Here is a 121,896-nt window from a genome sequence, read left to right as displayed (position 1 = left end):
ATAAATGCCATTGCATATAGAAATAATACAAGCGCAATATATAGGATCTAGTATTGGGAAGCTGCCTTGCACAATGTAGGGTCCTGTATACCTATATGATCAGTGGTCTTACCCACCTATATGAAATAAATAATTATAAAGTGCTGGCGCTCAATAAAAATGACAGAGTTTAAAATGTTAAACAATTAGTGTTTATTGACTAAAATATAAAGTGCAGTGTGTCTCATACAGTAGAGCTTGTCTGGTGTAGTCACAGTATCACAGATGATCTGAAAAAGATGTAATTATGTGGTTACTAAAATTGGTATAAAAATGTTCCTAAAAAAGGGGATTTAAGGAGTGTGATGTATTTTATATACCAACCACCTATAAAGTGCTGGGTGCTGTGTGTATATCTGACGGTTGCAATTGAAAGGAAGCTATTCAATTAAAAGACAAATTTCTGAGAAGAGGCTATGAAGAGGAGAAATTCAATAAAATTGCAGAAGATATAGGAAAAGTGGAGAGAAAACAGATATTGGAGAAAAAGGATAAAAAGAAAAATATGGATAAAAATGGATGCAAATCAAATAGAAAAAGAAATTATAGATATATCAATAATAACCACTTATTCAAATCAAAGCTACAAAATTAAAAGGATAATTAAAAAACATTGGTACCTACTAAAAGATGACAAAGTGATAGGGGAAAAACTAACATCAAAACCTAAATTCATCTTTAAAAAAACCAAAAATTTGGGCAATTTTATTGCACCAACAATAAAACAGAAATATAGGAGAGCTCCCACACAAATGCAATTAACGGGAGGTATAAAATTAAATCCCCTACCTAATGGTTTTTCTCCATGTAGAAATTGCAATGCATGTAAAAGTATGATGGCCCAACCTATACAGAGTATCAATAATTTTGGTACAAATAAAAAGATTCTTCAACACATACACTGCAAAACTAGAGGGGTTATTTATGGCATCCGATGCCCCTGCGACAAGCTATACATAGGCCGCACAAAAAGATCCCTCATTCAATGTTTAAAAGAACATATTTATATTGAGGGACATCCCCTCTCCAACCATTTCAGAGAAAAACACAATTCTGAAATAAAAAATGCCCAATTCTTTGGCTTAGAGATAATTACCCCCAATTGGAGAGGGGGTAACTTCATTGCCCAAATGTTGAGAACAGAGGCCAAATGGATTTTTGAACTAAACACAGGAGCATTGCATGGTTTAAACATAGATTTTGAAATGTTCGGGTTCTTGGAAGAATCATAGAATACTCACTGGCACTGAAGTGGTTAATGGGAGCCGATCATAAGAAGCGGAGAATCCAAGTGGGAAGCTATCCCAGAGGAAGGAGACAGCACGTCTCCGAAACTAGTTGGAAGGTCCTTTTTGGATTCCAAAACTATCCGTAGTGACGTCACGTGGGAAAAACAGTTTGATCGACTCTCTCAGGCAGCGAGGAAGGTAGAGACGCCACCGGCCGGGGCTGTTCTCCCATCCCAGCCTGCACCCTTAAGCCAAACCGGAATACAGTACAGTGAGGACTCTAAGGAAGTACCGGACGGAACCCCCGGAGAAAAACATTTAATGCGGTAGGCATTTTTGGATATACATCGTAACTACGGTGCCAGCACTAAATAATCATATTGAATACTATAACTAAAAGATCACTACATTGTTGTAGTTTTTATTTCAGAATTGTGTTTTTCTCTGAAATGGTTGGAGAGGGGATGTCCCTCAATATAAATATGTTCTTTTAAACATTGAATGAGGGATCTTTTTGTGCGGCCTATGTATAGCTTGTCGCAGGGGCATCGGATGCCATAAATAACCCCTCTAGTTTTGCAGTGTATGTGTTGAAGAATCTTTTTATTTGTACCAAAATTATTGATACTCTGTATAGGTTGGGCTATCATACTTTTACATGCATTGCAATTTCTACATGGAAAAAAATCATTAGGTAGGGGATTTAATTTTATACCTCCTGTTAATTGCATTTGTGTGGGAGCTCTCCTATATTTCTGTTTTAATGTTCGTGCAATAAAATTGCCCAAATTTTTGGCTTTTTTAAAGTTGAATTTATGTTTTGATGTTAGTTTTTCCCCTATCACTTTGTCATCTTTTAGTAGGTACCAATGTTTTTTAATTATCCTTTTAATTTTGTAGCTTTGATTTGAATAAGTGGTTATTACTGGTATATCTATCATTTCTTTTTCTATTTGATTTCCATCCATTTTATCCATATTTTTCTTTTTATCCTTTTTCTCCGATATCTGTTTTCTCTCCACTTTTCCTATATCTTCTGCAATTTTATTCAATTTCTCCTCTTCATAGCCTCTTCTCAGAAATTTGTCTTTTAATTGAATCGCTTCCTTTCAATTGCAACCGACAGATATACTCACAGCACCCAGCACTTTATAGGTGGGTGGTATATAAAGTACATCACACTCCTTAAATCCCCTTTTTTAGGAACATTTTTATACCAATTTTAGTAACCACTTAATTACATCTTTTTCAGATCATCTGTGATACTGTGACTACACCAGACAAGCTCTACTGTATGAGACACACTGCACTTTATATTTTATATTTTAGTCAATAAACACTAATTGTTTCACATTTTAAACTCTGTCATTTTATAATTATTTAAATGCCATTGTATGATGCAAGAAAAACTGTATATTAGTAACAGGATAAAAGTAGTAATTCAGGGGATGTATTGTGGACACAATATGCAGCGTTGTATAGGAGACACAGTTTCCTCCTGGTGATCGATCTTTTTGGTGTGTGGCCTCCTACACATTCATGCAAGTGTCCTTTGCGCGTCTCAACTGAACCTATTAGAACACTGTCAGGGGCAGATTTCCTTTCATTCACTTGCCTCCAATGTCACAGCCATAAAAATATACTCTATTAGCAGATTTCCTTGTGGTTTAAATGATTTGCTTTAGATTAGGTGTGTAAGTAAATTCCCTTTTCCATTTCATAGTTCCTTATAACTGGTAATACTAACATTCAAACAATTAAATGATTGTGTTTGGGATTTTACAAAATTTCCCAAAACAAACAGAGATTTCCCTTTAATTTTCCCAGCTTTATGACATATGATTAAGATTTTATGGTTAAAAAAGCTGTTACAATCTGTCATTACCTCATACTGAACACTAATAGCACCAATAAACCAGCCTTCTATGAAACTGTCGACAGACACTAAACTGCTAATAATGAGGGACATCGGAGATGGCTAGGGAAGAACAGGGACTTACTTCCTGATGCTCCATGGATTGGTGATTGCTTAAGGTTGCCTTAGGCAGCCTTAACCAATCGAGCCCCAAAAAACATAGATCAATGTAATTTAATAGCATTACATTGATCTATGCAAGCCATCTACTGTAATTTATTTTTATAAAAGTAAAAAAGTGAAAGAAAAAAGTAAAAGAATATTTTTTTAAATGAGCACTGTCAGATACAAAAACTTTTGATATGTTGTAAAGCATGTAAAACCAATAGGTTTTGCAATTGCTTTCATTAAAAAAAATTCTGTATTTCATACTGAAAAAGCCAGTCAAACAACTGCCCCCCCTGCCTGCTTGGACACATACTAGTCCTGCTGTGTCCATGCGTCATCACCTATGTCATGGACACACTTCCTTGATTGGCAGCTGGTAGCATAGGGCTCACAGCTGGGGGAAAAATCCTCCCACTGTCAGCTTGTGTCCTGCTACTGTCAGTGAGGACAAGCTGGGAGTTGTAGTTTTGCTAATGCTAGGGGAGATGTGAGCAGACAGCATACTGAGGGAGGGGGCGGACACCTGCACAGCGAGGCCATGCCCCCTCCCTTTGAGAGGAATTCAGACTAATGAGCTAAATTAAAAGTGTAATAAAAAAATAAAGGTGCTAGACACAAAAAAAATTAGATGTACATGGTCAGGATTAGGTACTGAGTGATATATTAAAAAGATTGTTTTTTTGTTGGATCTGACGGATATGCTTTAACCCCTTAAGGCCTTAGCCAATTTTATTTTTGCATTTTAGTTTTTTCCACCTCGCCTTCTAAAATCATAACTCTTTTATGTTTCCATCCACAGACCCATATGAGGGCTTGTTTTTTGTGTCACCGATTGTACTTTGTAATTACATCACTTATTTTACCATAAAATGTACGGCGCAACCAAATAAATATTATTTATGTGGGAAAATTGAAAAGAAAACCGCAATTTAGCAAATTTTGGAAGGTTTTGCTTTCACGTTGTACACTTTCCGGTAAAAATTACATGTTTTCTTTATTCTGTGGGTCAATACGATTAAAATGATACCCATGTTCTATGCTTTCCTATAATTGTACCACTTAAAAAAAAATCTCAAACCATTGAAATAAAATTAGCATGTTTGAAATTGCCCTATTTTGACCACCTATAACTTTCTAATTTTTCCATATATGGGGCGGTTTGAGGCCTAATTTTTTGTGCCTTGATCTGTAGTTTTTATCAGTACCACTTTTGCTTAGGTTTGACTGTTTATAAATTTTTTATACATTTTTTGAGGAATAAAATATGACAAAAAAGCAGCAATTTTGAACTTTGTTTGAATTTTTATTTTTTTATGTTTACGCCGCTCACTGTACGGGATAATTAACAATATATTTTAATATTTTTGAATTTTACGCACGCGATGATACCAAATATGTGTATTAATAAAAAAATCCGCTTTTTTGGGGGTAGAATGGGAAAAACGGACATTTTTCTTTTTTATTGGGGGAGGGGATTTGTCAAATATTTGTACTTTTTTATTTTACATTTTTTTTACTTTGTTTTACACTTTTTATGTCCCCATATGGGACTATTTAAAGCAATCATTTGATTGCTAATACTGTTCAGTGCTATGCATAGGACATAGCACTAATCAGTATTATCGGTGATCTTCTGCTCTGGTCTGCTCTATCTCAGACCAGAGCAGAAGACCCCGGGAGACAGCCGAAGCCAGGTGAGGGGACCTCCAGCTGCCTTGCTGGATGATCGGATCCCCGTGGCAGCGCTGCGGCGATCCGATCATCCATTCAAAGTACCACACTGCCACAGATGCTGTGATCTGTATTGATCACAGCATCTGAGGGGTTAATGGCGGACATCCTCGCGATTGCGGATGTCCGCCATTACCGGTGGGTCCCTGGCTGCTGATCGCAGCCAGGACCTGCCGCGCATGATGCGAGCACCGTTCTGGTGCTAGCGGTCATGGCGGCGCCTAAATGTAAGTCATGGTGCGTTAAGTACCATGGCACCATGAAATACATTAACGTCCATTGTCATTAAGGGGTTAAAATATTTTTAAAAAATCCCCCCCCCCCAATAAAAGTTAAAATCACTCCTATTTTCCCATTTTTCAAATAGAACACTGTAAAAAAAAAAAACATATTTGGTATCACTACGTGCGTAATTGTCTGAACTAATAAATTATGGTGTTCCTGATCAAGCACGGTGAATGGCATTAACGCAAAAAAATCTTGTACTAGAAAAAATTTGTGATCAAAATTTCATAGATAAGCAAAAGTGGTCTCGTTAAAAACTTCAACTCATGGTACAAAAATAAACATAGCTTCGTAGATGCCAGAAGTGATAGGGATAAGAACATTGCATTGAAGAAATGTTTTTTTTTCTTATTCTTAAAACAAAACAAAAATTATCCAAGTTTGATATGATTGGAATCGTACTGACCCATATATTAACCCGTTAAGGACATAAGGAAATTATTCAGCAGGCACCCCGTGCAAACCCCTGCATCATCGATTTGCGGTGATTGCCGATATGGGGAGGGGGTCTCAGGAACAATTCAGATTGGCGATTTGCGAATGACCCGGAAAAAAGGGTGATAGGTGTCGTCCGACATGGCACCTATCACCCTATAGCAGCAGGAGTGACCTGGTGCCACCGATGAATCAGGACTCCTGCTGTGGGGTGTCCCTAGTGGCACCCACTACACCCCTATTCCGGAGGGCGAGAGCGGGTGACGAGAGTGAGTACCTGGAGCGGGGTCCCCCTATCCCCGGCATCAGGATCTGGCAGAGCAGCAGCAGGCAGTAAGGCTGGCCTCCTGCTGTTGCTTAGCAACAACTCCCAGCATACACAAAAGGGAATGCTGGGAGTTGTTGTTATGCAACAGCAGAAGGCACTACTACAACTCCCGGCATGCCCTTTGGTAGTTTGTGCATGCTGGGGGTTGTAGTTATGCAACAGCTGGAGGCACATTTTTTCGATGAAAAAGTGTGCCTCCAGCAATTGCATAACTACAACCCCAAGCATGCACAAACTACCAAAAGACATGCTGGTAGTTGCAGTATTGTGCCTCCAGCTGTTGCATAACTACAAGTCCCAGCATACCCTAGATGTGACATGCCCCTCAAAAACCATTACAGCAAAATTTGCTTTCCAAAAGACAAATGTGACTCCTTCTCTTCTGAGCATTGTACAGGGCGGGCCATTTATATGGATACACCTTCATAAAATGGGAATGGTTAGTGATATTAACTTCCTGTTTGTGGCACATTAGTATATGTGAGGGGGGAAACTTTTCAAGATGGGTGGTGACCATGGCAGCCATTTTGAAGTCGGCCATTTTGAATCCAACTTTTGTTTTTTCAATAGGAAGAGGGTCATGTGACACATCAAACTTATTGGGAATTTCACAAGAAAAACAATGATGTGCTTGGTTTTAACGTAACTTTATTCTTTCATGAGTTATTTACAAGTTTCTGACCACTTATAAAATGTGTTCAATGTGCTGCCCATTTGTTGGATTGTCAATGCAACCCTCTTCTCCCACTCTTCAGACACTGATAGCAACACCGCAGGAGAAATGCTAACACAGGCTTCCAGTATCCGTAGTTTCAGGTGCTGCACATCTCGTATCTTCACAGCATAGACAATTGCCTTCAGATGACCCCAAAGATAAAAGTCTAAGGGGGTCAGATTGGGAGACCTTGGGGGCCATTCAACTGGCCCACGATGACCAATCCACTTTCCAGGAAACTGTTCATCTAGGAATGCTCGGACCTGACACCCATAATGTGGTGGTGCACCATCTTGCTGGAAAAACTCTGGGAACGTGCCAGCTTCAGTGCATAAAGAGGGAAACACATCATCATGTAGGCCACTGGATATGCGAAATTGCTACGTCGCGGGGTCTTCTGAAGGCAATTGTCTATGCTGTGAAGATACAAGATGTGCAGTACCTGAAACTACGGATACTGGAAGCCTGTGCTAGCATTTCTCCTGCGGTGTTGCAATCAGTGTGTGAAGAGTGGGAGAAGAGGGTTGCATTGACAATCCAACACAATGGGCAGCACATTGAACACATTTTATAAGTGGTCAGAAACTTGTAAATAACTCATGAAAAAATAAAGTTAAGTTTGATGTGTCACATGACCATCTTCCTATTGAAAAAACTAAAGTTGGATTAAAAATGGCCAACTTCAAAATGGCCACCATGGTCACCCCCCATCTTGAAAAGTTTCCCCCTCACATATACTAATCTATAACGCGGGGCAGCAACGGCAGGGAACTATGGCTAATAGCGTGCGGCATTGATCGCCGGTGCCGCATACTATTAACCCTTTAGATGCGGCGTTCAAAGTTGAACGCTGCGTCTAAAGTGAAAGTAAATCATTGCCGGTTAGCTCAGGGGGCTGTTCGGGATGTCCGCGGCAAAATCGCAGCATCCCGAACAGCTGTAACACAGCAGGAGCGTCCCTTACCTTGCCTCCTGGTGTCCGATCGCCGAATGACTGCTCAGTGCCTGAGATCCAGGCATGAGCAGTCAAGCGGCAGAATCATTGATCAATGGTTTCCTATGAGAAACTATAGATCAATGTAAAAGATCAGTGTGTGCAGTCTTATAGCCCCCTATGGGAGCTATAACATTGCAAAAAAAAAGTGAAAAAAAAAAAAAAGTGAATAAAGATCATTTAACCCCATCCCCAAAAAAATTTTGAATCACCCCCCCTTTTCCCATTAAAAAAACTGTGTAAATAAAAATAAACATATGTGGTATAGCCGCGTGCGGAAATGTCTTAATTATAAAAATATATAATTCATTAAACTGCACAGTCAATGGCGTGCGCGCAAAGAAATTCCAAATTCCAAAATAGTTTATTTTTGATCACTTTTTATGTCATGAAAAAATTAATAAAAAGTTAATCAATAAGTCCTATGAAGGAAAAACTTCAGATCATGGCGCTAAAAATGAGCCCTCATACCGCCAATAAAGGGAAGGTGTAATTTTTACTGAAAAATGTACTGCGTAGAAACGGAAGCCCCAAAAAGTTAAAAAATTGTGTTTTTTTTCAATCTTGTCTCACAATGACATCATTACAAAGTAGAAAAATAAGCCATCACATGGATTTTTAGGTGCAAAATTGAAAGAGTTATGATTTTTTAAAGGTAAGGAGGAAAAAACAAAAATGCTAAATGGAAAAACCCCAGGTCATTAAGGGGTTAAAGATAGTATGTTAGATTTACCATATTATGAAGTCATAAAAAACGTTCTAGGCAGCATTGAACTCTTGGATCCAGACAGCACCATGCCTTTGGCCGGCCCTGCCCCTTCCCAGCATGCATCGTATTATATCGCCTTGTGACTGTATTGTACGTTTCTGTCATCAACTGTATCTTGTGTTATGGCCGCTCTATTCTACCTTTGTCTTTGAACCCAATTGCCCCCCCCCCCCTTATACCGGATTATAGTGTATGTTCATATCACTTATTACATTGTTCTTTGTATATTTCTCCACCGTATCTATGCTTAGTAAACAGTAATGTGCACTGTTGGTATATTTTTTACAGCTTTGAGACTAAAATGATGTTTATTGTTAAATTGCACCCACCAGATGATTGATTTAGTTGAAATTTGTTGTCTTTTTTCATTTTAATTTAATATGTATGGGTACCTTAACTCATACTGTCATTTCAATATGTTTTTCTCAGTACTTGAGATTCTGCACACAACAGAAAGCAGACACATGCGGTGTGAGTCAGGGGAGTTCATTTATAACTCTACAGTCTACATTATTAAAGAAAATCATGTACTATATCACTGCACTCCTGATCACCTAGAGTAAAATAATGACATCACATAAGGGCATACAGCTGAACATGCAGGGTGGAGCTTGGTGGGTATGGGAGGTTGGAGTTGTAGGCTGGATATCACATAACACAGCTGCTCGCAATGTATGAATGCAACTGAGCTCGGATGAGACAAATAACACTGCTAGAATATTGCTGGTTAATATGATATGTCCAATTAGCTGGAGTGCTTCTTTAAGTGCATAGAAGTAGAAAACCGGTAAATTTATTAAACAGATACGTAAGTCCTATAACTAAAAGAAAAGGCAGTCCTATTATTTTTCATAATGAAAGTAATCGATTATTTTGAAGATACATTCGTTTTCTTCATGAATATATAGATATATATGCTAATAGCCAAACGCGTACCTGAAAATGAGAAAGTAAAACCAAAACTGGAAAAAAGCAAACATTGTCAGCAGCCAGAGCTCACACAATCACCTCTAGCTCATACATGGGTATATATTTAGAAACAATTGCTTTAAACAGTTCATTCAAATGTTCCACTTGAGCTTCTCGGCATTTCACAGAATGTATGCTTTGATCATAACTATTATGGGAGACAATCCATCCCATTATAGTCAGTGTTTGCTGGTGATTCATATTTGAGATTATGTCAAGGATTCTTTGTGATCAGAGGTAAGTACATATAGATTGAAAGCATAGTAACTAAAGTCAAGCTTCTAGAAATGCTAAGCATAGGCCTGACAGAGTAACTCATTACCACCCTAAATAAGTTACTATCAGCTACCAAGTAAACAGTCTATAAATATTTGATATCAGGGCTTGAGTCCTGCAGGAAAGCATGGTAACGGCATTCCTTCACTTTCTCCAGAGCAGGAACTCTGTTCTTGCAGAATCGACCTTTTAATTATACCTACCATTCCTTTGCACCCATCACTCTCCTGTTTCTCTATTAAAGGGGTACTCCGGTGAAAACCTTTTTTCTTTTAAATCAACTGGTGGCAGAAAGTTAAACATATTTGTAAATTACTTCTATTAAAAAATCTTAATCCTTCCTGTACTTATTAGCTGCTGAATACTACAGAGGAAATTATTTTCTTTTTGGAATGCTCTTTGATGACATCACGACCACAGTTCTCTCTGCTGACGTTATTATAATAATAACAACATTTTATTTATTGTTGTCCTTAGTGGGATTTCAACCCAAGTCCCCAGCACTGCAAGGCAGCAGTGCTAACCACTGAGCCACCATGCTGCCCTTAGCATACATCTGCTATGCATGGTTGCTAAAATGGACAGAGATGTCAGCAGAGAGCACTGTGTTTGTGATGTCATCAGTGTTCCAAAAAGAAAGGAATTTCCTCTGTAGCATTCAGCAGCTAATAAGTACTGGAAGGATTAAGATTTTTTATAGAAGTAATTTACAAATATGTTTAACTTTCTGCCACCAGATGATTTAAAAGAAAAAAGGTTTTCACCGGAGTACCCCTTTAACTTAGCCACCATGAACACAGATCACAGCAGTGGCAGAAGAGAGAGGAAGGGAGCGTCTCCTCCCTCGACCCAACCTGCTAGATGTTGAATGTGTAGGACCTGTGATGATGTCACCATCGAGTGACCAGTAACATGTTGGGGACAGTGCTGCTGTGCAGGATAGGAGAGATCATGGCTGAGGGACCTTTGATGATGCAGTGGAGTGAAGGGTAAGCTATAAACTACAGACTCCAAAAGATCCCTCACCAGGGATCACTATAACCCGATACACCAATCCCCACTATAAAACGTAACTTTTATTAGTGTGCTTAGTAATGTAACATAATCATTAATTATTAGTGTGTTTATTATGCAACATAATCATTATTTATTAATGTGTTTATTATGCAACATAATCAATAATTATTAGTTTGTTTATTATGCAAAATAATAATACATTTTTAGTATGTTTATTATGCAACATAATCATGTTAATGACACTATTATTGCCAGTGTATAAAACGGGTATAGAGCCCCAGCTGTTATAACTATCACAACACGAGACAGTAATCAATTGTGACACAGCATTTCAGGCCTTCATGTAAACTCTTACTGTTGGTGGCTGCAGCCCTACCAACCATTGTAATACACACACAAAGCCTTTAAAGGAAAACTGTCAGTCTGTTCACCCACACTAAACTAAGTCTTAACATAGTTGAATGTGCTGACAACAAAATAACACAAAAATTATCAATGGAAATCAAATTTATGAACCCATGGAGGTCTGGATATGGAGTCACACTCAAAATCAAAGTGGAAAACCACACTACAGGCTGATCCAACTTTGATGTAATGTCCTTAAAACAAGTTAAAATGAGGCTCAGTAGTGTTTGTGGTCTCCATGTGCCCGTATTACCTCCCTACAACGCCTGGGCATGCTCCTGATGAGGTGCCAGATGGTCTCCTGAGGGATTTCCTCCCAGACCGGGACTAAAGCATCCGCCAACTCCTGGACAGTCTGTGGTACAATGTGGCATTTGTGGATGGAGAGAGATGATGACCCAGATGTGCTCAATCAGATTCAGGTCTGGGGAACGGGCGGACGAGTCCATAACATCAATACTTTGCTCTTGCAGGAACTGCTGACACATTCCAGCCATATGAGGTCTAGCATTGTCTTTTATTAGGAGGAACCCAGGGTCAACCGCACCAGCATATGGTCTCACAAGGGGTCTGAGGAACACATCTTGGTACCTAATGGCAGTCAGACTACCTCTGGACAAGCACATGGAGGGCTGTGTGGCCCCCCCAAAGAAATGCCACCCCCCACCATTACTGACCCACCGCCAAACCGGTCATGCTGGAGGATGTTGCAGGCAGCAAAACATTCTCCACGGCATCACCAGACTCTGTCACGTCTGTCACATGTGCTCAGTGTGAACCTGCTTTCATCTGTGAAGAGCACAGGGCGCCAGTGGCAAATTTGCCAATTTTGGTGTTCTCTGACAAATGCCAAACATCTTTCACAGTGTTGGGCTGTAGGCACAACCCCCGCCTTTGGACGCCGAGCCCTCATAACACCCTCATGGAGTGTTTCTGTTTCCTCATGGAGGAATATTAAAACCACAACTAATTCCTTTTATCTAGAACCCAAACAGATGTGGCTCAAAAATCCAACTATAGGCACGTGCCCATGTAGCAGTTGCAGTTTTTGCATATACCTCAAAAGAAGGAGGGAATTCACCAATCCCACAGATAGGAATTTATATAGATTAGTGGATTTTGTAAATTGCCGAAGCCAGGGAGTCATATATGGTGTCCTGTGTTCATGTCCCAGGTTATATATTGGGAAAACCATACAGGAATTGAGACGACAGATATCAAAACATATTAGCTGCATCTGAGACACATCTGGGCGAAACACAAAGGAAATCCAAAGGATTTACAATACTTTGGGGTGCGACAAATTCAAATGGATCCAAGAGGAGGTAGTTTGGATAAGATCCTTTTGAAGGAAGAGGCTAAGTGGATTTTGGATGAAAAGTTTGAACCCTTTGGGATTGAACGAGGGGTTCAATTTCACACCATTCATCTGAAAAAATGTGTCATAAAGTTGTGATTTGAACTACAAATATAAATACAGGGTGGGCCATTTATATGGATACACCTTCATAAAATGGGAATGGTTGGTGATGTTAACTTCCTGTTTGTGGCACATTAGTATATGTGAGGGAGGAAACTTTTCAAGATGGGTGGTGACCATGGTGGCCATTTTGAAGTCGGCCATTTTTAATCCAACTTTTATTTTTTCAATAGGAAGAGGGTCATGTGACACATCAAACTTATTCAGTTAACAATGTAATTTTATAAATAAACACCATGTACAATAGACATCATTATGTATGAGTGTACAAAGCTCTGTGACAAATGCAGGAAAGATATGAGAAATACTCTAACAGCTTTGTCATGCACAATGTACATCTCAGCATAGGATGATTTCAAAGTTCTGTGACATGCGCAATTCACCTTATACAGAATGAGGGAGAAGACCTGCGCTCCGCTTGCCTGTGGATTGACCGGTGGAGTGCATGCGAGGCGAGAATATGCGCGCTGCGGGCGCGCGATCACGGACGTGGTCCAGGAGTGCAGCCTGGTCTGGCCCCAGGTACACCCTCTGGGAAAGCTGATTGGAGCAAGACAGCCATGACGTATGTAAAGGTGTTGTGTTTACAGGTATACAGGATCCCTATTGGCGTGACAGGTATCTCATGTGACAAGCATGAACCGATTGGTCATGACGTCAGGCTCAGAGGGCTTATAAGCCAGAGCTGAAACGTGTCATTCTGCTAGCTGTCATCCTTGAGAAAGCCACACTTAGTGGCAAAACATGTAGGATGTTAGCAGATACACGGTTTTATTTGCACTAGTATCCACTGGCATATAAGAAGTTAAGTGAAAGGCAGTACACACCGCAGTTGCAACTGCCTCCAATGTCGGCACAAAAAGCCCTTAATCAGCACTAGTTTAGTACTGAACACGCTTTTCCTAACTAGTTCTGAATAGAACAGTTGTTTACAATATTGGAAAGGATAGTGGATTACATCCAGTGGAATTAGTTGTGGTTTTAATATTCCTCCCTTGGTGATTTTATAAATTAATGAATAAAAGTTACGTTTTATAAGAGTAGGGATTATGAGGATTCCGGAGCCTTATGGGCACACTTGTTGTTTAGTGTAATTGTACCCTCCCCTCCTCTTGGGTCATTATTTAGTTGTTGGTCTGACCATTTGAGTAGACCCATGCACATTTGTGGCCTGCTGGAGGTCATTTTGCAGGGCTCTGGCAATGCTCCTTTTACTCCTCCTTACACAAAGGCGGAAGTAGCGGTCCTGCTGCTGGGTTGCTGCCCTCCCACGGCCTCCTCCACGTCTCCTGATGTACTGGCCTGTTTCCTGGTAGCGGCTCCATGCTCTGGACACTACGCTGACAGACAAAGCAAACCTTCTTGCCAAAGCTCGCATTGATGTGCCATCCTGGAGGAGCTGCACTACCGGTGCCACTTGTGTGGGTTGTAGACTCCGTCTCATGCTACCACTAGAGTGAAAGCACCGCCAGTATTCAAAAGTGACCAAAACATCAGCCAGGAAGCATAGGAACTGAGAAGTGGTCTGTGGTCACCACCTGCAGAACCACTCTTTTATTGGGGGTGTCTTGCTAATTGCCTATAATTTCCACCTGTTGTGTGTTCCATATGCACAACAGCATGTGAAATTGATTGTCAATCAGTGTTGCTTCCCGAGTGGACAGTGTGATTTCACAGAAGTGTGATTGACTTGGAGTTACATTGTGTTGGTTAAGTGTTCCCTTTATATTTTTGAGCAATGTATATTGAGAACTGGTATAACTTTTAACTATGGATTAAATATGAAATCATAGAGTTTCAGTGGAATACCCTTTTAAGCTCAAGACCATCACTTTAACTTTTTGATTAAGTTAAACTTAATTTATATTCTTTTAAATTGTGTCTTAATAGAATTATCTAACTTTCCTTAGATTTAACAACATGACATAGGTAGCAGTCAAACACAACATGAAAAAAGTATCTAAAAAGTGCCTCAAAGGTGGCAATACATTAAAGGGGTATTACGGGATCTAAGCTTTTATCCCCTATCCAGAGGATAGGGTATACAATGTCTGACCGCTGTGGGCCCCTCATGATCAAACATTGTATTGCCTATCCTCTGGATAGGGGATAAAAGCTTAGATCCTGGAATACCCCTTTAATACATGAAATTCATGTCGTTTTGTTTGGTGCAAATCATGGCAGCATTGTTGCTAATGATTGCAGCAATACTACTTTTGTCAAAATATTCAGCATAGTACGAACCTATATAAACATATTTCAAAGCTCATCAAAGATCACTAATATTGCTACAATCCTGTGTAAACATTTCTGCATGTAAATGAAAAGCTCAAACCAATGTCCAAATTATTCGTGATCTCACTCAGATGGGGTATAAAGCTCTTAGTAAACGCTGCCTGAGGCTCCTAAGCAGTTGTCAATTAGAAAGTTACATATACAAGTCCATAAGGTCATTAGACCTATCTAGTGACGTTTTGGATTAGCTGCAGGATGTATTTACTAATGGGATTTAGCAAACAGCTGCCCTACCTTCTAGTGAACATTTGGCATGACGTGCAGCCACTTGAAGGATTCTGTTTCAGGTATTCATACACCCGTCAGAATGATGTCACTGATTTATGTTTAGCTCTCCATTATATTTATTTATAGCAAAGCGAGTGGACACATATTAAAAGTGATTAAATTACCAATAATTAAACATTAGCTTTTCTTGTTTTATGACTGAATTATCAGGCAATGTTAAGCATCAGAAAGGATTATGTGAGTAAGACATCTACTGGCAATAAGCACTCGCACATCGCCCACTTACTCTATAGGCATGCTCCAATTAAAGGAATAACTGTACATTTCAAGAAAATATGATATACAGTATATTCAGTACTGCCTTTGACTCTTGAGCTCTGAGCATGATCTATAGCTGTTTGGAGGACTTCACCCAAAAGGTCATCTCCAGTCCACGCTGTGAAGGCATCGTTCTCAAGTTTCCAGCTCCAAAAAGAAGTATGGTTTAGGCTAAGTTTCCACTTGGTTTTTTTTCTGGCAGTTTTTGGATATCTGCCACTGCAGTTTTTGAGCCAAAGTCAGAAGTGGATCCATAAGGGAGGAGAAGTATAAGTCCTTCCTTTATATGTCCTATACCTTTTGAATACATTTCTGGCTTTGGTTCAAAAACTGCAGTGGCAGATCTCCAAAAACTGCCAGGAAAAAAACAAGTGGAAACGTAGTCTAAGGGTGCATTCCCACACAGCGTATTTTGCTGCGTTTTTGCTGCGTATTTGGTGCTGCGTATTTTCCTACCCATTGACTTCAACAGGGAAAATAAAATACGCCGCAGCAAATACGCAGCAAATACGCTGTGTGGGAACGTACCCTAAGGCTAAATTTCCACTTGGTTTTTTCTCTGGTAGTTTATGGAAAATTGCCACTGCAGTTTTTGAGCCAAAGCCAGAAGTGGATCCATAAGGAATAGGACATATAAAGGAAGGTCTTATACTTCTCCTCCCTTATGGATCCACTTCTGACTTAGGCTCAAAAACTGCAGTGGCAGATATCCAAAAACTGCCAGAAAAAAAACCAAGTGGAAACTTAGCCTTAATCATAAAAGAAGAAGGATCCATTTGCTTACAATAACCTCTTCACTGACCTAAGGTTGAAGTTAGTCCTGTGTGGCTTAACACTTCACAAAGGTTTTTCTGCATACACCCTTCACTTAGGGTATCACGCCACAAACCAGTGAGTAAAAGTACTTGCACCACAGTAAGCAAACCTGTGTTGGCCTATCACAGTTCAACCTCACTGGACTCTAGCCTATCTGCATCTACATTGGTAAGGCTGTGTTCACATATGTCCGGGATCTGGCATAGGTGAACTCAGCTTAGATCTCGACGCAACTGATGCCACAACTGATAGCAAGTTGTCATCAGTTGTACAGCATCCGGCGTCCATTGTTTCTGGACAGCGGACAGCTGTTTTCCACTGTCTGCTGCCCTCCGGCATGACCAACCAGCCAGCATCAAAATTGAGATGCTGGATGATTGTGAACTGTCCCATTCAAATGAATGGGATCAGTTCTAGCATCAGTTTCCCTCCGGTGCACGCTGGAGGGAAACTGCTGGACGCCTGATATATGTGAACCCGGCCTAACTTCCTTTACATGTGCAAAAAGTGCACTAGAGACTTTCCACCAAAAGTGTAACATTCTGCTCTGAGCAAAACAGACTATATTGCAGAATCTGTGTACTATATAAATATAGAATTACTGTTGTTATTATTATAATTATTACAATATAATTGAATCTGGAAAGAATGTTCTGAAAAGTTCCCAGTTGTTTCCATGTTCTCCATATTTTTTGGAGTTATTATTCATAAACTTCCCCCTGTGGGAACAACACCTTTGAGGAACTAGTGCTTGGGCTCACAGGGGAACATTAACACCACCCTACCACATGATATTATTAAGTATCTACCTTTGAACATGAAGAAAAAAAACGTGGTTTCAAATGGCAGGAGGTGAATAACCCCAAATGCAGTTGTGCATTTATACTGGGGGAGCAGATCCTGCACTTGTGGTCTGTTGCTAAGGGCGATCCCCAGCATAAAATGCATACAATCGGGGATAATACATAAATTGCGTATGCTCAGGTATGTCCTTCATATAAGGATTTACTGGCTAATGTCTCAATTTTAACATCATTTTGAGGGTTAGTCATATGTTACTGTTTACATCTACCACAGTAGTGCACCTAAATGTATGTATTATTAACTATCTACCTTTCCAAGGGACTAGTACTCCCAGCCAGCCTGCACTGCAGTCCTCCCCATGTGCTGAATTAATCCTTGTTCTTAGCTTTCCACCATTACCTATAGAAGTTGTGGTTAGACAGCTCTTTGTCCAATGCCTCTTCTATTTCTGCCTCTCAAGTGTGTCATATGCAGAAAGCTTTCTAACAAGCAATACAGTAATGACAATCATTATTCTACACATAATCACATAATTGTATTTAATGTAATTCAATTTAATGAAACTATGTGGTTGTATTTTTTTTCTTCGCCCAGGCTCTCAGAGGGAGGGGGAGGATAGGGGAGGTAAAGGTGTAAATGTAAGAAAGTTTTTAAGGTAGAAGTTAATGTAGTGGAATAATGTATGAAAACATGTTTGTTAGTTTTTTTGCTGAAATGGAGTCATTACATTGCTATTTTTTCTGTGGTTGTATACATTTTGTGCAAAATCCGTACAGTATATCTGCCATTATCGAATATTATATGATATTATACAGATCTAAGGGGCTTTATATTCAACTCAGGTAATTTATATACAGCTAGCAGAGTTCCCAGCATTGCCTGGTCTTCGTAAGTAAACTTTATGGAAGAGGAAAAGCAACAATGATGCTCCTGTCCTTATATCCTATACTCATATTCCGACCACATATCCTGACTTACAGACTTACTGTAGATCCTATCCTCATATCCCAACCTAACATCATGTCCTCATATTCCGATCTCATATCCAATCCTCATAACCGGCTTCATATCCTGTCCTCATATTCCGACCTCATATCCCTTCCTCATATCCTCAGGTAGGGCTGTTGTCACGATTCGGCAGGCTGGAGGTGGATCCTCTGTGCCAGAGAGGGATTGGCGTGGACCGTGTCGGTGGACCGGTTCTAAGTTGTTACTGGTATTCACCAGAGCCCGCCGCAAAGCGGGATGGTCTTGCAGCGGCGGTAGCAACCAGGTCGTATCCACTGGCAACGGCTCAACCTCTCTGACTGCTGAGATAGGCGCGGTACAAGGGAGTAGACAAGAGCAAGGTCAGACGTAGCAGAAGGTCGGGGCAGGCGGCAAGGTTCGTAGTCAATGGTAATAGCAGGAGGTCAGGAACACAGTAAAGGTAAACACAGAAGAAGCTTTCTCTAGGCACTAAGGCAACAAGATCCGGCAAGGAAGTGCAGGGGAAGTGAGGTAATATAGCCAGGGAGCAGGTGGAAACTAATTAGGGTGATTGGGCCAGGCACCAATCATTGGTGCACTGGCCCTTTAAATCTCAGAGAGCTGGCGCACGCGCGCCCTAGAGAGCGGAGCCGCGCACGCCAGAGCATGACAGCCGGGGACCGGGACAGGTGAGTGACTTGGGATGCGATTCGCGAGCGGGCGCGACCCGCTATGCGAATCGCATCCCCGCCGGCAATGTCAGTGCAGCGCTCCCGGTCAGCGGGTCTGACCGGGGCGCTGCAGGGAGAGAAACGCCGCGAGCGCTTCGGGGAGGAGCAGGGACCCGGAGCGCTCGGCGTAACAGTACCCCCCCTTAGGTCTCCCCCTCTTTTTGTCGGGATGTCGCTCCACATGGGACGAGGACATTGAGAGCGATTGTAGAGTCTCCTTCTGGGGGACAGTGAAGTCCTGGGTATACTCATGAACGACAGAGAGATCAGAAGGAGTGGGAATGGGGGGGGGCAGAGGGTGAGGCTTGGCACGGGGCAGAGTGTCACCAGGACGGGGGCTATGAGGAGGCACGGCACAGTCCTGATAGGCCTTGGGGAGACCAGGCACAGGAGGAGACACAGAGGCTCGACAGACGGGGCTGGGAGCTGACGTGAGGCATTTCTTGCGGCAAGCAGGACCCCAATTCTTGATCTCCCCGGTGGTCCAGTCAAGGGTGGGAGAATGATGCTGGAGCCATGGCAGACCGAGGAGGACTTCAGAGGTGCAGTTGGGCAGAACCAAAAATTCAATTTTCTCGAGATGTAGTCCAATGTTCATAAGCAGGGGCTCTGTGCGGTAACGCACAGTGCAGTGCAACTTGACTCCGTTGACCGAAGAAATGTAGAGCGGCTTGATGAGACGGGTCACCGGGATGCAGTACCTATCAAGCCAAGAGGCCAGAATAAAATTTCCAGAAGAACCAGAGTCCAAGACGGCCACGGCTGAGAAGGAGGAGTTGGCAGAAGGAGAAATCCGCATGGGCACAGTGAGACATGGAGAGGCAGACTCCGTACCCAGAGATGCCAGACCCACGTGATCTGGGTGCGCGCGTGCATTTTCCAGACGTGGAGGATGAATAGGGCAATCCACCAAGAAATGTTCGGTACTAGCGCAGTACAGACATAGATTTTTATCCTTACGGCGAGACCTCTCTTCAAGAGTCAGACGAGACCGATCCACTTGCATAGCCTCCTCGGCGGGAGGCACAGGGATAGATTGCAAGGGGTACCGTGAGAGAGGTGCCCAGGGATTAAGGTCTTTTTCCTGGCGGAGTTCCCGGTGTCTTTCAGAAAAATGCATGTCAATGCGGGTGGCCAAATGGATAAGTTCATGCAGGTTGGCAGGAATTTCTCGTGCGGCCAGCACATCTTTGATGTTACTGGATAGGCCTTTTTTAAAGGTCGCGCAGAGAGCCTCGTTGTTCCAAGATAATTCGGAAGCGAGAGTACGAAATCGGATGGCGTACTCGCCTACTGAAGAATTACCCTGGACCAGGTTCAGCAGGGCAGTCTCGGCAGAAGAAGCTCAGGCTGGTTCCTCGAAGACACTACGAACCTCAGAGAAGAAGGAGTGTACAGTGGCGGTGACAGGATCATCGCAGTTCCAGAGCGGTGTGGCCCAAGACAAAGCCTTCCCAGACAGGAAACTAACCACGAAAGCCACCTTCGACCGTTCTGTAGGAAATTGGTCCGACAACATCTCCAAATGTAGGGAACATTGTGACAGGAAACCACGGCAGAGTCTAGAGTCCCGATCAAATTTGTCCGGCAGGGACAAGCGGAGGTTAGGAGCGGCCACTCGCTGAGGAGGAGGTGCAGGAGATGGTGGCTGCTGTTGCAGCTGCTGTAGCTGCGACTGAAGTTGCTGTACCATGGTGGACACTTGCGACAGCTGGTGACTTAGATGGGCGATCTGTCGGGATTGCTGGGCGACCACCGTGGTGAGGTCAGCGACAACTGGCAGGGGGACCTCAGCGGGAACCATGGCCGGATCTACTGTCACGATTCGGCAGGCTGGAGGTGGATCCTCTGTGCCAGAGAGGGATTGGCGTGGATCGTGTCGGTGGACCGGTTCTAAGTTGCTACTGGTATTCACCAGAGCCCGCCGCAAAGCGGGATGGTCTTGCAGCGGCGGTAGCATCCAGGTCGTATCCACTGGCAATGGCTCAACCTCTCTGACTGCTGAGATAGGCGCGGTACAAGGGAGTAGACAAGAGCAAGGTCAGACGTAGCAGAAGGTCAGGGCAGGCGGCAAGGTTCGTAGTCAATGGTAATAGCAGGAGGTCAGGAACACAGTAAAGGTAAACACAGAAGAAGCTTTCTCTAGGCACTAAGGCAACAAGATCCGGCAAGGAAGTGCAGGGGAAGTGAGGTAATATAGCCAGGGAGCAGGTGGAAACTAATTAGGGTGATTGGGCCAGGCACCAATCATTGGTGCACTGGCCCTTTAAATCTCAGAGAGCTGGCGCGCGCGCGCCCTAGAGAGCGGAGCCGCGCGCGCCAGAGCATGACAGCCGGGGACCGGGACAGGTGAGTGACTTGGGATGCGATTCGCGAGCGGGCGCGACCCGCTATGCGAATCGCATCCCCGCTGGCAATGTCAGTGCAGTGCTCCCGGTCAGTGGGTCTGACCGGGGCGCTGCAGGGAGAGAAACGCCGCGAGCGCTTCGGGGAGGAGCAGGGACCCGGAGCGCTCGGCGTAACAGTTGTGCTGTGATGAAAAGTATATAGGCCAAAAACAGAAGAAGGAGTGGATTTGCTGACGTGTGGTGTGGGAGTGGGCATGGCTTGCAAGTCGGACCGTCACATTCACCTGGAGATGTGGAGCTTATAGAGTGAGGTGGGGCTCAGCTGTGATGAAGAAAGTGTAGTTGAAGGACCTGGGATGTGGGTATATTGGGCGTCGATGGTGTTTTCACCCTTGTGCCAAAACCAAAAAAGGGCAGAGAATAGAAGAAGACGTGGCTTATGAGAGGGTGTGGCTTGCAGGAGGGGCATGGCTTGCAACCTGGACCGACACACTTAGCGGGAGATGCAGAACGGAACTTGTGGAATAGGGTAACGGAAGTCCCTAGTGCACACATTGAGCTTTTCATATACAGTAGATTTGTCTATACTGTTATTGAATATCTTTATTGAATAGAAGCTGTTCTAATAAAAATAGTAAGGTACGTAAATGAGTATAGAGCTAAAAATAGACCAAACTGTGAAATAATTGAAGCTGTGATCTGCAAAGTCCACAAAAACAAAGTCCTCTTGTCTGGGACAAGTGTTCTTTGATAATCTTAAAGCGTCAGGAAAGGAGGGAAAACAACCCCAAGAATGTTAAGATGGAAATATCTACAAACTGAAGAAGTCAAGTCTTGAATTTCTTGATTTTAAATAGCAGATAATTTGTTCATTCCTTTCTATGTGGATTTCTCAGAGGAATTACTTAAAGGAAAAGTTCAAGAAGGGTCTTGGTTCCTCTAATTCTAAGATGTTATTCTAAGCAAGGAAAAGGTCAGATTTGAGTGGGATTTCAAAGAGTGACTTTACAGGTCTGGTATTTTAGAAGGGAGTGTCTACAGTTTGTAAAGAAACCCTATCATTTTCAAGACCATGTTGTGTCTATAGCTGACACCTTTTTTCATATACTCAACGTAAATGATTAAAGGGATTTCCATAGATCTTTTTTGAAGCATTTGGTATTTATATGGACACAACGATATTTTTTTAAGCAAATGGTCCATTTTTAATGGATATTTGTACAACTTCATGTATGTGTACAGGTGATTTGGCGTTTACTTGACTTCAGCTATTATATTAAGCAATTCTTCCGTAACGAGTGATGAGATCATATATAGAATTTCTTATTGTTAGTCTTCATTGTTGTTTTACTATATTCAGTATGAATGCAAACTTTTTTGTTAGAATTCTTTTTACTAAGGAGTCATTTGTATAGTAGCTGAATAATGATGTAAGATAAATATAACCGGTCAGATTTACTAAACAAACCTGTCAGATTTCTGGCACACATTGTGCTAAAAACCTAATGTACATGCTGTGCACCACATTTACTAAGCCTTTTGGACACTTTTTTCATATCACGATAGTGTTTACAACTGGGCCATAACTGAGAAGAGTTTTAAAATGTGTAAGAATTAATTACAACAGTAAGCTATCATTGTGACAAATTTAGTACATTTAGTGTAGGGCTCTCCAAACTGGGTGCCACAACCCCCAGGTGTGTAGTGGGAACATCCGGTCCCACATCAGCAGCTATAGATTGTAGAAGAAGAGTCGGCACTCGTGTATACGTGGTGTTCATAGACAAGAGCAAGTCCATAAAAGTAAAGAAATTTCGCCCAACGATATACAGCTGGCATTGAATTTACTGTTACTGTGTATCTGTTAGTACTGGATTTTGTTCCACCATATTATGCCCTTCATCGCTTTTAGGTGGTTTGCTTGTTATAATTGTTATAAATAATAAACTTCAACAAAGCAGCTGCTGATTTTAATACTGAACCTGCAGTAGTTAAAAAAAAAAACACAGGCCAGGCAAAAAATACAATGGCACAAAGGATATCTGAGGGGGAGGGGGCAATGTGGAACAGGGGGGGATCAGAGGAAGGAGGAATGATGTGGCAAGGGGCTGATAAAGGGTGGGGGTTGAAATGGTACAGGGGGATAAATAGGGAACATGTGGCACAGGTGGGGATCACAGGGGAGGAACATGTGGCACAGGGGCTGATAAAGGGGAGATTAAAATGACACAGGGGTGATAATGGGGGAATGATATGGCACAGGGGCCGATGGAGAGGGGGATTGAATAGGCACAGGTGTGATAAAGAGGGGAATGATGTGACACAGGGGTGGATCAGAGATGTGGCACAGGAGCTGATAAAGGGTTATTGGAAAGGCACAGGAGGGATTAAAGGGGGGAATAATGTGGCACAGGGGGGATGAAAAGGGGAGGAATGAAGCGGCACAAGGGGTGATAAAAGGTAGCAAATGGAATGGCACAGGGGAATGGGGAGAAGGATAAAATGACAAGGTGGGATCAAAGGGGGGGCGGAATTAAGTGACACAAGGGGGATTAAGGGTGGGAATAAAACGGCACAGGGGGTGATGAAATGGCACAGGGTATGAAGGGGGAAATTAATGAAATGGCATGGGGTGGGGAATGGAGTAGAAGCCACATTTGTAATGCTGATACTGGATACTGGTATTGCGCTGTGCGTCGTAGGACGCACAACGAGGTCATAGCACATGCAATTGACGGTACGCTGAGGGGTGTATTACCAAACTATGCACGTCTAAAAAGGGTATCACCAATGTGAAAAGTTTGGAAAGCTCTGATTTAGTGCATTGTCTACTTGTCTGGTGTAGTTTTAAACTGTCTTCAATACAAGTAGTCTACGAATTTATACAAGTAGTCCACAAATTTTTATTGCTGATATTGTGCAGCATGGAGAATAATGTAGAGGCTCTTGTGTATTCCTATTGCATGAATATTTTAGTTGATGTGGCATACCTGGGTAACCTATCTTGATTGATGTTTTCCTCCTCATATAGTTTTTCAATAAAGCCTATATTTCCCATGATGCATCTGCCTTTGCAGAGACAGAGGGGATGTGGTCTGATTCTATCTAAATGCAGCAATTGATAGATCAGTAACACAGAACTGTTGTCACCAATCTCACACTATAATGTATGATATGAGATACAGTGTCAGCCTGTCTCCTTCTCTACCTGTTAGCTCTTACACACAGGAGAGCAGATGTCAGGCTGCATCACACAGGACACACTAAAGAATATGCATACAGATAACCCAAGTGAACACAAAAATGCTATTTTTTGACCCTTTTTATTTATGATGGGAAAAATGCTATGATTCATGGCCCTATGTGAAAAAATAATTACCCCCTAAATTTCCTAACTGGATGTGTCACCCCAACGACAACGACTGCAACCAAGTATTTGTGATTACTGGCAATGCATCTTTCACATTGCTGTGGGGAATTCTGTCCCAGTCTTATTTTCAGAATTGTTTTAATTCAATCACACTGGAGGGTTTTTGAGCATGAACCATCTTTGTTAAAGTGGATACTCCACTGGAAAAAAATGTTATCAACTGATGCCAGAAAAATAACAGATTTGTAAATTACTTTTGTTTAAAAATCTTAATCCTTCTAGATGACCCGATAGCCCAGAAAATAGGGATGATCGGAGCTGTCAGAGACAGCTCTGACCATCTTGAAGGATAGGAGCGAGGTGGCAGAGTGCCACCTCCTCCTATCCCCTGTGATTGGCCAATCAGGACTGACCGTCAAATCGCATCGCAGGGCAGGGGCGGGGGTGAAAGTGTATTTCCCCCACTCTGCCCACCCCTGGATGTCGGGGCAGGGTGGGGTAAGAAGGTGACGATGTGCGGGGGCCATGGATGCAGCTGGAACCGCCGGCAGCAGTTACCTGGGTTCACGCAGGGGCCAGGGACTGGTGGCTGACAGGAGGTGGCAGGCAAGTGGAGGTAGTGGCGGCAGTGCCCAGATGCAGCAGTGAAGATTGCTGTAAAGTGATCTTCACTGCTGCTTCTAGGAGTTTCAAAACCACAACTCCCAACATGCTGGGAGTTGTAGTTTTGAAACATCTGTAGGGCCACAGTTTGGAGACGACTGTCCTTCCAGATGTTGCAATACTACAACTCTCAGCATGCTTAGACAGTCCAGGCATGCTGGTAGTTGTAGTTCTGTAACATCTGGCCCTTAAGATGTTTCAGAACAACAACTCCCAGCATGCCTGGACTGTCTGTGCATGCTGAAAGTTGTAGTTTTGCAACATCTGGAAGGACAGTGGGCTCCAAACTTTGGCCGTCCAGATGTCAATTCAAAGCATGCTGAGACTGTCCAGGCATGCTGGGAGTTGTAGTTCGGCAACATCTGGCCCTACACAGTGGTCTCCAAACTGTTCTCCTCCAGTTGTTGCATAACTACAACTCCCAACATGCCCTTCGGCTGTCTGGGTATGCTGGGAGTTGTAGTTTTGCAACAACTTGAGGCACACTGGTTGGGAAACATTGTCTGTTTCCTAACTTAGTGTTTTCCAACCCATGTGCCTCCTGCTGTTGCAAAACTATGACTCCCAGCATGTACTGACAGACCATGCATGCTGGGGGTTGTAGTTTTGCAACAGCTGGAGGCACATGGGTTGGGAAACACTGAGTTAGGAAACAGACAGTGGTGCGGAAACGCTGCGGTAGTCTGTTACCTAACTCAGTGTTTCCCAATCCCAACTAGTGTGCCTCCAGCTGTTGCATAACTACAACTCCCAGCATGCACGGTCTGTCACTCCTTCCCTTCTGAGCCCTCTAGTGCACCTGCAGATCACTTTAACTCCACATATGAGGTATTTCCTTACTCGAGAGAAATGGGGTTTCAAATTTTGTGGGACATTTTCACCTATTACCCCTTGTGAAAATGAAAACTTTGGGGTAACATCAGCATTTTTGTGAAAAAAATAAAAATGTTCACATCCACTTGATCAGTTCCTTGAGGGGTGTCGTTTCCCAAATAGTATACTATGTGGGGTGTTTTTCGCTGTTCTGGCACCATACAGGCTTCCTAAATGTGACATGCCCCCAAAAACCATTTCAGCAAAATTCACTCTCCAAAATCCCATTGTCGCTCCTTCTCTTCTGAGCCCTCTAGTGCACCCACAGAGCACTTTACATCCACACATGAGGTATTTCCTTACTCGAGAGAAATTCGGTTACACGTTTTGGGGGGCTTTTTTTTCCTTTTACCCTTAAAAATAAAAAATATGGGTCTTCAAGAACATGTTAGTTTCGCCTCCACATTGCTGCTATTCCTGTGAAACACCTAAAGGGTTAACAAACTTTCTGAATGTCATTTTGAATACGTTGAGGGGTGCAGTTTTCATAATGGCATCCATTATGGGGTATTTCTAACATAAAGACCCTCAAATTCACTTCAAAACTGAACTTGTCCCTGAAAAATTCAGATTTTGAAATTTACTTGGAAAATTGCTGCTATACTTTGAAGCCCTCTGATGTCTATTTTCCTTACAAGCAGAGAGCTTTACAATTATAAAAATGCAAAATGTTCAAATTTTTTATGAAATTTGGGAATTTTTCACCAAGAAATTATGCAAGTATTGACGAAAATGTACCACTAACATAAAGTAGAATATGTCACGAAAAAACAATCTCAGAATCAAATTCATAAGTACAAGCATCCCAGAGTTATTAATGCTTAAAGTGACAGTGGTCAGAATTGCAAATAATGCTCTGGTCCTTAGGGTCAAAATGGTCTCGGTCCCCAAGGGGTTAATTTCCTTTCTGTCTGACGACAGTGCTCTCTGCTGACACCCCTGTCCATGTCACGAACTGTCCAGAGCAGGATAGGTTTTCTATGGGGATTTGCTCCTACTTTGGACAGTTCCTAAAATGAACAGAGATGTCAGCAGAGAGCACTGTGGTCAGACAGAAAACAAATTAAAAAAGAAAATAACTTCCTGTGGAGCATATGGAGCATATTGCAACTAATAAGTACTGGAAGTATTAAGATTTTTAAATAGAAGTAATTTATAAATCTGTTTAACTTTCTGGCACCAGTTGATTAAAAAAATATTTTTTTCTAGTGGAGTACCCCTTTAAGGTAATGCCAAAGCATCTTAATGTGCTGCAGATCCCAAGTGTGCTTAGCTTCAGGTCATGAACTGAAGGGCTTATATTCTCCTCCAGGCCCATTGTTTTCATCAGAGGTGATTTTTTGATTGGCCAAAACAACCTGATTGTAGGCTGATCACTGGCCCTATTACGTTTGCTGAAAATTGCTCTGTGTAATACGGCACTTACCGTATTTTTTGCCGTATAAGACGCACTTTTCTTCCCCAACTAATCGCCGCATCTGAAGCGAAAATAACACTAACCCGGCTACTCAGTCGGGCTGTTCGGGACCGCCGCGGTGAAACTGCGGCGTCCCGAACAGCTTACAGGACACCGGAAGGGACCTTACCTGCCTCCTCGGTGTCTTCCCCTGCGCTCTCCTTCGACGTCATCACGTCGTCGCGCACGCCGTCATCCAATAGTAGCGGCGTGCGTAGCGGCGTGATGACGGCGACGTGATGACGGCGACGGAGATCGTGGATCCCGGGGAAGAAGAAATCCGGAGCGTTGGGGACACCACGGGGACGCGGTGACAACGATGGAGTGACATCCAGGGCACCGGTGACGGGTCCGGAGTGGCGAGACCTGGCTTGCCGAGCGTGGCTAGGTAAGGAGGATGGGAATTCTTTTTTTTATATATATCAAAAACAGGGGGGGGGAAGGGCATGAGGAGCAGGGGGGCATGATGAGCAGGGGGGCATGATGAGCAGGGGGGCATGATGAGCAGGGGGCCATGATGAGCAGGGGGCCATGATGAGCAGGGGGCCATGATGAGACAGTGGGGGAATAATGAGACAGTGGGGGAATGATGAGACAGTGGGGGAATGATGAGAGGGTAAGGGGGGGATGGGTGTAAATGTGGCACAGGGGCTGATAAAAGGGGAGGAATGATGTGGCACTGGAAGGGGGGGCCAAACTGAAGTTCAGGCAAAATCAAAGTTAGAGGGGTGATATGGCATTTAGTCTGTCATTTATCTTATATGTTTTTTTTTTTTTTACTTAAATTTCTCTATTAAAATGGGGGTGCGTGTTATGCGCCAGTGCGTGTTAAACGCCGATAAATACGGTATGTCTGCTTGAGCATTTACCTTGTATTTATCTTCTCATTTTATCTGGGTTTTTAGCCATGGTTATATAGCATGCTCCTTGTATTTTAGTCTGTGTTACATTAGTCGGTTTTAGGATAATGTTTGTTCATTCCGCTCTGTCTGTGTTCACACTGTGTCTGAGTCTTGCTTGTACTCTGTGCTCTGTATGTTATATTCCTGTTTGGTATTCTGGAGTCTATTCAGACTCATCCGGTTCTAGTCTAGTGTTTCATGCATTATATTTTCGTTTCCTACTGGGTCAGCATTTTGTCCACATGGTGGAGTGTTTCCGCTGGCCAGTAGCCTATTTGGCTTTAATATTATTGGCTTCTCTTTTTGTGGAGTGGGGTGTCCAGTGTGTTTGCTTTGTGTCCCAGTGTGAACAGTGTCTTATGTTTCCTTATCAGTTTGCCTGTTTGTATTCTGCCCTGTTAGCATCTGTATCCTGTTTGGTATATCTGGTTGTCTAGTAGTTTTCCGTTTCCGGCCTGTGACCAACTATGTATATTAGGTGTTTTTACACCACTGCACTTTAGCGCAGGAAGGGACCGGCGCCCAGTTGTCAATCCATCGTTTAGGATGGTTGACCAAATAGGCGGGGAGAGTCTTTTTAGGGTCAGTTAGGGCTCACTCTCCCTGTCCCCCAGTGGGTCATGACAGCTATGACACAGCATTGTTCAGTGTATGCAATAGAAAGATTGCCTATGGGGACTAAATAATAGTGACTAAAGTGTTAAAAAAACAAGTTACAAGTTAATAAATGTGAATAAACCCCTTCTCTAATAAAAGTTTGAATCATCACCCTTTTAACATTTTTTTAAAAATAAAATTATGTAAACACTGGATGGTTAATGGAGTAAACGTAAAGAAATAGTGTATAATAAATAGTGGTTAAAAGTCCCATCAAAGCAAAAATAATATAGATAAAAACTACAGATAGCAGTGCAAACAATGAGTCCTCATACAGCCCTGTATATGGAAAAGTAAAAGTGTTATTGGGTAATTTTAGGGACCTACAAAATAAAGCAAAAAAGTCATTTTTTGCTGAATTTTTTTTTTTGCTCACAAATAATTTTCTTTTTGGTTTCTCTGTAGATTTGATGGTAAAATGAGTGATGTAATTACAAAGTACAATTGGTGGTTTAAAAACGAGTCCTCATATGGGTCTGTAGGTAGAAAATTGAGACTGTTAAAAGGTGAAAAGGGAAAAGCTAAAATTCTAAATGAAAAATCCATGTGTCCGTAAGGGGTTAATAAAAATAAGCAGACAAGTAATTGGAAAACTCTTGCTCCTTTTTGTGAAAGGGTTAAAAGAAGAAATCTGCCCAGAGATCCTCTTAAAGGGGTACTCTGGAGGAAATTTATTTTTTAATTAACTGGTGCCAACTTCTATTTAAACATCTTAATCCTTCCAGTACTTATCAGTTGCTATATGCTCTAGAGGAAGTTCTTTTCTTTTTGAATTTCCTTTCTGTCTGACCACAGTGCTCTCTGCTGACACCTCTGTATGGGTCAGCAACTATACAGAGTAGGAGCAAATCCCCATAGCAAACTTGTCCTGCTCTGGACAGTTCCTGACATGGACAGAGGTGTCAGCAGAGAGCACTGTGGTCAGACAGAAAGGAAATTCAAAAATAAAATAACTTTCTCTGTAGTATAAAGCAGCTGATACGTATTGGAAGGATTAAGAATTTTAAATAGAAGCTATTTAAAAATCTGTTTACCTTTCTGGCACCAGTTGATTTAAAAAAAATATGTTTTCCACTGGAGTACCCCTTCAATGCAGAACCTATGGAGAACCTTAAATGCTAGTTTCTAACATTTGTTTTTTATACTTTCATGCCTGTAATGTTTGATCATAAAAAACGTGCACATAAACATAACATCAGAAACTTCAAAGAATACATTAGGTTATATCTTTTGATTTTTGACTTTTCATGAAAACCACATTCATCTCTAGAGTAATACCATACAATGCACATAATGAAGAAAGGTAAATATAAAATATCCTGAGTGCGGAGGTAGCTTTTCATACTCAGTGTTGCTTTTGCTGGAAAGCAAAAAGCTTTACAAGGTAAAACTCTTAGCTATGCTCCATAGAGAATGACATATGGGTGACATCTGTGCATGAAAACACACATTTAATAGCCTTTTTATAGACCTTTTGTCTACCTTTTTCTGCATCTGTCAGCTGGTAATTGGTGGTCCCAGTGCTAGTAGTGTAGGTCATAACAGGTGTCCATGAAACAGTATTGTATATTAGCCCTTTGACACATAATGTATTATCATATAGTACAAAGCACCTTTCATGATACTACTACTCAGTAATGGATCTAACTTTGAAACATTATGACACACAAATGTACTCAACCTCAGACCGTTTACTTTGAGGTTAGAAAGGGCAAGTGACAACTTATGGCTTTGTAAACAGGCGGTACAAATAGATATTCAATTTGTTTACTACTATCATGACATTAGGATAGTGATAATTATAAAGCTTTGTTTCCATCATACTTTTCCCCCCCCACAAACCCCCCCCTTCAGGGTTTCATTGGCACCCTGTCAAAAAAGGTTGCCAATGTATACCACATGTACACTTGATGGGCCCATTGACTAGTGCCTATGTGCGGTAGAATTTTTGAACATATTTCTTTTTTTTAAAGGACTCAATAGCACATCAGACTTCACTATTCAGTCTTGCATAAATGTAAAGAATGAACCAAACATTGTCACTAGTCGAATAAACTCAGTGGGCCCATTGGCAGTATATATCGGCATTCTTTTTTTGACAGGTTGCCAATGTATTCTCCAAGCGTACAGGAAAATTTGATGAAAGTTTAACACTTAAAGTTGTGTTCACGTCTTAGTTGGCGGCTCTGCAAATTCCAACAATTTCTTCTATTAAACTGACAGACACTGTTATACGTCATGGTGGTCTGTTTGGCACTGGTGGTAAAACCCATTTAAGTCCATATTTTGGCTGCAATGTGACCTGGCATGATGTACTAAAAGATATTGGTCAGCCCCACAAAAACCACCTGGCATAGACTAATGCAAGGGAGCATGGTGCGACCCAGATAGGGACATCCAAGTGATGGTCCAGTTGAAAGTATGTTTTGTAGTAGATGCAAAATGAGGACCCACGAAGGCACTAATTGTTGACTGTTGCACCTGTCTAAAGTTCAATCAAAGGAGAGGCTACCTTACCTTGCACAATTATAAGAGTTAAAGGGGTACTCCCATGGAAAACTTTTTTTTTTAATCAACTGGTGCCAGAAAGTTAAATAGATTTGTAAATTACTTCTATTAAAAAATCTTAATCCTTCCAGTACTTTTTAGGGGCTATATACTACAGAGGAAATGCTTTACTTTTTAGATTTCTCTGATGTCATGACCACAGGGCTCTCTGCTGACCTCTGTTGTCCATTTTAGGAACTGTCCAGAGAAGGAGAAAATCCCCATCGCAAACATATGCTGCTCTGGACAGTTCCTAAAATGGACAGCAGAGGTCAGCAGAGAGCACTGTGGTCATGATATCAGAGAAATCTAAAAAGTAAAGCATTTTCTCTGTAGCATTTAGCCCCTAAAAAGTACTGGAAGGATTAAGATTTTTATATAGAAGTAATTCACAAATCTGTTTAACTTTCTGGCACCAGTTGATTTAAAAAAAAAAAAGTTTTTCAAGGGAGTACCCCTTTTACTTGTTAATCAGAGAGTTAAAAACTCACTGCAAGTTCTTTGGGGGAGATTCATCAAAACTTGTGCAGACTAAAAGTCCACCAGTTGCCCATAGCAACCAATCAGATCGCTTCTTTCATTTTTGAAAAGGCATCTGAAGCAATCTGATTGGTTGCTATGGTCAACTTTCCTCTGCACAGGTCTAAATAAATCTCCTCCTTGGTCTTTACATAAAGATCAAGTATTAAATATGATTCATTTTCGTTATGTTGTTTTTATGTTAGCTATTGAGGTAACAGCTCATAAAGGATTTTGCAGCAATCCTTATCTGTCAACCTCTTCTCTCTCTTTCTACGCTATCACAGCATGTTATGGTCACTTATACCAGTAAATGTTCAGGATTTTAGCTAAATAATAATAAATATTTGTAATTGTCTTTTTTTAGGCAGTTATGTCATGATCTTGGTTAAATAGTTGGGAGTTCAACATTTTGTCCAACAGTGAGTGATACATAAAGTCAAGTAAGAAAGTCAGGTGAGAAAAAAGACACCTTCCATTTATTACTTAGCAGCATAACACCCATGGAACAAACAGCAGCGAAAAGGAAAAGTGATGTGTACATCAATGTGTCACCTTCTGCTTGTTCATACAAAGAAGAAAGAAAAGCTTTGTGTGAGTTTTTGCAACAAGTATACGAGCTTCTGAATTCCACTGCATTTGTATTATTCTCTAAGATTTTTTTTTTTTAGGTTTAGCACCGAATTTGGCACAATTTTTTGGGGGGGCATAAATTATAAATATGCTATTTAAAGGTACTCCAGTGCTTACACATCTTATCCCCTATCCAAAGGATAGGGGATAAGATGCCTGATCGCGGGAGTCCCGCAGCTGGGGACGCCCGCGATCATGCACGTGGCACCCCGATAGTAATCAGTCCCCGGAGCGTGTGTCTGATTAAGGTCGACCGCAGAGACGGCGGCGTGTGACGTCACGCCCCCGCCCCGTGTGACATCATGCCCCCTCCCGTAGGCTTGTATTGAGGGGCGGAGCGTGACGTCACACGGGGGCAGGGGTGTGACGTCACACGCCGCCGGCTCTGCGGTCGACCGCAATCAGACCCGGAGCAAACACGCTCCGGATACTGATTACTTACGGGGTGCCGCGTGCATGATCGCGGGCATCCCCAGCTGCGGGACTCCCGCGATCAGGCATCTTATCCCCTATCCTTTGGATAGGGTATAAGATGTGTAAGCACTGGAGTACCCCTTTAAGTTAAACACTATGAGGGGCATTTACTAATCTTTTACTATGTAGTCTGATTTTTACCCTGTTTTTTTCTACTTCATTTTTGACTATGTGCGACAAATTTACTAAATTGTTGCACGGCGTTAATAAATTTGGCATACATAGGCAAAAGTGGGAAATTTACTTAATGTAGTAGAAAAAATAGTCTGTTCCTTTTTCCTGCTGTCTGAATAGGTTTGGCTGCTAGGTTTCCTTCTGGATCTTTTGTTTTTGTTTTTTTTTTTAGCTTTTTCACCACATCTAAATAATTCAATAACTAAATTGTAGTCATGGCTCAGAATAGTGGTAAACGGCGTTTAGTGTGTGTGTGTTTATTACATTTTTTTAACACAGTTTTTTCTCCCTAAATGTACTTACTTTTTTTTTTTTTGTTACTTCTTCTACAGATCCGTGTATCCTGTGGATTCCTTTGGATTCGGTGGACTACTTCGACGAACAGTGTTTTTCTTTGCTTGATGTTAATAAAATGGTTAATGAGGGCTTGTGGGGAGTGTTTTTTTGTAATAATTTTTTTTAAACCTGTTGTGTTTTTTTTTTTACTTTACTAGACAGGCTTAGTAGTGGAAGCTGTCTTACAGACGGAGTCCATTACTAAGCCGGGCTTAGCGTTAGCCACAAAAACAGCTAGCGCTAACCCCCAATTATTACCCTGGTACCCAACGCCACAGGGGTGCCTGGAAGAGCCGGTACCAACAGGCCCGGAGCATCAAAAATTGCGCTCCTGGGCCTAGGTGGTAACAGGCTGGCATTATTTAGGCTGGGGAGGGCCAGTAACAATGGTCCTCGCCCACCCTGGTAACGTCAGGCTGTTACTGTTTGGTTGGTATTTGGCTGAGAATAAAAATAGGGGGAACCCTATCCCTATGTGTTTTTTTTTTAAATATTTAATTATTTATTTAAAAAAAAACGCATAGGGTCCCCCCTATTTTCATTCTCAGCCAAATACCAACCAAACAGTAACAGCCTGACGTTACCAGGGTGGGCAAGGACCATTGTTACTGGCCCTCCCCAGCCTAAATAACGCCAGCCTGTTACCGCCTAGGCCCAGGAGCGCAATTTTTGACGCTCCAGGCCTGTTGGTACCGGCTCTTCCCGGCACTCCTGTGGTATTGGGTATCGGGGTAATAATTGGGGGTCAGCGCTAGCTGTTTTTGTGGCTAACGCTAAGCCCAGCTTAGTAATGGACTCCGTCTATAAGACAGTTTCCACTACTAAGCCTGTCTAGTAAAGTAAGGAAAAAACACAACAGGTTTTAAAAAAAATTTATTACAGAAAACACTCCCCCCACAAGCCCTCGTTAATCATTTTATTAAAATCAAACAAAGAAAAACGCTGGTCATCGAAGTAGTCCACCGAATCCAAAGGAGTCCACAGGATACACAGATCAGAAATGAGAAGAAAAAAAAAAAGGGGTTAGTACAATTTATTATCACCTGCTCACACATCTCCCGCCCCGTACGACTACAACTGCCAGCATGCCCTTACAGTAGGGACATGCTGGGAGTTGTAGTTGTGTGGTGCAGGAGATGTGTGGGCAAGTGACAAGTTGTCCCCTGCCCCCAGCAGCAGGACTACAACTCCCAGCATGCCCTTACAGTAAGGTGGGGCAGAGGCCGGGCACAATGTTTCCCAACCTGGGAGTTGTAGTTTTGCAACATCTGGAGGCACCCTGGTTGGGAAACCCTGTTTTAGGCCAGTGTTTCCCAACAAGGGGGCCTCCAGATGTTGCAAAACTACAACTCCCAGCATGCCTGGACAGCCAAAGGCTGTCCAGGCATGCTGGGAGTAGTAGTCTTGCAACATCTGGAGGCACCATGGTTGGGAAACACTGTCTTAGGGCTTGGGCAACTTACCGGCTTCCGTAGGATCCAGCGCCGCACGACATTGCCGCGCGACAGTGCCGCCCGACGATCTCCGTCACCGATTGTCGCTGGAGCCTCGGAAGGGTAAGTGAACGTCTTCGCCGGTCACCTTCAGCTGTTTAGTTTTGCAACAGCTGGAGGACTACAGTTTACAGACCACAAACCAGTGGTCTGCAAACTGTGGCCCTCCAGCTGTTGCAAAACTACAACACCCAGCATGCCCTGACAGCCAAAGCCTTTGGCTCTCAGGGCAGGAGCCCGGGCTGACATTACAGTGCAGCCGCCCGGGCTCCTCATACAGCCTCCCCGCTACCCTCACTTATGGGGACACTGATATCCCCCCCCCCCTTGTCTCCCGCCCGCGCTGCTCACTCCCGCTGCTACAAGACTACAACTCCCAGCGTGTCCTCACTGTAAGGGCATGCTGGGACTTGTAGTCTTGCAACAGTTAGCAGACAGATGGGAGTTGTGTGGCGCTGGCAGGTGAGAGGGGTGGGATGTAAATCACTGCAGTGTCCCTATAGCGAAGTGAGGGTAGCGGGGAGAAAGTATGTCAGAGCCCGAGCGGCAGTAGCTTTGCCTGCTACATGTTGGAGTTGGAGTAAATTTAGTAAATTTTTAAGGCCCTTGCGACAGTTTATTGCGCAACTGCGACTGTCTCAGTTAATAAATACCTGACCACTGCAAGTCAAAAATGCAAACTAGCGTAAATCAAGCGGGAAAACATTTTTTGACTTTCTAGCTCTTGCTAGAGAAAGTCACACGAAAAATAGGGTAGGCGCAATTGCGACAATTTTGCGCCAAAAATAGTCAGAAAAAAATGACTAAACCCCTTAGTAAATGCCCCTCAATATTTATAAAGTCTCTCCACCACTTTTTCCTAGACTTGTATCTAAAAAGTTGCCAGAGCTTTAGCATCACACAAAGTCAGATTTATAGTATTTATTAATAATCTTTAAAATGGCAGATACTATTGCCAAGCTTGCAGGGTGCTTCAGAATAAATAAACCCCATAAAACCTACCATTTTACCCATATAAAAATCCCTATCTAGGATGCATATCAAAAAAAAATATATACACAGGGTAAATAGAATAGGTGGACTGCAGAACCCAAAAAGATTATGAAACGTTGGGTTATTTATGTCTTAGAGCTGGCCTAATCACTAAGTGCAGTGTCCCAGTACCTGTGTCCCAGCTACCAACCCTAAGAAGTTTTTGTGTGAATGTGAAAGAACTTTGAGGGAACTCTGCATTTACGTGTATGAGGTACTTGGCGTTTACTTGAAATACTGTTTTTGTGCATTGCACTGCATTAATGGCATACACTGTGGTAAAGCAAGAGTGTAAGAATTACATTTTGCATTACTGTTTTAGATAAATGATGCCTTGGGCACATGATGCTCCCTTGGCCTCTGGGTGCGGGAAGAGTCTTTAGTCCAGCCTCTTTTCCCAGATGAGGGGTTGACCCAAACAAGTTAGTTCTAGTCCGGCTCTTGCCAGACCCACATGCCTTCCAACTCTTCTCCTGCAGGGTAGACCAGTCAGTTTGGCCAACAGTTCCTTCTAGACTTACCTACACCTAGTCCAGTTACTTGTGTTATTTCTAGGTAGAATCCTGTTCTACAAACAAGCCACTTGTGTTTTGCTGTTCCAATACTGTGTATATACATACACAATAATGCTGTGAAGATAAAGTGGTTTAAGTCTTCAGGACCCCTCTGTGTAAATTAACCTCGAGTGACCTACCGTCAAAGTTAGTGCTGGGTGAAAGTTTCTGCGTATGTTCCTCCAGGTATCATGTCACAACCATAGTTTGTGAGTAAAGTATAAGTATTTTTAAGAAGAAGAAGAATCCAGCACTGCAGGTCCAACGCAAGGAAGCTGTTTATTGCATATAAACACACGGACACATAACGTGGATCACAGGTGACGCGTTTCGGCGAACTCTCTCGCCTTAGTCGTACAAAAGAAGATTAAGATCCTTCAGGTCTATATAGGGGACAGGGGCCCCACCCCCCACCAGGTGAAAACACCTGAGTGGTATGGGTGGAGCCACTCCCCTCCCACACAGACACAGATTTACTATACAATTCACACTGAAAAAATCGCACCAATATATTGAATACAAAGACTAATGTGATAAATACAAAAATAATCATCGTGAAAATACAAATACAGATGCGAAATATCTACTGTGAAATATACATAATAATAAGAACACAGTCAAATGAAAAACATGCAAAATTATAAATGTGTTGCTAATACCCCCACCATCCAAAATAGGGGGAATATGCCAACATAAATCAATAAATGTCATAACCAATAATATGTGTGTAAAATAAAAAATGTCAAAGGAAAAGGGGTATATAAAAGTGGTAAAATCTTGTGTGTATGAACGAGTCTCAAGTTATACTCACGTGTGTTAGTGAGTAATGAGAGAACCGTTCACACAGCAATGTTGGAGAAAAATATCAGATGGTAATACTCATGCACCAGAACAAAACTATATATATCTAATACAAAAAACATGTTTATATTGTATAAGGTGCAGAGTAATTATCGGAACCACACTATAGTAAACCTAAGGGTAAATCGCTGGGCATGTTATATATGAAACAATAAATGCATACCTAAAATAACTCAGTATGAATAGTGCATATGTGTATATACATATATACATGTGAATATCTGACTTGCACTGTTAAGCCCAGTGAAAACCCTATAACTAAAAGAGGTCCGTATAGCGTTAGCTAACACTGTTAGAAGGGTACAAGTGTGAACAGGAGGCAATAAGGCCCAACAGTCTCACCACACCCCATGTGGGGTTAATAATATAACATGGTGTCTTGCCTCCTGTTCATACCTGCCGGGAATCTAGTACCCAATTTGAGGATCCAAAAGACCTCTCGGTCCAAAAGCTTCCTCCTATGATCCCCTCCTCGTATCGGGGCTGTGACCTTCTCAATGCCTTGGACATATAGGCTCTGAAAGGAGCCTGCATGATGTTCTGCACAATGCCTACTAACCATGGATATGTGACGGGAGTTAAAATGTGGGATGTCCGACAGATGCCTCCGAACTCTCACTTTGAGGGCACCTGTCGTACACCCCACATACTGGATGCTACACTCCCGGCACGTGATACAGTAAACTACAAAAGTAGTATTGCAGTTAATGTATCTTTCCATTTGAAATGTTTCTCCATTACTCGTGGACTTAAAAATTCTTTGCTGTTAAGCATGATACGGCAACATGTGCATTTGCTATGGCCACACTTGTACGACCCTTTGTGTTGCAACCAACTGGGTGTAGTAACACCAGTACGTTGAAACATACTCGGGGAAACCCTACTTGCAATGGTTCTAGCTTTCCTTGAGACCACTCTAAAGCCATTCAAAAAGACCCCAAAATATGCTGGGTCCCCCGAAATCATAGGAATGTACTTCATAACAGAATGGCAGTAAAGTCGTCACTAAATTGTGTGACAAAGGTCAAGGGATTCAGGTTCTGGTGCTCTTCATCCAGGTTGGGGCTGGGGTATTTCCCCCTCAGCAGCGCTGATCGATCGCGATCACGGGCGATCCGAACAGCATGACTGATGGAGCCCTCTGTGTATCCCCTCTGTTTCAAGCATATACCTGTGGCTTCTGACTCCCGGGTGAAATCCTTCTCTCTAGAGCAATTGCGTCTGGCACGGATCATCTCTCCCACTGGAAGATTCCTAGTGACGTGGGGGGGATGGCACGAGTCAGCTCACAGGATAGAATTAACGGAGGTATCCTTCCTGCATGTGGATGTGAAAATTTTGCCCTCATGTGCATCATCAGTGAGATGCAAATCCAGGAAGGATACCGTGCCTCGGCACATGGTAACCGTGAATTTCAAATTGAAGGGATTTTTGTTTAGGTAGTCAGAAAAAGATTGTATGGCCGCTACATCAGAACCCCATATAAATATGAGGTCATCGATGTAGTGACCATACCACTGGATGGAGGTGGAAAATGGGTTGATGGGGGCGAATAATGTCTCCGTCTCCCACCAACACATATATATGTTGGCGAGAGAGGGGGAGATCTTCGCCCCCCATCGACGCACCCGTGATCTGGAGATAAAATTGCTGGTCAAACTGAAAAAAGTTATGAGTCAACAAAAAGTCTACTACTTGGATGATATAGTCACATATATCACTGGGATACTGAGAGTATGTATTTAAGAACCAGACAAGAGCCATCCTCGCCAGATAGTGCGGTATGACCGAATACAACAATGTCACATCGGCCGTAATCCAGACATAGTTAGTTAGCCATTTCATTTGTTCACACATCTGGAGAACATGGCTCGAGTCTTTAATGTACCCTGGAATGTGATGGATTAATGGTTGTAATAGATTATCAATCCAGGAGCACAGTCTCTCATTCAAGGAGGAAATACCTGTGAGAATAGGGCACATAGGGGGAGGGAACACATCCTTCTGGATCTTAGGGAAAGAGTGGAACACCGCAATGACAGGATGTTTGATCTTAATATATTCAGCTTGTTTCTCGCTGATGTGCCCACTCTGAACCCCAAAATCCACAAGGCTGTAGAGGCAAGATTTGAAGGAGGCGGTGGGAGGCGGTGGGATTACTCAGCAGCGGCCTGTATGTGTTGTAAAGTATAAGTATTGCACCACAGTTGGCCAACCTGGGTAGGTTTGAGAACCCTGTAAGTAGACATCTATGTCTTCATCTGCATTAGTCACTACATTTACACTTGCTAAGAGCACTTTAAAGACTTTCTATTCAGTAAATCTGCTGCAAAAGTCAACTCTAAAGAGACAGTGACCAAATACCCATTCATCTTCACTAAAAATTGTAACATTTCACACTGGATTTGCACAAATAGTTTTAGTAAAGCATTAAAGTTGTTTCACAGAATCCTAGTGTCCAAAGTTCTCATTCCTGCCCCTTACATTTCAGAAACAACTTGACAACAGAATAGTGGGGTTCACAGGAGAACACCAGGTTGGCTGCACCACTTTGCTACAGGCAGGGCCGTCTTTAACAGGGGCAAAAGGAGAAGACTGTATGTGCCCTGAGGGTGAGTATAGACTGTAAATACTGTGATATCCTGAGCATGAGTAAAGGCTGTATGTACCCTAAGGGTATGTTTACACTATGCAATTCCCGCGGGCGAAAGTACACTAGAGGAATTATGTGCAATTAATTTTTCCATCAGTGTGAATGGTTTCCCGCAAGACTCGTTCACATTAAGCAATTTCAGCGGCAGACAATTCTGCACAGAGAATGAACAAGTTCATTTTTTGGGCGGAATTCCACAAGCACTGCATAGCCTTCAATGGTGATGGCGCAGTGCCGCTGGGTCCTACCGCCGACAGCGGCTGCCAGGCTGAATCTCCACTCACTGAATTCCGCGAGCGGAGATTCAGCATGCATTCCGTAGTGTGAATGCACCCTAAGTGTGAGTGTAGACTGTATGCGCTTTGAGTATAAGTATAGACTGTTTATAGTGTGAGTGTAGGCTTTATATGTCCTGTGTGTTTTGAGGGGCTTGTGGAGCTGAAACAGCAACTCACAAGGAGTATTTGTTCCTGATGCCTCTGACATTTTATCATCTCTGCCTTGATCACAAAATCTTCTTACCCCAGTTGTGTGGTTTATTAAAATTTCTGTGCCCATCATGTCCATAAAATCAGCTTTCTAAGCTGTTTTTGTGTAGGTGTATACACAAACATAAAGTTCCCATACAGGTGCATAACTAGGGGGGTTGCAAATGTAGCAGTCAAACCAGGGCCCTGGTGCTTAAGGGGGCCCCAAGGCACATCTGCCCTATAAGAGACCAGTATTATAAATGGCACATGATGCCATGCTGTAGATTTTGCATTTAGGCCCAGAAACTACAATTTACAGCTTTGTTCCTATACGTCCTAAAATCTCTTATTTAAGACTGATATTTAACATGAAGCATATTGTAAAGTGGAAGTGATACAAAGTATAGAGTTTATGTTACTGAAAAATGCATATTCACACAGGAAATACCTTTCACACAGATCTGTCACTATGATGGAATGGCGCTCCTAATGGAATCCCACAGGTGGATATAATCATTGTCACTACCATTACTATAGAAATGTTGTTCTGTAAAGGGCCATGTACTTTTTTTAAGTCCTAAGAAGCCTGAAAACAGGAATGTTAAGTCTACTGTATGCATAAATGCATTTTTAGTTATAAACACAGCACATTACTTATTGAGAACTGCCATATTTGGGCTTAGTATGGAGATACATATGAAAAGCCATCACCAGACCTTGATACATCTTTTACGTTTTTATGTATTGGGGGGGGGGGGGGAGGGAGGGGGACCAGATACGATTTTTACAATAGGAATTAGGCACAACACATGTCAGCGTTTTTGTTTGCCTAGGATAAAGCCTGTAAAGTGTTCATGGTGCATGGATGGGTTGGGGCCTGGATGTTATGGTCCCTAACAGTAGTAAGTACATCTCATGGCTAATAAAAATAAAGAACATGATGTATGGCCATTTGGCATTGATATTAAGCAGATTTAAGGAACAGTATAGGAGTATCCATATAAGGGGTAAAAGTTACTTCATCCATCCATCACGATTATCTGAGCGAAGTGTCATGTGTACAACTGATCATACAGCATGTAGTACATGGTAAATGGTGTATGGAATGTTAGTCCTGCAGGGAAGAAAGGAAATATAAAAGGTCAGCGCTGGAATTCAGGTACATGCCAGAACAACCAGAGGAATGCCAGGAATGCATGGAGAAACAGACACAGGCCAGGGACATAAACAGTTAGAGTTTACAGGAAAAGGGACATAGTGCATATATGAAGCAACTGACTGGAATGAAGCAGCATTACTGAAAAATCTGCTCTGTGCTATTGTTTTTACCATTGCTGTTGCTGAAAAAAATATATACAGTATGCCATATGGACTTAACAGTACTAAGAACATTAGGCCTCATGCACATGGCAGGGAATAACTGCTTACATGTAATATCTGATGCCCAAGGGTGAATCTAGCCTCTCTGCTGCCCGAGGCAGACTAATGAAAGGTGCCCCCTATGTATTGATAAGCACAGGCGTCATAAGCTTTCGTTTTTATCTGTACCATTATTGCATAGATCTGACATTGGAATATATTTGTGTTTACGTTGTTGACTGTCCAGGATCAGGACTGTGGTCATTTAATAATTCAGAGGACAATTTTACACACACCGATACCAAAAATGTTTTTATTATGTTTACATTATTTTTATTATAGCTTCTACGCTTCTACAGTAGAACCCAGAATGTTCTGCCCCCTTTGACATGCACTGCACATTTTCTCCATGGATTGTGATAGAAACATATGGCCATTTGCTTACATTAAATACTAGCTACCCTTGGTATTTCCTGAGCAGCATATTTTATCCCTGGCAGGAATCAGGGGCAGGAACAGGTGACAAGTAACTCATGTGCCCCCATCTTCTCACCATGCGTGCGCACTCTAGGGGATGCAGGGGGAGAGGAGGAGGTCACACTGCTGAAGGTTAACCACCCTATTAGCAGATTGTGACCTGGCTGGCATAATGATATACCTGATCCCTGACTCCTCCTTATAGTAAAAATAAAAAACAAAACAAAAAAACAGCCCAGGATGTGTAGTGGTAAGTGTCAAATCCTGGCCTGGGTTTTCTGATCCCTGCCCGATGCCGCCCTCGTCTGAGAGCAGGTGGTGCCGTCTGAGGCCACTAATACTAGTGGCCTAATGGCAGAAGCGCTCTTGTGTACATCTACACCTTTGCGCCTGCCCGAGGATCCTGTCATGAAGCTCTGTTCATCTGTTAAGGATAGATAAGTATTTTTTTTTTAAATATAGGGGCCATATAGGGTAAGTACATAAATAATAAATACAGGGCAATATGGGAAACAGTAATACTAAATGTGGGAGCATTATTGCAGAGGACAATATTGGGGACATTAATAATAAGGGGGCATTATTACAGTGGATGTTATGGGAGGCATTAATACTAATAGGGGGCATTATTACAGAGGACAATATTGGTGGGCCTGAAATACTATGGGGGCATTACAGAGGACAATATAGAGGACATTAATACGAGGGGGGGATTATTACAGTGGACAATATGGGGGACAGGAATACTTATGGGAGAATTATTACATGGAGAGTAATATGGGGTACATTGATACTAAGGGGACATTATTACAGTGGACATTATGGGGGACAGTAATACTAAGGGGGCATTACTACTATGGACAATATGGGTGGACAGTAATATTAAGGGGGCATTATTACATAGAGGGCACAATAGGGGTGGCAGTAATACTAAGGGGGCAATTACATAGACAAAATGTATGTATATGGGGGCACTTTATAATGTATATTGTAATGGATTTCATCAGACACAGTGTGTTTTGAGTTTTAGGGCTATGTTATAAGGAATTATGGCTTTTCCACACAGGTTTATTTCTGCAGCTTTTGAGGCAAAGCCAGAAGTGTATTCAAAAGTAATGGGAAATATAAAGAAAGGACTTATACTTCTCTTTCCTTATAGATCCACTTTTGACTTTGGGTCAAAAACACCAGTGGCAGTTTAAAAATAAATAAAAATAAACTGCATTTGAAACCTAGTCACTGCAATAAATGATTAGGTTAGATACATGTGTCAAAATAATATGTGTGCAAATATATATGCATTATTATCCAACGTATTTATGAGAATAATAATATGTTCAATTTCATTTTTTTCATTAGCTGTGAGTGAGTTCTATGTGTAGAATGATGCATGGAGTCTCTACGTTTCCGTATTTGTAATGACATTGGCCAGTCACTAGGCAGCAGAATCAGGCTTTACCTTTTGCCTTTTTTTTTAGATAATTTCTAACCATTTCATACCGGAACTGCAGATGATGGTTTGGATTATGATAAAAATGTATGAGAAAGATGGCAGGCGACAATGAAACAGAAGATGACAAAACATAGAGAAATAAAGGGCAAGGTCTTAACTAACTCTCCATAAACGTTCCCTGGATCTTCTAAACTAAACTGACACAGACCCTTACCTCACTGCCCTAATAAAATCTCAACAATAGTCATTGCCTATGCCAAAGAAACAAGCAGAAGCCACTAAGACCCAGAAAAACATAACCAAGTCAACTCTGAATATCGCAGGAGAAAGAAACTAAACAAGGCATGAACTTGGGAGAGAACAGAACCAACACTTGGGTAGGCTTACTGTGATCACTCAAGTCCTTGGAGCTATTATATGCTAACTAATGGCACTTTATCCAAACAATCCAGGCCTGAGCAAGGATTCCTCAATCCATTACTTTGTAATCAGACTACGAGACAGTTACTTAGCAACTGCTTTAGGCAAAAGGAAACAGGATAAGAGGAAACAGGAGGAAACTTCCTACTATTTGTAACAATTACAGACAAGTATACGCTCTCTGTGCCCCATATGGTGTCATGCCTTCAACAATGCAGTTTGGTATGCTACAAGTTTTTTCTCCTGACTATGATCACGATATTACAGATCTGCACATAACTGATCTGTAATATTACTGTGCGCATGAGCCCCTAAGACCCAATCACATTTGTATCTATTGGTGCATCTTTTTACTGTTAGACTGTGTGTACTGTCACTAGATTTTTCTAAGTGTATTCTATCACTAGATTTGGCCTGCAAATTTGATGCAAAATACAGTGGTCCCTCAACATACGATGGTAATCCGTTCCAAATGGACCATCGTTTGTTGAAACCATCGTATGTTGAGGGATCCGTGCAATCTAAAGTATAGGACAGTGGTCTACAACCTTCGGACCTCCAGATGTTGCAAAACTACAACACCTAGCATGCCCGGACAGCCAACGGCTGTCCGGGCATGCTGGGAGTTGTAGTTTTGCAACATCTGGAGGTCCGCAGGTTCAAAACCACTGGTATTGGAGGTTATATTCACGTGTCCCAGCCACTCCGGACCGTCACCGCTCATCACCGCTGCCCTGGATGTCGCCCTCCATTGCTGTCACCGTGTCCCCGACGCTCCGGCAAGGCCTCTGCTTCCCCGGCATCCTCTTACTCTGTCGCCGCCATCACGTCGTTACGCACGCAGCTCCCATTGGATGACGGGACGGCGTGCACAGCGACGTGATGATGACGATGGAGAGCGCCGACGATGCAGGGGATCCTGAAGAAGCCCCGAGGACAGGTAAGTGATCTTCAGCGGACCACACGGGGCACCGTAAACGACTATCTGGTGGCAGCTGAAGGCCCCGACATACAAAAGCATCGTATGTTGATGCTGCCTTCAACATGTGATGGCCTCTGAGTAGCCATCGTATGTTGAAATGATCGTATTTCGGGGCCATCGTAGGTTGGAGGTCACTGTACTGGCATTAGGCTGCATTCTACAGGCTGTACTACAGCTTAATGCAAGTAGATCTTTCCCACAAAATAATATTTGTAAAAAGGTTTCCTGCTTTGTAAACTGCATATTTTCCCTTGAAGGAGAATATTGGGGACCCAGTAGGGCGCATAGATCAGGGAGCCAATACGGCAGTCTGTTTTAGAATCCCCTCCTCTCTGTCTTGCAATGTACATGGAACAAAGAGAGGAGGGAGATCGGACCTGACCTGCCGTACTGGGCTGACTGGAAAAAAAGTGAGTATCAAGAGTGAGTACCAATCCATGTTTGTCCTAACTTTCCCTTTTCCTCTTTTTTGTGATTGATGGATGTGTTGTGTTTGATCTATACAACAGAATTTATTTGTATTCAGGCAAGGTACAACAACAGTGTAAGCACAGGTGCAGGGACAGTTAATGCACATAGAGCATGTGAGATGTCAATGTCTTGTTCCCAGATCTTCAGCAGTTGTCCTTACCCCTGCTCAAACAGTGTCCCTTTATCACCACCTGTGTCACTTCACTTTAGAGTGCCAAAGGTCAGCTGACCAGGAAGGACAAGAAATATACTATTAAAATGTTCTTAATCTGACTAGTTTCAGAATTAATTTTGGTTTGGTGACATTCCAAGACATCACTGACTAATTTTAAAGCAGTCAAAGGTGGGTAGGAAATGATGAGCAAATGGCAGGTTCCTATAGTGTTATTGGAAATCAGACGTCCCCACTGCAGAAAATAAATGGATACTGCTGTTCTACTGAAGAAAAGGGGGTTTCTAAGGTCATTTAGTGAGTAAGTTTGTTTAAAGGGGGGGTACTCCGGTGGAAAAAATTTATTTTAAATCAACTGGTGCCAGAAAGTTAAACAGATTTGTAAATTACTTCTATTATAAAATCTTTACCCTTTTGTCTTGTCCACAGTGCTTTCTGTTGACACCCGATGCCCATATCAGGAACTGTCCAGAGCAGGAGAAAATCCCCATAGCAAACCTACGCTGCTTTTGACAGTTCCTGACACGGAGAGAGGCATCAGCAGAGAGCACTGTGGACAAGACAAAAAAGAAATTCAAATAGAAAAGAATTTCCTCTGTAGCATACAGCTGATAAAAAGTACTGGATGGGTAAATATTTTTTAATAGAAGTAATTTACAAATCTGTTTAACTTTCTGGCATCAGTCCATTAAAAAGGGGGGGGGGTTTCCGTTTTTGCACTTTCATTTTTTCCTCCTTACCTTTTAAAAAATCATAACTTTTTCAATTTTGCACCTAAAAATCCAAATGATGGCTTATCACATGACATCAGTCATTTTACCTAAAAATCTACGGCGAAACGGAAAAAATAATAATTGTGAGACAAAATTGAAAATAAAAAAGCCATTTTGTAACTTTTGGGGGCTTCTGTTTCTACGCCGTAAATTTTTTGGTAAAAATGACACATTCTCTTTATTCTGTAGGTCCATACGATTAAAATGATACCCTACTTATATAGGTTGGATTTTGTCGTACTTCTGAAAAAAATCATAACTACATGCAGGAACATTTATATGTTTAAAATTGTCATCTTCTGACCCCTATAACTTTTTTATTTTTCCGCGTATGGGGCGATATGAGAACTAATTTTTTGCGCCGTGATCTGAAGTTTTTAGCGGTACCATTTTTGTATTGATCGGACTTATTGATCGTTTTTTATTCATTTTTTCATGATATCAAAAGTGACCAAAAATACACTATTTTGGGCTTTGGAATTTCTTTGCGGGTACGCCATTGATGTGCGGTTTAATTAATGATATATTTTTATAATTCGGAAATTTCCGCACGCGGCGATACCACATATGTTTATTTTTATTTACACAGTTTTTTTTTAAATGGGAAAAGGGGAGTGATTCAAACTTTCATTAGGGGAGGGGTTAACCTGTTGGGGACGAATGGCATATCCATACGCCCATGGGAATTTCGGTCCCCGCCGCGCGCCGGGCGGGGACCGGACCAGGGTGACTGCTGATATCAATCAGCAGGCACCCCGTACAAATGCCCAGGGGGGTCATTAGACTCCCCCCATGTCGGCGATCGGCGCAAATCGCAAGTTAATTCACACTTGGGATTTGCGCCGATTCCGGGTCATACGGGTCTATGGTGACCCAGAATATAAGGGGGATCGCGGTTGTCTAAGACACCCACGGTCCCCCTGAAGGGATAGGGATGAGGTGGCAGGGGTGCCACCCCTCCTATCCCCGCTATTGGTGGTCTAGACGCGACCACCAATAGCAGATTGGGGGCGGAGGGGTTAACGTTCGTTTTCCCCGTCCTGCCCACACACAATAGGCGGGGCAGGACGGGGAAACCGGCGGGGACCGGCCGCCGAAGATCCACTTACCGATCCGGAGGCAGCGGGCGACAGAGATTGGCGGGCGGCGATGATGTGCGGCAGAAGAGGACGGCTCCCTGGATCCTACGGAAGCCGGTAAGTTGCCTAGTAACATCTGTGGGGCTACAGTCTGAGACCATTATAAAGTGGTCTCTAAACTGTATCCCTCAAGATCTTGCAAAACTACAACTCCTAGCATGCCCAAACAGCTGTTTGCTGTCTGGGCATGCTGGGATTTGTAGTTTTGCAACATCTGGAGGGTCACAGTTTGGAGATCACTGTGCAGTGGTCTATAAACTGTCACTCTCCAGATGTTGCAAAACTGCAAATTAGACATGTGCAGAACCAAAAATGTAGTTTTTTTTCGTTTTGTTCGTTATCGTTTTTAAACAATTTTCGGTTCTGTGAATATTCGGAATGCTGTGCATTCGTCATATTCGGTTTTCAGATGCATCCGCGAAAATTTTTTCGTTTTCGGATGCATTCATTAAAAAACGGATGCATTCGTTAAAAACAACGAATGCATTCATTAATTCAGATTTTTGGCTCTGCACATGTCTAGTGATCCCTCAACATACAATGGTAATTCGTATGTTGAGGGATTCGTGCAATGTAAAAAAGTAAAGTCCTACTCACCTGTCCCCGCTGCTCCCGATGGTGTCCCCGGGCCTTCGCTGGGCTCTCTTAGTCCTCTTCGATACTCCGCTGGGCTCTGCTGGGCTCTTCTGGTCTTCTCCGGTCCTCCTTTGTCTGACGCAAGGCCTTACTGGGCCTCCGTAGTGACGTTCCTATTAGATGACGGGACGGCATGCGCGACGGCGTCATGACGACATCAGAGGGAGACCCGTATGAATGCCCCGGACCAGCCCAGGACCCACCGGAGGAAGGCCCGGAGCAGCGCGGAAAGGTGAGTGAACCTGCCCGGGCTGCTTCAACTGCTATAGCAGTTGATGCATGGCCCGACATTCGGTATACTGATAACGAATGCATTCGTTGTTCGTTAACATGCATATTCGTTATGCGTTAGTTAAGGAATGCATTCGTTAACTGTATATTCGTATTCGTATGCTTTTTCGGGATTTTGTATTTTTTTTTGTGCATTCTTTTCGTAACGAACATCCGAAAACGGGAAAACGAATTGCACATGTCTACTGCAAATCCCAGCATGCCCAAACAGCTGTCTCAGCATGCTGGGAGTTGTAGTTAAGTACCTCCAGCTGTTGCATAACTACATCTCCCAGCATGCCCTTCGTCGATCAGTACATGCTGGGAGTTGTAGTTTTGCAACAGCTGGTTGGAAAATACTGAGTTAGGTAACAGAACCCAACTGAAGGTTTTCCAACCAGTGTGCCTCCAGCTGTTGCAAAAGTACAACTCCCAGCATGCACGGTCTGTCAGTACATGCTGGGAGTTGTAGTTTTGAAACAGCTGGAGGTTTGCCCCCCCCCCCAACCCCCCCCCCCCCCCCCCCCCCAGGGTACAGGGAAAATTCACACGGGCAGGTTTACAGTAAGTTTCCTGCTTCAAGGTCGGGCTAAGGCAAATTTTTCGCCGCAGCTCAAACTCCTAGCGGGAAACTCACCGTAACACTCCAGCTGTTGCAAAACAACAACTCCCAGCATTTCTGGACAGCCACTGACTGTCCAGGCATGCTGGGAGTTTAGCAACAGCTGGAGGCACCCCGTTTGGGAATCACTGGCGTAGAATACCCCTGCACTACAAATTTTGGGGGGCTTTTTCTCCTTTACCCCGTATGAAAAGGAAAAGTTAGGGCTTACACCAGCCTGTTAGTGTAAAAAAAAAAAAAATAATTTTACACTAACATGCTGGTGTTGCCCCATACTTTTTATTTTCACAAGCAGTAAAAGGAAAAAAAAGACCCCCAAAATTTGTAACGCAATTTCTCCTGAGTACGGAAATACTCCATATATGGGCGTAAAATGCTCTGCGGGCGCATGACAAGGCTCAGGTGTGAGAGCGCACTATGTACATTTGAGGCCTAAATTGGTGATTTGCACAGGGGTGGCTGATTTTACAGCGGTTCTAACATAAACGCAAAAAAATAAATACCCACATGTGACCCCAATTTTGGAAACGACACCCCTCACGGAACGTGATAAGGGGTATAATGAGCCTTAACACTCCACAGGTGTTTGACGAATTTTCATTAAAATTGGATGGGAAAATGAAAAATATATTTTTTCACTAAAATGCTGGTGTTACCCTAAATTTTTCATGTTCACAAGGGAAAATAGGAAGAAAAAAAAAAATTTGTAACCCCATTTCTTCTGAGTAAGAATATACCCCATATGTGGATGTAAAGTGCTCTGCGGGCAAACTACAATGCTCAGAAGAAAAAATTAGTCCGGAATTGAAGGCCACGTGTTTACAAAGCCCCCATAGTGCCAGAACAATGGACCTCGCCACATGTGACCCCATTTTGGAAACTACACCCCTCACGTAATGTATTAAGGGGTGCAGTGAGCATTTACACCCCACAGGTGCCTGACAGATTTTTGGAACAGTGGTCCGTGAAAATGAAAAATTTTATTTTTCATTTGCACAGCCCACTGTTCCAAAGATCTGTCAAACGCCCGTGGGGTGTAAATACTGTGAGGGGTGTAGTTTCCAAAATGGGGTCACATGTGGTGGGGTCCACTGTTCTGGCACCACGGGGGGCTTTGTAAACGCAGATGGCCCCTGACTACCATTCCAAATGAATTCTGTTTTAAAAAGCTCAATGGCGCTCCTTCTCTTCTGAGCATTGTAGTTCGCCCGCAGAGCATTTTACGTCCTAAAATGGGGTATTTCCATACTCAGAAGAGATGGGGTTACAAATTTTGGGGGGACATTTTCTCCCATTACCCTTTGTAAAAATGGTAAATTTGGGGGAAAAACTGCACTTTAGTGAAAACATTTTTTTTTTCCATTTACACATCCGGTTTTAATGAAAAGTGGGGTGTTAAGGCTAACTGGACCCCTTGTTACGTGCCTTGAGGGGTGTAGTTTCCAAAATGTTATGCCATGTGGGGTTTTCTGCTGTTCTGGCACCACAGGGGCTTTCTAAATGTGACATGCCCCCCAAAAACCATTTCAGCAAAATTCACTCTCCAAAATCCCACTGTTGCTCCTTCCCTTCTGAGCCCTCTACTGCGCCCGCCGAACACTTGACATACACATATGAGGTATTTCCTTACTCGAGAGAAATTGGGTTACAAATTTTGGTGGGCTTTTTCTCCAATTACCACTTGTATTTTCTCATTCAATTTGCTGCTATTCCTGTGAAACACCTAAAGGGTTAACACACTTACTTAATGTCATTTCGGATACTTTGAGGGGTTCAGTTTTTATAATGGGGTCATTTGTGGGGTATTTCTTATATGAAGGCCTTTCAAATCAACTTCAAAAGTGAACTGGTCCCTGAAAAATTCTGATTTAGAAAATTTTGTGAAAAATTGGAAAATTACTGCTGAACTTTGAAGCCCTCTGATGTCTTCCAAAAGTAAAAACATGTCAACTTTATGATGCAAATATAAAGTAGACATATTGTATATGCGAATCAATATATCATTTATTTGGAATGTCTATTTTCCGTACAAGCAGAGAGCTTCAAAGTTAGAAAAATGCTAAATTTTTCATAAAATTTTTGAATTTTTCACCATGAAATGATGCAAGTATCGACGAAAATTTACCACTACCATAAAGTAGAATATGTCACGAAAAAATTATCTCGGAATCAAATTTATAAGTAAAAGCATCCCAGAGTTGTTAATATTTAAAATGACAGTGGTCAGATTTGCAAAAAATGCTTCCGTCCTTAGGGTCATAATGGGCTCCGTCCCCAAGGGGTTAAATGATCTTTATTCACTTTTTTTAATCACTTTTTTTTGCAATGTTATAGTTCCTATAGGGGGTTATAACACTGCACACACTGATCTTTTACATTGATCACTGGTTTCTCATAGGAAACCAGTGATCAATGATTCTGCCGCTTAATTGCTCATGCCTGGATCTCAGGCACTGAGCAGTCATTCGGCGATCGGGCAGCATGGAGGCAGGTAGGGATCCTCCGGCTGTCTTGTAAGCTGTTCGGGATACTGCGATTTCACCGCGGTGATCCCGAACAGCTCCCTGAGCTAACCGACATTGTTTTACTTTCACTTTAGATGCTGCGTTCAGCTTTGAACGCCGCGTCTAAAGGGTTAATAGTGCACGGCAATGCGATCAGTGCTGCGCGCATTTAGCCACGGGTCCCGGCCATTGTTAGAGGCTGGGCCCGACCCGCTATGACGCGGGGCCACGCCGTGGCCCCGCATTATACAAAGGAAAAGGACTCAGGAAGTACCGGTACGTCCTTGGTCCTTAAGAGGCTAACTCCTTGGGGACAGAGGGCGCACCTATACGCCCTCAGCCCGCTTCCTGTCTATAACGCGGGGCCACATAGCGGGTCGGGTCCGGCATCTAACAACGGCTGGGACACGTAGCTAATAGCACACGGCATTGATCGCGGTGCCGTGCGCTATTAACCCTTTAGACGCGGCGTTCAAAGTTGAACGCCACGTCGAAAGTGAAAGTAAAACAATGCAGGTTAGCTCAAGGAGCTGTTCGGGATCGCCGCGGTGAAATCGCGGCATCCCGAACAGCTTACAGGACAGCTGGAGGGTCCCTACCTGCCTCCTCGCTGTCTGATCGCCGAATGACTGCTCAGTGTCTGAGATCCAGGCATGAGCAGTCAAGCGGCAGAATCAACGATCAGTGGTTTTCTATGAGAAACCACTGATCAATGTAAAAGATCATTGTGTGCAGTGTTATAGCCCCCTATGGGAGCTATAACATTGCAAAAAAAAGTGAATAAAGATCATTTAACCCCTTCCCTAATAAGATAAATAAAAAAGTTATAGGGGTCAGAAGATGACAATTTTAAACGTATAAATTTTCCTGCATATAGTTATCATTTTTTCCAGAAGTAGGACAAAATCAAACCTATATAAGTAGGGTATCATTTTAACCATATGGACTGACAGAATATAGATAAGGTGTCATTTTTTTACCAAAAAATTTACTGCGTAGAAACGGAAGCCCCCAAAAGTTACAAAATGGCGTATTTTTTCTTCAATTTTGTTGCACAATGATTTTTTTTCTGTTTCACCATAGATTTTTGGGTAAAATGACTGATGTCATTACAAAGTAGAATTGGTGGCGCAAAAAATAAGCAATCACATGGATTTTTAGCTGCAAAATTTAAAGGGTTATGATTTTTAAAAGGTAAGGAGGAAAAAACGAAAGTGCAAAAACTGGAAAACCCTCCGTCCCCAATTGGTTAAAGCCCATTTTCACCTTAAGGACCAAAGCATTTTTTGCACATCTCACCACTGTCACTTTAAGCATTAATAACTCTGAGATGCTTTTACGTTTTAATTCTGATTCCGAGATAGTTTTTTTGTGACATATTTTACTTTATGTTAGTGGTAAATTTTGGCGATACTTGCATCATTTATTGGTGAAAATTCCAAAATTTGATGAAAAAATTGAAAATTTTGCATTTTTTCTAACTTTGAAGCTCTCTGTTTATAAGGAATATAGGCATTCCAAATAAATGATATATTGATTCACATATACAATATGTCTACTTTATGTTTGCATTATAAAGTTGACATGTTTTTACTTTTGGAAGACATCAGAGGGCTTCAAAGTTCAGCAGCAATTTTCAAATTTTTCACAAAATTTTCAAAATCTTAATTTTTCAGGGACCAGTTCAGTTTGAAGTGGATTTGAAGGGCCTTCATATTAGAAATACCCCATAAATTACCCCATTATAGAAACTGCACATCTCAAAGTATTCAAAATGACATTCAGAAAGTTTGTTAACCCTTTAGGTGTTTCACAGGAATAGCAGCAAAGTGAAGGAGAAAATTCAAAATCTTCATTTTATACACCCGCATGTTCTTGTAGAACCAATTTTTGAATTTTTACAAGGGGTAAGAGGAGAAAAAGCCTCCCAAAATTAACCCAATTTCTCTCGAGCAAGGAAATACATCATATGTGTTTGTGAAGTGTTCTGTGGGTGCACTAGAGGGCTCAGAAGGGATGGAACGACAATGGGATTTTGGAGAGTGAATTTTGCTGAAATGGTTTTTGGGGAGCATGTTGCATTTAGGAAGCCCCTATTGTGCCAGAACAGCAGAAGAAGAAAAAAAAACACATGGCATACTATTTTGGAAACTACACCCCTCAAGGCACGTAATAAGGGGTCCAGTGAGTCTTAACACCCCACAGCTGTTTGACAACTTTTCGTGTAAATGAAACTAAAAATGTTTCCACTAAAGTGCAGTATTTTTTCCAAATTTACAATTTTTACAAAGGGTAATGGGAGAAAATGCCCCCCAAAATTTGTAACCCCATCTCCTCTGAGTATGGAAAGACCCCATATTAGGAAGTAAAATGCTCTGCGGGCGAACTATAATGCTCAGAAGAGAAGGAGTCACATTTGGCTTTTGGAAAGCAAATTTTGCTGAAATGTTTTTTGGCGGGGCATGTCACATTTAGGAAGCCCCTATGGTCCCTGAAAAGCAAAGAAATAAAAAAAAACACATGGCATATTATTTTGGAAACTACACCCGTAAAGGAATGTAACAAGGGGTACAGTGAGCCTTAACACCCCACAGGTGTTTGACGACTTTTTGTTAAAGTCGGGTGTATAAATGAAAAAAAAAATGTTTTCACTAAAATGCTGGTTTTTCCCCAAATTTTACATTTTTACAAGGGGTAAAAAATGACCCCCAAAATTTTTAACCCCATTTCTTCTGAGCATGGAAATACCCCATGTGTGGACGTCAAGTGCTCTGCTGGCGAACTACAAGCTCAGAAGAGAAGGAGCGCCATTGAGCTTTTAGAGAAAGAATTTGTTTGGAATGGAAGTCAGGGGACATGTGTGTTTACAAAGCCCCCATAGTGCCAGAACAATGGACCCCCCCCCACATGTGACCCCATTTTGGAAACTACACCCCCCACAGAATTTAATAAGGGATGCAGTGAACATTTACACCCCACTGGCATTTGACAGATCTTTGGAACAGTGGGCTGTGCAAATGAAAAATTAATTTTTTCATTTTCACAGACCACTGTTCCAAAAATCTGTCAGACACCTGTACGGTGTAAATGCTCACTATACCCCTTCTTACATTACATGAGGGGTGTAGTTTCCAAAATGGGGTCACATATGGGGGGGGGGTCCATTGTTCTGGCACTATGGGGGCTTTGTAAACACACGTGGCCTTCAATTCCGAGCACATTTTTTCTCCAAAAGCCCAATGGCGCTCCTTCTCTGCTTAGCATTCTAGTGCACCCGCAGAGCACTTTACATGTGGGTATTTATTTTTTTGTGTTTATGTCAGAACCGCTGTAAAATCAGCCACCCCTGTGCAAATCACCAATTTAGGCCTCAAATGTACATAGTGCGCTCTCACTCCAGAGCATTTTACGCCCACATATGGGGTATTTCTGTACTTCTGGAGATATTGTGATACAAATTTTGGGGGTCTTTTTTTCCTTTTACCTCTTGTGAAAATAAAAAGCATGGGGCAAAACATTTTTTTACACTAACAGGCTAGTCTAGACCCCAACTTTTCCTTTTCATAAGGAGTAAAAGGAGAAAAAGCCTACCAAAAATTGCAATTGCTCCCGAGTACGAAAATATCCCATATGTGGCCCTAAACTGTTTCCTTGAAATACGTCAGGGCTCCGAAGTGAGAGGGTGCCATGCGCATTTGAGGACTAAGTTAGGGATTGCATAGGGGTGGACATAGGGGTATTCTACGCCAGTGATTCCCAAACAGGGTGCCTCCAGCTGTTGCTAAACTCCCAGCATGCCTGGACAGTCAGTGGCTGTGTGGAAATGCTGAGAGTTGTTGTTTTGCAACAGCTGGAGGCTCTGTTTTGGAAACACTGCCGTACGATATGCTTTCATTTTATTGTGTTTTATTTTGTTAAAGTGTTTTAATCTTTAATTTGTGTTAGTGTAGTGTACTGTTTTTAGGGTACATTCGCACTGGCGGGAGTTTATGGTGAGTTTCCCGCTAGGAGTTTGCGCTGCGGCGGAAAATTTACCGCAGCTCAAACTTGAAGCAGGAAACTCACTGTAAACCCGCCCGTGTGAATGTACCCTGTACATTCACATGGGGGTGGGGGCAAACCTCCAGCTGTTGCAAAACTCCCATGCATGCTGGGAGTTGTACTTTTGCGACAGCTGGAGGCACACTGGTTGGAAAACCTTCTGTTAGGTTCTGTTACCTAACTCAGTATTTTCCAACCAGGAGATGTAGTTATGCTAGAGCTGGAGGTATGCAACTACAACTCCCTGCATGCCGAGACAGCTGTTTGCAGTTTGGGCATGCTGGGAGTTGTAGTTTTGCAAGATCTGAAGGGCCACAGTTTAGAGACCACTGCACAGTGATCTCCAAACTGTGGCCCTCCAGATGTTGCAAAACTACAAATCCCAGCATGCCCAGACAGCAAACTGTTGTGTGGGCATGCTGGGAGTTGTAGTTTTGCAAGATCTAGAGGGCCACAGTTTAGAGACCACTGTGTAGTGGTCTCAAAACTGTAGCCCTCCAGATGTTGCTAGGCAACTACTCACCGGCTTCCGTAGGATCGCTGCACCAGGGAGCCGCATCGCTGTCTTCTGCCGCCTGCCGCTGATCGCTGATGGTAAGTGGACCTCCGGCGCCGGTCACCGTCGGTTCCCCCATTCTTCCTGGACTACTGTGCATGGGCAGAACGGGGGAACCGAACTTTTACCCCCCTCCGCCCCTGATCTGCTATTGGTTGGTCACTTCAAAATCGAAATAAACCAGTTAAGTAGATCAATACGAGACAGGAGAGAGCCCCCAGTGTCTGCCAAGTACACCAGTGTGTCATCTGGATAAAGGGAGACCTTCTCTACAATAGACCCCCTGGGAATGCCACAGATAGCAGGGTCTCTACCAATGGCTGCCGCCAGGGGCTCCATCACCAGCGCAAAAAGGAAGGGAGATAGTGGGCATCCCTGCCTCGTCCCATGACCCAGGAGAAAGGGAGCTGAAACATCCAAGTAAGTGCGAATACGGGCCCTGGGACCATCACATAGCAAGCGAACTCAAGCACAGAATCGGGGACCAAATCCAAATGCACCCAGTACCTCCCAGAGATAGGGCCACAGCACCGAATCAAAGGCTTTATAAACATCCAGACTAACCACCACACCAGTAGGAAAGCCCTCCCCCACTGCTGCAATGTTGAGTTGCAGACGCTTCACATTCACATCAGTAGCCCTACCCAGCATAAACCCAGTTTGGTCAGGATGAATGATAGCTCCAATAACCTTATATAGGCGAGTAGCCAGAACTCTAGCCAAGATCTTAATATCAACATTCAGAAGGTCTATAAGAATAAGGCGAGCAATGGGTCCTTTCCAGGCTTAGGAAGTACTACTATCAACGCCCCCCTCATAGAGTCTGGAAGGGCATCAGCAACATCTATTGAGTGAAACTATTTAAGTAGTATAGGGGCCAGTCTCTCCTCATTCATCCTATACCAATCGCTTATCATCCCATCTAAACCCGGTGTCTTCCCATGAGGAAGAGCACGTATAACCTGTTCCACCTCCTCAACTGTAAAGAGGGCATCTAGCGCCTCCGCCTGAGCGCGACTAAGCATGAGAAGGGATAAATCATGTAAGAAAAACCGAATTTCCCCTTGGCAGGCCTAAGAGGGGGCCACATACAAAGACGAGTAAAAGTCCCTGAAAACAGAATTGATCAACTGGGGGTCTGCCACCACAACACCATCTTGGCCCCTAATACCAGGGATACATGCAGCAGAGCGACTAGCCCTCCCTAAATAGGCCAACAGTTTACCATTCTTGTCTCCGAATTCAAACAGGGCAGCCTCCCTATCTGCCAACCGCAACTGGACCCTATCTTTCTGAATAATCAACAAAGACCTCTAAGCCTTGGCCCACGCCCTCTCATTCTCAGGAGATTGATTCCTAACAAATTCTGCCTCCAAGACACTCACCACCCGTAACAGCCGGCCCTCTATAGCCAACCTAATTTTCCTCTGACCCACAACACCTGCGATAAAAAACCCTCTAACCGTGTCTTTGTATGCATCCCATTGAACCAAGGAATCAGGATAAGAAGCATTGTTCTCCCGATACTCAGCATGGGCAACCCCCAGAGCCTCCACTACTACCTCAGCTTGCAGCAGGCCAGGGCGCATGTGCCAGATATGAGAAGGGGGACTAGGGCCTAGGTGGAGAACTACCAGTACAGCAGAATGGTCTGAGATCCCCCTAGAGGTGTAGGAAACATCTCTTACCTTCTGAAGGAGATCATCAGACGCCAGAGCAAGGTCAATTTGAGAGAATAACCTTTGAGCCGCAGACTAAAAGGAAAATGAGGATGCAGTTGGGTACTTCCACCTCCAGAGGTCGGTCAGACCCATCGCCAAGCGCCAGGTGTTAAATGAGGAGGAGCCAGGGTCAGCAGCAGTGGTGCGGTCGAGCATTGGATAAGGAACCACATTGAAATCACCTATGAAAAGAATAGAATCAGAGGGAAAAGACAACAGTTTGTTAGTAATTAGCTCCAGCACGGAGACCTAAAAAGGAGGGTGCACATACACAGAGACAAGAACAAAAGAGAAAGAACCCAGAGAACAATGTAATATTACAAATCCCCTAAAGTGCTCACAGGCCGCCTGAGAAACCGCTAATGGCAGGGACTTGGTGATTAACACAGAGACACCCCTAACATAATTACAGTATGAGGCATGGTAACCCCGCGCTATCCAAGCCTTTTTTTATGGCAAGAACTTTCTGACCCGTAACATGGGTCTCCTGTAGACAAATAATGGGAGGAGACTGACATTTCACAAAGTCGAGACATAAGGCCCTTTTGAACTTAGAATTAAACCCCTGAACACTCCAACTAACCACCTTTAGGGTCCCAATCATGAAAAATAATACTATATAGAAACAGGAGAGACCAAAAAGAGGACCAGGACAAGGGCAGAGCACCGGGACCACACACACCACACACAATCAACAGAGCGACATACAGGGCACAGACACAAAACATCTATACAAAAGGCAACAAAGCATAAGCAAAACCCTGTCTAACACTAAACGGGACATAGTAAACATATATTCCCTAACACATTGCAGACCTAGACCCTAAATACAACTGCTACAAGGCATCAAAAGAACGCCAAATGAAACTAAAAAGCTACTAGTGCAAAAACCCGCCTCCCGCCACCCCACCATAAAATGTAGCGGCTGGTAACTAAAAACTACCCAGAGAACCTTAGGGAGACTGGAACCTAGGGAACCCTAAGCAAGATCTAGCTACCTAACTACTATCTAAAGACAATCATAGAGAACAGTCTCTAGCAAGGTAGTCCAGTACTGTTCTATCCGGCGGTCTGACAGGAGGGGCTGCATCCACCCAGTGAAGAGCGTCAGTCGGAGATGTAAAGAACTTAGTAGAGGCCCCATCCAACACTCTCAGGCAAGCGGGATACAGCATCAAGTAGCGGTAGCTCTTGGCACGCAGTTTAGCCCAGACCTCTGTGAGCTGCTTGCGAAGCTCCACAGAAAAATCAGGATAAAAGGACACTTTGCTTCCATCACAAATGACCATGCCCTTGATATGCACAGCCTGGAGAATAGCATTTCTGTCCTTGAAGTGTAGAAGTTTGGCCAGGAAGGGACATGGAGGGCCACCAGGAGGAGGAGGCCAAGCTGGAACTCGGTGGGCCCGCTCAACGGAGAAATAAGGAAAAAACATGTCCACAGGAAGAATCTCCTTCAGCCAAGTTTCCAGGAACAGTACAGGATCATTCCCTTCCACCTTCTCATGGAGGACCATGAGGCGGATGTTATTGCGCCTCAAGCGGTTCTCCATGTCATCTATGAGACTCAGAACCCCCGTAAACTGACGCTGTAGTGAGTCAACCCGCTCCGGCAGTGGGTGTAAAGTGTCCTCCAGCGTAGAGATCCTATGCTCCACTTCAGTGCGCTCACGGATCTTTGGGTCTCATGTCGTAAGATAACAAACTCCTGCCGCAGTTCATTCACTTTGGTCACCATAATTGACTGACAGGAGGTAAAGGCAGCCAAAAGTTCAGAGACGTGCTGGTCCATAGTAGCAGCATCATAGACAGGTCTTTAAGGGGACTGTTGCTGCAGCGGAGTCAGAGATCCCTCAAATAACGACAGCGTAGGATTAGGAGAATCACCCCTATGACGGTCCGGAGCCCTGGAGAACTGGCTCAGCGCTTTTGCTGCCTGCACAGAGACTCTAGTAGCAAGCAGGGTCTGAGCACCAGGATCCTGTTGAGAAGGACCATAGGAGCTAGAGGACCCATCATCAGAGGAGGCATCCTCATCAGAGGTTGGCGGGGAGCCCTCAGCATTCAACTTGGATTTCTTATTCCTATTACAACCACAGGGGCCATCCATGGCTTTCAGGGCCACACAGAGAGCAGGTAGAAAGTCACTAGCCACACAGTCCAGTAAGCTCCCCAGCACCCCAGCAGGGCAGATAGCTTTAGTGAGCTTGCAATACACCACAAGTCCCAGCAAGTACAGATCTCTCCCACCAGGGTACTCACAGACAGGATTGGAGGTTCAGCAGGCAGTGCAGCAAAAGTCCCAGAAGAGTGAGGCCAGAATTCCAATAGGGCACCACATGGTGCTATAGGGCAGTAACTTGCAGTTCCCCAGGGAAGAGCAGAGAAGAGACCAGCAGTCACACAAGTCCCCACTGGATCCGTGCTGCAGCCAGGTATTACAGCTGAGGCCGCACTCCACGGCGGGAGTCACCACAGCAACCAGGCTCGGAGATGGAGGCCCCACCCATGAATGCCAAAGGAGCCCAGACAAAGGAAGATTCGAAGATACAGAAGCCCAGGAGATACAGTGGAGACCTCACAGTCCACAGCCGCAGACTGTCTAGGACCAGGAGGGACCTCACCACCCGACCGGAGACCGCACAGGATCTACGCAGCGCAAGTTGACCGGAGCTCCAGGCCACAGGAGAAAGGAGCTGCCCACACCACGACAGCCACTGGGACTGGACCAACAGCTGCACCAGATGTTCTGCAGCACCGGAGGGACCCGCAGAAAGAAGACCGGCTGCTCAGGGTAAGTTAATGCAGGGTAAAACAGCGGGGTCAGCGGGAGCTCTCAGCGCACACCACAGCTCACGCCGGCATCCAGATCACGACTAGAGGGATATCTTATACATCTGGCTTCACAGTACCTGATTACGAGCACTACGGCTGACTGCTTGACTCCTCATATGCTGGTCCCTACTAGTGACAGAAGGCATCATACGGTGTTGCGCTCGCAGTTCAACACTATAAGGTGAGCACATCCTTATTTCTGAAGTTCTCATATTTCACGGCACATAGCTACCTTTTGTTCCCTGTTTTCTCTCTTTTACCCTGACCTTTTAAAAAATGAAATAAGAAGTGATCAAAAAGTTGTACCTACCCCAAAATGGTACCAATGAAAACATCAACTCATTCTGCATAAAACAACTCACGTGAGGGAAAAAAAAAATATTAAATATTATCAGTATAATTAAAAACACATGCAAGGTGGTAAAACAAAAATAATATATCAATATGATATCAATGCAATTGTACCAAGCTTCAGAATAAAGTTAAATAGGTTGTCTAGTATAATTCCAAGACAGCGAGCTTGCTGCCCAGAAGTTATGTTAGTACCACACACCGAGATGGAAATGTCCGGTTTAGGTAAATTAGTCAATGAAGAAAATACAATAAGTTCAGTTTAAGAAAGGATCCAAAGAAAGTACATACCGGCACATCAGGTAATTATACCAACTAAGCAAAAATAGGAGGAACAGTCACTGGCCGAAGCCAAGCTAAGGGGTGGTTAATGTCTAATATAAAAGAAAATAATTCAGTATTCAGTAAGAACCATATAGACAGGAATGACATCACACTCACCGATCCAAGTGTGAAGCAGGATTGCAGAACCATGTGCAACGGATGGCAAGCAGACTTTGGCTAGTTAGCCAGGACGAAAATGGTGAAGGTGAAGGGGCATGAACGAGACGAGGGATGTTTCTTCCAGCCTTGTCGTTCTGACTTGAAACAGGACCATTGCCCTATTCATGCTTGTGCACCTTCACCATCTTCCCTGCTGCCTAACTAGCCAAAGTCTGCTTGCCGTCCATTACATATGGATCTGCAATAAAGTACAAGCCTGCTTTTTAGATGTTAGAGGCAGCAGAGACAGTCACTGATTATATATATTAGGGGTGCAGGGGTGATATCATAGGAAGAGGTATAGAGCTGAATGTCAGCAGTGTAGAAATGTACTGAAACCAAATCTAGTGATAGTTTGTCGAATGGGGGCAGTGTAGAGAGAAAAGAGAAAAGGATACAAGACTGATGTTACGTTATGCGCTCTGGCCGCACATGCTGGCTGTGAGCGCATGGTCCCATTACCTGCTGCTGGCGGGGCTGGGATTCGCATTGCGGGACGCGCCTGCATGCGAATCCCAGCCCGTCATTCACCTGGTGCTTCTCCTGCCCCTGCCTCTGCCTCTCTGCACCGGAGCTTTAAGATTTAAAGGACCAGTGCGCCCATTAATCAAGTAGCACTTGTGGCTCATTGATAAATTCCTCCACCTCCCACACTTCCCTGCCGGATCTTTGTTGCCCTAGAGCCTTAGAGAAAACATTTCTGTGTATTTGCCTTGCCGTATATCATACCCTTTCTCCGTGACCTGACCTTGCTCCTTTGTCGCCTGCCTACTGACTATTTGTTACGTTCCTGACTACACTACTGGGTCGCCTGCCCTGAACTCCTGACTACGAGCTGCCTTATCCCTCATGTGCCTCGAATCTCCTCAGCCGCCTGTGTGATCAAGCCGTGCCAGGGGTAGCGACCTGGGTGCCGCCTGCCACAGCAAGTCCATCCTGGTTTGTGGCGGGCTCTATTAAAAAAACAGCGGCACCTTAGACTCCGCTCCCTGGTACAGTACAGTCATCTACCACACAGGTCCAGCGGATCCACTATCATCAGTGTTCCAGTCTACTGAAACGTGAGTGTTACACCTGATCCATGAAAAACCCCAAGAGCAAGACGAGAAATAGAGCCAGAAAATGAGACACTGAAAGAGCAGTCAGAGAAGCATTTTAAATCCATATTACTGCTGAAACATTATATATAGTAAGCACAATTTTTTTATAGAATGCAGAATATTTCTTTATTAAAAGTGATTGCAGCTTCATTGAATGAGTAATACAAATGGCATCCAAACAATGAGATCCTGGGTCAAACATCAAAACTCAAGTTTTCCATGCTGTAACTATGCAAACCTGTAGACCCTCCACATATTTTTGTTTAATGTAGGCCAAATGGATACAGTGTACTGAAAAACACACTGGAAAGCATTTGTAAATTGAACCCTTCGCTTTTTTCATTTCCACTTGTTTTTTTTTCTGGCAGTTTTTGGAATACTGCCACTGTAGTTTTTGAGCCAAAGCCAGAAATGTATTAAAAAGGAATAGGACATATAAAGGAAAGACTTACCCTTCCCCTCCCTTATGGATCCACTTCTGGCTTTGGCTCAAAAGCTGCAGTGCCAGTTTTCACAAAACTGCCAGAAAAAAACCAAGTGGAAACTTAGCCTAAAGAAAAAGAGTTTGCATATTTAACAACTGCAAACAAATTATCATTCACAATAAACAATATGGTTAAGTATGCATTTTCTGTCATATTGGTCCTAACTTTCCTGGCTGCGAGAGACGAACAAAAATAAAAGAGATAAAAAACTATTGAAAGTGAATCTGACATCAGTTTTGGGGCAGGCATTGAAAGCATACCTGAAGTCTACGTCATGAGGCTTGCATTTGGGATAAAACCGCTGTTTAATGCCAGGAAGTGAACAGGAGGTGTGGTTTTCTTATTTTGTATGCACAGAGCTTACAGTATTAGGAGCTTTCCCAGCCCATCCCCTAAGCTTTGATTGATAATTCTAACATTCGACCATAAAACTACTAGAGCTGCTTTTTCTTTACCACAGGATAGGGGATAAAAAGCTATTTTCTCTGTTCTCATGATCGATAGATGTCCCAGCAGTCGGACCTTCACCAATCACATAAACGGAAGAAAACTGTCTCCTTCAATGAAAGAAGCGCAAAACCAAGGATCACAAATGCTCTATTTCCTCTCTGTGGGGCTCCCGAACATTGCTGAGCACTCGTACCAGACACAGGACACATTAAAGGTTTTTTTTGGGGGGAAATTTATTAAACGGGTTATCCAGGAAAATACTTTTTTTTATATATCAACTGGCTCCAGAAAGTTAAACAGATTTGTAAATGACTTCTTTTAAAAAATCTTAATCCTTTCAGTACTTATGAGCTTCTGAAGTTGAGGTTGTTCTTTTCTAAGTGCTCTCTGATGACACGTGTCTCGGGAACCGCCCAGTTTAGAAGAGGTTTGCTATGGGGATTTGCTTCTGAACTGTGCGGTTCCCGAGACACGTGTCATCAGAGAGCACTTAGACAGAAAAGAACAACCTTAACTTCAGAAGCTCATAAGTACTTAAAGGATTAAGATTGTTTTAATATAAGTAATTTACAAATCTGTTTAACTTTCTGGAGCCAGTTGATATATAAAAAAAAGTTTTTTCCTGGATAACCCCTTTAATTTTCTATTGCCCCCAGGCTGCCTGATAAAATAACAAAGACTTTAACTCCCCTTCCTTTGCTCCCGTAGCTTTGTTATCAGGTCTCCCGCTAATCTCTGAAACAGTCTTCTTCCAAGAGCCAGCAAGAGCTGTAGACATGACATCACAACTCAGTTTAACCAATTACTGTCTACATCGGTGTTCTGCCTCAGCCAGTGATTGGCGAGCAGCACTGTCAATTCCCACGGCTGTAGTCGCCACGCTCTGTAGCTTGGAGGAAAGCAGAGTCACTAGCCGCAAACAGAGCACCCTGATACTGGAGCTATGAGGGAATGGTGCAAGGTGAGTTAAAATGTTTGTTATTTTATCAGGCAGCCAGGGGACATTTTACCCAACAACTCCTTTAGGGCTGGGTTTCCTCTTGGCAATATTTTTGGAAAACTGCCACTGCAATTAGTTCTTGCCTGTAGTTTTTATTTAGAGCAAGAGCAGTGGAAATTGAGACAAAATTTAAAAGAGGATTTTTGGAGGGTGACATATTATTCCATAGAAGAACAGGCAAATCCCCGCTTAACCTATATGGTAGCATGAGACGGCGTCTACAACCCACACAAGTGGCTCAGGTAGTGCAGCTCATCCAGGATGGAACATCAATGCGAGCCGTGTTAAGAAAGTTTGCTGTGTCTGTCAGCATAGTGTCCATGGAATGTAGACACTACCAGGAGACAGGCCAGTACATCAGGAGACATGGAGGAGGCCGTAGGAGGGCAACAACCCAGCAGCAGGACCGCTTTGTGTAAGGAGGAGCAGGAGGAGCACTGCCAGAGCCCTGTAAAATGATCTCCAGCAGGCCACAAATGTGCATGTGTCCAACACCATGCAGGACGTTACAGCCCAACACCATGCAGGACGTTTGGCATTTGCCAGAGAACACCAAGATTGGCAAATTTGCCACTGGCGCCCTGTGTTCTTCACAGATGAAAGCAGGTTCACACTAAGCACATGTGACAGATGTGACAGAGTCTGGAGATGCCGTGGAGAACGATCTGCTGCATGCAACATCCTCCAGCATGACCGGTTTGGCAGTGGATCAGTAATGGTGTGGGGTGGCTTTTCTTTGGGGTGCCGCACAGCCCTCCATGTTCTTGTCAGCGGTAGCCTGACTGCCATTAGGTACCGAGATGAGATCCTCAGACCCCTTGTGAGATCATATGCTGGTGCGGTTGGCCCTGGGTTCCTCCTAATGCAAGACAATGCTAGACCTCATGGGGCTGGAGTGTGTCAGCAGTTCCTGCAAGAGGAAAGCATTGATGCTATGGACTGGCACTCCCGTTCCCCAGACCTGAATCCAATTGAGCACATCTGGGACATCATGTCTTGCTCCATCCACCAATGCCACGTTGCACCACAGACTGTCCAGGAGTTGGCGGATGCATTAGTCCAGGTTTGGGAGGACATCCCTCAGGAGACCATCGGCCACCTCATCAGGAGCATGCCCAGGCATTGTAGGGAGGTCATACGGGCACGAGGAGGCCCCACACACTTCTGAGCCTCATGTTAACTTGTTTTAAGGACATTAATTCAAAGTTGGATCAGCCTGTAGTGTGGTTTTCCACTTTGACTTTGAGTGTGACTTCATACCCAGACCGCCATGGGTTAATAAATTTGATTTCCATTGATAATTTTTGTGTGATTTTGTTGTCATCACATTCAACAATGTAAAGACGAAAGTATTTCATATGATTAGTTCATTCACATTTAGGATGTGTTATCTTAGTGTTCTCTTAATTTTTTTTGAGCAGTGTATAAATTGTATTTTGTTACATGTTAATATCATTAAGTATTAAATAAAATTATCAATACAGTAATTGGTATAAATAATATAGCAAACACATTCATTATTTTTACAGAGATATACCCACTTAACAACTCTTTCTGTGAATTGGCTATTTCAGTTTCTTCCACAATAGCAGGAAAAGATCACATGCCGTACTAGTATGATAACTTCGTCATACTCACAGAGAACATGGGAGTTCCTTTTGTAGGTCACATAGGATAGGGGTGGAGTAGTTTCCTTCTAGTTCCTCTCTTTATTTCTTTTCAATGTTTCATTGAAATATATGTGTCATTTTAGTGGTGAATTTTTCTATTGCTTTTGTTTCAGTTTTCCCTGTGTCTGTTTATGTTACTGTGCCAATTTCTCAGTACAGACAGTAGTCCCGGAATGACTGGAGTTGTTCCAAGCCAGATTGAGCCAGGTCAAAGTTTGAGGCCATTGATCCATTCTAAACAAAAGCATAGTCTAAGGCTGATCATATAATCTGGAGCCAGGTGGCAACCTTTCACCCTGATCACAACTAGAAAGGCTACTTTAACTTCTTCAGTAGAAGAGGTCATAAGTGCAAGAAGTGTTCTTCTAGGGATAACAGTGGTACTTTTTTCTTTATTTCTTCTTTTCAGATAAGCTTTAGTATGGCACAGTAAATAAAAAAAGGTCAGGACGTTTTGTGATTAATTAAAGACCACAGATCAAAGCTCTGCAGTATGTAAGCACTCTAACACTGAGTTCTACAGTGGTATGGAAAATAATGGCCCAGATTTATCAGACTGTGTGAGAGAAAACGTGGAGAGATTTTCCCATAGCAACCAATCACAGCTCAGGTCTCACTTTACCAGAAATCATTAGCTGAGCTGTGATTGGCTGCTGTGGGAAAAAATTCCTCCACTTTTTCTCTCACACAGTTTGATAAATCTGTACCATTGTCTTTTTTAGAGGCCTATAGTATTGTTAGTCATTCCATGCATGTAACTGTTAGGTAGACATTCAATCATATTAGCAAAACACCTTATGTATTGTATAAATGATGAGCAAAGGTTGTGCAGCAAAAAACCAGAAAGGCATGCTGCAAGATACCTGTAGGCTATTTACATTAGTCTTGGAAGGGGTGGACTAACCCCACAGTGCCTTAGCTAGATGGAGCCTACATCATATGAGTTTAATGCCATAAAGGGGTTATCCAGCCTGTAAAACTTGGCCCATTCTCCGGATAGGCTTTTGATATTAGATTGGCTGACTCCTGGCTCCCTGACCTACTGTCTGAACGACAATGCTTCTGATTCTGTTAGCAGCTGCCAATGGTGACTACGCTAAGGGTAGCGGCCTAAGAGGCTTCTTATACTCTGTCTTAATAGGGTTCCATGATATACAACAGCAGTACAGATGCTCCACAGCAAGAACATGCAGGTTTGTTGCATAAGCACAAAACCTCTTCACGATTAAAACCCAGGTTAGCAACAACAAACAGTCAGAACAATGGAGACCTCAACAAGATGGAATGAGGAAAAGAGAGGGTAAGATTCCACCTATAATTCTACAGTAGGGCATGTCATTCTGCTTAAAACAGAGGGTAACATACCAAGAAAAAGAAAGTGAACAGGGTTGTTTAATCCTTAGTGAGAGGCTTTCAGGTGCTAAAAGAAGTTACCCTAACACCCAGCCCCCAGAAAACAGGGATCACCCTCCCTAGCTGAAACAGCAGAAATTATAGGACAAAGTTATCATGTTAATTATACAGTGTAATAAATGTCATAGAAACAAAACCCCAAAAATATAGTTTTGAGAAATATAGAAAAAATCTGCATCTTTAAGGGACAAGTTAGGCCTTGCCCTTAGATGGTTAAGGTCTCAGGGCCTAAAAACATAAGCCAAAACATAAGAATTAGAGGTACCTGCTGCTCAAATGCATGGTGTTTACACAGCCCAGGTGTAGCAGTATTTGTTAAGAGTCTCGAGACCACTTAAGGCCAATTTCTAGGTATAGAAATTTATGATGCTATTAGTTTGGGTAATATGACCTGCAGATGGTCCAAAACTTCTGGCTGACACAGGGGCACAGAAATGTGCCCATTTTTGGCTTTTGCTAAATTGCCATTAGCCTAGCCTGTGCTTGGTCGAGGGGGATAATAATGTACATAAAAGTAAAGATTGGTGAGAGAAAAGGCAAACTTGTGCAGTGAGAGAAAATGTTTGTCACGATTCGGCTGGCAGGAGGTGGATCCTCTGTGCCAGAGAGGGATTGGCGTGGACCGTGCTAGTGGACCGGTTCTAAGTTACTACTGGTATTCACCAGAGCCCGCCGCAAAGCGGGATGGTCTTGCAGCGGCGGTAGTAACCAGGTCGTATCCACTAGCAACGGCTCAACCTCTCTGACTGCTGAAGATAGGCGCGGTACAAGGGAGACAAGAGCAAGGTCGGACGTAGCAGAAGGTCGGGGCAGGCAGCAAGGATCGTAGTCAGGGGCAACGGCAGGAGGTCTGGAACACAGGCTAGGAACACACAAGGAAACGCTTTCACTGGCACAATGGCAACAAGATCCGGCGAGGGAGTGCAGGGGAAGTGAGGTATACATAGGAAGTGCACAGGTGAACACACTAATTAGACCAACTGCACCAATCAGTGGCGCAGTGGCCCTTTAAATCGCAGAGACCCGGCGCGTGCGCGCCCTAGGGAGCGGGGCCGCGCGCGCCGGGACAGGACCGAGCGAGTCAGGTACGGGAGCCGGGGTGCGCATCGCGAGCGGGCGCCACCCGCATCGCGAATCGCATCCCGGCTGGAGGCGATATCGCAGCGCACCCGGTCAGTAGATCTGACCGGGGCGCTGCAGTAGCGAGGATGTTGCGAGCGCTCTGGGGAGGAGCGGGGACCCGGAGCGCTCGGCGTAACAGTACCCCCCCCCCTTGGGTCTCCCCCTCTTCTTGGAGCCTGAGAACCTGAGGACCAGACTTTTGTCTAGGATGTTGTCCTCAGGTTCCCAGGATCTCTCTTCAGGACCACAGCCCTCCCAATCAACCAAAACATTTTTTTTCCCTCTGACCGTCTTGGAGGCCAGTATCTCCTTCACGGAGAAGATGTCAGAAGAACCGGAAACAGGAGTGGGAGAAACAAGTTTGGGAGAGAAACGGTTGATGATGAGTGGTTTAAGGAGAGAGACATGAAAGGCATTGGGAATACGAAGAGAAGGAGGAAGAAGAAGTTTGTAAGAGACAGGATTAATTTGGCACAAGATTTTGAAAGGACCAAGATAGCGTGGTCCCAGTTTGTAACTGGGGACACGGAAGCGGACATATTTAGCGGAGAGCCATACCTTGTCTCCGGGAGCAAAAATGGGGGAAGCTCTTCTTTTCTTATCGGCAAACTTTTTCATGCGAGATGAAGCCTGTAAAAGAGAATTTTGGGTCTCTTTCCATATGGTGGAAAGATCACGAGTCACTTCATCCACAGCGGGCAAACCAGAGGGCAAGGGAGTAGGGAGGGGGGGAAGTGGGTGACGGCCGTACACCACGAAAAATGGGGATTTAGCAGAAGATTCAGAGACTCTGAAGTTGTACGAGAATTCGGCCCATGGTAGAAGATCTGCCCAGTCATCCTGGCGGGAGGAAACAAAATGCCGTAAATAGTCACCCAGGACCTGGTTAATTCTTTCTACTTGCCCATTGGATTGAGGATGATAAGCAGAAGAGAAGTTTAATTTGATCTTGAGCTGTTTACAGAGGGCCCTCCAGAATTTTGACACGAATTGGACGCCTCTATCCGAGACGATCTGCGTGGGCAAACCGTGAAGACGAAAAATGTGTACAAAAAATTTTTTGCCAACTGAGGCGCTGAAGGAAGACCAGGAAGAGGAATAAAATGTGCCATCTTGGAAAATCGATCAACGACCACCCAAACAACAGTGTTGCCACGGGATGGGGGTAAGTCTGTAATAAAGTCCATACCAATCAGAGACCAAGGCTGTTCGGGGACAGGCAGAGGATGAAGGAGACCAGCAGGCTTCTGGCGAGGAGTCTTATCCCGGGCACAGACAGTACAGGCCCGCACAAAATCAACAACATCCGTCTCCAGAGTCGGCCACCAATAGAAACGAGAGATGAGTTGCAAGGACTTTTTGATGCCCGTATGGCCTGCGAGGTGGGAGGAGTGACCCCATTTGAGAATCCCGAGACGTTGGCGTGGAGAAACGAAGGTCTTCCCTGGAGGAGTTTGCCTGATGGAGACTGGAGAAGTGGAGATCAGACAGTCAGGAGGAATGATGTGTTGCGGAGAGACCTCTACTTCCGAGGCATCCGAGGAACGAGAGAGAGCATCAGCCCTAATGTTCTTGTCGGCAGGGCGAAAATGAATTTCAAAGTTAAAACGGGCAAAGAACAACGACCACCTGGCCTGGCGAGGATTCAGCCGTTGGGCAGACTGGAGATAGGAGAGGTTCTTGTGATCGGTGTAAATGATAACTGGAAATTTTGATCCCTCCAGCAGATGCCTCCATTCCTCAAGTGCCAATTTAATGGCCAGTAGTTCTCGATCCCCGATGGAGTAGTTCCTCTCCGCCGGAGAGAAGGTCCTAGAAAAAAAACCACAAGTAACAGCATGCCCGGAAGAATTTTTTTGTAGAAGGACCGCTCCAGCTCCCACTGAGGAGGCATCAACCTCCAATAGGAAGGGTTTACATGGGTCAGGTCTGGAGAGCACGGGAGCAGAAGAAAAGGCAGACATGAGCCGTTTAAATGCGTCTTCCGCTTGGGGAGACCAGGACTTAGGATTGGCATTCTTCTTGGTTAAAGCCACGATAGGAGCCACAATAGTGGAAAAATGTGGAATAAATTGTCTGTAATAATTGGCGAACCCCAAAAAACGTTGGATAGCACGGAGTCCGGAGGGGCGTGGCCAATCTAAGACGGCAGAGAGTTTATCTGGGTCCATTTGTAGTCCCTGGCCAGAGACCAAGTATCCTAGGAAAGGAAGAGATTGACATTCAAACAGACATTTCTCCATTTTGGCATAAAGTTGATTGTCTCGAAGTCTCTGAAGAACCATGCGGACATGCTGGCGATGTTCTTCTAAGTTGGCAGAAAAAATCAGAATATCGTCCAGATACACAACAACACAGGAATATAAGAGATCACGAAAAATTTCATTAACAAAGTCTTGGAAGACGGCAGGGGCGTTGCACAGGCCAAAGGGCATGACTAGATACTCAAAGTGTCCATCTCTGGTGTTAAATGCAGTTTTCCATTTGTCCCCCTCCCTGATGCGGATGAGATTATAAGCACCTCTTAAGTCCAGTTTGGTAAAGATGTGGGCACCTTGAAGGCGATCAAAGAGTTCTGAGATAAGAGGTAGGGGGTAGCGGTTCTTTACCGTGATTTTATTAAGTCCGCGGTAATCAATGCAAGGACGTAAGGAGCCATCTTTTTTGGACACAAAGAAAAATCCAGCTCCGGCAGGAGAGGAGGATTTGCGGATAAACCCCTTTTTTAAATTTTCCTGGATGTATTCAGACATAGCAAGAGTCTCTGGGGCGGACAGAGGATAAATTCTGCCCCGGGGTGGAGTAGTGCCCGGGAGGAGGTCAATAGGACAGTCATAAGGCCTGTGAGGAGGTAAAGTCTCAGCAGAAGAGGCTCGGGCAGGTTCCTCAAAGACACTTCGAATTTCCGAGAAGAAGGAGTGTACAGAGGCAGTGACGGGGTCATTGCGGTCCCAGAGCGGTGTGGCCCATGACAGAGCTTTCCCAGACAGAAGGCTGACTACGAAAGCCACCTTAGACCTTTCAGTAGGAAACTGGTCCGACATCATCTCCAAGTGCAGGGAACATTGCGAAAGAAAGCCACGGCAAAACTTAGAGTCCCCATCAAATTTATCCGGCAAGGATAGTCGTAGGCCGGAAGCGGCCACTCGCTGCGGAGGAGGTGCAGGAGCTGGCGGAGGAGATGATTGCTGAAGCTGTGGTAGTAGCTGCTGTAGCATCACGGTCAGTTGAGACAGCTGGTGGCCTTGTTGCGCTATCTGTTGCGACTGCTGGGCGACCACCGTGGTGAGGTCGGCGACAACTGGCAGTGGAACTTCAGTGGGATCCATGGCCGGATCTACTGTCACGATTCGGCTGGCAGGAGGTGGATCCTCTGTGCCAGAGAGGGATTGGCGTGGACCGTGCTAGTGGACCGGTTCTAAGTTACTACTGGTATTCACCAGAGCCCGCCGCAAAGCGGGATGGTCTTGCAGCGGCGGTAGTAACCAGGTCGTATCCACTAGCAACGGCTCAACCTCTCTGACTGCTGAAGATAGGCGCGGTACAAGGGAGTAGACAAGAGCAAGGTCGGACGTAGCAGAAGGCAGCAGCAAGGATCGTAGTCAGGGGCAACGGCAGGAGGTCTGGAACACAGGCTAGGAACACACAAGGAAACGCTTTCACTGGCACAATGGCAACAAGATCCGGCGAGGGAGTGCAGGGGAAGTGAGGTATACATAGGAAGTGCACAGGTGAACACACTAATTAGACCAACTGCGCCAATCAGTGGCGCAGTGGCCCTTTAAATCGCAGAGACCCGGCGCGCGCGCCCTAGGGAGCGGGGCCGCGCGCGCCGGGACAGGACCGACGGAGAGCGAGTCAGGTACAGGAGCCGGGGTGCGCATCGCGAGTGGGCGCCACCCGCATCACGAATCGCATCCCGGCTGGAGGCGGTATCGCAGCGCACCCGGTCAGTAGATCTGACCGGGGCGCTGAAGTAGCGAGGATGTTGCGAGCGCTCCGGGGAGGAGCGGGGACCCGGAGCGCTCGGCGTCACAATGTTAACTGTGATTTATAGGATTTGGGCTATTTAGGACCCTTTGGGCTGTTTGGGATGCCGAGTGATCAACAGACCGTGGCTAGGAGGAGTCTGAGTCTTAATTGTTCAGGGTCCCCCATTCTGGAACTGGTAGGGGTCCAATGAATATGCTATAATTCCTTCTTACTGGAGTATCTCATTATTATGTATAACACTACTACCCAGGCACTGTACATTTTTATATTGGTTTGATATTGGTGTACAATTTTTAATGTTGGCGCTAGGGCAGGGGCGGACACAGACAGCATAGGGCCCCTGTGCAAAGAACGTGCCTGGGCCCCCCTCCATACATCAATTGTTCAGGTAGGAGATAAATATGAGATATGAGATAGATAGATAGATATGAGATAGACAGATATGAGATAGATAGATAGATAGATATGCGATAGATATGAGATAGATATATAAGAGATAGATAGATAGATAGATAGATAGATATGAGATAGATATGAGATAGATATATATAAGATAGATAGATATGAGATAGATAGATATGAGATAGATAGATAGATATGAGATAGATATATATAAGATAGATAGATATGAGATAGATAGATAGATAGATATGAGATAGATAGATAGATAGATATGAGATAGATATATATAAGATAGATAGATATGAGATAGATAGATAGATATGAGATAGATATATATAAGATAGATAGATATGAGATAGATAGATAGATATGAGATAGATTGATAGATATGCGATAGATATGAGATAGATATATAAGAGATAGATAGATATGAGATAGATATATATAAGATAGATAGATATGAGATAGATAGATAGATAGATAGATATGAGATAGATATGAGATAGATATTAGATAGATATGAGATAGATAGATAGAGATGAGATAGATAGATAGATATGAGATAGAAAGATATGAAATGATAGATAGATATTAAATAGATAAATAGATATATATGAGATGGATATATATGAGATGGATAGATAGATAGATGATTGATAGATAGATATGAGATGGATATAGATGGATAGATATGAGATAGATAGATAGATATGAGATGGATGGATAGATAGATAGATGTGAGATAGATAGAAAGATATTAGATGGATAGATAGATGATAGATAGGAGATAGATAGATATAAGATAGATACAGTAGATACAGTAGATAGATAAATAGATAGATAGATAGGACACGGATATCTTTTTACCAACCAGGGTGCCTCCAGCTGTTGCAAAACTAAAAAACTACAACTCCTGGGCCTTTGGCTGTTGAGGTATGCTGGGAGTTGTAGTTTTGCAACAGCTGGAGGCACCCTGTGGGATGGATAGATCGATAGGTAGATAGATAGTGTTTTCCAACCAGGGTGTCTCCAGCTGTTGCAAAACTACAACTCCCAGGATGCCTGGACTGTAGTTTTGTAACAACTGGAGGCACCATGGTAGGAAAACACTGATCTATGCCCAGTCAATCTATCTATCTCAGTGTTTACCAACCAGTGTGCTTCCAGCTGTTGCAAAACTACAACTCCAAGCATGCCCGGACAGCTGTCTGGAAGTTGTAGTTTTGCAACAGCTGGAGGCTCCCTGGTTGGGAAACACTGCCTTAATGATAAATAAACAAGCAGTGTGTCCATATGTTGTGGCCCCAGTGGGGTCACTTTCCCTCCTCCGGGTTCCACAGGTCACGTACAGATCACATTACAAGAACAATATTTTGAAACAATCGCGGCAAAAATGGCGCAGTTTTACCACGATTTCAAAAAATCGCGGTGAAACCGCACCATTTTTGCCGCAATTTTTCCCCAAAATTGTTCTTGTAATGTGACCTGTAGGTGACCTGTGGACACCGGAGCAGGGAAAGTGACCCCACTGGGCTGCTACCCCCCAGCCCCAGGTATACTGCTAGTGAGGTGAGAGGCAGGACAGGGGACATAACTTCCCCTCACAGCCGCTGTGCTCCTGGGAGGCCTGTCAGCTCTCGGCCTCCGTCCCCTTCCTATGCTGGGGGCAGAGCCATGAATCAGATACCTTCATCCCTGCGCTACTGCCTGTCTCCCTAATGATACCGGAGCAGGAGCAGCGCAGGGATTGTAAAAAAAAAATAGCGATTGTCTGAGCGGGGATCGGGACAACTGTCCTGGATCCTCACCAGCTGCACCTCTCTCTCAAGGGGGCCCTTGGCCAGTGCCATAGGGCCCATGTGTAGTGGCGGGCCCCTGTGCAGCTGAACATGCTGCACATGTGATTTGTCCGCCCATGCGCTAGGGCAGGGCTGAAGCCTGGAGAATTTGGTGCAGTGCCTTATGTAAACCGCTAAGCATCTCCTGCTGTGGTGCTCGGGTTGTGTTGGGAATTTTTATACTCAGAATATGTTTGTTCTTTTGCAGTTTTATTTCTAGAGTCTTACTTACTGTGTGACATATTTATTAACCATCTGCACCAGAAAGTCGAGCTGTTTGTGCCATGCATGTCAATTTATATAGGTGGAGTGAAAAGTGCATGTGGCTTACTGCTTGGCCAGGATTAAGCCACATTTATGAAATGTGACTTTTTTGAAATGTGGAAAAAAACATAACAAATGAGAAAGGAAGTTGCATTTATACTCCAGAGTCTAATGTGTCTTGCAAACACAATGGCCCTCATTTACTATTGCAAACCTGACACGTTTTGTCGGGTTGTGCGTCAGAAATTCTGTCTGCGGCAGAATTTGAGCCAGAAGTTGCACCAGAATTGAGAAAAAAAACTAAGTCTCCATTTTACTAAGAAAACCCAAAAAGGGGCATGGCCGTCAGGAAAGGGGCGTGGTCACCAAAAAGGGGCGTATCCCCGATATTTTCACAAAAAAATAACATATTTACTAAGGTTTCCACAGTAAATGTGGTGGATTTCAGCTGAGGAAAACCCCACAGATCAGAAAATGTGTAAAAAAAAGCAAAGTGTAGGGAAAGTGGAAAATATAGGGAAACCTTAGCAAATACCCTGGAAAAAAAATTGGGGGAATTAAAACCCCAAAAGAACCCTACACAACACTCTTAGTAAATCACGGTCAATGTATGTGTTCATGATAGACCAAGCATCAACACTAGTTGACTACATTCGGTCTATTAAAATGTTTGGCTGTGCCAGAGGTATGCTAAGGTATTTATTTGACTATACAGTGATCCCTCAACTTACAATGGCCTCGACATACAATAGTTTCAACATACAATGGTCTTTTCTGGACCATTGTAACTTGAAACCAGACTCAACATACAATGCTAATGGAATCTGCGAAACTTGTCAATGGCTGGAAGAACCAACCAATCAGAATGGATATTTCACTGGTAAAACCCGTGTATTCCTAAAGTGCATGCAGTGACTGGTGTCTGGTAGCGCCCCCTACAGTACAGGGAGGTATTACATGTTCTGTACTCGTTACCTGTGCCAGGGTTAGCTGCTCCTTTGGACACCAGGTGAGGGCGCCTCCATTTTCCTTTTTTTAGGACATTGCGTGTTCTTTACAGGACCCTGAAGAAGCTCCTGTCCTCTACATAGACCAGTGTTTCCCAAAGAGGGTGTCTCCAGCTGTGGCAAAACTACAATTCCCAGCTCGCCCGGACAGCCTTTGGCTGTCCGGGCATGCTGGGAGTTGTAGTTTTGCCACAGCTGGAGGCACCCTGGTTGGGAAACACTTAAATAGACAGCGATTTACAGCTCCCGGCAGCTCTTTCTTACTTTTATGTGTAAGGATTTGCTTTATCTGTATTAGTTATCTACTTATTTTTCTTTAATCCTCACTTTTTCCAATTTTTGGATGACATTTTGGTGGCTTCAGAACCAATTACCAGGTTTCCATAGAGTTATGGTCTCAACATATGGTGGTTTCAACATACAATGGTCGTCCCAGAACCAATTAATATTGTAACTTGAGGGACCACTGTAGTGGGATGTATTGTGAGAGATTTATCAAATAGGATACATTCAGTCAAAGATCTGTCACAACCTTCCGACAAATTAGCCTAATTTTAATTAAGACACTGGCTAAAATGACGCTACTTTTGATAAATGTGGCCCATAATCTTCCTCAGCATTGACACCTGTTTCCAAGCATCCAGGAAATGAGACTCAAGTTCTTATCATTTGAAAGCAATTGATGGAGACACAGATGTTGCATAGAGCTCTGTTATTTGATAACATTTTTAACCTTTTTCATAAATTGAAACATAACTTAAAAAAAATAATGTTTAATTTTCTAAATGAAACTAGAAAGAAAGCCATGTTTTCATGGTAAATGTGAAATATGTGTATGCAATATGTGAACACAATCATCTCAGTTCCTACAGGAACTTGCTGTCCTCTAGTGGCCAGTATTTGTAAATTGGAGAAAATATACATTATATGTAGTTGGATTCACCCGTTTTATAAACATATCTAAATTCAGACACGATATAAGATATTTACATTGTTTAATATGTGTTTTGTATCTAGTATAAATATTAGTGATTTTAACATCTATTGTTGAATTGAAGATAATAGCAGAACAGCAGCAGAAGGGGAGTCTGGCCACTTGTAAAACATAAAAAGAAAATTGCTGGAGAACCCCATTAAGTTGCCCATAGACATTAAAGAGGTATTCCGGATACAGACTTGTCTCAGCAGTGGTGGCCCGCTCAGTTGGCTGTAGCAGTGTCCTGCTTTAGTCAATGAACAGTGTGCTGCTATGGAGGAGGCAGAGTTATGTGTTAGTCTCATGCTCCTCCATAGCCAGCCATTTTATAGATAAAGGAGCTGTCTGGCCACCATGCAAAGACCAGAGATGGGGCATAGCTGCACGGTTATACAGAACAGGGCCAAAGATAAGCCTTGGGGTATTAGTATATACACATAAAGAAGAAAAAAACGCACTTACCAATCCAGGGAACGAAAGAAGCTTTAATCTGGAAAATGCATAGCATCCAACATCAATGAAGGTAAGATTCCAAACAGCAAAGGGTCAGAATAGCGGGCAAGTGGAACACAGGTGTGGGGGCGTATGCAAAGGGCAACGGATCATTTCACTTCATAGGTGATGCTTCATCCGGCCTCCAATGAGGCCAGATGAAGCGTCACCTATGACATGAAATGATTCGATGGTGCATTGTCATGCATGAAGATGATTTTATTAGGGAAAGCATAGTTCTTCTTCAGTACCAGGGAAGAAAGTGGTCAGCCAGAAACTCCACATACTTTGCAGAGGTCATCTTTACACCTTCAGTGACCCTAATGGGGCCGACCAGCTTTCTTCCTATGATTCCGGACCAAAACATGACTCCACCACCTTGCTGATGTCGCAGCCTTGTTGGAACAGGGTGGCCGTCCACCAACCATCCACTACTTCATCCATCTGGACCATCCAGGGTTGCACTGTGACCAGGACTGTTTAAAAATTAGTCTTCATGTATTTTTCTGCCCAATGCAGCCATTTCTGCTTGTGAGCATTGGTTAGTGGTGGCCGAATAGAAGGTTTATGCCCAGTTGCAAGACTCTGGCGGACTCTACACCTTGATGTCCGTGGGACTCCAGAGGCACCAGAAGCTTCAAATATCTGTTTGCTGCTATGTATTGGTATTTTAGCAGCTGCTCTCTTGATCCGATGCATGGATCTGGCAGAAATCTTCCTCAATGTGCCTATATCTGCACAAACCCATCTGTGCTCTGAATCAGCCACAAATCTCTTAATAGTGCGATGATCATGCTTACGTTTTTGTGAAATATCTAATGTTTTCATACCTCGTCCAAGGCATTGAACTCTTTCACTCTTTTCAGCAGCAGAGATATCCTTTTTCTTCCCCATATTGCTTGAACATGGTGCTCTGCTTAATAATGTGGAATACCCACCTTTAGTAGTTTTTCCTTAATTTGGTCTTACCTGGCAATTTAATTATCACAGGTGTCCGAGATTGTTTTCAGTGATCAAAAGAGCCCTAAGACAAAATATTTAATATTTAAATAGAATTTGCATCATAATTTGGAACAGGGTGTATTTATAATAATTAGTACAGGCTGCAAAAAACTCCATAAAAGGTGGCCCCTTTAATTAAAATGTGAGGTTAATTTTCCTCTAGCATTCTTTGTGCTAGAACAGAGTAGTATGTCAATGACCCACTCTATATAAATACATGTATTTTACATTTACACTGATCGCCTATAACATTAAAACAAAGGAAAATAAAGTCAATAACACTGGTATGGTATATTGTTACAATGGCACCTATAAATGAGTAAGATATGTTAAGCAGTGAGTAGACAGACAGTCTTTGAGGTTGGTGTCATGGAGGCTGAAAAATGGGCCTGATCTTAGCATTTCTGACTAAGGACAAACTGGTCTAAAGAAGGGCAAGTGGTAACAAAGCAACAGAGCCATGGGCATCCAAAGCATGGAAAGTTGAGTATAGCAAGAGATAGTATAGCACAAATTGTAGTTTCCTGGTACCCATGCTCCAGTTGCCATATATTTGAAGTTGTCATGTGCTAAGAAAAAGTGTTTGCTATCTGCCTAAATCTGTTTGTAGGGTACTGTGAGTTAACTTTTTTTGCTGAGAAGCTAATCTGGAAGTTCCCCACACGTCCGTACTGGTATTTCCTTCCAAAAATGCATAAGAGTGTGACCAGTCCACCCGGGAGACCTATGGTGGCTGGCAGGGGTTCAGTGACTGAAGCCCTGTCACGCTATCTTGATTGGTTGCTACGCCCTACTCTCCAGACCCTACTGTCCCATATTAAGGACACTGGCGATTTTCTCGGCCATCTGGACCAAATGGTTTGGCAAGAGGACTATAAGCTTGCTACACTGGATGTGGAGAGCCTGTACACCTGCATCCCGCAGGATGCGGGTGTGCAGGCCATAAGACGCCAGTTAAGCAACACACAGTCAGATAGTGTTTTTTCTGACTATATCTGTAAAGCTTTATTTTTTGTCCTAAAGCCTTCCAATTTGGGCAGAAATGGTATAGGCAGCGGTCGGGGACCGCGATGGGGACCCCAGCCGCACCAACCTTTGCAAATATTTTTTGGGGGGGGATCTGGAGGAAAGGATCGTATTGTCGCTTAGCAACCAATTTTTGCCACACATACGTTTATTCTTACGCTATATAGACAACGTTTTTGTCGTCTGGGCAGGGTCTGAGGACGAATTTTCGTCTTTTGTCACCTATTTGAATAGCAACACAGACAACATGACATTTACAAGCAATTTTGGTAACAAAGAAGCGACTTTCCTGGACGTAGATGTGACTTTGACAGGGACTGTCTTACAAACTAAAGTACACACCAAGCCTACTGCCACAAATACTATTTTACACCATGAGAGCTACCATCCCTCCTATATAAAAGAGTCTTTACTGTATGGCCAATTTGTCTGATTACGACACATAAACAATAATGACACTGTTACGCCGAGCGCTCCGGGTCCCCGCTCCTCCCCGGAGCGCTCGCTACACTCTCCCCGCTGCAGCGCTCCGGTCAGATCCACTGACCCGGGGCGCTGCGATTCCGCTTCCAGCCGGGATGCGATTCGCGATGCGGGTAGCGCCCGCTCGCGATGCGCACCCCGGCTCCCGTACCTAACTCGCTCTCCGTCAGTTCTGTCCCGGCGCGCGCGGCCCCGCTCCCTAGGGCGCGCGCGCGCCGGGTCTTTGCGATTTAAAGGGCCACTGCGCCGCTGATTGGCGCAGTGGTTCCAATTAGTGTTTACACCTGTGCACTTCCCTATATCACCTCACTTCCCCTTCACTCCCTCGCCGGATCTTGTTGCCTTAGTGCCAGTGAAAGCGTTCCTTGTGTGTTCCTAGCCTGTGTTCCAGACCTCCTGCCGTTGCCCCTGACTACGATCCTTGCTGCCTGCCCCGACCTTCTGCTACGTCCGACCTTGCTTCTGTCTACTCCCTTGTACCGCGCCTATCTTCAGCAGCCAGAGAGGTTGAGCCGTTGCTAGTGGATACGACCTGGTCACTACCGCCGCAGCAAGACCATCCCGCTTTGCGGCGGGCTCTGGTGAAAACCAGTAGTGACTTAGAACCGATCCACTAGCACGGTCCACGCCAATCCCTCTCTGGCACAGAGGATCCACTACCTGCCAGCCGGCATCGTGACAGTAGATCCGGCCATGGATCCCGCTGAAGTTCCTCTGCCAGTTGTCGCTGACCTCACCACGGTGATCGCCCAGCAGTCACAACAGATAGCGCAACAAGGCCAACAGCTGTCTCAACTGACCGTTATGCTACAGCAGTTACTACCACAGCTTCAGCAGTCATCTCCTCCGCCAGCTCCTGCACCTCCTCCGCAGCGAGTGGCCGCTCCTGGTCTACGCCTATCCTTGCCGGATAAATTTGATGGGGACTCTAAGTTTTGCCGTGGCTTTCTTTCCCAATGTTCTCTGCATCTGGAGATGATGTCGGACCTGTTTCCCACTGAAAGGTCTAAGGTGGCTTTCGTAGTCAGCCTTCTGTCTGGAAAAGCCCTGTCGTGGGCCACACCGCTCTGGGACCGCAATGACCCCGTCACTGCCTCCGTACACTCCTTCTTCTCGGAAATCCGAAGTGTCTTTGAGGAACCTGCCCGAGCCTCTTCTGCTGAGACTGCCCTGTTGAACCTGGTCCAGGGTAATTCTTCCGTTGGCGAGTATGCCGTACAATTCCGTACTCTTGCTTCAGAATTATCCTGGAACAATGAGGCCCTCTGCGCGACCTTTAAAAAAGGCCTATCCAGCAACATTAAAGATGTTCTGGCCGCACGAGAAATGCCTGCTAATCTTCATGAACTTATTCACCTAGCCACTCGCATTGACATGCGTTTTTCCGAAAGGCGTCAGGAGCTCCGCCAAGATATGGACTCTGTTCGCACGAGGCGTTTCTTCTCCTCGGCTCCTCTCTCCTCTGGTCCCCTGCAATCTGTTCCTGTGCCTCCCGCCGTGGAGGCTATGCAGGTCGACCGGTCTCGCCTGACACCTCAAGAGAGGACACGACGCCGCATGGAGAACCTCTGCCTGTACTGTGCTAGTACCGAACACTTCCTGAGGGATTGTCCTATCCGCCCTCCCCGCCTGGAAAGACGTACGCTGACTCCGCACAAAGGTGAGACAATCCTTGATGTCTACTCTGCTTCTCCACGTCTTACTGTGCCTGTGCGGATGTCTGCCTCTGCCTTCTCCTTCTCTTCTGTGGCCTTCTTGGACTCTGGATCTGCAGGAAATTTTATTTTGGCCTCTCTCGTCAACAGGTTCAACATCCCAGTGACCAGTCTCGCCAGGCCCCTTTACATCAATTGTATAAACAATGAAAGATTGGACTGTTCCATACGTTTCCGCACGGAGCCCCTTCTAATGAGCATCGGATCTCATCATGAGAGGATTGAACTTTTGGTCCTCCCCAATTGCTCCTCGGAAATTCTCCTTGGACTTCCCTGGCTTCAACTTCATTCCCCAACCCTGGATTGGTCCACTGGGGAGATCAAGAGTTGGGGGCCCTCTTGTTCCAAGGACTGTCTAAAACCGGTTCCCAGTAACCCTTGCCGTGACTCTGTGGTTCCTCCAGTAACCGGTCTCCCTAAGGCCTATATGGACTTCGCGGATGTTTTCTGCAAAAAACAAGCGGAGACTCTACCTCCTCACAGGCCTTATGATTGTCCTATCGACCTCCTCCCGGGCACTACTCCACCCCGGGGCAGAATTTATCCTCTCTCTGCCCCAGAGACTCTTGCCATGTCTGAATACGTCCAGGAGAATCTAAAAAAGGGCTTTATCCGTAAATCCTCCTCTCCTGCCGGAGCCGGATTTTTCTTTGTGTCCAAAAAAGATGGCTCCCTACGTCCTTGCATTGACTACCGCGGTCTTAATAAAATCACGGTTAAGAATCGCTACCCCTTACCCCTCATCTCTGAACTCTTTGATCGCCTCCAAGGTGCCCACATCTTTACTAAATTGGACTTAAGAGGCGCCTATAACCTCATCCGCATCAGAGAGGGGGATGAGTGGAAAACAGCATTTAACACCAGAGATGGACACTTTGAGTATCTGGTCATGCCCTTTGGCCTGTGCAACGCCCCTGCTGTCTTCCAAGACTTTGTTAATGAAATTTTTCGTGATCTGTTATACTCCTGTGTTGTTGTATATCTAGATGATATCCTAATTTTTTCGGCCAATCTAGAAGAACACCGCCAGCATGTCCGTATGGTTCTTCAGAGACTTCGTGACAATCAACTCTATGCTAAAATTGAGAAATGTCTGTTTGAATGCCAATCTCTTCCTTTTCTAGGATATTTGGTCTCTGGCCAGGGACTACAAATGGATCCAGACAAACTCTCTGCCGTCTTAGATTGGCCACGCCCCTCCGGACTCCGTGCTATCCAACGCTTTTTGGGCTTCGCCAATTATTACAGGCAATTTATTCCACATTTTTCTACCCTTGTGGCCCCTATCGTGGCTTTAACCAAAAAAAATGCCGATCCCAAGTCTTGGCCTCCTCAAGCGGAAGACGCCTTTAAACGACTCAAGTCTGCCTTTTCTTCGGCTCCCGTGCTCTCCAGACCTGACCCTTCCAAACCCTTCCTACTGGAGGTTGATGCCTCCTCAGTGGGAGCTGGAGCTGTTCTTCTACAGAAAAATTCTTCCGGGCATGCCGTCACTTGTGGTTTTTTTTCTAGGACCTTCTCTCCGGCGGAGAGGAACTACTCCATCGGGGATCGAGAGCTTCTAGCCATTAAATTAGCACTTGAGGAATGGAGGCATCTGCTGGAGGGATCAAGATTTCCAGTTATTATTTACACCGACCACAAGAACCTCTCCTACCTCCAGTCTGCCCAACGGCTGAATCCTCGCCAGGCCCGGTGGTCTCTGTTCTTTGCCCGGTTTAATTTTGAGATTCACTTTCGTCCTGCCGATAAGAACATTAGGGCCGATGCTCTCTCTCGTTCCTCGGATGCCTCAGAAGTTGAACTCTCTCCGCAACACATCATTCCACCTGACTGCCTGATCTCCACTTCTCCTGCCTTCATCAGCCAAACTCCTCCAGGAAAGACCTTTGTTTCTCCACGCCAACGCCTCGGAATCCTCAAATGGGGTCACTCCTCCCATCTCGCAGGTCATGTAGGCATCAAGAAATCTCTGCAACTCATCTCCCGCTTCTATTGGTGGCCGACTCTGGAGACGGATGTTGTGGACTTTGTCCGAGCCTGCACTATCTGTGCCCGGGATAAGACTCCTCGCCAGAAGCCCGCTGGTTTTCTTCATCCCCTGCCTGTCCCCGAACAGCCTTGGTCTCTGATTGGTATGGATTTTATTACTGATTTACCCCCTTCCCGTGGCAACACTGTTATTTGGGTGGTCGTTGATCAATTCTCCAAAATGGCACATTTCATCCCTCTTCCTGGTCTTCCTTCAGCGCCTCAGTTGGCTAAACAATTTTTTGTACACATTTGTCGTCTTCACGGCTTGCCTACGCAGATCGTCTCGGATAGAGGTGTCCAATTCGTGTCTAAATTCTGGAGAGCTCTCTGTAAACAACTCAAGATTAAATAAAATTTTTCTTCTGCATATCATCCCCAGTCCAATGGACAAGTAGAAAGAATTAACCAGGTCTTGGGTGATTATTTGCGACATTTTGTTTCCTCCCGCCAGGATGACTGGGCAGATCTCCTTCCATGGGCCGAATTCTCGTATAACTTCAGAGTCTCTGAATCTTCCTCCAAATCCCCATTTTTCGTGGTGTACGGCCGTCACCCTCTTCCCCCCCTCCCTACCCCCTTGCCCTCTGGTCTACCCGCTGTGGATGAAATTTCTCGTGACCTTTCCATCATATGGAGAGAGACCCAAAATTCTCTCTTACAGGCTTCATCACGCATGAAGAAGTTCGCAGATAAGAAAAGAAGAGCTCCTCCCGTTTTTTCCCCTGGAGACAAGGTATGGCTCTCCGCTAAATATGTCCGCTTCCGTGTCCCTAGCTACAAGTTGGGACCACGCTATCTTGGTCCTTTCAAAGTTTTGTGTCAAATTAATCCTGTCTCTTACAAACTTCTTCTTCCTCCTTCTCTTCGTATCCCTAATGCCTTTCACGTCTCTCTTCTTAAACCACTCATCCTCAACCGTTTTTCTCCCAAATCTGTTCCTCCCACTCCTGTTTCCGGCTCCTCTGACATCTTCTCTGTCAAAGAGATCTTAGCCTCTAAAAAGGTCAGAGGGAAAACTTTTTTTTTAGTGGATTGGGAGGGTTGTGGTCCTGAAGAGAGATCCTGGGAACCTGAGGACAACATCCTAGACAAAAGTCTGCTCCTCAGGTTCTCAGGCTCTAAGAAGAGGGGGAGACCCAAGGGGGGGGGTACTGTTACGCCGAGCGCTCCGGGTCCCCGCTCCTCCCCGGAGCGCTCGCTACACTCTCCCCGCTGCAGCGCTCCGGTCAGATCCACTGACCCGGGGCGCTGCGATTCCGCTTCCAGCCGGGATGCGATTCGCGATGCGGGTAGCGCCCGCTCGCGATGCGCACCCCGGCTCCCGTACCTAACTCGCTCTCCGTCAGTTCTGTCCCGGCGCGCGCGGCCCCGCTCCCTAGGGCGCGCGCGCGCCGGGTCTTTGCGATTTAAAGGGCCACTGCGCCGCTGATTGGCGCAGTGGTTCCAATTAGTGTTTACACCTGTGCACTTCCCTATATCACCTCACTTCCCCTTCACTCCCTCGCCGGATCTTGTTGCCTTAGTGCCAGTGAAAGCGTTCCTTGTGTGTTCCTAGCCTGTGTTCCAGACCTCCTGCCGTTGCCCCTGACTACGATCCTTGCTGCCTGCCCCGACCTTCTGCTACGTCCGACCTTGCTTCTGTCTACTCCCTTGTACCACGCCTATCTTCAGCAGCCAGAGAGGTTGAGCCGTTGCTAGTGGATACGACCTGGTCACTACCGCCGCAGCAAGACCATCCCGCTTTGCGGCGGGCTCTGGTGAAAACCAGTAGTGACTTAGAACCGATCCACTAGCACGGTCCACGCCAATCCCTCTCTGGCACAGAGGATCCACTACCTGCCAGCCGGCATCGTGACAGACACATCTTTTGATTTACAGGCCAATACTCTCAGTCAAAAACTTGAAGACCGGGGATACCCGCCCCCATTGGTACAAAAGGCATGGGACAGAGCAAAAAATAATGTAATAAATAAAATATGTAATAGACATCATCTACTTTACAGAACGAACGACAGACAGAAAAAGGACAGCTTTTCTTTCATTTTCAAAAACAGTACTACGACCGTATAAAAACTGCCATTCGAAGGAATTGCCATTTATTCACTGATGATCCTGTGTTAAATGTTAAGACACAATTTAACCCCTTGGTGTCTTTCCGACGATGCAAAAATGTTAGAGACACACTGATTAAAGGCGGTTGGATGCCTCTACCCATAGGAATTGGTTGCGGGATGCTGTTCCCAAGGGTAACCACAGATGTGGTAGTTGTCGGTATTGCAACAGTTTCCTAGGGGTAAATTTTATCCATCTGGGATCAACTGAATTACCCATACAAGATTTCATGACATGTCGTACTGCATATGTTGCATATGCGATCATTTGTGATTGTCAACGTTTCTACATCGGTAAAACTATCCGGCCCTTATTTAAAGGGGTACTCCGCCCCTAGACATCTTATCCCCTATCCAAAGGATAGGGGATAAGATGTCAGATCGCCGGGGTCCCGCTGCTGGGGACCCCAAGGATCGCTGCTGCAGCACCCCGCTATCATTACTGCGCAGAGCGAGATCGCTCTGCACGTAATGACGGGCAATACAGGGGCCGAAGCATCGTTACGTCACGGCTCCGCCCCTCATGATGTCATGGCACGCCCCCGTCAATACAAGTCTATGGGAGGAGGCGTGGCGGTCATCATGCCTCCTGCCATAGACTTGCATTAAGGGGACAGGCCGTGATGTCATGAGGGGCGAAGCCATGACGTCACGCTGCTCCGGCCCCTGTATCGCCCGTCATTATGCACAGAGTGAACTCGCTCTGTGCAGTAATGATGGCTTGGTGCCGCAGCGGCGATCCCCGGGGTCCCCAGCAGCAGGACTGCGGCGATCTAACATCTTATCCCCTATCCTTTGGATAGGGGATAAGATGCCAGGGGTGGAGTACCCCTTTAAATGTTTTAATGAACATGTACGGTCGCTAAGGACCAAACTGGGGTCACCTAGATTGATTAAACAGATGTGTGAGTCTCACAACGCAGATCCGGGGTGCATGAAATTTCTGGGTTTAAAGAGAGTTGAAGCTCCCCGACACGGGGGCGACCGCCACCAGAAATTGTTACAATGTGAAACTGCATTGATACTGCAGACAGGGGCCCTGGGCCCCCTCGGTCTCAGTGAACGTCAAGATATTAACATATTGCCATAAAAAACGTTCATCCAATAATTAGGTGCATACTCCACACTGTGCATTTTATTTATCCTTCCGCTATGATTGGTTTTAATTGTGGATGGTTTGTCTAAGATTTTTTCTACTATGTGATTGCTAATAAAGTTGTTGTATTTTTGGGACTATTTTAGGGGAGGGGTAGTGTTTTGGAATCAGGCTGTGAAGAAGCTTTTGTAAGCGAAACAATTGTTGCCTGTGCTCTGCATCAGCTGACAATAAAGTTGTGTTGGATCCTATGACGTGTGCCGCAGACGTTCTTTCTCTCACCTGTGTGAGTCTTTGAGGTTAGAGTCATGGAGGCTGGAAAATGGTCCTGATCTTAGCAACTCTGACTAGGGACAAACTGGTCTAAAGAAGGGCAAGTGGTAACAAAGCAACAGAGCCATGGGCATCCAAAGCATGGAAAGTTGAGTATAGCAAGAGATAGTATATGTTACGCCGAGCGCTCCGGGTCCCTGCTCCTCCCCGGAGCGCTCACGGCGTCTCTCTCTCTGCAGCGCCCCGGTCAGACCCGCTGACCGGGAGCGCTGCACTGATATTGCCGGCGGGGATTCGATTCGCATAGCGGGACGCGCCCACTCGCGAATCGCATCCCAAGTCACTTACCCGTCCCGCTGTCATGTGCTGGCGCGCGCGGCTCCGCTCTCTAAGGCGCGCGCGCGCCAGCTCTCTAAGATTTAAAGGGCCAGTGCACCAATGATTGGTGCCTGGCCCAATCAACCTAATTAGCTTCCACCTGCTCCCTGGCTATAATACCTCACTTCCCCTGCACTCCCTGGCCGGATCTTGTTGCCTTGTGCCAGTGAAAGCGTTTAGTGTTGTCCAAAGCCTGTGTTTCCAGATCTTCTGCTATCCACATTGACTACGAACCTTGCCGCCTGCCCCGACCTTCTGCTACGTCTGACCTTGCCTCTGCCTAGTCCTTCTTTCCCACGCCTTCTCAGCAGTCAGCGAGGTTGAGCCGTTGCCGGTGGATACGACCTGGTTGCTACCGCCGCAGCAAGACCATCCCGCTTTGCGGCGGGCTCTGGTGAATACCAGTAGCATCTTAGAACCGGTCCACCGACACGGTCCACGCCAATCCCTCGCTGACACAGAGGATCCACATCCAGCTAGCTGAATCGTGACAGTATAGCACAAATTGTAGTGTCCTGGTACCCATGCTCCAGTTGCCATATAATTGAAGTTGTTATGTGCTAAGAAAAAGTGTTTGCTATCCGCCTAAATCTGTTTGTAGGGTACTGTGAGTTAACTTTTAAAACAGTCGTGGAGTATTACATTGCCATAAAACCATACACTAAGGTGTTTCAGGAGTGTAAAGGTTACTTGTGGTCTGGTTACCATGCGTGAACTGTAATGAAAACAACCAACCTAAAGATCCATGCCTGATGTGTGCCTGGCCGGCCGAATAGGGTAACCTATGAAAAGAAGGGGGCTACTCATAAGGATAAGTTAATATAAATAACCTAAAAAAGAGGGAGGGAGGGTGGGAGAACGCAAACTGACGACAGGGATGGTAGAGACCCAGAATCCAGGGTCTCTGGTAGATATAGTGCCCACACTCCTCTCACAAATTAGGTTAACTGTTTCAGCTAACCTCCACTTGTGGTTGGGTTACCATACGTGATCTGTAATGAAAACAACCAGCCTAAAGATCCATGCCTGATGTGTGCCCAGCCGGCTGAATAGGGTAACCTATGAAAAGAAGGGGGAAAAACACTGACTGATAGAAATTTCTTTTTTATTGAAATAATGTTACAAATTAAACATTAGCTAACTGTTTAAAGGCTCTTGCCATTTCCACCTGAGGGTCAGGTATGTACCTGTGGTAACACAGGGAATTCTAGTGGCCCAACTTCTTGATGACATGCGAAGGGATGGCATGCTTAGAAGCAGATACATAAGCCAGACTACGAGGCACTAGGATTGACATGGGCCTCTACTGGCGACCCCCCCCCCCCTTAACTATATTCACCCCTGAAAGCGATACAAGCCTGAAACATGAGGCCTCAAGTACTGACCCAGCAATCCACCTCTGAAAAAAGACGTATAGACGTGACAGCGTAACTAGTGATAGCCCCTCCCCCAAACCAGAAAGTAGAAAATAAATAACCAGGCCTGTTAAGCCCGATACTTATGAATGAAATACGACCGGAGTGCTACTAGAATTATATAAAAGAGAGCACTAAATACATGCCGCTTGACCAACTGCGCCAGTGCCTGTAACGTATGTATACACGTGATAATAAGAGTGAGCAAAATATAGGTACGATACCTTAGTACTGAAAGCCGGTAAATGAACTCAACGTTTGGCGAAGATTGATAGGAAGAATTGCCCTATAACACAAAACAAAGTATGTAACGGCAAATGAAACCCCACAACTCTTCTAGGAGTTTACGGAAAACACAACCCAGAGTCAACAATATACACCCTGAGAACAAGCAAAATATCTTAACATAACAGTAAGTAAAATACGTACGCAATGACCCTACAACGTATGTGATGACAACAAGATCAGAGCAAAGAAATTCGTCAACAAGGTAGTGCGAATGGCTCTGAAATAAACACAGTACATATTCGGAATCAGAATGGTATACATAATTAAGAAAACACGAGTGCCCCAGCCCGCAGGACAATGTAATTTATTCAAGAGAACGGTATACAACTCATTGCAGCGTAAGAACGTGAAATATGTATATCCTGACATCCCAGTATAAATAGTGAGTAAGTTCTGTAATGTAACCCTAGATCCACACCAGAAGTGTAAAAATGAATGTACCTAGTGACCACACCAGTAGGAAAAAAGAAATTAAAATACAAATATAACCCGAATCGTACAGGATAAGAAATGCCATGCATGTCACTGTGACCCCACCAATAGCTCAGATAAAACCGCTTAGATAAAACCGGATCAGTAAAGGAAGTGATCTCTAATAAAACACAGTGATCCCGCCAGCAGAACAGTGAGCGCAGCTCTGGAATGTGAACCAGGTAACTTCCCTTTAGTATTAGATGCATGATGATGAGTAATAAAACAAAATAAAATGAAAAGTATAGTCTGTGAGCTCCCAGAAAAACCATCAAACATAATGACCCTAACATCAGGATCAAACTATTAGTAACATAGTGACAGCACCAATAGTGACTTTACATCAGTCTTACATAAGCATGACAGTGACCCCTGCAGCATTCGAGGACGCACAGGGGGAATTGTGTATAACCTGTGGTCACAGTGTTCGTGACCCCCAGCACCCCTGCATGGCTCCTGGGTTCCCCTCAGAACATTGCGGGGTGGAGCACAGTAACTTTCTCCGAACACGCCGCTCTGCAAAGTTTGCATGTGGGCACGTGTGTGCCGGTAACAATGGCACCACAGAAACATAGCGTGACATATGCACTTGTACCTCCTAAGCTAGCCGCCCGCCACGCGGCTGCCTGGGCTGCCGAGCCCCGATGCGTAAGCACATACATTGCTGTAAATAGAAAACATAATCATATCGCAGCTAACCCCTAGACACCGGAAATGACGACTCACGTAGTCAGCAGAGGAACTCAAACAGAACACATCCAGGGTCTCTGTTAGATATAGTGCCCAGACTCCTCCCAAAAATTAGGTTAACTGTTTCAGCTAACCTCCATATATTTGCACCTGTTTATCAGATGAATGATGCCTTCTTTACATAATGCTTTTCAGCTAGTTTCTATACAGAAGCTTCTAGAAAAGCTGTAGGAAGCGTCCATAGGCCACCCTCTCTTCCAGAAAGTGCTGTTCCAAAAACCAGTCAGTTTGAGCCTGACTTTTTCCAGAGCTAGTTGTGTCCTCTTCTGCTACAGCTAGGCATAAATACTTTTAGGCCAGAACCTTACTCCTAGGTTTAAAGGGTACCTCTCATCAAATAAACTTTTGATATATTTTAGATTAATGAATGTTGAATAACTTTTCAATAGCATGTTAATGAAAAATATGCTTCTTTCTATTGTATTTTTCCCGATCAGTCCTGTCAGCAAGCATTTCTGACTCATGCTGGAGTCCTAAACACTCAGAGCTGCCAGACTGCTTTGTTCACAGCCAAACAGGCTGTGAACCAAGCAGGCTGGCAGCTCTGAGTGTTCTCCTTTGTGAACAAAGCAGACTGGCAGCTCGTAGTGTTTAGGACTTCAGCATGACTCTGAAATGCTTGCTGCCAGGACTGGTAGGGAGACCCCTAGTGGTCATTTCTTCAAAGTGGAAAATTAAATAGAAAGAAGCATATTTTTTAATAACATGCAATTGTGAAGTTATTCTGCATACATTAATCTATAATATATGAAAAGTTTTTTTTTGATGAGAGGTACCCTTTAATCATGTCCTGTATTTTGTTCAAGATAAAGCCTGCAGCATGCACGTTTCTAATCACTTCAGTGACCTCCAGTTAGAGGTATTGCTGTGTGACTCAACATGTCACAGAAGTTTTCCTGTGTAACCCTTACACATAGTATTTTATGCCACAAACCTGTATGTAAAAGTACATGTATTTGCATCAAAGTAAGCCAACCTGTGTAGGCCTATTACAGTAGAGTACAAGCTTACTGGACTGTATCCTGTCTGCAACTGTATCTACAGGATACACTAGAGATTTTCCACTTAGCATAACTGCTGTAAACACAACTCTTAAAGGGACAGAGACTACTTCATCATTTGTCTGTTCTAAAAAAAATGTAACATTCCATTCTGTGCTGAAAAAAACTGTATTGTATTTGGATATACATAGAATATTAAGTAAAGTCTGCAAGTTATTTCCACATAGTCCTAGTATTCAGAGGATTAATTTCTGCACTTCATACAACAACTTACTTGCCAAAAATGTGATTAGGTTTACAAGGGAATATCAGGTTAGCTATGCCACTCCCCTACATGGCCTTACTATCTACATTTTTGTAGGACTACTACTCCCAGCTATCCTGCACTGTAATTGCCCCTAAGTTCTACACAAAAGCTAAAAAAGAAATTGTGAATGTGTGCTGTTTACCTGGGGAAGACATAGTTCTAGGATAGGCTATAGGAAGAAGCCAAGCTGGTAAGGGCAGCATGATGCTGTCACGATGCCGGCTGGCAGGAGGTGGATCCTCTGTGCCAGAGAGGGATAGCGAGGACCGTGCTAGTGGACCGGTTCTAAGACACTACAGGTTTTCACCAGAGCCCGCCGCAAAGCGGGATGGTCTTGCTGCGGCGGTAGTGACCAGGTCGTATCCACTAGCAACGGCTCACCTCTCTGGCTGCTGAAGATAGGCGAGGTACAAGGGAGTAGGCAGAAGCAAAGTCGGACGTAGCAGAAGGTCGGGGGCAGGCGGCAAGGTTCGTAGTCAGGGGAGATAGCAAAGTTCTGGTACACAGGGTATAACACACAAAAACGCTTTCACTAGGCTCTAGGGCAACAAGATCCGGCAAGGAAGTGCAAGGGAGGAGACTAGATATAGCCAGGAAACAGATGGGAACCAATAAAGCTAATTGGGCCAGGCACCAATCATTGGTGCACTGGCCCTTTAAGTCTCAGGGAGCTGGCGCGCGCGCGCCCTAGAGAGCGGAGCCGCGCGCGCCAGCACATGACCGCAGGAGACGGGAACGGGTAAGTGACCTGGGATGCGATTCGCGAGCGGGCGCGTCCCGCTGTGCGAATCGCATCCCCAACGGCCATGACAGGGCAGCGCTCCCGGTCAGCGCTGACCGGGGAGCTGCAGGGAGAAAGGCGCCGTGAGCGCTCCGGGGAGGAGCGGGGACCCGGAGCGCTAGGCGTAACAGTACCCCCCCCCCTTAGGTCTCCCCTTCTCTTTATCGGGTAACTGCCTCCCCTGGGATGAGGACACCGGGAAAGGAAGGAGGGATTCCTCAACGGCAGGCAGAACCGCAGGAGTAGGAATGGGGAGAGAGGGCAGAGGGCGAGACCTGGCACGGGGCAGTGTGACACCAGGACGGGGGCCATGGGGTGGCACAGAGGCTTGCCTGACGGGACTGGGAGGGGGGGAGGGGCATTTCCTGTGGCAGGCAGAGTCCTTAATGACCTTAGGGGGACCGGAAACAGGAGGAACCACAGGGTCACGGCAGGGAGTACTGGGAACCGGTTTTAGACAGTTCTTGGAACAAGAGGACCCCCAACTCCTGATCTCCCCAGTGGACCAATCCAGGGTAGGGGAATGAAGTTGAAGCCAGGGAAGTCCAAGGAGAATTTCCGAGGTGCAATTGGGGAGGACCAAAAGTTCAATCCTCTCATGATGAGATCCGATGCTCATAAGAAGGGGCTCCGTGCGGAAACGTATGGTGCAATCCAACTTGGCTCCGTTGACCGCGGAAACGTGGAGTGGCTTGACAAGACGGGTCACCGGAATGCGAAATTTATTCACTAGGGACTCTCGAATAAAATTTCCAGAAGCTCCAGAGTCCAGGCAGGCCACGGCTGAGAGAGAAGAGCTGGCTGAAGCAGAAATCCGCACGGGTACCGTGAGACGTGGAGGAGCAGACTTGGAACCAAGAGACGCCACACCCACGTGAGCTGGGTGCGTGCGTGCGTTTCCCAGGCGTGGAGGACGGATAGGGCAATCCACCAAGAAATGCTCGGTACTGGCACAGTACAGACAAAGATTCTCTTCCTTACGGCGATTCCTCTCTTCCTGGGTCAGGCGAGACTTATCCACTTGCATGGCCTCCTCGGCGGGAGGCCCAGGCGTAGATTGCAACGGATACTGTGGGAGAGGTGCCCAGAGATCTAAGTCTTTTTCCTGGCGGAGCTCTTGGTGTCGCTCAGAAAAACGCATGTCAATGCGGGTAGCTAGATGGATGAGTTCTTGCAGATTGGCAGGAATCTCTCGTGCGGCCAGCACATCCTTGATGCGACTGGATAGGCCTTTTTTGAAGGTCGCGCAGAGTGCCTCATTATTCCAGGATAATTCTGAAGCAAGGGTACGGAACTGTACGGCATACTCGCCAACGGAAGAATTACCCTGGACCAGGTTCAACAGGGCAGTCTCAGCAGAAGAGGCTCGGGCAGGTTCCTCAAAGACACTTCGGATTTCCGAGAAGAAGGAGTGTACGGAGGCAGTGACGGGGTCATTGCGGTCCCAGAGCGGTGTGGCCCAAGACAGAGCTTTTCCAGACAGAAGGCTGACTACGAAAGCCACCTTAGACCTTTCAGTGGGAAACAGGTCCGACATCATCTCCAGGTGCAATGAACATTGCGAAAGAAAGCCACGGCAAAACTTAGAGTCCCCATTAAATTTGTCCGGCAAGGACAGGTGGAGGCTAGGAGTGGCCACTCGCAGCGGAGGAGGTGCAGGAGCTGGCGAAGGAGATGATTGCTGAAGAAGTTGCGAATGTTGGCGCACAATGGTGGACACTTCCGACAGCTGGTGGGTTAGATGGGCGATCTGTCGGGCGATATCAGAGACAACTGGCAGGGGAACCTCAGCGGGATCCATGGCCGGATCTACTGTCACGATGCCGGCTGGCAGGAGGTGGATCCTCTGTGCCAGAGAGGGATAGCGAGGACCGTGCTAGTGGACCGGTTCTAAGACACTACAGGTTTTCACCAGAGCCCGCCGCAAAGCGGGATGGTCTTGCTGCGGCGGTAGTGACCAGGTCGTATCCACTAGCAACGGCTCACCTCTCTGGCTGCTGAAGATAGGCGAGGTACAAGGGAGTAGGCAGAAGCAAAGTCGGACGTAGCAGAAGGTCGGGGGCAGGCGGCAAGGTTCGTAGTCAGGGGAGATAGCAAAGTTCTGGTACACAGGGTATAACACACAAAAACGCTTTCACTAGGCTCTAGGGCAACAAGATCCGGCAAGGAAGTGCAAGGGAGGAGACTAGATATAGCCAGGAAACAGATGGGAACCAATAAAGCTAATTGGGCCAGGCACCAATCATTGGTGCACTGGCCCTTTAAGTCTCAGGGAGCTGGCGCGCGCGCGCCCTAGAGAGCGGAGCCGCGCGCGCCAGCACATGACCGCAGGAGACGGGAACGGGTAAGTGACCTGGGATGCGATTCGCGAGCGGGCGCGTCCCGCTGTGCGAATCGCATCCCCAACGGCCATGACAGGGCAGCGCTCCCGGTCAGCGCTGACCGGGGAGCTGCAGGGAGAAAGGCGCCGTGAGCGCTCCGGGGAGGAGCGGGGACCCGGAGCGCTAGGCGTAACAGATGCTATGGGTAGTGAAATCTTGGGTCCTTACATTCATACGAATTTCACTTTGACACATATTATCTATTTAAACTTTAGAGAGATCCTATATACACACTGAAACAACAATTCTATACGTAAGTGATAAACTTTATTGAGAACATCATTAGATAAAAACAATTAAAAGCAGAGTATAGCCAGACAAAAAGGAGTTGGTAAGGTAGGTAATATATCATAAATTATCATACATGCATAAATGCAAAACATGAGGAAGCCAAACGGCGAAACGACGTTGGGGTGCTGGTGTTGTGTGGGTAGGTACACTGTCTATGTCTCCTAGCTTGTGCTCTGTGAGTGGTGAAGCTTCATGGTAATGCTGCTTTTTGTGCTCAAAACGGGCGGGCATTGATTGGTATCCCGCAGTTCTTTTGAGCTCTTATTTGCACACTATTATTTGCTTTTCCCCCTTTCTCCTGACCACTCGCTGGAGGCCATCTATTCAGTGACCTCCTTACTTAGGCTTTGCTTTCTGTGCAATTTCTACATGACTGCTATGTGTAACTTATAATTTCTGTTGTACTGGTGGCCCTACTCTTTAGATAGGAATAACTATGTCATGTTTTGCATTTATGCATGTATGCTAATTTATGATATATTACCTACCTTACCAACTCCTTTTTGTCTGGCTATACTGTCCTTTTAATTGTTTTTATCTAATGATGTTCTCAATAAAGTTTATCACTTACGTATAGAATTGTTGTTTCAGTGTGTATATAGGATCTCTTGTTAGTTACTAACACACTCGACTTAAAATATATTGGTACTATTTTGCCCTTTGGATTTATTTCAATTTAAACTTTGTTGCAGACCAAGTGCACCCCATCATGGTAACAGTATTTCCTAATAACAGTGGTTTCTTTCAGGATAATTTTAATTGTCCTGAGGAACCTGACAAAGAGTTCAAAGTGTTGACTAAGGACCCTATTGCACAGAGAGATTTTCGCCCGAACAGGCCGATGTTAGGTTGTGTTCACAAGTAAAGGTTTTTTATTGCAATTACTGAATACAAAACTAGAAACACATTATAAATCGAGTATAAAGTAAAGGCAGAGGCTCCTTCTTTTTCAGATGTATTTCTGGTTTTCTAATTAATTATTTCAATTATAAACCTGAACCAGTGAACACTAGTGATGAGCAACAGGGGCCATATTTGAATTTGTGATATTTTGCAAATATATGGACAAATATTCATCCTATGTTCGCGAAATTCCCTTTTTCACTATGTATGTTTTTCCATGCGAGAATTCGTAATGAAATTTGCATAGTGCCCATATCTCGCCTAAAAGAAGAGAGGCATCAATGTCCAGTCTGGAAGTGCCGATATTCGCATAAATATTCCCAAAAATTTGCATAAAAAAAGGAAAATTCTTCATTACGTATATATATCACTATATTCTAAATATTTGCGAAGAAATCGCGAAGTGACGATATTGGCATTTGCATTAAGAATATTTGTGCTCAATACTAGAGATCACACCTTCAACCTGGGTAATAGGGCCAACTCTCTGGTCTGACCTGCTAATAAAAATCATCCTTCATTAGCAGGACACATCCCCATATAATATGGGATTTGGGGCCAACAAATCATGGAGGCAGAAACAATCCTAAGATCATTTGTGCCATCTTCCCTGCACAGTGGTTGAGTCTATTATAGGCTCAGTTGCAAATAGGCATCTAATAATGTCCTAGGTCTAGAAATGTGTCAGATCTCACTACAATCTAGAATCAGTGGGATGTAGACTATTACAGCGACACAAGGGGCCCTACACAATATTGGGCAGGTGGTTTTAACAGAACGGCTGTTTGTATGTGTCAGAATTGAATTTCACTGAGACATTTTGAGTGGAGCAAAAAAGTTATGAAGAGTCGATTTAGTAGCAGACTTCAGCTTATAAAATGTTGCCAGTCGCCTTGATATTAGAATTCTGTTTCACTTTGTTGCTTTGCAAACTATCAGCTGCCTTTTTGGCTACATCAGACTGCCTCCTTGTGGGCAATATATGCATAACATACAGTCACGATGCACTGATACAAAACTGGTCTATTTGTTTACCCACAAGACTATTACAGTCTCTTGCATGACTGTGAATATGGACACAGAGCAAGCTTGTTTAAAGGGGTTAGCCAGGAATAGAAAAACAGAGCTAATTACTTTAAAAACACGCTCCGTGTCTGTTTATTGGTTGGGTGTGGTTCTACAGCTTGGTTCCATTGGAGTAAATTGAGCCAAGTTGTAATACCACATACAAACTGGGGACAGACATGGAGCTGTGTTATTCTATTCCTGGATAACCCCTTTAATAATAAAGTCATAAAAAATGCACTTTAGTAAAAGAACATAAAAATATATTTCTTAAACAGTCATAAACTGTAGAATAAATATACTACAGCTTATTAAGAGCAAAACACTAGCTAAATCATTTTGGAAATAAAGAAAAAATAGTTTGTAATGAATATTAATTGACTGTATTTAGAAAAATAAACATGCTTTTACTCATGATCATTGTTTTCAAATGAATTGAGCCTATTCTTTCATCCAAGAATTCACGGTAGTGTAAATGTGGGACACTCTGTCGGATAACTTGCCTAATATTTCAGCTCTGATTGCAGTTAACTTCTCTTCAAAGGTGATTTTGGGGTGTAACTTACTCATTTCAAACACAGCTGTCCTAAGGAGTTCAATTGGTTTGAAATTGGGACTCTGTGGTGGCCAAACCATGTTCTTCAGCACTTGTTCGTAGGCTGCAGGCACCTTGGGCTGGGCTAGTGGGGAAAGAGTATTTAATACCTCAACAATGATAATTTTACAATCTTGCTATAGGCTTCCATGACTGCCATGACAGATCTGCTAGTAGAGTACTGATTGATTGCACTAGTAAGGTACTGACTAGTTGCACTCGTAGGCTACTGACTGGTTGCACTAGTAGGGTACTGACTGGTTGCACTCGTAGGGTACTGACTGGTTGCACTAGTAGGGTACTGACTGGTTGCACTTGTAGGGTACTGACTGGTTGCACTTGTAGGGTACTGACTGGTTGCACTTGTAGGGTACTGACTGGTTGCACTTGTAGGGTACTGACAGGTTGCACTAGTAGGGTACTGACAGGTTGCACTAGTAGGGTACTGACAGGTTGCACTAGTAGGGTACTGACTGGTTGCACTAGTAGGGTACTGACTGGTTGCACTAGTAGGGTACTGACTGGTTGCACTAGTAGGGTACTGACTGGTTGCACTAGTAGGGTACTGACTGGTTGCACTAGTAGGGTACTGACTGGTTGCACTAGTAGGGTACTGACTGGTTGCACTAGTAGGGTACTGACTGGTTGCACTAGTAGGGTACTGACTGGTTGCACTAGTAGGGTACTGACTGGTTGCACTAGTAGGGTACTGACTGGTTGCACTAGTAGGGTACTGACTGGTTGCACTAGTAGGGTACTGATTGAACATATAATTTGTACAAGCTGTGAATACAATTGAATGATTGCTTATAAAAGTCCTCTAGGGGAACTTAAGTGTAAAAAAAAAAAAAAGTATTTAAATATATTTTTTTATATAAAAAAAAATCTTCCAGTAAAAATTTTCTGATGGGAAGATGATATCAGCCGAGGACTGGAGAAGGACACCAGAAGCACCGTTTTTTTTTATACTGGCATTCTTCTAAAAATAATAAATCATCCAGCTGGATAAACCCTTTTAATAGCCTACATAAACTTGATGTGATGTTCTCTCACCATACAGTGATCAAATATATTGCCATACTGTACCCGTATCATACTTCCACATAGTGTACAAATGATACTGTCATGTAGGCCATGATTAAATAATTTGTATAATTTTTTTGTATATCATCCAAACATGTCAAAAGTTTATATTGCAGTGAATCTCAGCCCTGAAAAACACTGTGATCATGAAATATATCCAGGTAGTAGTAGCTTGCTTTACTCCATAGTGGTCACCCCATTCAACTCATGCACTCAGATATAGCCCACAGAATGCACCAATGGGATTGGGTGGCCAGGCAGATCTAGTGGCACAGTAAGTTTCAGGACAGGGTGCATTAAAATGTTAAAATGTGTGCATGAAATGTCAAAAGTTAGGCGAATTACAGTAATTGTATTAACCTTTTGGGGACAAAGGGCGTACAGGTGAGCCCTTGCTCCCTGGTACTTAAGGACCAAGGGCGTACCTGTACGCCCTTGGCGTTTCCTTTCACCACCGCATACAAGGTGGTGATGGGAACAGGATGACTGCTGATATCTATCAGCAGCCATCCAAGGACATCGCCTAGGACAGCCTGAGATCCCCCCTTGTTGGTGATCGCCATGATTCACTGGTCAATTCTGACCAGCGAATCACAGCTTTTTCCGGACAATCAGGTCTCTGGTGACTCGAATGCCTCGAAAATAAAGGTGATCGGCACTGTCTGTGACAGTGCTGATCATCCTGAAGGATAGGAGTGAGGTGGCAGGGGTGCCACCTCCTTCTATCCCCTGCCATTGGCCATCAAAACTGACTGACCAATGGCAGATCAGGGGCAGGCACGGGGCGGGTTACAGTTGTGATCAACCGCTCTGCCCATGTGTGGAAGTCCGGGCAAAGTGGGGGGAAACATGGCAGCAGGGGGGGGGGGGGGCTAAGACAGCGATGGGCAGCAGTGTACAGCTTACCCGTCGGCGTGCTGCGGAATGCGGAATGATACGGTGAGTGATCCGTCCTGTCCCTCTGAAGGCATGCTGGAGTGCTCCAGATATTGCAAAACTACAATTCCCAGCATGCCCAGACTGTCCAGGCAGGCTGGGAGTTGTAGTTCGGCAACATCTGAAGGCCCACAGTTTGGAGACTTCTGCACAGTAGTCTCTGAATTGCGTCCCTCCAGCTGTTGCATAACTACAGTGCATGCTGGGAGTTGTAGTTTTGCAACAGCTGGAGCCACACTGGTGGGGAAACACTGAGCTAGGGTCTGTTACCTAACTCTGTGTTTCCCAACCCGTGAGCCACCCCCTGTAGCAAAAACTACAACTCCCAGCATGCACTGACAGACAGAGCATGCTGGGAGTTGTAGTTTTGCAACAGTTGGAGACACACTGGTGGGGAAACACAGAGTTAGGTAACAAACACTAACTCAGTGTTTACCCGCAGTGTGCCTCCAGCTGTTGCATAACTACAACTCCCAGCATGCATGGTCTGTCAGGGTACATTCACACGGGCGGGGGTTTTCAGGGAGTTTTCTGCTGCAAGTTTAAGTTGTGGCAAATTTTCTGCTGCAGCTGAAACTCCCAGCGGGAAACTTGCTGTGAACCCCCGCCCGTGTGCATGTACCCTAAAAATACTACACTACACAACATGACACAAAAATAAAGAGTAAAACACTACATTTACACATACCCCTACACAGTTACCCCCCCCCCCCAAAAAAAAAGTAAAACGTCTCATATGGCACTGTTTCCAAAACTGAGCCTCCAGCTGTTGCAAAACAACAACTCCCAGTATTGCTGGACAGCCATTGACTGTCCAGGCATGCTGCGAGTTTTGCAACAGCTTGAGGCACCCTGTTTGGGGAACACTGCCATAGGGTATTTTGGTGGAGGAGGCAAACGCCATGCTTGCATCTGGGTCCATCCCTATGTAAATCCCTCATTCAGGCCTCAAATGCACATGGCACTCTCTTACTTCGGAGCCCTGTCGTATTTCAAGGCCACAGTTTAGAGCCACATATGAGGTATTTCCGTACTCTAGAGAAATTTTGTTACAAATTTTGGGGGCATTTTCTCCTTTTACCTCTTATGAAAAGGTAAAGTTGGGGTCTACTCCAGCATGTCAGTGTAATTTATTTTTTATTTTTTACACTAACATGCAAGTGTTGCCCCCATACTTTTAATTTTCACAAGAGGGAAAAGGAAAAAAGACCCCCAAAATTTGTAACGCAATTTCTCCTGAGTACAGAAATACCCCATATGTGTACGTAAAGTGCACTGCGTGCGCACAACAGGGCTCAGGAGTGAGAGCGCACCATGCACATTTGAGGCTTAAATTGGTGATTTGCACATGGGTGGCTGATTTTACAGAGGTTCTGACATAAACACAAAAAAAAAACCCACCTACATATGACCCCATTTTGGGAACTACACCCCTCTTGGAATGAAACAAGGGGTATAGTGAGCCTTAACCCCCCACAGGTGTTTGACGAATTCTCATTAAAGCTGGAGAATGAAAATTTTTATTTTGTTCACCAAAATGCTGGTGTTACCCCAAATTTTTCTTTTTCACAAGAGGTAATAGGAAAAAAGCCCCAAAAATGTGTAAGGAAATACACTATATGTGGATGTTAAGTGCTCTGCGGGTGCACTACAGGGCTCAGAAGGGAAGAAGCAAAATGTTGTTTTTGGAGCGAGAATTTGGCTGGAATTGAAGGCTATGTGCATTTACAAAGCACCATGGTGCCAGAACAGTGGACCCCCCCCCCCCACATGTGACCCCATTTTGGAAACTACATCATCAGTACTACTTCACCAGTCTGTGATGCGATCAACTGATGAATAATAATTTTGGTTTAAACATGTAACCAATGTATATGGGTACCTTTACCCCTTAACAACAATGGGCGTAAATATACATCAGGTGCAGTGGAACTTAATGCACCATGATGTACATTTACGCTCTACCATGACCGCGAGCACCATGTGCGGCAGGTCCCGACTGCTATCAGCAGCCAGGGACCCGTCGGTAATGGCGGACATCCGCAATCGCACGGATGTCCGCCATTAACCCTTAAGATGCAGTGATCAATACAGATCACGGCATCTGCGGCAGTGCGGTACTTTAACCCCTTAAGGACTCAGGGTTTTTCCGTTTTTGCACTTTCGTTTTTTCCTCCTTACCTTTAAAAAATCATAACCCTTTCAATTTTCCACCTAAAAATCCATATTATGGCTTATTTTTTGCGTCGCCAATTCTACTTTGCAGTGACATTAGTCATTTTACCCAAAAATGCACGGCGAAACGGAAGAAAAAATCATTGTGCGACAAAATTGAAAAAAAAACGCCATTTTGTAACTTTTGGGGGCTTCCGTTTCTACGCAGTGCATATTTCGGTACAAATTACACCTTATCATTATTCTGTAGGTCCATACGGTTAAAATGATACCCTACTTATATAGGTTTGATTTTGTCGCACTTCTGGAAAAAATCCTAACTACATGCAGGAAAATTTATATGTTTAAAAATGTCATCTTCTGACCCCTATAACTTTTTTATTTTTCCACGTACGGGGCGGTATGAGAACTCATTTTTTGCGCCGTGATCTGAAGTTTTTATTGGTATGATATTTGTTTTGATCTGACTTTTTGATCACTTTTTATTCATTTTTTAATGTTATAAAAAGTTACCAAAATACGCTTTTTTGGACTTTGGAATTTTTTTGCGCGTACGCCATTGACCGTTCGGCTTAATTAATTATATATTTTTAGAGTTCGGACATTTACGCACGCGGCGATACCACATATGTTTATTTATTTTTTTTTTTACACTGTTTTATTTTTCTTATGGGAAAAGGGGGGTGATTCAAACTTTTATTAGGGAAGGGGTTAAATGACCTTTATTAACACTTTTTTTTAACTTTTTTTTTGCAGTGTTATAGGTCCCATAGGGACCTATAACACTGCACACACTGATCTTTCATCCTGATCACAGGCGTGTATTAACACGCCTGTGATCAGCATTATCGACGCTTGACTGCTCCTGCCTGGATCTCAGGCACGGAGCAGTCATTCGTCGATCGGACACCGAGGAGGCAGGTAAGAGCCCTCCCGGTGTCCGATCAGCTGTTCGGGACGCCGCGATTTCACCGCGGCGGTCCCGAACAGCCTGACTGAGCAGCCGGGATACTTTCAGTTTCACTTTAGAAGCGGCGGTCAGCTTTGACCGCCGCTTCTAAAGGGTTAATACCGCACATCGCCGCGATCGGCGATGTGTGGTATTAGCCGCGGGTCCCGGCCGTTGATTAGCGCCGGGACCCACGCGATATGATGCGGGATCGCGGCGCGATCCCGCTTCATATCGCGGGAGCCGGCGCAGGACGTAAATATACGTCCTGCGTCGTTAAGGGGTTAAATGGATGATCGGATCACCTGAAGCGCTGCCGCAGGGATCCGATCATCCAGCATGACGGTCTTCTGCTCTGGTCCGAGATCGAGCAGACCAGAGTAGAATATAGCCGATAACACTGATCAGTGCTATGCCCTATGCATAGCACTGAACAGTATTACAAATCAAATGATTGCTATAAATACTATTAAAGTGTAAAAAAAAAGTTAAAAAATGTTTAAAAATAAGTTTTAAAATTAGAAAAATCCCCTCCCCCAATAAAAATGTAAATCATCCGTTTTTCCCATTTTACCCCCATAAAATATAAAAGTCCAAAATTGCTGTTTTTTGTCACATTTTATTCCGAATTTTTTTTCTAGAAAAAGTTAAATATAAGCAAAAGTGGTACCATTAAAAGTACAGATCACAGCGCAAAAAATGAGCACTCATATTGCTCTGTAAGCTGAAAAATGAAAAAGTTATATGTGATCAAAATAGGGCAATTTTAAACATACTAATTTTGTTAAAATAGTTTGAGATTTTTTTTAAGCAGTAGAATTATAAAAAGGCATATAACATGGGTATCATTTTAATCGAATTGACGCACAGAATAAAGAAAACATGTCATTTTTACTGTAAAGTGTGTAGCGTGAAAACAAAACCTTCCAAAATTTGGTTGCACCATACATTTTATGGTAAAAAAAGTGGTTGTTACAAAGTATAATTGGTGACGCAAAAAACAAGCCCTACTATGGATCTGTGGATGGAAATATTAAAGAGTTATGATTTTTAGAAGGTGAGGAGGAAAAAACGAAAATGCTGAAATAAAATTGGTCTGGTCCTTAAAGGGGTTATCCAGGAAAAAACTTTTTTATATATCAACTGGCTCCAGAAAGTTAAACAGATTTGTAAATTACTTCTATTAAAAAATCGTAATCCTTTCAGTACTTATGAGCTTCCTAAGTTAAGGTTGTTCTTTTCTGTCTAAGTGCTCTCTGATGACATGTGTCTCAGGAAACGCCCAGTTTAGAAGCAAATCCCCATAGCAAACCTCTTCTAAACTGGGCGTTTCCCGAGACACGTGTCATCATAGAGCACTTAGACAGAAAAGAACAACCTTAACTTCAGAAGCTCATAAGTACTGAAAGGATTAAGATTTTTTAATAGAAAAAATTTACAAATCTGTTTAACTTTCTGGAGCCAGTTGATATATAAAAAAAGTTTTTTCCTGGAATACCCCTTTAACCTCTTCAGGACATAGGGCGTATGGATACGCCCTGCATCCCGAGTCCTTAAGGACCGAGGGCGTATCCATACGCCCGTGGGAATTCCGGCCCCCACCGCTAGCCGGTTGGGGACCGGAGCCGGATGCCTGCTGAAATCGTTCAGCAGGCATCCCGGCATATCGTCCAGCGATCTGCGGCGATTCCGGGTCAATCGGGTCTCCAGTGACCCGGTGACCCGGAATTACTGGCTGTTCGGGGCCGTCTCTGACGGCCCCGAACAGCCAGAGCCTGCAGGGGTGAGGTGGCACTGGTGCCACCTCACGATCGCCCTGTTTCGTCGGCCGGATTACCGGCCGACCAATCAGGGCGCCTGCTGCGGGTGTCACTCCCGCAACCGCTCCGCCCCTCTTCCGGAGGACGTGAGCGGGTGCGGGACGTGCACCCCGGGTGCTGGGGACCACGATCCCCGGCGTCAATGTTGGGATCGGGGCCCCAGGAGCAGCGGCGGCGGCGGTGACGACGAGGGACTGACTCTCCGGCGTGGATCGTTGGAGGTGAGTGACAGCCTCCTACTGTTGCTTAGCAACAGCTCCCAGCATGCAAAAAGGGCATGCTGGGAGCTGTAGTTATGCAACAGCAGGAGGCAGACCACCACAACTCCCAGCATTCCCTTATGGGCATGCTGGGACTTTTGGTTTTGCAACAGCTGGAGGCACATTTTTTCTATGGAAAAGTGTACCTTCAGCTGTTGTATAACTACAACTCCCAGCTTGCACAAACAGCTAAAGTGCATGCTGGGAGTTGTAGTGGTGCATCTGCTGGTTGCATAACTACAACTCCCAGCATGCCCGTTGGCTGTCGGTGACTGCTGAGAGTTGTAGTTTTGCAACAGCTGAAGGCACACTGGTTGTGAAACTCAGAGTTTTTTTTTTACCTAACTCAGTGTTTCACGACCGGTGTGGCTCCAGCTGTTGCAAACTACAACTCTCAGCAGTCACCGTACACCATGCACCGTACATGCTGGGAGTTGTAGTTTTGCAACAGCTGGAGGCACACTGGTTGTGAAACACTGAGTTAGGTCACAAACTCAGTGATACATAACCAGTGTGCCTACAGTTGTTGCAAAACTACAACTCTCAGCAGTCACCGACAACCAACGGGCATGCTGGGAGTTGTAGTTATGCAACAGCTGGATGCCCCCCCCCCCCAATGTGAACGTACAGGGTACACTCACATGGGCTGAGGATTACAGTAAGTATCTGGCTGCAAGTTTGAGCTGCCGCAAACTTTCTGCTGCAACTCAAACTGCCAGCGAGAAACTACTGTGAACCCCCGCCCAGGCGACTGTACCCTAAAAACACTACACTAACACAAAAAATAAAATAAAAAGTAAAAAACACTACATATACACATACCCCTACACAGCCCCCCTCCCCAATAAAAATGAAAAACGTCTGGTACGCCACTGTTTCCAGAACGGAGCCTCCCGCTGTTGCAAAACAACTCCCAGTATTGTCTGACAGCCGTTGACTGTCCAGGCATGCTGGGAGTTTTGCAACAGCTGGAGGCACCCTGTTTGGGAATCACTGGCGTAGAATTCCCCTATGTCCACCCCTATGCAAGTGCCTAATTTAGGCCTCAAATGCGCATGGCGCTCTCACTTTGGAGCCCTGTCGTATTTCAAGGCAACAGTTTAGGGCCACATATGGGGTATCGCCGTACTCGGGAGAAATTGTGTTACAAATTTTGGGGGTATTTTCTGCTTTTACCCTTTTTAAAAATTAAAAATTTTTGGGAAAACAAGCATTTTAGGTAAAAAAAAAAATTTTTTTTTTACATATGCAAAAGTCGTGAAACACCTGTGGGGTATAAAGGTTCACTTAACCCCTTGTTACGTTCCCCGAGGGGTCTAGTTTCCAAAATGATATGCCATGTGGTTTTTTTTTTGCTGTTCTGGCACCATAGAGGCTTCCTAAATGCGCATTCCCCCAGAGCAAAATTTGCTTTCAAAAAGCCAAATGTGACTCCTTCTCTTCCGAGACCTGTAGTGCGCCAGCAGAGCACTTTTCATCCCCATATGGGGTGTTTTCTGAATCGGGAGAAATTGGGCTTCAAATTTTTAGGGGTATTTTCTGCTATTACCCTTTTTAAAAATTTAAAATTTTTGGGAAAACAAGCATTTTAGGTAAAAAATGTTTTTTTTTTACATTTGCAAAAGTCGTGAAACACCTGTGGGGTATTAAGGTTCACTTTATCCCATGTTACATTCCCCGAGGGGTCTAGTTTCCAAAATGGTATGCCATGTGTTTTTTTTTTTTTTGCTGTTCTGGCACCATAAGGGCTTCCTAAAGGTGACATGCCCCCCAAAAACCATTTCAGAAAAACGTACTCTCCAAAATCCCCTTGTCGCTCCTTCCCTTCTGAGCCCTCTACTGCGCCCGCCGAACACTTTACATAGACATATGAGGTATGTGCTTACTCAAGAAAAATTGGGCTACAAATACAAGTAAAAATTTTGTCCTTTTAACCCTTGTAAAAATTCAAAAATTGGGTCTACAAGAACATGTAAGTGTAAAAAATGAAGATTGTGAATTTTCTCCTTCACTTTGCTGCTATTCGTGTGAAACACCTAAAGGGTTAAAACACTTACTGAATGTCATTTTGAATACTTTGGGGGGTGTAGTTTTTATAATGGGGTCATTTATGGGGTATTTCTAATATGAAGACCCTTCAAATCCACTTCAAACCTGAACTGGTTCCTGAAAAATACTGAGTTTGAAAATTTTGTGAAAGATCGGAAAATTGCTGCTGACCGTTGAAGCCCTCTGGTGTCTTCCAAAAGTAAAAACTCCTCAATTATATGATGCAAACATAAAGTAGACATATTGTATATGTGAACCAAAAAAAATGTATTCGTAATATCCATTTTCCTTACAAGCAGAGAGCTTCAAAGTTAGAAAAATGCAAAATTTTCAAATTTTTCATCAAATTTACGGATTTTTCACCAAGAAAGGATGCAAGTATCGACAAAAATTTACCACTATGTTAAAGTAGAATATGTCACGAAAAAACAATCTTGGAATCAGAATGATAACTAAAAGCATCCCAGAGTTATTAATGTTTAAAGTGACAGTGGTCAGATGTGCAAAAAACGCTCCGGTCCTTAAGGCCAAAATGGGCTCCGTCCTGAAGGGGTTAAGGCCAAAATGGGCCTGGTCCATAAGGGGTTAAATATGCATAATCACATTATATAAATGTCATCCAAAGCCATTTGGGCAGGTAGCTGTCAGAGGAATAAGTAATCTAATGTGTATGGCCAGCTTTAGTCTATTCTGAGGCTTATTGGCCAATTTACAAAATGCAAGATTTTAGGGTTTCAATAATAATGCAACATTTTAAATAAAATTTAAAATACCAAATCTTAAAAATATGACTAACAAATACCAAATCTTAAAAATATGACTAACAAAAAATTAGATTTTAACAATTTCTTCTGACGCATTTCCTTGAAGGAAATACATTTTAGTTCTCGTCTAAACTGTAGCAAACAATCAACAACTTACAGTATGGACATAAAATGATTGTCACTTAACTGTATAGACTACAATAGCAGGACCGCAAAGAAACAGAGAGGGTTCAGCGCTACATCTAACAGCATGCCAAGTTTGGGGTAATTGATTGTGCTTCATCTAGTTATATCTACCATGTAGTATCACTGGAGCAAATAAAATATTGTGTCAGATGACCACCTGTTAACTTCTCAGAGGCAGATGATAGATCCGTATACTTGTCTTCATGGGCCCATAATAAAATGAAACTTTCAGATACTCTAATTGTTAAGGAAATCATACTCGAGCATAACACTGTAGCATTTTTGTCTACGTTTTACAGCCGCAGATCCCAGCTCTAGAGGTCTAATGATTTGTGATCTATGATGCTGTGAGTTTGGGTCTCTAGACCTATCATGGGGCCAGGACTTGCAGCAATAATATGGATGAAAAAATATGACTGTATAAAATTTGTATGTAACCGACCTTATACATTTTTTCCAGGATGTTCACCTAAATTTTTCATGTAGTATTTCTGCATAACCATCTTGTTGGAACATGTTCACACGGCTTAAAATGTGCGTAATGTCCCCCAGGAAAACATGGCCGGATTTTCTGCAGATTTGGCACTAGGATAGCTTTCCATACTTATAGAAAGCAATGCATTTCCAACCAGAATCTGCAAAAACATTGAACAGGTTCTGTGGGTACCCGAATCAGATGTTTCTGCCACGGAAATACCCCTGTGTGCACAGTATAGCAGAATCCCATTGAAATCAATAGGACTCTGCTGCAGCAGAATTTCCGAGCTGAATATTCCTGTGGAATTCGATAATTCTGCCGGATTGAAAATGCTCATCAATTCTAATGCTTCTTGCTAATCTACCAAGAAGCATTAGGGTAGATTGTGGTGTATTAGCATCTTACAAAAATGATACTGGAATAGGCAAGATTGGGCAAGATACCCCCTTTTAAAGGGAAAGAGCCTATTGGGTAGACGGTACTGTAGTAGTCAGGCAAAAGCTCAATTCAATACAGAAATATAGGTGCACTACTGTGGTAGATGTATACAATGACATTGAATAACCCTCAACACTGATGTTAAAATTGAGACATTCGCCAGCATATCCTTATATGAAGGACACACCAGAGCCCGTACACCAACGCCAAGGTTTCTCAAAATGGCGCAGGACCTACGCTAATCCTATCTGTGCGTGATAAGCAAAACAGGGGCCAGTGGGCAATTACGGCAGCATTCGGTCCACTCACAACCTCCTCCCAGATACCCTCCAGCGTGACTGAGCACACATGCAATGGGAGGAGGGAGGCAAGTTGCAAGCCCCACCTGAGTTGGCTAATATGGGTGCATGGCACAGGTGCTACCTTAATGCTGCCTTGAAGATATTCAAGGCGCATTAATTTTGGAGTTTACACACCTCCAAGTATAAAATTTAAACAAACAACAAAAAACGTGGTCTCAAATGGCTGGAGGTGCTCATCCCCAAATGCGGTTGTGCATTTATACTGGGGGAGCAGATCCTGCCCTTGTAGTCCGTTGCTAAGGGCGATCCCCAGCATAAAAATGCATACAATGGAGGATGCCTGCAGCGGACTACAAGTGCCACAATAGAATCCTACACAAGATAAACGGTGGGAATGTGTAACAATTAGAATAATACAATACAGGAATATGGGTGCACTACTGTGGTAGATGTATACAATGACATTGGCTATCCCTCAACACTGATGTTAAAATTGAGACATTCACTAGTGTATCCTTATATGAAGGACACACCAGAGCCCGCACACCAATGCCAAGGTTTCTCAAAATGGCGCGGGACATACGCTAATCCTACCTGTGCGTGATAAGCAAAACAGGGGCCAGTGGGCAATTACGGCAGCATTTGGTCGACTCACAACCTCCTCCCAGATACCCTCCAGCGTGACTGAGCCCACATACAATGGGAGGTGGGAGGCAAGTTGCAAGCCCCACCTGAGTTGGCTCAGGTGGGGCTCAATTCAATTCAGTATACTAAAAGCTTAATTCAGTATACTAGTGAAAAGTCTACATACTCAGAAAACTAGAGTCATCATTGTGTTACTTTATTTTCTTTGTTCAGTCTTAATCTGAAGAGAAAAAAGAGAAAATATCAAACATGAAAGCTGAAAAAACACCCAAAAAAGCCAATAAAACCCAGGCCAAAAGAAGAAAACAAATCACACTAGATGTACCTGTTAATAGTTACACAGGATTATACCAACCTCTAAGTTGCAATACCTGGTTGCAAAAATAGAAATTCTAATAATAATATTGCTGATAATGCAATTTCTGCAGGAAAACTGCGAACAAAACTAGTGTTTTCTACTATAAATATTCACTGGGGAGTCCTTCAGTCTCCCTGATAACTGTTTGTCCCAAGTGTTTACCTAGCAACAAAAACAGCAGACTGATCTCTTGTGTGGATCTTGATGTGTTCACATTTACTGTATATTATAGTGAAGCCTATTGATCTGCACTGCAAGCACTCCTGCCCCAGAGAAAGATCGAGACAGCAAGGTTTCCACTAGGGTTAACAGTGTGGTAAGTCTTCACTTTTTATTATGCGCAGTTTAATACAATACAGGAATATGGGTGCACTACTGTGGTAGATGTGAACAATGACATTGGCTATCCCTCAACGCTGATGTTAAAATTGAGACATTCGCCAATGTATCCTTATATGAAGGACACACCAGAGCCCGCAAACCAACGCCAAGGTTTCTCAAAATGGCGCGGGACCTACGCTAATCCTACCTGTGCGTGATAAGCAAAACAGGGGCCAGTGGGCAATTATGGCAGCATTCGGTCGACTCACAGCCTCCTCCCAGATACCCTCCAACGTGACTGAGCACACATGCAATGGGAGGAGGGAGGCAAGTTGCAAGCCCCACCTGAGTTGGCTAATATGGGTGCATAGCCTCACAGGTGCTACCTCAATGCTGCCTTGAAGATATTCAAGGCGCATTAATTTTGGAGTTTACACACCTCCAAGTATAAAATTTAAACAAACAACAAAAAACGTGGTCTCAAATGGCTGGAGGTGCTCAAACCCAAATGCGGTTGTACATTTATAATGGGGGAGCAGATCGTGCCCTTGTAGTCTGTTTCTTGGGTCGATCCTCCCGTTTATCTGGTGTAGGATTCTATTGTGGCACTTGTAGTCCGCTGCAGGCATCCCCCATTGTATGCATTTTTATGCTGGGGATCGCTCCTAGCAACGGACTACAAGGGCAGGATCTGCTCCCCCAGTATAAATGCACAACCGCATTTGGGGTTGAGCACCTCCAGCCGTTTGAGACCACGTTTTTTGTTGTTTATTATGTGCAGTTGAAAGGGAGAAGGGTCTTCCAATGTTCATGCTGGAGCTTTTATGTATAAACAGTACGTATATACAGAGAGTCACATTGTATCACAGTAGCCTCACCTGCATCTCATGGACCATGTCTACCTTGCCCCATGTAAAACACATTTCTAGGATTTAGTGAGATGGCCCAGGGTTGGATTATGAGTATGGGTATGAGTTGGATTATGAGTATGTCTAATAGGACAGGAGAGAGCACAGAGGAGTCCTATCATACAGGAGATAGCACAGAGGAGTACTATCAGACAGGAGAGACCACAGAGCAGTGCTGTCAGACAGGAGACAGCACAGATGAGTGCTATCAGACAGGAGACAGCACAGAGGAGAGCTATCAGACAGGAGACAGCACAGAGGAGAGCTATCAGACAGGAGAGAGCACAGAGAAGAACTATCAGACAGGAGAGAGCATAGAGGAGTACTATCAGACAGGAGAGAGCAAAGAGGAGTGCTATCAGACAGGAGAGAGCACAGAGGAGTACTATCAGACAGGAGAGAGCGCAGATGCGTCCTATCAGACAGGAGAGAGCACAGAGGAGTACTATCAGACAGGAGAGAGCACAGAGGAGTACTATCAGATAGGAGAGACCACAGAGGAGTACTATTAGACAGGAGAGAGCACAGAGGAGTACTATCAGACAGGAGAGAGCACAGAGAAGTACTACCAGACAGGAGAGAGCACAGAGGAGCCCTATTGTATTATTCTAATTGTTACACATCCACACCGACAAGAGAGAGCACAGAGGAGTCCTATCAGAAAGGAGAGAGCACAGAAGAGTACTATCAGACAGGAGAGAGCACAGAGGAGTCCTATCAGAAAGGAGAGAGCACAGAGGAGTACTATCAGACAGGAGAGAGCACAGCGGAGGACTATCAGACAGGAGAGAGCACAGAGGAGTGCTATCAGACAGGAGACTGCACAGATTAGTGCTATCAGACAGGAGAGAGCACAGAGCAGTGCTATCACACAGGAGACAGCACAGATGAGTGCTATCAGACAGGAGACAGCACAGAGGAGAGCTATCAGACAGGAGACAGCACAGAGGAGAGCTATCAGACAGGAGAGAGCACAGAGAAGAACTATCAGACAGGAGAGAGCATAGAGGAGTACTATCAGACAGAAGAGAGCAAAGAGGAGTGCTATCAGACAGGAGAGAGCACAGAGGAGTACTATCAGACAGGAGAGAGCGCAGATGCGTCCTATCAGACAGGAGAGAGCACAGAGGAGTACTATCAGACAGGAGAGAGCACAGAGGAGTACTATCAGATAGGAGAGACCACAGAGGAGTACTATTAGACAGGAGAGAGCACAGAGGAGTACTATCAGACAGGAGAGAGCACAGAGAAGTACTACCAGACAGGAGAGAGCACAGAGGAGCCCTATTGTATTATTCTAATTGTTACACATCCACACCGACAAGAGAGAGCACAGAGGAGTCCTATCAGAAAGGAGAGAGCACAGAAGAGTACTATCAGACAGGAGAGAGCACAGAGGAGTCCTATCAGAAAGGAGAGAGCACAGAGGAGTACTATCAGACAGGAGAGAGCACAGCGGAGGACTATCAGACAGGAGAGAGCACAGAGGAGTGCTATCAGACAGGAGACTGCACAGATTAGTGCTATCAGACAGGAGAGAGCACAGAGCAGTGCTATCACACAGGAGACAGCACAGAGGAGAGCTATCAGACAGGAGAGAGCACAGAGAAGAACTATCAGACAGGAGAGAGCATAGAGGAGTACTATCAGACAGAAGAGAACACAGAGGAGTGCTATCAGACAGGAGAGAGCACAGAGGAGTACTATCAGACAGGAGAGAGCACAGAGAAGTACTATCAGACAGGAGAGAGCACACAGGAGTCCTATCAGACAGGAGAGAGCACAGAGAAGTACTACCAGACAGGAGAGAGCACAGAGGAGCCCTATTAGACAGTAGAGAGCACAGAGGAGTCCTATCAGACAGGAGAGAGCACAGAGAAGTCCTATCAGACAGGAGAGAGCACAGAGAAGTACTATCAGACAGGACAGAGAACAGAGAAGTACTATCAGACAGGACAGAGCACAGAGAAGTCCTATCAGACAGGAGAGAGCACAGATAAGTACTATCAGACAGGAAAGAGCACAGAGGAGTACTATTAGACAGGAGAGAGCACAGAGGAGAGCTATCAGACAGAAGAGAGCACAGTGGAGTGCTATCAGGCAGGAGAGAGTACAGAGGAGTTATATAAGACAGGAGAGAGCCCAGAGGAGTACTATCAGAGGAGTACTATCAGACAGGAGAGAGCACAGAGGAGAGCTATCAGACAGGAGAGAGCACAGAGAAGAACTATCAGACAGGAGAGAGCATAGAGGAGTACTATCAGACAGAAGAGAGTACAGAGGAGTGCTATCAGACAGGAGAGAGCACAGAGAAGTACTATCAGACAGGTGAGAGCACAGATGAGTCCTATCAGACAGGAGAGAGCACAGAGGAGTACTATCAGACAGGAGAGAGCACAGAGGAGTGCTATCAGACAGGAGAGAGCACAGAGAAGAACTGTCAGACAGGAGAGAGCACAGAGGAGTACTATTAGACAGAAGAGGGCACAGAGAAGTAATATCAGACAGGAGAGACCACAGAGGAGTCCTATCAGACAGGAGAGAGCACAGAGAAGTACTACCGGACAGGAGAGAGCACAGAGGAGTCCTATCAGACAGGAGAGAGCACAGAGGAATACTATCAGACAGGAGAGAGCACAGAGGAATCCTATCAGACAGGAGAGAGCCCAGAGGAGTACTATCAGAAGAGTCCTATCAGACAGGAGAGAGCACAGAGGAGAGCTATCAGACAGGAGAGAGCACAGAGAAGAACTATCAGACAGGAGAGAGCATAGAGGAGTACTATCAGACAGAAGAGAGCACAGAGGAGTGCTATCAGACAGGAGAGAGCACAGAGGAGTACTATCAGACAGGAGAGAGCACAAAGGAGTACTATCAGACAGGAGAGACCACAGAGGAGTACTATCAGACAGGAGAGAGCACAGAGGAGTACTATCAGACAGGAGAGAGCACAGAGGAGTGCTATCAGACAGGAGAGAGCACAGAGAAGAACTGTCAGACAGGAGAGAGCACAGAGGAGTACTATTAGACAGAAGAGGGCACAGAGAAGTAATATCAGACAGGAGAGACCACAGAGGAGTCCTATCAGACAGGAGAGAGCACAGAGAAGTACTATCGGACAGGAGAGAGCACAGAGGAGTACTATCAGAGGAGTACTATCAGACAGGAGAGAGCACAGAGGAGTGCTATCAGACAGGAGAGAGCACAGAGAAGAACTGTCAGACAGGAGAGAGCACAGAGGAGTACTATTAGACAGAAGAGGGCACAGAGAAGTAATATCAGACAGGAGAGACCACAGAGGAGTCCTATCAGACAGGAGAGAGCACAGAGAAGTACTACCGGACAGGAGAGAGCACAGAGGAGTCCTATCAGACAGGAGAGAGCACAGAGGAATACTATCAGACAGGAGAGAGCACAGAGGAATCCTATCAGACAGGAGAGAGCCCAGAGGAGTACTATCAGAAGAGTCCTATCAGACAGGAGAGAGCACAGAGGAGAGCTATCAGACAGGAGAGAGCACAGAGAAGAACTATCAGACAGGAGAGAGCATAGAGGAGTACTATCAGACAGAAGAGAGTACAGAGGAGTGATATCAGACAGGAGAGAGCACAGAGAAGTACTATCAGACAGGTGAGAGCACAGATGAGTCCTATCAGACAGGAGAGAGCACAGAGGAGTACTATCAGACAGGAGAGAGCACAGAGGAGTGCTATCAGACAGGAGAGAGCACAGAGAAGAACTGTCAGACAGGAGATAGCACAGAGGAGTACTATTAGACAGAAGAGGGCACAGAGAAGTAATATCAGACAGGAGAGACCACAGAGGAGTCCTATCAGACAGGAGAGAGCACAGAGAAGTACTACCGGACAGGAGAGAGCACAGAGGAGTCCTATCAGACAGGAGAGAGCACAGAGGAATCCTATCAGACAGGAGAGAGCCCAGAGGAGTACTATCAGAAGAGTCCTATCAGACAGGAGAGAGCACAGAGGAGAGCTATCAGACAGGAGAGAGCACAGAGAAGAACTATCAGACAGGAGAGAGCATAGAGGAGTACTATCAGACAGAAGAGAGCACAGAGGAGTGCTATCGACAGGAGAGAGCACAGAGGAGTACTATCAGACAGGAGAGAGCACAAAGGAGTACTATCAGACAGGAGAGACCACAGAGGAGTACTATCAGACAGGAGAGAGCACAGAGGAGTACTATCAGACAGGAGAGAGCACAGAGGAGTGCTATCAGACAGGAGAGAGCACAGAGAAGAACTGTCAGACAGGAGAGAGCACAGAGGAGTACTATTAGACAGAAGAGGGCACAGAGAAGTAATATCAGACAGGAGAGACCACAGAGGAGTCCTATCAGACAGGAGAGAGCACAGAGAAGTACTATCGGACAGGAGAGAGCACAGAGGAGTCCTATCAGACAGGAGAGAGCACAGAGGAATACTATCAGACAGGAGAGAGCACAGAGGAATCCTATCAGACAGGAGAGAGCCCAGAGGAGTACTATCAGAAGAGTCCTATCAGACAGGAGAGAGCACAGAGGAGAGCTATCAGACAGGAGAGAGCACAGAGAAGAACTATCAGACAGGAGAGAGCATAGAGGAGTACTATCAGACAGAAGAGAGCACAGAGGAGTGCTATCAGACAGGAGAGAGCACAGAGGAGTACTATCAGACAGGAGAGAGCACAGAGGAGTACTATCAGACAGGAGAGACCACAGAGGAGTACTATTAGACAGGAGAGAGCACAGAGAAGTACTATCATACAGGAGAGAGCACACAGGAGTCCTATCAGACAGGAGAGAGCACAGGGAAGTACTACCAGACAGGAGAGAGCACAGAGGAGCCCTATCAGACAGGATAGAGCCCAGAGAAGTACTATCAGACCGGAGAGAGCACAGAGGAGTCCCATCAGACAGGAGAGAGAACAGAGAAGTACTATCAGACAGGAGAGATCACAGAGGAGTACTATCAGACAGGAGAGAGCACAGATGAGAGCTATCAGACAGGAGAGAGCACAGTGGAGTGCTATCAGACAGGAGAGAGCACAGAGGAGTCCTATCAGACAGGAGATAGCACAGAGGAGTACTATCAGACAGGAGAGAGCACAAAGGAGTACTATCAGACAGGAGAGAGCACCGAGGAGTACTATCAGACAGGAGAGAGCACAGATGAGTACTATCAGACAGGAGAGAGCACAGAGAAGTACTATCAGATAGGAGAGAGCACAGAGGAGTCCTATCAGACAGAGGAGTACTATCAGACAGGACAGAGCACAGAGGAGTACTATCAGACAGGAGAGACCACGGATGAGTACTATTAGACAGGAGAGAGCACAGAGGAGTCCTATCAGACAGGAGAGAGCACAGAGGAGTACTATCAGACAGGAGAGAGCACAGAGGAGTCCTATCAGACAGGAGAGAGCACAGAGGAGTCCTATCAGACAGGAAAGAGCAGAGAAGTACTATCAGACAGGTGAGAGCACAGAGGAGTACTATCAGACAGGAGAGAGCACAGAGGAGAGCTATCAGACAGGAGAGAGCACAGTGGAGTGCTATCAGACAGGAGAGAGCCCAGAAGAGTACTATCAGACAGGAGAGAGCACAGAGGAGTACTATTAGACAGGAGAGAGCACAGAGGAGTACTATCAGAAAGGAGAGCGCACAGAGGAGTACTATCAGAAAGGAGAGCGCACAGAGGAGTACTATCAGACAGGAGAGAGCACAGAGGAGAACTAGCCCCCCCTCACTTAGTGGACTTTGTCCATGTCTGTGCTTCAGCCTGGACAAAGCCATGATTTTATAAGACATGATTTGTATAAAAAGGAAATAACATTTTTCTTATGAAGTACATTAGAATGCTTACTGTTTTGCCAAGATGTACAACATATAAAAAGTTTTTGTATCTGACAGTGCCCATTTAAGGGTGACAGTCTAGGAGCTTTTTAGATGATGCCTTCAAGATTGCCCCAAAGCCAAAACGGTTGGGTGGCATAGCAAGTTCACACCTAGTGCCCATTACGATATGATATAACTGTAATCAGATTGACCTGAAGAATAATGTTAATATGTATTTTTTTACTGCAAAGTAAACAAAATCCAACAAACTGAGGCACTTTGCATTGGCATTGGCTTGTCTCGGGGACTGCAGCCGGAAGCCAGGAAACTTGCTTCCTGGAACACAGTTACATCATAAATGTTTTCTGTTATTCCTATTCATAGTGACCCACCCAACACAGAACAAGGGTAAAGCACAAAGTTAAACGGGTATGCTCCTGACACTGCCCACTTGCCTGGAGCAGACATAGTGCCTTCCTTTTGTTGACCAGGCTGGCTCATCCCCCGTCTTGCTGCTCTTTCACGTCAGTGAGTTAGAGCATCCTGCAGTGGCACAGGTGGGACACATTTTATAAGATGACATTAGTGGGAGGGGTTGGGTTAAGACAAAGTACTTGATTGTACAGGTTACACTATTAAGAACACTAGGGAAGGGGTTGCATTGGTGTACTGTGCCCAGCGACAGGAGAGCTGAGGAAGAAGAATGCAACTCGCCCCTGATCCAAGAGTGAGCCCAGCTTTTATGTGTGTTCATTTTTAAGACGCACATAGTTAAATTACACCAATGCACAGGGGCTGCCAGGACTTTCGGTGCAGGCAGTGTTTGTATCCCACGCTATTGGTATTATTGGTAAGGTTGGCCTTGTTATACTGTAATTGGTCAGTTACAGAATAAAGGTTATATATATGTAAAGTTACATTTGCTCCTTGTATACTGTTTTTTTTTTTTTTTTGTTACTGTATGACAATTCGAACTATGTATTGTTATGCACAGAAAACTGTCTATATACATATGTATATATGTCATGGCCGTAAATGTTGGTACCCCTGAAATTTTTCAAGAAAAATAAGTATTTCTCGCAGAAAAGGATTGCAGTAACACATGTTTTGCTATACACATGTTTATTCCCTTTGTGTGTATTGGAACTAAACCAAAAAAGGGAGGAAAAAAAGCAAATTGGACATTGGCACCCTTAACTTAATATTTGGTTGAACACCCTTTGGAAAAAATAACTGAAATCAGTCGCTTCCTATAACCATCAATAAGCTTCTTACACCTCTCAGCCGGAATGTTGGACCACTCTTCCTTTGCAAACTGCTTCAGGTCTCTCTTATTGGAAGGGTGCCTTTTCCCAACAGCAATTTTAAGATCTCTCCACAGGGGTTCAATGGGATTTAGATCTGGACTCATTGCTGGTCACTGCAGAACTCTCCAGCACTTTGTTGCCATCCATTTCTGGGTGTTTTTTGATGTATGTTTGGGGTCATTGTCCTGCTGGAAAACCCAAGATCTCGGACGCAAACCCAGCTTTCTGACACTGGGCCGTACAGCGTGACCCAAAATCCATTGGTAATCTTCAGATTTCAAGATGCCTTGTACACATTCAAAGCACCCAGTGCCAGAAGCAGCAAAATAACCCCAAAACATCATTGAACCTCCCCCATATTCATCTTGGTCTCATCTGTCCACAAAACATTTTCCCTGAAGGATTTTGGCTTACTCAGGTTCATTTTGGCAAAATTTAGTCTTGCTTTTTTTATGTCTTTGTTTTCTGCCGCAGCTCAAACTGCCAGCGAGAAACTACTGTGAACCCCCGCCCGTGCGACTGTACCCTAAAAACACTACACTACACTATAAATAAAATATAAAGTAAAAAACACTACATATACCCCTACACAGCCCCCCTCCCCTCCCCAATAAAAATGAAAAATGTCTGGTACGCCACTGTTTCCAAACGGAGCCTCCAGCTGTTGCAAAACTACAACTCCCAGCATGCACTGATAGACCGTACATGCTGGGAGTTGTAGCTTTGCAACAGCTGGATGTCCCCCCCCCCAATGTGAACGTACAGGGTACACTCACATGGGCGGAGGTTTACAGTAAGTATCCGGCTGCAAGTTTGAGCTGCTGCAAATTTTCTGCCGCAGCTCAAACTGCCAGCGAGAAACTACTGTGAACCCCCGCCCGTGCGACTGTACCCTAAAAACACTACACTACACTAACAAAAAATGTAATAAAAAGTAAAAAAAAACACTACATATACACATACCCCTACACAGCCCCCCTCCCCTCCCAAATAAAAATGAAAAACGTCTGGTACGCCACTGTCACGATGCCGGCTGGCAGGTAGTGGATCCTCTGTGCCAGAGAGGGATTGGCGTGGACCGTGCTAGAGGATCGGTTCTAAGTCACTACTGGTTTTCACCAGAGCCCGCCGCAAAGCGGGATGGTCTTGCTGCGGCGGTAGTGACCAGGTCGTATCCCCTAGCAACGGCTCAACCTCTCTGGCTGCTGAAGATAGGCGCGGTACAAGGGAGTAGACAGAAGCAAGGTCGGACGTAGCAGAAGGTCGGGGCAGGCAGCAAGGATCGTAGTCAGGGGCAACGGCAGAAGGTCTGGAATCACAGGCAAGGAACACACAAGGAACGCTTTCACTGGCACTAGGGCAACAAGATCCGGCGAGGGAGTGAAGGGGAAGTGAGGTGATATAGGGAAGTGCACAGGTGTAAACACTAATTGGAACCACTGCACCAATCAGCGGTGCAGTGGCCCTTTAAATCGCAAAGACCCGGCGCGCGCGCGCCCTAGGGAGCGGGGCCGCGCGCGCCGGGACAGAACTGACGGGGAGCGAGTAAGGTACGGGAGCCGGGGTGCGCATCGCGAGCGGGCGCTACCCGCATCGCGAATCGCATCCCGGCCGGAGGTGGTAACGCAGCGCCCCGGGTCCGTGGAACCGACCGGGGCGCTGCAGTGAGGGAAGTGTAGCGAGCGCTCCGGGGAGGAGCGGGGACCCGGAGCGCTCGGCGTAACAGTACCCCCCCCCTTGGGTCTCCCCCTCTTCTTGGGGCCTGAGAACCTGAGGATCAGACTTTTGTCCAGGATATTGTCCTCAGGTTCCCAGGACCTCTCTTCTGGACCACAACCCTCCCAATCCACTAAAAAAAAAGTTCTTCCCCTGACCTTTTTAGAGGCCAAAATCTCTTTGACAGAGAAGATGTCCGAGGAGCCGGAAACAGGAGTGGGAGGAACAGATTTAGGAGAAAAACGGTTGAGGATGAGAGGTTTAAGAAGAGAGACGTGAAAGGCATTAGGGATACGAAGAGAAGGAGGAAGAAGAAGTTTGTAAGAGACAGGATTAATTTGACACAAAACTTTAAAAGGACCAAGATAGCGTGGTCCCAACTTATAGCTCGGGACACGGAAACGGACATATTTAGCGGAGAGCCATACCTTGTCTCCAGGGGAAAAAATGGGAGGAGCTCTTCTTTTCTTATCTGCGAATCTCTTCATGCGAGAAGAAGCCTGTAAGAGAGAATTTTGGGTCTCTTTCCATATGGTGGAAAGATCACGAGAAATTTCATCCACAGCGGGCAGACCAGAGGGCAAGGGGGTAGGGAGGGGGGGAAGAGGGTGACGGCCGTACACCACGAAAAACGGAGATTTGGAGGAAGATT

At 44.6% G+C, this 121,896-nt stretch overlaps 1 long non-coding RNA gene across 1 annotated transcript; it reads left to right on the top strand.

Moving 5' to 3' along the window:
- The first annotated feature begins 8,531 nt into the window (after positions 1-8,531).
- On the top strand, positions 8,532-44,762 carry LOC130272651 (uncharacterized). Its single transcript, XR_008843660.1, has 4 exons — positions 8,532-8,638; positions 32,559-32,647; positions 40,240-40,360; positions 44,186-44,762. It is a non-coding gene; the product is annotated as an uncharacterized LOC130272651 (long non-coding RNA).
- The last annotated feature ends 77,134 nt before the right edge of the window (positions 44,763-121,896 follow it).

The sequence above is a fragment of the Hyla sarda genome, chromosome 5 (genome assembly GCF_029499605.1).
Source record: "Hyla sarda isolate aHylSar1 chromosome 5, aHylSar1.hap1, whole genome shotgun sequence".
Lineage (NCBI taxonomy): Eukaryota > Metazoa > Chordata > Amphibia > Anura > Hylidae > Hyla > Hyla sarda.
Note: the sequence above shows the minus strand (reverse complement) of the source record. Positions and strands in the feature narration are given on the sequence as shown.